This window comes from Schistocerca piceifrons, chromosome 2, assembly GCF_021461385.2.
Source record: "Schistocerca piceifrons isolate TAMUIC-IGC-003096 chromosome 2, iqSchPice1.1, whole genome shotgun sequence".
In the NCBI taxonomy this organism is placed as follows: Eukaryota; Metazoa; Arthropoda; class Insecta; order Orthoptera; family Acrididae; genus Schistocerca; species Schistocerca piceifrons.
In genome coordinates this window covers 724,790,003-724,934,181 of record NC_060139.1, presented here as the reverse complement: position 1 = coordinate 724,934,181, position 144,179 = coordinate 724,790,003, and the positions used below count along the sequence as shown (strand labels likewise).

The 144,179-nt window shown below is 42.1% G+C and overlaps 1 protein-coding gene across 1 annotated transcript; it reads right to left on the bottom strand.

Moving 5' to 3' along the window:
- Window positions 1-60,032: 60,032 nt before the first annotated feature.
- On the bottom strand, window positions 60,033-142,618 carry LOC124777544. Its single transcript, XM_047253000.1, has 6 exons — window positions 142,462-142,618; window positions 116,865-117,009; window positions 101,382-101,521; window positions 76,484-76,619; window positions 64,473-64,725; window positions 60,033-60,985 (listed from the first exon to the last, which is right to left on the bottom strand). Exons 1-5 carry the CDS (start codon window positions 142,607-142,609, stop codon window positions 64,476-64,478), a joined length of 819 nt encoding a protein of 272 aa, XP_047108956.1. The 5' UTR covers window positions 142,610-142,618; the 3' UTR covers window positions 60,033-60,985; window positions 64,473-64,475.
- Window positions 142,619-144,179: the final 1,561 nt, after the last annotated feature.

The following is a 144,179-nucleotide window of genomic DNA, read 5'->3' as shown; positions in this document are numbered from 1 at the left end:
ACCATCATTGGCACCAAGGCAGAAGCGACTCTCATCGCTGAAGACGACACGTCTCCATTCGTCCCTCCATTCACGCCTGTCGCGACACCACTGGAGGTGGGCTGCACGATGTTGGGGCGTGAGCGGAAGACGGCCTAACGGTGTGCGGGACCGTAGCCCAGCTTCATGGAGACGGTTGCGAATGGTCCTCGCCAATGCCCCAGGAGCAACAGTGTCCCTAATTTGCTGGGAAGTGGCGGTGCGGTCCCCTACGGCACTGTGTAGGATCCTACGGTCTTGGCGTGCATCCGTGCGTCGCTGCGGTCCGGTCCCAGGTCGACGGGCACGTGCACCTTCCGCCGACCACTGGCGACAACATCGATGTACTGTGGAGACCTCACGCCCCACGTGTTGAGCAATTCGGCGGTACGTCCACCCGGCCTCCCGCATGCCCACTATACGCCCTCGCTCAAAGTCCGTCAACTGCACATACGGTTCACGTCCAGGCTGTCGCGGCATGCTACCAGTGTTAAAGACTGCGATGGAGCTCCGTATGCCACGGCAAACTGGCTGACACTGACGGCGGCGGTGCACAAATGCTGCGCAGCTAGCGCCATTCGACGGCCAACACCGCGGTTCCTGGTGTGTCCGCTGTGCCGTGCGTGTGATCATTGCTTGTACAGCCGTCTCGCAGTGTCCGGAGCAAGTATGGTGGGTCTGACACACCGGTGTCAATGTGTTCTTTTTTCCATTTCCAGGAGTGTAATTTCCAGAACGGTGAAACATTTTCCGGTGATCGCTTCAGGAAACACAGAGAAGACTCCAATTTCTTTGCTCGAGTATTGTTCTCTGACGCGTCGTCCTTCATGAACCACTGTGCGATTAGTCGACACGATATGCATTGCTGAAATATGAAAAACTCAGACTGATTTTTCCAAGCTGAACTTCAGTGTCCATGGAATGTGTACGTCTACTGTAGCATAACTGATGACAGACTCACTGGTCCATTTACTATCGATGGGTCCTTAACCTGTGATCAATATCGAACATTGTTGGAGAACGATCTTCCAACTTCGCTTACAGACCTTCCCTGGGACTCGTCACAAAAAATGTGGTTTCAAGCACATCCTTTAGTAGCACGGGAAATAATGTGAGGGGCGTTCAGTAAGCCAGACTACCTTTTCTATGTCTAGGAAAATTTCGCTTGAATAAATGCGGAATTTGTGGTCAGACATCGTGAAATATTCCTGTTTCTGTCCCTATCATGTAGTTCCGAAATATGGCGACCCTATGCGTAGCTTTCAAAATAAAGTGTGTAACGAAGGTACATTCCAAGCAGAGAGCCGTCGTTGAGTTTCTTTTGGAGGAAAACCAGAGCATCGCAGATATTCATAGGCGTTTGTAGGATGTCTATGAAGACCTGTCAGTGAACAAAAGAACCTTGACTCGTTGGGCGAAGCATCATCACGACAAGGTCGCACAAACCTGTCTGATTTCCTGCGTACCGGCTGGCTGCATACATCTGTGATTCCTCCAATGTTGGAACCTGCGAACTCTCTCATTCGAGCTGACTGACGGATGACAAACATCTCGCTGCTCAAATGCACGTCTCTGTTGGGGTACTGCTGGCACACTCGACCACCAGTTGGGGTATTCAATGTTGTGTGCGCGCAGGGTTCCTCGCCGCCTAACTGAAGGCCATAAAGAGCAACAAAGGACGATCTGTGTGGAATTACTTCCGGGTTACGAGGCTGATCGTGACAATTCCTCGTCGAACATCGTCACAGGCGATGAAACATGGGTTCATCGCTTCGAACCGGAAACAAAACTACAAACCATGGAGTGGCGCCTCACCACCTGTCCTCCGAAGAGACAAATTCTCAGCTGGTAGTCATGGAGATGATCTTTTGGGCCTCTCAAGCGGTTATTCTGTTTGATGTCCCTCCTCTTGGTGCTGCCCTCAGGAAACTGAAGAAACGATTTCAGTGAATTCGCCGCCACAGAAGTACGGTAAACGAACTACTCCTTCTCCCCGTCAACGCAAGGCGTCACACAAGTCTGTGCGTCAGGGAAGAGCTCATAAAACTTCATTATACTGTTCTTGCTCGTCCATCCTACAGTCCGGACCTCGCACCTTCCGACGTCCATCTCTTTGGTCCAATGAAGCATGCACTCCGCGGTAAGCAGTTTGTGTATCATGGGTTGATGCAGCAAGACGTTGACACCGACCTCGACCAGTGGGCTGGTACCATGCGGGCTTACAGGGGCTCCCACTAAGGTGGGGTAATGGCGACGCATTAACTAGCCAAAAGAGTGAGGAATAATGTCGTGCACTCTATCCTGTGGAAGCCTCTTCATCTCCGAGTAACTGCAGCAACCTACATCCTTCTGAATCAGCTTACTGCATTCATCTCCTCTCTCTACGAGTTTGACCATCCACGCTTCACTCCAGAACTGGTGACCCCTAGATGTCAAAGAATCCCTTCTTCTAGTAGGTTGTGCCACAATTTTTTTTCTCCCCAATTCTGTTTAGTACCTTCTCACTAGTTAGGTGTTGCATTACTTACTGAATAACCCTTGTACATCGCGTGTACAATTGTCAGTGAATCGGAAAAGCCGGTATGGTGTCTTGAGCTGCCATATAGCCAGATTACACTTCACCCTGTTTTAGTCCGGGGGTTACTTGAAGGGCGAAACTTATATTGAAGTGCCAATAACGTGCGATAGCACGGTTCAGCCTGTCAACAGCGCATGTCAGGACTTATATCGGAAACACTTCTCAGTTGTGCGGATAAATAAGTGTGTTGTAGGGGGAGGGGGGGGAAGGGGGGGTGGCATTTTGGACCACTTATTGTGAAACAATTCTTACAAACAAGAACCCCATTAGTGTGAGCTAAGAGGACAAAACTCAAACGAGCACATCGTTGGTAACTGGTAAGAGGATACATCTCAACAAGCTTTATTTACAATTGCTGAAAATGTCTATTTTTCGTTTGATCATCCAATGCATTTTTCTCGAGATAATACCGTTTTTGAACTCAGTTTTGTTTTTTGTCGATCAGAATGCCAAATATCACCCAACGAAAAATGTGTTACATAAAAAAATTATCTATTTTTCCCGAAGAATCCGAATCTACAAAAAAAAAAAAAAAGTAAAGAAACGGATGTTCCTGTTTAAGATTCCAAAGTTGTGTCTTCTTGGGGTGAGGCACGGGAGGTCAACATTGGTATCGTCGGACGATGTTTTAAAAAATACTGAACACACAATTTCCAGTTTTTAATTCGAAGCATTGTTTTGAAATATTTCGTTGTCTCAACATAAATACTCACTCTGAAGGCCCCAACATCATTATCTCAATTTTTTTAGGTCGTAGGATACAGTTGATTACTGTATCATCTACCAAAACCAACCGTTCCGAGCTATAATCTACGATCAACAAGCAGTAGTGATGGACCAGAACGTTATCTGTGAGAGATCGTTTGGGCGTTACTATGTGTGCCTCTTTTTGTTTCCCCTATTTCGCCATCAAAAAGGCTGAATACATTTCTCTGGCCTTCTATCTGTCCCAAAACGAAAGCATGGTACCGAGAGCCGGCGGGTGTGGCCGAGCGGTTCTAGACGCTTCAGTCTGGAACCGCGCGACCGCTACGGTCGCGGGTTCGAATCCGACCTCGGGCGTGGATGTGTGTGATGTCCTTACGTTAGTTGGTTAGGTTTAAGTAGTTCTAAGTTCTAGGGGACTGATGACCTCAGATGCTAAGTCCCATAGTGCTCAGAGTCATTTGAACCATTTTGGTACCGATACTTCCGTTTAGTATTATACCTCGATCGGTTTCTCAGCTACAAGCTGACGTTCTAGTTCGTCGAAGCTGACGCTCTAGTTCGTCGATTCAAGCCCGCAGTTTATATAACTGTGATGTAGGATCTACAAATGCTGGTAACTTGTGAATGAAGTTGACTGAACTTCAGTAGCTAATCACATTTACATCATTCTATCTCCCACGTCATGTGTTTCCTTGCGTTACCTTTCCTAAAGTTTCTTTATACACGAGGTATGATCTCCCTCGGAGAGTGCTACGAAACAGTGGCTGAAACGTGATAACCCTTAGATTCATGGGTGGTAATATTCGCAAAAATGAATATGAGGGGTTTACGAAACCCCTTCCAAATAAGAATGATAAATGTTATTTATTGAAACAATACTTTAAGAATTTTGAGGGGTTGGTGACACAGAATGAATGACATTATATTTGTTATAGTACTATGACCTTTATTTTAGTATAAGAAATACAATACCATAAGCTACTTTTTAATTTTACTGGAAGTCCAAGAGGTGTTACATTCATCAAAAGAGGCATTCTGCACAAATAACTACACTGTGTTTTATGCTAATTTTTTTGATTCATTTACTGCATGTTTGACCCCTTTTCCTGTCTAATCAATGTGGGCACATGAAACATATCCGTTTTGATGATATTCCAGTTTCCGAAATCTTCGGCCATTGACGAGCAACTCAACAATGTGCCATGGTTTGTAAAAAGCGTGGGTGGTAGACTCTGTACTACATATGAGGACTTATTATTTATTCCCCTAGTTCCTTGAGGAAAGTAATTCTTTTATTGGATCATCCGGCCTAGCAATTGAGATGTTGCTTTGAAAATAAATACAGGGTAGTTATTGCTGATACATCCATAAGATAGACCATCAGTGACACAGCACCTCGTGTTCCTGCTGCTAAGAAGACGAATACACCCTTCGTTTGTTGTATATTTTTACGAGCTTCCAGCAGGAGCGACTCATTTATTTGCAGAAACGTGTGTAGTTGCTAGGTTATTTTAGTAATTTCTTGCATGTTCGAGTGCTTACTATGCACAAGCTTCTATTTTAATTACAATATAGTGTACCGTACCGTCTTTGCTATTGACCCTTATATCGACCCTCGGATCGTACAGGCTTTTGTTTTCTTTGGTTAGTGTAGCTCAGTTCTTTTAGACTGTTAGTGGGAGAGCACTTCAAATTGGTGCTGCTCAAAAGCCGAGTACACTGCACGTTTGTTGTATGTTTATACGACCTTCAAACGGGAGTGACTGCTGTAATGGATAGGGACTGTGATTGCTGTGTACAGATGTAACCTTAGTTGGCGACCCTTCACTCACAGCTCCAGGCTGCGTTGGCTTCCGCACACAGCTTGAGGCTGCTGCCAAGGGGCATCACTGTGGGGGTCGGACGCTGGGATGCGAGAGACGTCGAGCACATTCCACTTGTCCCCCATTCGGTCCACTGCTGTGGCCGTCCTGAGTACTGCCTGCACTCAGGTTGACCCCTCAACCGTGGCCAAGTAAGAGATCATTCCAAAGTCCGGCAGGCATCGAGAAACTTCGTAGGGCCTCCCCAGTTCGTTTGACGAACAGTTTTCGGGCATTACCTGTGGCTGACGATGTCTCTGAGCCAGATGCAGCTGTCCACTCTGTTCCAGAGGAAGCTTCTCTGCCCACAAGGTCTGAGCATCCACAGAGGGTGGGTTTGTTGGTAGTTGGAAGCTCCAACGTAAGGTGCATAATGGGGCCCTTTAGGAACATGGCTGCCAAGGAGGGGAAGGAAGCCAGCAAGTACAATGTGTACATACTGGAGGGGAGGGGGGGGGAGTCATTCCGGATGTGGAAAGGCTGCTTCCAGATGCCATGAAGAGTACATGGAGCACCCAACAGCAGGTGGTTGCTCCTGTCGGTAACAATGACGTATGTCGCTTTAGATCACAGGAGATTCTGTCTGGTTTTGAGCGGCTAGCGGAAATGGTAAATACTGCCAGTCTTGCTTCCGAGATTAAGGCGGAGCTCACCATCTGCAGCATCGTCGATAGAGCCGACTGTGGTCCTTTGGTGCAGAGCCGAGTGGAGGGTCTTAATCTGAGGTTCAGGCGGTTCTGTTACAATGTAGACTGCAGATTCCGTGACTTGCGCCATCGGGTGGTGGGTTTCTGGGTTCTGCTTAATAGGTCAGTAGTCCACTACTCACAATAAGGGGATACACGGGTAGTGGGGGCTGTGTGGAAGGAACTTGGCGGTTTTTTAGGTTAGAGGGTCTCAGGAAACCACAGTAAGGGCGACCGTCTCAAAGAGGGCAGGTAAAACACAGTAAGAACCAGAGCTCCAAGCCCTAATGGAAAGCACTGAAGCTCAAACAGTGGTAGGTAAAGAAAGCTAGCTGAAGCCGGAAAGAAGCTAAGCAGAAATTTTTTCTAACGATTTAACAGTGTTCAGAATGGATAGATTAAATACAATTGGTGGTAGAGTACTTATTGCTGCCAGAAGTAGTTTGCCTTGTAGTGAAATTGAAGTAGGTAGTTTCTGCGAAGTAGTGTGGGTAGAGGTTATAATTGACAACAGGAATAAACTATTAATTGGACCGCTTTACCGGCAACCCCTACTCAGAAGATATAGTTGCTGAACTATTCAAAGAAAACTTGAGTCTCATTTCAAATAGGTACCCCACTCATACAATAATAGTCGGTGGTGACTTTAATCAACCCTCGATATGCTGGGAAAATTATACGTTTAAAGCCAGCGGCAGGCATAAAACGTCATCCGAAATTGTACTGAATGTGTTCGCAGAAAATTATTTCGAACAATTACTCGCAGTTCCTGAGCCTACTCGAAGCGTAAATGGTTGCGAAAGCATACTTGACCTCTTAGCAACAAATAATCCTGGCAAATAGTGAGCATTCTGACGAATACAGGGATTAGCGACCACAAGGCAGTGGCTGCTAGGCTGAATACCGTAACTCTACAACCATCAAAAAGAAATCAAAAATATATCTACTTAAATATAAATATAAAAATGCTCTTAGCACCTTTTTAAGAGAGATAGTGTTGACAGCAATTGAGAGATGTGATGGTACTGATCCCCTATGGTACAGAAAAAAGGTCAGATCGCTGTTGCAGATGCAGCGAAAAAAGCATGCCAAATTTAAAAGAACGGAAAATCACCAAGATTGGCAAAGGTTTGGAGAAGTTCGAAATACAGCACGGACTTCAATGCGAGATTCTTTCAGTAAATTCTACAACGAAACTCTCTCTCGAAATCTGGCAGAAAACCCAAAGAGATTGTGGTCATACACAAAGCACACTAGTGGCAAGAGGCAATCGATACCTTCACTGCGCGATAACAACGGTGGAGTCACTGATGGCAGTGCCACTAAAGCAGAGTTATCAAACGCGATATTCTGAAACTCCTTCACCAAAGACGACGTAGTAAATATCCCTGAATTCCAATCGAGAACAACTGCCAAGATGAGAAACATAGAAATAGATATCCTCGGTGTCGCATAGCAGCTTAAATCACTTAATAAAAGCAAGGCTTCCGGTCCAGACTGTATACCAGTCAGGCTCCTCTCAGAGTATGCTGATACAATAGCTCCATATTTAGCAATTATATACAACCGCTCGCTCACAGATTGATCGATACCTAAATACTGGAAAATTTCTCAAGTCACATCAATACCCAAAAATGGAAGTAGGAGTAATCCGTTGAATTACAGGCCCGTATCACTAACGTCGATTTGCAGTAGTGTTTTGGAACATATATGTATTCGAACATTATGATGTACCTCGAAGAAAACGATTTATTGACACGTAGCCAGCACGGATTCAGAAGATACCGTTCTTGCAAAACACAACTAGCTCTTTATACTCATGAAGTAACGAGTGCTATCGACAGGGGATGTCAAATTGATCCCATATATTTAGATTTCCAGAAGGCTTTCGGCTCCATTCCTCACAAGCGTCTGCTAATCAAACTGCGTGCCTATAGAATATCGCCTCAGTTGTGCGACTGGATTCGTGATTTCCTATCAGAAAGGTCACAGTTCGTAGTAATAAACGGAAAGTCATCGAGTAAAACAGAAATAATATCCAGTATTCCCTAAGGAAGTGTTATAGGCCCTCTGTCGTTCCTGGTCTATATTAACGACATAGGAAACAATCTCAGTAGCCGTCTTAGAATGTTTGCAGATGATGGTATCATTTACTGTCTTGTACAGTCATCAGATGACCAAAACGAATTGAAAAATGATTTAGATAAGATCTCTGTATGGTGCGAAAAGTGGCAATTGAACCTGAATAAAGAAAAGTGTGAAGTTAAATACATGAGTACTAAAAATAAATTTCGATTACGCTATAAGTCACACAAATCTGAAGTCTGTAAATTCAACTAAATACTCTGGGATTACAATTAAAAATGTCCTGAACTGGAACGATCACACAGGTAATGTTGTGGGTAGAGCCAACCAAAGATTGCGATTCATTGGCAGAACATTTATAAGGTGTAACAGGTCTACTAAAGAGACTGCTTACACCATTCTTGTCCGCCCTATTCTGGAGTATTGCTGTGTGGTGTGAGATCCGCATCAGATGGGACTGACGGATGACATCGAAAAAGTACAAACAACGGCAGCTCGTTTTGTATAATCGCGAAGTAGGGGAGATAGTGCCACAGACTTGATACGTGCATTGGAGTCGCAATAATTAAAACAAAGGCGTTCTTTGTTGCGACGTGATCTTCTCACGAAATTTAAATCACCAGTTCTCTCCTCCGATTGCGGAAACATTCTGTTGGCACCCACCTACGTAGGGAGAAATGATGATCACCATAAAATAATAGAAATCAGGGCTTGCACAGAAAAATTTAAGTGCTCGTTTTTTCCAGCGTGCCGTTCGAGAGTGAAACGGTAGAGAGACAGCTTGAAGGTGGTTCACTGAACCCTATCCCAGGAACTTTATTGTGAATAGCAGAGTAATCACGTGGATGTAGATGTAGAAGACGAATGGCTATCTAACTGTCTCTTGCATTTATATATAACTGCCTTCTGTGAAGAGAATCAAACACTGATTTAGTGTTGTTATGGAATAAAAATATCTCTGGTTTCTTTTTATGTCCATCAACTGTGACACTGTGGTGTAAAGAACTTTCATTCTTTTTGGGCACTTAGCTGACAATTGTCAAATTGTCTTTGATACCAAACGATGAAGATAAAACTTCCCTGGACTTGGAAGCTTTCATTTTTTCTACAATATCCTTTTCGTTTTGTCTCAAAGTCCCTTCTGCTGTTGTCTTTTTCCGCTATAGTTCTTCAAATAAAGGAAGACTGATGAAAAAATTGAAATATTTTTTGAGGTACTTCTCAATGCCTTTGTCAGAGGCTTTACTGGTGTAGAAGCAACAATAATCAGTTTTGACTGGCCGGGGGCTTTTCCAGTATAGACTAAACTATATCTGACGTTTGAAATCAAAGAATTACATAGCCAAAATATTTTGGTTCCGTATTTATTGGGATACATCCTTTGCCGGCAATTTTCTATGAAAACTTCCCAAATGTAGCGAATTGGTGCCACAATCTCACTCTTGGTCCTGGCGTCTCTGGGCCGTTTGTCGCCGAATCGCTAGGCCCTTCGTACATCTTCAAATCTGTTAACTGAGAGAGAGACCAGTTCAGGAGGATTGGCTCTCTCATTGTCGAATCCCAATTTCTACTTACAGCAGCAATAATCAGGAGCCCAAAAATGCATTCATTTCCTCAGATCCAACATTCTTCCAGTTTTCTTGCTTTTACTACCACTGCTCCTGCCCTCTAAATTAATACAATGCATAATCTCATCTAGTATTCTTTGTGAGACAAAGGAGTCCTACGTGTCCTAACGAATGTAATTTGCTGTACCTCTTACTGCATAAGGTGAAATTTTCATGATCTTGTGTATTCAAATCTGCTGGATAGTCTTTTACTACACTGAGTTCCACCACGACTGGTAAAGAAATCAGCATTACTGTAATTTCTCTCATCTGATTCTACACTGCTTTCTTCACTTGGCACGTTACAAAAAACAGATTCATTCTCCCGGGGACCATCACCACCACAGTCATCTTCTTCATCAAGGAGAGCTTCATCTTCAAGCCATTCAGAAATTGTTGATGCAAAATTTCCATCATTTGTTCTGGCTTTTCATCACTTGTTCAGACTTCAAATGATGTTCTTTTACTCGTAACGGATAATATGGGATCCATGCTGTAAGCACAGAATAAAAGAAACTTGTCTAAGTATGCTATTTATTAAACTGACCTGATGCATATATATGAAACACCTTTCAAAAGTATACTCGGCTGTAGCGTTCACAGTACTTCTGACTCTTCAGTAATAACCGTAACACTGGCGAGATGCAAATTGTTGTCAGTAACCTTGCCAACATAACCTGCCATTGAAACAAAAGATAAGTAAACCGTTTGAAAGATGGATTGTTTATTGAGGGGTGTGAAAGTATCCTGTCATGTACTAGACGTGCAGGACTACAAAACTGATAAAAGGAAAATAATTAATTTGATTTGCGCCAAATATCATTTTGTCTGAAGGAAGTAAATTGTATTTTCGAGAATTATGCAGAACATAAGACAAAGTAATCAGTATAAAAACATTTTATTGATAAAATAAAATGTTGACGGATCAGAAAGACCCTTAGTATGCATCCAAGGGGTTAATCTCAAATTATTAGAGCGGTGATATCAATTTATTGCAGCAAATTCCGGAATGGGGTTATTGATGGAAACACGATTGGGGCAAAAGATTTAGTTCTGGTTGGTTGGTGGCATATGTTGTCTTCGCTTTGGCATATTGCGTCAAAATTAGATTACAAATTCTCTTCTGTGGAAAGTGAAGTTCACTATACAGTATAGATGCCACATTCCCAAAAGCAACTGCCATCGTTACCTAGCTGCTGGAGACGCTTTAACGTACTGATTTGTTTACCTGTGCTATTAGTATGTTTGCCTTTAAAAGTCCTGTTTGTTGTACTGGTATTTATGGCATGCTCTTTATATGAGACGTGGCCATTATTTAAGACATGACATCTGTGATATTGTGACCTAACGGGTTTCAACCCTAATCCGGGAAGATGCTCTGTGACTGAAAGCGGTCGATATTTGGGTTTTAAATTAAAAAAGCGGCTGATGGTCAAACATGCATTTTATACATTACTTGATTGCCGTTGGTAGTCACCTTCCGAAAATGTACAAATTATTAGCCAGAATTTTGGTAGTTTTGCAGACGGTGCTATGAAACCCAAAATGCTGCAGGAACTGAACCGTGTATAGCATTCGGCAATCCCTCCTGGCAATCGATTAGTAGTTCTCCATAAGAAACTGAACTTACTTGGAGTTCTTGTCAAGACGAGATAAAAATAACTACGCGGGTGAATCAAAATCAGAAAATGCAGTTTAAGATGCTGTTCACACTTGACGATACATGAAAATATAATGAAACTAACGCTTGTAGTAAGCATAACAGTTGAAAATCAACAAAAATATGACCAGTACAACAGTCGCTACGGCAGCCTTCAGTTTCACAGTCATCTTAAAAAACGTACTTCTAAATAACCTTGGGAATAATGTCTTGTACGAAGTCTGAAAAATAATAAACAGTAAATGTTACATACACTACCTCCAACTTAAATCTAATACTACAAAGACAGTGATAATTTACCTTCAAGACACTCGCTTCATCGGAAAACATGTCTCATGTAGTGAACTTTGCGATACTTCGTCAAGTAAAATAGGTGTATCCGTTTATTATCCGTCTACACTGTATCACTCCTCTAACCACACAATTTATCAGCTGCAATGACATGTCACTAGAATTCGTATGTGAACAAGACACTGCGATGCAGGTGCGACAGTAGCAAGACGGCTGATAAGCACTGTTTCACTTATAATTTATAAAAAGATGTACAGGTTCCATTTACTACGCCGGTATTCTGTATCGCACCACCACGTAAATGCAAGACACGAGTCGTCGTTCGTGCAGTCTTCCTGCCGTTACGTGAGATAGAGCCTGCACACGCTACGTGGACAATTGTCTTTAAGGATGCTTATCGCCTTTCTGCGTCGGTAGCTCAACCCGGAGCCGTCTCAGACCAAGCGCAGCATCCTAACGATATGGATCGAAAGGGATCCGCTGTTACCTGGTCATTCTCCTGCGCGTTTCAGGTTACTGCGCCATTCCAGAGATGTTTATCTCTAAGAGGACAGGTTCTAGCGGTACCCCACCTCTCTTGAGAATCTGCGTTTCCACCGTCGGTCTGCGAGAATCCCAGCCGTCTGATGCTGACTGCGAAAGCTCTTCTTCGCACTTCTCGCAGAAAATTTTTGTAGCTGTGACGGTTGACTGTGAAGATACATTTACGGTCCTTACTTTGGGGCTGCTGAACGATTACTAGTGCAGCTGAGAACAGAGAATTTCTTAGACCGATGGTGGCCTTTTGGTTTGCTTTACTGGTGTCCTAACTTTCATGACCATAACTCGCTCCCGATTCAGAGAACATAAGTAAGCCTGATACAGAGAATTACAAATCTTCATCAGACAATGCAATAATGTAGGTGGAGGATCAGTAAAATCTCAAAAATGAGGACAACTCCAAGGGAAAAAGAAAAGAGACTCATATTAGGCCGATTGTAGGCCTTAGTTTGAAGTACCATGATGTAATTCGTGCGACGCAACGATGCAGTGCAAATTCCAAGGATGCGATTAATAATTTGGCTGTCAACTAAGTGTGATAAGTATAAACTTTGTGCTGGAACAGGATTCGAACTAATGTCTCGTATTGTCACGGACAGTGCACTGCCATACGTTAAGTCATCCGAGAACACCTCACAGACGTACTACAGCCGTAACTGTTCACAAGAGCCTCCACTTTAAAATTCAAAAGTGTCTGTCTGAGCTGCTGGAGTCGCACCTGCTGGAGTGGTCTGGCGTCTCCATAGCTTTCGAGTTGTCAAGGGGAACCGCGGGAAGGAGAGGTAATCAGAGAAAGTAACTTACACCTCTCTCACACATTGCTGCCAACTTAAGAGATTGCATTTCGGTTTGTTCTCTCTTCGAACGAACATCTAGTTCTCCTTCTCCTCCTCCTCCTTCTTCTTCCTCTTCCTTGCTTTTTCCAGTTTCTGGAAGGGCTCGGCATTGCTATATGAGTTTCGGCGATGTTAGTAACAGTTGGTGGAGGGAGACCCTTTCTGTGTGAGAACGTTTTCTAAATGTTTTCGTCACGTGTAACTGAAGCGAGACGTGGGTACCAGCCTGACTGAGCGAGGTAGCGCAGTGGTTAGCACAATGGACTCCCGTTCGGGAGGACAACGGTTCAAACCCGCGTCCAGACCCGCGTCCGGCCACCCTGATTTAGGTTTTCCTTGATTTCCCTAAATCGCTTCAGGCAAATGCCGAGATGGTTCCTTTGAAAGTTCACGGCCGACCTTGCCCATCCGTCCCTAACCTGATAAGACCCATGGCCTCACTATTTCAATGGCTTATTTCAATAGTGGTACAAGTCCATTCTTGTTCATTCTTAGATACAGAGTCCTAAAGTTAAATGAGCGCTGAAAAATCGGCAGTTGATATACCAGGAATATACAAACATATGGCTTCTTGCTACAAATCAACCTTTCTTTCTGTTTGTTTGGATCATTAATTTCAGAAGCATTATAGGCAGAAAAGTGGAGGTAATGGACTTGTACCACTACTGAAATAAGCCCTTCATTTGGTCCCCTTGCCCAAATAAAAAAATCAGCCTGATATTTACCTAATTGTATGAAGGCAACCGCCTAAAAACCATATCCAGGCTGGCCGGCTCAACAGTCCTTGTCGTTAATCGGCGTGGCAGAATCGATCCGGAACAGGCTCGCTCCCCGAATCTCAGAAGCGGTGCGTTAACGCACTCTGTTTCCCGCGCGTGTTCACTTCAAACAGCTACTCCTTTAAAGAGTAGTTTACGGAGATAGAAAACGTTTATATATTTCGTGTAAACGTAAACCGTTTTCATACGCTCGACAAAAAGATAGACATTATTTTTTATAGACCAGAGCTGTGCGCAACCTATCCATGCTTACTTGTTAGCTAGGCAGGGAAGCAGCTGCTTGTTGTTACTAGCAGCATAACCAGGCTGATTAACTCCCATTACAGCCAAACTATGCCCAATCCTAGCAAGCTAAAGACATTTTGCTTCCCTGCTCGTCTTCCCGCTGTGCTAAACTACGTAGCAGTTTATTCTGTAGGTCTTCTGTATACTGGTATGAGTAGGGTTCAGAAGTTGACGAAATGTCTTTTTTTTACCCTAATATCACAAGTTGAGTCCCAATGAAATATATATGCATTTTGAGACATTGTAGGCCATAAAATTATAGATTTTATTAGTCCTTTTTTTTCCTTTCCGGTGTATTTTGGGCTTATTTATTTATTTCGATTTGAACGGTTTTCCCTGCAGTTTCACCCTCTTGCGACTAGTACGGGCTATTCTCAATTAGATCCACCATCAGGTCACATATAATAAATGTTTACTGTAGCAAGCAGAACTATCTCTCAAAATCGATATCCTTTGCATCTAAGAACCTGAAGATGTCTGTTATACTGTAACACCAAATAAAGTAAAGTTTTGTAAGTCTGTTTTCTGTAATCTTACTGTGTTCCACCCAAATATGACCCCAGCCATACCTATTTTAATTACATATTCCAAGATGTGTACCGTATGTTCGCTGAATTAATCTAAGTAGCCAAAATAGTTCATTCTAAATACCGCAAATGCATTTTATCAAATACGAAGTTGGTTTTCATATTATGTTAATGTAAGAAGTACATATCTGAAAGAAGAAGCTTTTCTTTCATGTTAAGTTCCTTCTGACTAAGTTGCATACCACCAGAATATGGTTTCTTAATACCTACTGAGCCAAATTTTTTGCCTGTTCCAATTGATGTTTGCCCCAAATTTAGAAAGTCTACATACCGCTAAATGAAGTCATGTTCTTAACAAACATTTCCAAACATTTGTGAGCCCTTAAGCCTTTTCCTCTATCAATTATTTGTGGAGTGAGAAAATTAATGATCAAACTCAGAAACACATTACATACTTGTGTTTTCCAAATGAGGGTTTAGTAACTTTGTACACTATAAGTATTGTGGGACATATATGAACTTATTTATCTCATAAAAAAAGACAACGTTTCCCCTATTTCCTGACTGGTATATATTCCTAAATTCTTAATTTCTCCTCAGTCTCCTTTGGTTTCTTCATTTTGCTGCTGTCATCGTTAAGATACTGGGTGACAATAACTGAACTATTTGAAATAAAATCGTCATAAATTCTGAGCGGTTTGTGTTAGGACGCTCAAACAGCATCGTTGGCCGCGAGGTATGATCAGAAGTAGTATGAGCAGTATGGTTTGGTTTAGGGACGAGGATGATGTTCGTCAATAAGCCAAATTTTCTCATTTGAAGGACTGAGAATCCGCATTTCGTGATCGAGAAGTCTCTTCCCCCTCAGTGGGTGAGTGTGTGGTGTGCAGTGTCCAGTCACGGAATAATCGGTGCGATATACCTTGATGGTACGTTGGCTACCAAACGGCAAGTGAAAGTTTTGGAGGATAATTTCATTCCCATTATCCAAAGTGACCCTGATTTCGACAAAATGCGGTTCGTGCAAGACGGAGCTCGACCCCTTCAAAGCAGGAGAGCATTTGATGTCCCGGAGGAGCACACTGGGGACCTTAGTCTGGCTCTGGCGTACCCAGAAGCCACTGCCATGGGCATCGATTGGCCACCATATTTTCCGGATCTCAGCCCATGTGAATCCTTATTATGGGGCTATGTTAAAGACAAGGTGTACAGCAATAGCCCCAAAACTGTTGCTGAGCTGAAAACATCCATTCAGAAGGTCATCGACAGCATCTATGTTCCGACACTTTAGCGGGTCATGCAGAAGTTTGCTACTCGTCTGCGCATCATCGCCAATGATGGCAGGCATACCGAACATGTCATAACCTAAATCCAAATATTTGTAGTGACGTGTACAAGTTGAATAGAGTGCGTGTACGCCGTAGTTTGTAACTGATTTATGTTTCTTTCATATAGTTCAATAATTGTCATCCTGTAAATGAGCTGCAGTGAAACTACACACGCAGATACGAGTATATACCTGGCTAGTCACGTTGGATTGATAACGCAACTTGTTGTCAAGTGCGGCAGGCTGAACGGGTCCCGTGAAGCTCCTCGCTAGCCTCGTGGAAACTCAAGTTTGGCTTCCGTAACCTCTGTGCTTCGGTGCACATGTACTGATGGGTTTCCGTTACGGCAGATTGAGTAGCTTGAATGGTTGGGGCTGCGGAGACACGTGTCGTCAGATGGGAAGGAGAATTTGTACATCTCTGGTATAAATGGCCCTGAGCACTATGGGACCTAACTTCTGAGGTCATCAGTTCCCTAGAACTTAGAACTACTTAAACTTAACCAACCTAAGGACATCACACACATCCATGCCCGAGGCTGGATTCGAACCTGCGACCGTAGCGGTCTCGCGATCGCAGACTTTAGCGCCTAGAATCACTCGACCACTTCGGCCGGCCATCTCTGGTATAGACGGCGCTTCTCAGCGTAGACGACCAACAATCTGTAATCTTTCCAAAGGTATAAAACCAATAAAAGTGAAATTACCAAATTCATTCCTATTGAAAAAGTCTGTGGATAATTTTCCCAGTCGTAACTTCCGTGACAGAAATATTGATAAAAACCTCATCCGTAGCATTTTCAACAAAATCATTGTGGTTCCAGCACTCCATTTCTAATTACTGTAGGTTACTGCCGAAGCTTTTCCAGTCCACGGCCGGAACAGCACGCAGTGTTGTAACGGAAGCTACAATATATGTTGAGTCATGGAACGGAAAAAAGTCATTTTAGACCACAGTGGGTGTTACTAATTACATCATCACTCAGCAGATGCAGCTTCCCTGAAAAAATATATATGCTTGTTGTTTTGTGTATCAACAGTGAAGTCTACATACCTGATTGTACAATCCTGTTCTATTCAGAATGTGAAATTGCTTTAGGTTGCACAGTATTCAATAATAATGCTGACAGTGTTACACGACCAAGAAAATTCAGCTTTCAATGATTTGGCATAATGAATCCTAGTGATATTACCTTGTACAGCTAGCACTTGCCTTACAGAAAAGCTTCTTTGATTCAAGATCGAGACATGACAGATATTGTTTTATGGAAAATTTTTGTAACAGTTTTTCCTTGCTCTGTGGTCTATCAGTTGCAAGTATAATGATTTTGTTTAACGTCTGGGCATCAACGCTGTCTCCACCATCTTTCTCTCTTACTGCTATAAACGGACTCTAGTAAGAACTGGTGCTTCTCTCAATGACAGCGAATTCTAACATCGGATCTATTTCTTGCTGCACTCTCTCCCTTTTAGACAATCGCACTGCCTGCCGTAGTACAAAAGACGTTTCCCTGATATTATGTCCAAAAGACATTAATAAACATGAACAAATACAAACTTATATGGAAGATGTTCTCCATAATTTCATAGAGTCTTTCTTTCCTCCAATGTTATATCAGATATTTTATCCACAACACTTCGAAAAGCATCGTCTAAGTGACTGTTAATATCTGGATTTCGAATGCTATAGTATTCGATGCATGTGCCTAATCCTGTGTTGATAGGTAACATGCCAGTCTGAAGCGGTTGATATTGAAACAGCACATCTTCATTCCTGTCGTCAAGATTCACTTGTATTCTATTTCGTTTCTTCGAATATAATTTATGGTTTTGTTTATACAGTCAGGACTATTTCAGTTCTCATTTCTGAACAATTCAGAAATTCGTGTTTAAACATCAACCTTTTATGTCAAAACAATGGAATATTTCTCTCTTTATGGTTATACTACTTTTTCCTGCGGAACAATTTACCTTTATTTGAGAAGCCAATGTGACTGCAACCTGTGTTTTTTCCCTTTATAACATCACAAAACCATTCAGCTATCGGTTTAATTTTACTCCTGTATGTATTAAAAGTGTAATATGTGGTCTGTGCGTTTCAACGGGAACAAATATCTGGTTACAGGGTTCTGTATCTGATCCGTGGCTTTCCTACAGAAAATCTTGTGCAACTGATACGTTATTTCATAAAAAATCTTCAAATTCTGTTTCTCATCGTGGTTTATTTCGAAGATTAACCATCGTCTTTTGTTCTATATCTTTCAAACTTTTTGGTAGATTTTGCCTTTGCTAAAATGCATCCAACCCACCATTGTATGATGTTTATCTACACTAAGGGTCAACGATTCTTTTTCCAGTACAAGATCTGTAAATTCTAGCACAGATTCCTGTTATTTTGGAAAGATTGTTATTATCTTTCGACTGACATTGAGAAATGCATTTCGTTTATAAAAGTTACTTTCGCTTTGAGCTTCTGTAATCCCAATGCGATCGCTACGGTCGCAGGTTCGAATCCTGCCTCGGGTATGGATGTGTGTGATGTCCTTAGGTTAGTTAGGTTTGAGTAGTTCTAAGTTCTAGGGGACTGATGACATTACCAGTTAAGTCCCATAGTGCTCAGAGTCATTTGAACCATTTTTTTTCTGTAATCCGCTTCATGGCAATCCCCATTTATACTGCGTCTGGCTTTTTCTCATATATGTTATACTCTACGTATCATTCTAGAAGATGTATACGGTCAGTGCACACTATTTCAACTTTCTCTTTTATGTCACTTTTTCCATTTAATTAGCATCGACTTGTTTGACTACGTTTGGCTACTACACTCACTCTTTCTGGAAACGACCATGTATTTTGTATGATACTTTCTTGTTTAAACCCGATAATCTGATTAGGATTGAGAAGCATTTTCTTTTGTCAGCTTTCCCCATTATTGCAACTCCCATCCTTTCTCTGGAATTTCGTAAATCTGTCGTATTTATGACTGAACTGATCCAAAAAAGCGTTAACATCAGCCACTTCTTCGTGCCCAAAAACGGATGAATTTTCTACTATCAGTTCTTTCACATCTTCTGGAGAATTATTTCCCACTGTAGCTTGCATTTTTGATGTTGCTTCAACAACGTTTGAATATCCGTGTGTGGCCTGTACTAATTCATGTTTATGTACGTGAAGCTGTTTGTTTCTGTTTGAATCTGTTTCTACTAATTTAACTGCGGATACGCTACACTCTGTAGTAATGCATACTCTCCCTGTTCGGCGATTTACCCATTTAGTTTACCATAGCGGTACCTATGTTGTGCCTACCAACGCCCTTCTGGTCCATAAAAACTGTTGTCTCTTCCGATTTGTGCATATATTTGAGGTCATCGATTCCAATTAGTACAGCTGTTCTGCCTTCTTCATACCATGTCTGTCTGGTTGTAACACACCCGGCGGTACAATTGGTGGAGGACCCTTAAACTGTTCTCGCTTTGACGGGGTGCCCTGTCCATACCTGATACTTCAATGGCTGTCGTATTATTTATGCTCCACACTGCTGCTGGCTTGCGTGAAATTGTGTGTATAAATATGCAAGCGGGTTCGGGGGAGAGCCACTCAACAGTAAAGACCACACTGTCCTATTTCTGGTATTAACAATTATATTCTGAGACGATAAGAAAATCGCAGGTTGCACTGTTTACACACTAAGTCGTAAGTGTTGATGCCAATTAACATTCTTGATGATTTGATGAGAGGTCATAATTATCATTCCCTTGTTACTGTACAGTGCCGGCCGTAGTGGCCGAGCGGTTAAAGGCGCTACAGTCTGGAACTGCACGACCGCTACGGTCGCAGGTTCGAATCCTGCCTCGGGCATGGATGTGTGTGATGTCCTTAGGTTAGTTAGGTTTAAGTAGTTCTGAGTTCTATGGGACTTATGACCACAGCAGTTGAGTCCCATAGTGCTCAGAGCCATTTGTTACTGTACAGTATTCTTGACGGTGTTAATGTCTGTCACTATTGTGCTTCACGCCGTCATACGGATTTCACAGTCTTACTCTGGCCGAACCTTAAATGTTAGATACACAGACAATGTTGGTGATTATCTGTGCACAGTTATCACTTGGACGAGCGTACGCGTAACCGATAAGACGCGGGTGATTGTTGATGATGCGGAAGCCGAATGCTGGACGAAAGTCGCTCGTCACGTACACAGAGATATCTGGTTCCAGTCCTTCTTGCACTTGTAGTAATATAAAACCGCTCATAAAAATTAACTTACAGTTGACAGTTCGAATTCGTACGAGCGTGCGCGTAACCGTCGTGACGCGGGTAACGTTGACGATGAGGAAACGCAATGACCGTCCGCATGTTCTCACGCTCGCTACAAGACACTGGTACTTGATTGCTCTCCTTTGTGATAAACTATTTTACTTATTCACATTAGTTTCGTTCTGGAAGGCCGAACACGACGCGGATGATTCATGTTCTATGGTACGACATGCAACAGGCGGATACTCAAGTACGTTATCGGCGGTACTGTTCATATTTAATACCTTCTTTACGCACATTTCACTGAACTTGCTTCCATATCTCATTGCTTCACAATAATACTACTTGCAGCCACATTTGGGCTTCCATAATAATGTCTTTCCCATGCAGAGCTACGCACAACACAACATAGCAGTTCCTTGTCCCATGCTCGACTCTCCAAATCCAGCCGCCCGCAAAGATATTCCGCATCCAAGCCGGCGATATGACAATACGCTCACATTCCCGCATGAAAAAGTTTTCGAATTGTCTAAGAGACTATCGAAACCTAGATAAATCCCTCCTACAGGGGATTGAAGAGTTGGCATGGGAGGGGGGAGGGAGGTGGCAGGGGTGAGACATACTGGCCCATCCCACAGGTACAGACCCATTGCTACATTGTGGACCAGACTTGAGCTACGCACAAACGTAGAAACAAAAAGGACATTAAGTAAACAGCTGTCAGATGAAAAAACATAACAAAGGAACCCCATCTACAATGCAACCTGTACAGCAAAACACAGTTACAACATAGTGGATAAACAGAGTTAATATAATAAGACGCAAGAACATTAAGTACCTGAAATGGAAAGGTTCACAAATGCAAATGCAAGATGTTAAATATGATATATAGGTCCCTGAAAGAAAGAGAGAAACACACAAGTGCACTGCTACTCCAGGTAGACAATATCACTGATGACACTATTAGGCATAAAAAAGCTAGGGGACCTCCATCAGCACTAGGCCAGCAAAAAAAAAAAAAAAAAAAACTGTTACACTATTCACAACAGTGCATCACAAGGGAGTGTTCCTTGCACAGAGGGAGGGTTGGGCAGTGGTTGTAGCGTCGATGCTGCCCCGACAGGCAGATATGGAGTATAGTCGCCGGTTCGCCACTCTCACCTCGCTGTAATCCGTCCACTGGTGTACATAAAACAGGTTAATGACTCTCTCAGTGTTGTCCTAACAATGCCTATTCGACCTGCTCATAGTCTGTTACTATTACAGTGGACATTACAATGTTCTATCTGACTTAATAAACACATAGGCTAATAAAAAAGAATAATATATGAAACTCCTCTAAGCTGAATTCAGTTACCAAGTAGATAACGCAAAAGCAATAATGGGTACACAGTCATTAAGCATGAGTAATAAGAAATTATTAAATGAAAAATCCTTTGGGTAGCACAACCTACAGACACCAGTAATCACTCAAACCATATCACTGCATGGGAAGGAAGAAACATTATATATATAGTCTAGATTGAACAGATAGAAAGTGGAAAAAAATTACAACATTGCATATGGTGGCAACACATCCTAGTAAAATCTCAATCGATTAGAGTGTCCATCAGTTGTTGGATGTTCCTCCCTATGCTGCCTATCCGGGCTATGGTTCGAGTTCCGCACCAGGTCATCCGATGCGTCGTGCCCAAAGCTGTGACATCCACAGTCGCCACATGTCCTCTGTGACCACCATGGTCACGGAAACCACCGCCATGTCTCCTGCCATTATTATTATTCCAATGTCGTCCACTGTGTCTATTTTTATTGTTTGAATAGGTATCTGCATCGAGCTCGTTGTTCCCTGATACTCTTCTATAACTTTTCCACCTCCTGTCCCTTGTGACTCATACAACGTGTCTAATTGTCCTAAGGCTGACTTCATTGCCTGTTATCTCTAGGGATTGTTAGCAGTTTATCCTGAACTCCAATTGGTAATTTACTTATGATCACGGACACTGTTGCTTCTGTCATTGATTCATTTAAATACAGTATCCTCTCATAATAATCTTGAAAAAATTGAAGTTCTTCTTTGTATAGACTTACGTACTTCATTTTGCTTCCGTGGTGACCAATAATGTTGTAAAAATTCCTTTTCAAAATCAGCGAAGGTTTTACACTTATGTCTAGTTCTCATGCCCTAGGTACCAGCTTCACCTTCCAATCTTCCTGCAACAAACCGTATCTTTCTCTACTCAACACGTAATTCAGGTAACACGACCTTAAGTTGATGTAGGATATCTCTAGGATGCCATCTTCCATTTGGTTCGAAGTTCTTAAAATTCCCTATACCAAGAAAGACATGATTTCGTATACCAATTAAGCTACCTCTCACAATGCTCCCTTTACGTAATAGTTCTTCACCTGCTGACCGACATGTTCTTTAGTCCTGCCTGCCTCACTGTGAACCTGTTCTAGCCACCGTGCATAAGCATCATGGTTTAGCGCCACAGCTGTTATCCTGTGTTTACAGTGTTTCATTTCCCCATCCATTTGTTCGAAATGCTCGTTATAAACATCAACCTCCATTTCTTTGCCATTTGATTCTAGCTTTTCAAAACGTTTAGTATTTCCTGCAACGTTCTCCTCAAGCCAAATGGTAAGATCATCTATCCTTTGACGACTTGACTCAGCCAGCTTCCCTAGAGCCTTACTAGTCTCGTCGATTTTTTTACTGAATCGTTCGGTTATGTGCTTAATATCTCCCTTTAATTTTTTGTTATGATGCAATAATATTTTGAACATGTCAGCTATGTACAGGTTCAAATGGTTCAAATGGCTCTGAGCACTATGGGACTTAATTTCTGAGGTCATCAGTCCCCTAGAACTTAGATCCACTTAAACCTAACTAACCTAAGGACATCACACACATCCATCCCCGAGGCAGGATTCGAATTTGCGACCGTAGCGGTCGCTCGGTTCCAGACTGTAGCGCCTAGATACGCTCGGCCACCCTGGCCGGCTATGGACAGGCCAAACCTAAGTTTACTCTCATCTCGTTTGGGCGTCTCCATAATTGAATAAATTTCCTCCTATTATTAGGTGTTACTATGAAAGGATGCGTCATTCTCAATTGATAATTATTGCTACAAAAGTACGCTAACTGAAGATAGAAGGCAATCTGGAGACAGACACATTAAATGTGGCGTCTCTGTCTTCCTTCGTGATGTACTTAATTGTACTTTTGCTAGACCGACAGGGCTGAACATTCAGACTCCCGGTCGCAACGCACGCTAAATAATCACGTATAATAACAGAATCATGGACCTTGCCGTTGGTGGGGAGGCTTGCGAGCCTCAGCGATACAGGTGGCCGTACCGTAGGTGCAACCACAACGGAGGGGTATCTGTTGAGAGGCCAGACAAACGTGTGGTTCCTGAAGAGGGGCAGCAGCCTTTTCAGTAGTTGCAGGGGCAGCAGTCTGGATGATTGACTGATCTGGCCTTGTAACAATAACCAAAACGGTCTTGCTGTGCTGGTACTGCGAACGGCTGAAAGCAAGGGGAATCTACAGCCGTAATTTTTCCCGAGGGCATGCAGCTTTACTGTATGGTTAAATGATGATGGCATCCTCTTGGGTAATATATTCCGGAGGTAAAATAGTCCCCCATTCCGAACTCCGGGCGGTGACTACTCAAGAGGAGGTTGTTATCAGGAGAAAGAAAACTGACGTTCTACGGATCGGAGAATGGAATGTCAGATCCCTTAATCGGGCAGGTAGGTTTGAAAATTTAAAAAGGGAAACGGGTAGGTTAAAGTTAGATATAGTGTGAAATAGTGAAGTTCGGTAGCAGGAGGAACAAGACTTTTGGTCAGGTGAACACAGGGTTATAAATTCAAAATCAGGTAGGGATAATGCATTAGTAGGATTAATAATGAATAAAAAAAATTGGAGTGCGGGTAAGCTACTACAAACAGCATAGTGAACGCATTATTGTGGCCAAGATAGACACGAAGCCCACGCCTACTACAGTAGTACAAGTTTATATGCCAACTAGCTCTGCTGCAGATGACGAAGAAACTGAAGAAATGTATGATGAGATAAAAGAAATTATTCAGGTAGTGAAGGGAGACCAAAATTTAATAGTCATGGGTGACTGGAATTCAAGTGTAGGAAAAGGGAGAGAAGGAAACATAGTAGGTGAATATGGATTGGGGGTAAGAAATGAAAAAGGGAGTCGTATGGTAGAATTTTGCACAGAACATAACTTAACGATAGCTAACACTTGGTTCAAGAACCATAAAAGAAGGTTGTATACATGGAAGAATCCTGAAGATACTAGAAGGTATCAGATAGATTATATATTGGTAAGACAGAGATATAGGAACCAGGTTTTAAATTGTAACACATTTCCAGGGGCAGATGTGGACTCTGACCACAATTTATTGGTTATGAACTGTAGTTTAAAACTGAAGAAACTGCAAAAAGGTGGGAATTTAAGGACATGGGACTTGGATAAAATGACTAAACCAGAGGTTGTACAGAGTTTCAGAGAGAGCATAAGGGAACAATTAACAGGAATGGTGGAAAGAAATACAGTAGAAGAAGAATGGGTAGCTCTGAGGGCTGAAGTAGTGAAGGCAGCAGAGGATCAAGTAGGTAAAAAGACGAGGGGTAGTAGAAATCCTTGGGTAACAGGAGAAATATTGAATTTAACTGATGAAAGGAGAAAATATAAAAATGCAGTAAATGAAGCAGGAAAAAAGGAATACAAACGTCTCACAAATGAGATCGACAGAAAGTGCAAAATGGCTAAGCAGGAATGGCTAGAGGACTAATCTAAGTATGTAGAGGCTTATCTCACATGGGGTAAGATAGATACTGCATACAGGAAAATTAAAGAGACCTTTGGAGAAAAGAGAACCACTTGTATGAATACCAAAAGCTCAGATGGAAACCCAGTTCTAAGCAAAGAAGGGAAAGCAGAAAGGGGGAAGGAGTATATAGAGGGTCTATACAAGGGCGATGTACTTGAGGACAATATTATGGAAATGGAAGGGGGTGTAGATGAAGATGAAATGGGAGATAGGATACTGCATGAAGGGTTTGACAGAGCACTGAAAGACCTGAGTCGAAATAAGGCCCCGGAAGTAGACAACATTCCATTAGAACTACTGACAGCCGTGGGAGAGCCAGTCCAGACAAAACTCTACCATATGGTAAACAAAAAGAATGAGACAGGCGAAATTCCCCTAGACTTCAAGAAGAATATAGTAATTCCTATCCCAAAGAAAGCAGGTATAGACAGATGTGAAAATTGCCGAACTATCAGTTTAATAAGTCACAGCTGCAAAATACTAACGCGAATTCTTTACAGACGAATGGAAAAACTGGTAGAAGTCAACCTCAGGGAAGATCAGTTAGGATTCCGTAGAAATGTTGGAACACGTGAGGCAATACTGACCTTACGACTTACCTTAGAAGAAAGATTAAGGAAAGGCAAACCTACGTTTCTAGCATTTGTAGATTTAGAGGAAGCTTTTGACAATGTTGACTGGAATACTCTCTTTCAAATTCTAAAGGTGGCAGGGGTAAAATACAGGGAGCGAAAGGCTATTTACAATTTGTACAGAAACCAGATAGCAGTTATAAAAGCCGAGGGGCATGAAAGGGAAGCAGTAGTTGGGAAGGGACTGAGACAGGGTTGTAGCCTGTCCCAGATGTTATTCAATCTGTATATTGAGCAAGCAGTAAAGGAAACAAACGAAAAATTCGGGCTAGGTATTAAAATCCAGGGAGAAGAAATGAAAACTTTGTGGTTCGCCGATGACATTGTAATTCTGCAAAGGACTTGGAAGAGCAGTTGAACGGAATGGACAGTGTCTTGAAAGGAGGATATAAGATGAACATCAACAAAAGCAAAACGAGGATAATGGAATGTAGTCGAATTAAGTCGGGTGATGCTGAGGGAATTAGATTACAAAATAAGACACTTAAAGTAGTAAAGGTGTTTTGCTATTTGGGGCGCAAAGTAACTGATGATGGTCGAAGTAGAGAGGATATAAAATGTAGACTAGCAACAGCAAGGAAAGCGTTTCTGAAGAAGAGAAATTTGTTAACATCGCGTATAGATTTAAGTGTCAAGAAGTCGATTTTGAAAGTAAATGTGTGGAGTGTAGTCATGTATGGAAGTGAAACATGAGCGATAAATAGTTTGGACAAGAAGTGAATGGAAGCTTTCGAAATGTGGTGCTACAGAAGAATGCTGAAGATTAGATGAGTAGATCACATAACTAATGAGGAGGTATTAAATAGAATTAGGGAGAAGAAGAGTTTGTGGCACAACTTGACAAGAAGAAGGGACCGGTGGGTAGTACATGTTCTGAGGCATCAGGGGATCAGAAATTTAGCATTGGAGGGCAGCGAGGGGTTAAAAATTGCAGAGGGAGTCCAAGAGATGAATACACTAAGCAGATTCAGAAGGATGTTGGTTGCAGTAAGTACTAGGAGATGAAGAAGCTTGCACAGGATGGAGTAGCATGGAGAGCTGCATCAAACCAGTCTCAGGACTGAAGAGCACAACAACAACAATAACAGAACTGTATTCGGACTTCCCATCTCTGTTGATAAACTACTGTCCCCCATACCGGGGCCCTTTGACATTTCACTACAACTTGCTTCTGTTTTCGTCTCCAACTGATTACTTTCACCTAAAGAGTCTGCTTTCACCTCCCTGTCTACTGAAATTGGATAGCCCCGTTATTTGCTATACTTAATCACAAATAAGTCACCGAAGCAAGAAATAAACAAATTACAATAACACTCGTAGCCCAGAATGGATAGCAATAATCATAACCAAACTACAACACCGCATGCATTCAACGCTGCCGGCCTGTGTGGCCGAACGATTCTAGGCGCTTCAGTCTGGAACCGCGCGACCACTACGGTCGCACGTTCGAATCCTGCCTCGGGCATGGATGTGTGTGATGTCCTTAGGTTAGTTAGGTTTGTGTAGTTCAAAGTTCCAGGGGACTGATCACCTCAGATGTTAAGTCCCATAGTGCTCAGGGCCATTTCAACCATTTGAACCATTCAACGCTATAATTCGTGTTTAGAAGCACACATAACAGAAGAACAAGAGTGAAATATAAGCTAAGATAAATACAGTTCTGCAGTTGTATTAACTGTTGTTAAAAAAATAGATTACTAAGTATGCAGGGCCTGGCAGTGACATTTACTGTATGATTGGCAAAGTCAAGAGATGTCTCGTAATTTAGTGATACAAAAGAATTTTAATTGTCACGGTTTGCAATTATGTAATTATATAACGCAGTCTGCACTACCAGTTAATTACTCTCGTTGCTTCAGTTGCGTAAGGTAACGTTGTTATCTACGACTTAATTTGTGTTGCCTTCTGGCCCTGCAGTTGCGGCTGTTCCGTAGCGCCGGCTCAGTAGACGCCCTGCTGCCATCAGCACTGCATCCTCTCTGCAAAGCGTGGTAATGTTTGCAGGGTCGTTCCTAGGCGCTGCTCATGCCGCGTACAGTAATGGCTGCTAAATACTTATTCACATATGCACATAGGTACCTCTAGCGTCGTCATGAGCGTAACACTACACAGTATGTTTACTTCACAACAGTTCTTTGCACTGTCTCGAATCAGACGAGTGTATTCACTGTGTCACAAGTTCTTTGGTGTACTCATTCAACACCTCACATGACGTCACTCATCAATCCAAATTAACAGTCACTGTTTATACACAAGTAGCTCACTCTACCAATTAATTATGTGACACTTCTTATCCCAAATTTGCACGTCCTCTCACAGTCGCTTCGTAACATACCCGGGAGTACCATTGGTGAACGACCCTTAAACTGTTCTCGATTTGACCGTCCACCCTGCCTACGCCACGTACTTAATACTCCTGTGGCGCTTGTATTACTTCTGCTCCACTATGCCGCTGGATTGCCTGAAATTCTGTACACTACTTGCCATTAAAATTGAAACGTCCCCTTAGAAAAATTAATTAATTACTGTGCTGATAAATCTCTTACATTATTTGTTTTTCAAACAGCTGAGCAGAACTGAATGCACTCAGACATTTCGCTCTTTACCTATTCTGATCAACACTAAACTGACACACAATATTTTCAGCGCAACGCAATCTGACTTTCAAAACTCCCTACAAAAGAAAGGCCCTGACTAACATTAACCTATACCTTTCACAAACCACCTACCTCACCAAAAATCTTCGTTACTCGAACTACTGCAATACAGCGAGCGCCACTACTGCCAGCTAAATAAAAGATTCAAACTACTGAAGGCACTAACTACTGATAGGCATAGTTAGCAAATGAAAGATTTTGATAGAGAACAAACAATGTATTTACTTTAATAGTGTTCAAAAGTCATAATATATATAGTAGTTCATGACATCCAGTCTTACAAATTTCAAAACTCCGCCATTTCTCTCCCCACATCAACCACTGCTGGCGGTTCACCTCCAACTGCGCAACTCTACGCGCTGTTAACATCCGGGTGCCCAACACTACACTGGCAGACAACAATGCAAACTAGCCACTGACTGCACACTGCACAGCCAGTGATTTTCATACAGAGCGCTACGTGGCGTTACCAATATAAAAACCTAAACAGCCTACTTACAAAATTTCTACACCAAGAAGAAATGCAGATGATAAAGGGGTATTCATTGGACAATTATATTATACTAGAACTGACATGTGATTACATTTTCACGCAATTTGGGTGCATAGATCCTGAGAAATCAGTTTCCAGAACAACCACCTCTGGCCGTAATAACGGCCTTGATACGCCTGGGCATTGAGTCAAACAATGCTTGGATGGCGTGTACGGGTACAGCTGCCCATGCAGCTTCAACACGATACCACAGTTCATCAAGAGTAGTAACCGGCGTATTGTGACGAGCCAGTTGCTCGACCACCATTGACCAGACGTTTTCAATTGGTGAGTCTTTTGGAGAATGTACTGGCCAGGGCAGCAGTCGAACATTTTCTGTATCCAGAAAGGCCCGTACAGGACCTGCAACATGCGGTCGTGCGTTATCCTGCTGAAATGTTAGGTTTCGCAGGGATCGAAGGAAGGGTAGAGTCATGGGTCGTAACACATCTGAAATGTAACGTTCACTGTTCAAAGTGCTGTCAATGCGAACAAGAGGTGACCGAGACGTGTAAACAATGGCACCCCATACCATCACGCCGGATGATACACCAGTATGGCGATGACGAATACAGGCTTACAATGAACGTTCACCGCGATGTCGTCGAACACTGATGCGATCATCATGATGCTGGATTCATCCGAAAAAATGACATTTTGCCATTCGTGCACTCAGGTTCGTCGTTGAGTACACCATCGCAGGCGTTCCTCTCTGTGATGCAGCGTCAAGGGTAACCACAGCCATGGTCTCTGAGCTAATGGTCCATGCTGCTGCAAACGTCGTCGAACTGTTCGTCCAGATGGTTGTTGTCTTGCAAACGTCCCCATCTGTTGACTCAGGGATCGAGACGTGGCTGCACGATCCGTTACAGCCATACGGATAAGATGCCTGTCATCTCGACTGCTAGTGATACGAGGCCGTTGTGGTCCAGCACGGCGTTCCGTACTACCCTACTGAACCCACTGATTCCATATTCTGCTTACAGTCATTGGATCTCAACCAACCCGAGCAGCAATGTCGCGATACGATAATTCGCAATCGCAAAAGGCTACAATCCGACATTTATCAAAGTCGCAAACGTTATGGTACGCATTTGTCCTCCTTACACGAGGCATCACAACAACGTTTCACCAGGCAACGCCGGTCAACTGCTGTTTGTGTATGCGATATCGGTTGGAAAATTTCCTCATGTCAGCACGTTGTAGGTGTCGCCACTGGCGCCAACCTTTTGTGAATGCTCTGAAAAACTAATCGTTTGCATATCACAGCATCTTCTTCCTGTCAGTTAAATTTCGCGTCTGTAGCACGTCATCTTCGTGGTGTAGCAATATTAATGTCCAGTAGTGTATATAAATATACAAGCGGTTTTAGGGGAACCACTTAACACGAAACACAACACTGTGCTATTTCTGGTATGAACAATTCTACTCTGAGGCGATAATAAAATCGGAGGTTGCACTTTTTGCACACTAAGTCGTAAGTATTGATGCCAATTAACGTTATTGCTGATTTGATGAGAGGTCATAATTACACTATTTAACAAATTTAAATTTTTTTCTGTATCTGGTTTGTAAATGGGTGGATTAACCTAATTTTGGGGTGCTGAATACACAGGTAAAATCAGTTTTTCTCTGTCATCCCATTTACTAGATACACAACTGAATAAATAATGGTAATAACGAAAATTGACACAATTAATTAAAAAAAAATGCACATTCAGAACGTCTGAAATCAATGCTATTCTGTATGTATATATGGGCATGATGCCAATAAATGGTTCAGATTAGTTCAGAAGATATTTTCACCTTCAATCGTCGTTGGTTTTTGAAAAATGGTACGACAGAGCTCTTCTTTTGTTTGACATTTCATCATTCTCCATAACAAGACCCCAGCAGTAGTCACCCATCATCGAAGGGTCCCAATGGCCATGGTAGCGGTGTTCCATGGTAAGAATGTCTTGGTGAAAGGGTTCACCAGGCACATCGCTTATGGCTCCCAAATTTTCCGGGAAGAAATCATGGTGGGAATGTAAAAAGTGAATTTTAAGCGAAATTCTACAGCCTATGTTCTTATAGATGTCGAACATATCATTCACAATGGTAACATAGTTTTTGTCTTTTCTGTTACCCAAAAAGCCCTTCACAATTGCTTTAAAAGAAAACCAAGCAGCTAATTGGATATCTGTGAGTTTGGTATCAAAGGTTGGATCTTTCAGCAATTTTCTTGTTTGTGGTTCAACAAATATAACCTCTTTCAACTTTGCCTCACCTAATTTGGGAAACGTTTCTTTTAGGTGATTGAAGGCCTCACCTTCTTTATCCAGAGCTTTTACAAAGTTCCTGATAAGACCCAACTTGATATGAAGGAGAGGCAAAATATTTTATCGGGCTCAAGCAATGGGTTATTGTTCACATTTACGTTTCCACGAACATATGACTTCCTCCATTCCTTGACTGTATAGTGGTTCTTGGTGTCACGGCCGTCCCTAAGGCACAAAAAGCAGCAGTATTTCGTGAATCGAGCTTGCAAACCTGTGAGGAGTGCAACAACTTTTAAATCACAGCAAAGCTGTCATTCATGATCCTTATATTTGATTGCCCCTAGCACAGAAACGACAAAGCTTTCAGCAGTGACATACCCAGCCTCTGAAACACACAGTTTAAAAAATCATCTATTGAAAGAGCGTATATGTTTCACTACAGGGTACAGTCATAAGCACGACAGATAAAGTTCTTTTTCATTAAAATTCAACACTCTTCCATCCACAAATGCCTTTATTTTGAATCACATTTAATTAATAGACAACGGTATAATATAATCCTAGATTATTAAATTTCAGTCTGCCTGTTTCATTGCGATAGGGGATTACTGTGATTATACAAACGGGGGCGAACCTATGTTATAGCAATTCCACGAGTTCTGAAGGGGTGCTCTTACTCCAATCCGCTATATACAAGGTCCTTACCAGAATTAACTCATGAAACCGTTGGAGTCATATCTTGTGCACCTCCCAAGTATAAGCTGATATTAACAGAGCCACTTCATAACATTTATCATATAAACGGTAATATTTTGTTAATTTTTGGAACAAAGTATGAGCCATGACACAACTTTTGGCACTGATCTATAGGTACTGTTCCATGTAATAACATCCATCAGGAATTGCAAGCAGTTATTTTAACTATATACGCGTCTAACAGCAGCGACTTCTCCACAGTTAACTATGACTACTCAGTTCCTCATGCATATTAATCAGTAGAAACAGCCCGATAAATACTCATGGAAATCAAATGCATTTGTACATCGGAAGAACTGTTTGTCGTTTTTAGTACAAATTATCGGTGGAAAGTCAATAGAATCCGTGAAATATGGTCGTCCTTTCTGTAATATATAAATGCCACAGAATGGATGAATGCTTGAGGGACAAAGTAAAATGGTAATTAGTTAATTGGGTAGTTACATTTCTTGTGTTGTAGCTCTTGCCAATTTAGCTAACAGGTCGTAATCACGCGGAACCATATTAGGTGAAGCGGTGGATGTTCCCAGTATCTTCCGCCTCCACATACGTAGAACCTTCTTCACAGGTTTCACTGTGTGGTGTCATGCAGTATCTTGAAGGATGATGGGATGCAGAGCCAGAAGGTGCCGCCCCATTCTTCTCAGTGCGGGACGTTGGTGACGTCGCAAGAAATTGCAGGAGCAGGCTGCAGCCTGAGCCTGTCTCTGAGGTAATACGTGATGGATGAAGCCATAATAACCATCACTTTGGTGCCAGCTGGTTCACGACGAACTTTCTGTGGGCGAGGAGAACCAGGCCGTTTCCATTCATTGGATTATTGCTTCAGTCGTGATTCGTACAACCAAGCCCAATTTTCGTCCATAGTGACGTTCCTTCCGGGAATTTCTTCACCTACCCTTTGATAGTGATTGAGTAATTCTTCTGCAGGTGCCTAGCGATGCCACTATTTCACCTCGGATGTTGAATGCAGTCCCCAATGTGAGGGAAAACTTCACCCGTGCCGTAGGGCGGTCCTTGCGAAACTTCGACAGAGATGGAGAGCTGACAGTGAAGGATGTCTCTCATCTCTGTTCGAGAAGGTCATAGGATCGAGAAGCTGGACGATTATATTGAGGGCGTGTAATACGGTGAACGTCAGTCAATAAAGGCTGGTAGAACATTATGACCACCGACCTACAATCTATATAAACTCGTTCAGGCGATAGCAGCGTCACCTGGCGAGTAATGACGGCACGTAAGACACACACACACACACACACACACACACACACACACAGTGCATGTAGTATCAGTAGGCGCGCTCTCCGTGTGTAGAACGGGGAAGGCGTGCAATATATCTGAGTTTGACCGAGGGCAGAGTGTGATGACCCACAGGGTCGACACAAGCATCTCGGAGACTGCATGGCTTGTCGAGTGTTCGAGAAGTGCTGTGGTGAGTGCCTTCAACATGTGGCGAAACCAAGGTGAAGCCGCATCCAAGCGTCGTTGGGTTGGGTGGCCAGGCTTCATTACACACGTCGCACGTTGTAGGTTGGGCAGACAGGTGAAACAGGATAGGTGGCGAACTGTGACGGAACTTCGAACAGACTTTAATGCTAGGCCGAGTACAAGCGTGTCTGAACACTCAATGCACCGAACACTCTTAAAGACAGGTCTCTGCAGCCGACTACCCACGTAAGTGCCAATGTTAACACTACGACGTCGGAAACTACGACTGAAATCGCCATGTGACAATCGGCACTGGACATTGGCGCTGTGGCAGAGCATTGCATGGCCTGATGAATCGCGATACCTTCTTTATCAACCTGCTGGGAGGGCGCAAATCCGTCGTCTTACAGAGGGACAGCTCATTGACACCTTCCCTGCCGGACTGGGGTAAGCGGGCGGCGGCTCCATTATGCTTTGAGGAACATTCACAAGGATATCCATGGGTCCAGTAGTGCTCGTGCAAGGTACCGTAATTGACAAGGAGTATCATACATTGGTTGTAGACCACGTACAACCCTTCACGACGATCATGTTTCCCGACGGTAGGGTTTCAAACAAGATAGAGCGCCAAGATGTCAAAAGACCAGGAGTGTGATGGAATGGTTCGAGGAACAAAATGGCGAGTTCCAATTAGTGTGCTGGCCTCCCTAACTCACCAGGTCTGAACCCGATCGAACACATCTAAGACGTCACTGAACGTGGCGTCAGAGCTCATCACCCCCCCCCCCCCTTCCCGGAAATTAGGGAAATTAGTCTGGTGCCAACGTCCCCCAACGACATACCAAGACCTCATTACTTCCGTCATGCTACGGTGCGTCCGTGTGAAAGGTGGTTTTTCGTCGGTATGCAGTTTTCTCATTTACGATGGAGTGCTTACGATGATTATCTTAAACGAATCGGATGCAGGTCGCCCAATTTCATAAAGAGGTACTTCAAGGAGACTGCTGGTGAACACCACATGTTACTCTTACTGCTTGCTTTTGTGAGATCAATACTTCCATTCAGGTGATGAGTTACCCATTGACGAGAAAAATGCTTAGTTAAATATTTTTCCAATAATCACCGTCAACTCTGAGGGTTTGTACTACTTATGAAGAAAATTCGTGCGGTTCTTCAATATCTTCAAAGACTCGCAATGCTTTTTTATATAACATATAATGAGCGGCGGTACTAACTTGGATTTCTGGTTTTACCTCTGCCATGGGACGCTTGAACATTTTCAGCATTATTGCTTAAGGCAGTTCTTTGGTGATATTATGCTCTGCTCCATTACAAGTTACTGTTTCACTGTTTGTTGAATTGATATGTCAAAAATTCCCAAATATGCAGCTGCTTGTCAATTCAGTTGGCTCAACAGTAATATGATGCCCTGAAAGGCAAAATCTTACCTTTGAAAAGCTGAAAGGCATCATATCTTTTCCTGTAATTATCCTACAGCAAACTCTTTGTATTGATATTTCACAAGCAATTAACAGTCTGCCTTTAACATTTACATCCAAATAATCTTTCCAGACTTCTTAATTCTTCAGAATTTTTTATGCCTTTCTCACACATTGTAAGTAGGCTGTTTAGGTTTTCTTATTGGTAACGCCACGTAGTGCCCTGTATGAAAATCACTGGCTGTGCTGTGCAGTCTGTGGTTGGTTGCATTGTTGTTCGCCATTGTAGTGTGTAGTGTTGGGCAGTTCGATGTTTACAGCGCGTAGCGTTGTGCAGTTGGAGGTGAGCCGCCAGCAGTGGTGGATGTGGGGAAGTGAGGTGGCGGATTTTTGAGAATGGATAATCTGGAGGTGTGTCCATCAGAAACAGTAGATTTGTAAGAATGGATGTCATGAATTGCTGTATACATTATGACTATTAAGGTAAATACATTTTTTGTTCTCTATTAAAAACTTTCATTTCCTAACTATGCCTATCAGTAGTTAGTGCCTTCCGTAGTTTGAATCTTTTATTTCGCCGGAAGTAGTGGCGCTCGCTGTTTTGCAATAGTTCGAGTAACGAAGATTTTTGTGAGGTAAGTGATTTGTGAAACGTATAGGTTAATGTTAGTCAGGGCCATTCTTTTGTAGGGATTACTGAAAGTCAGATTGCGTTGCGCCAAAAATATTGTATGTCAATTTAAGCACAGTCTTGTACAATTTTTCTAAGGATACCTCACTGGAATTTTCTGAATTTTTCTTGTAGTTTGGTAATTAGTGTAGCTATTCTTTATTGCTAGCGCGTAATTATAGAGAGAATTTCCTTTGTAGTTGTAGTTTTCCATTGTTGTACAGTAAAACACTTGTGGCATGCATGTAGATTTGCACCAAGTATTTCGCAGCTGCGCTTGCAATTAACTAGATATTATTTTCAGTGCTATGTTAATGTGTTTTCTTATTTTGCTCTTCAAATTGTGCTTTTCTGTGTTGTCGTGTGAAATATTGTGACAATAATGGCGTGTGAAAAACGTAATACTAGACTCCAAAGTAAACTGATAAATGACAATGAAGACGAAAGCAGTGTGTTAGCGCCACCGTGTAATCAATTAACTAATGTTCAAACTAGTAATTTGGTAATTGTGCATAGGGAAATGGAGCGGGCGGCAAATAATGCTGTAGACAGTGAAACAAGTAGTGAACAGGGAAGCATTATCGATCGATCGGTCGGCAACAGCTCGCCTCAGGAATCCGAAATGACAGAACACAATATTGCAAATACTGTAGACTCAGGTTTTGGGTCCTCACCGTTTCCTCAAATAAGTCAAGACACATTTTCTGCTCGTCAAAATGTAAATGTTGCCGGTGCAAATGCAATGCCGAAAAGCATAGAGGAACAGATTCCAGACACTAATACATTATTATTGCAATTAATGCAGCAAATGAAACAAAATCAGAGACAAACACAGCAACAGTTAGACGCAATGGAACAAAATCTTCAAAAGTTAGACACAATGGAACAAAATCTTCAAAAGTTAGACACAATGGAACAACACCAGAGACAAACACAGCAACAGCCAGTGATTTTCATACAGAGCGCTACGTGGCCTTACCAATAAGAAAACCTAAACAGCCTACTTACAACATCTACTATTAATATTGGTATATGCCTTTAACTCAGTTGTTTCTATATGTCATGTCTTTCGCAACCTTTATTAAAAGATGTTGATCCAGTTGACTGGTGTTCTCAGTTTGGCACTTCTAACGCCGTTCTTTATTGTTGTCCAGAGATGAGAAATTCAAGCTAGAAGGCCTCTATTAGTGGAAAATAAGTTATCAAGAAAGTCGCTATCCCTCAGACTGCTGTTGAGGGTCAGTTCCTATTCAGTGGAGAATACCAGCAACAGAAGTGTAGCCGGCCGCGGTGGTCTAGCGGTTCTAGTCGCTCAGTCCGGAACCGCGCGACTGCTACAGTCGCAGGTTCTAATCCTGCCTCGGGCATGGATGTGTGTGATGTCCTTAGGTTAGTTAGGTTTAAGTAGTTCTAAGTTCTAGGGGACTGATCACCACATATGTTAAGTCCCATAGTGCTCAGAGTCATTTGACCCAACAGAAGTGTATTGTTTAGTTCCATGCAGACATGCAATACCGATATATCTAATGTTAAACTGCATTTCTGTTGATATTTGATCCCCAGAAGCATTAGTCTACCAACAGGAGAATTCTAGAGTCACGGTCAGAAAATTCTCCTTGTCTGCCTCTGTACACAGTTCCACCTCTTGAGCAGATCCAAGGTTATCCATCCTCTGCAATAAATACATTCATCACGAAGGAAAACGACTGGTCACAACTGAATTCGAAAGCCAATGAATCAAACCGAAAGAGAAACTGAGGCAGCACTAACGGCTTTTAAATATGCACAAACTCGTAAGAACTACCACGTCTAGATTTCGGGTGGATGGTGACCGAGTTTGCATTTGTAACTTTCCCACGATTTCGACAATTATAAATCGCAATTACCTGTGTAACAGCGAGACGTTCCTTGCGCTTGTTTCTTCTGACTAACCATCGCAAGGCGAATTTATAAAACTTCATTTCAGACAGAAAGAAGAGACTCTATATCAACTAAAGTATTTTGTTTTCTAGTGGAAATGTACTTAATTTTTTACGATACCTGAAGCCTGCGTTACGTGAAAGAAAACTACGCTTGACCTGTTCTGAAAATGTTTGTCTAACATGAAAGCATAACATTTTACTGGGCACAACGGCAAGAAGCAAAGAACAGCAGAACACTCTTAGTAAGAAATGATTTACTGAATTATTCAGACCTATTCGTGAGCTGCATTAATATTAGATATTCTTTGGCAAAGAGACTGTCTCACAAAATATTCATTCGATGAAAATATCGCGCTCATTAGTAACAAATAAGTAAAATAGTTATCTTGTTACAACAAACTGTCCATTAAGTACAGTATTCATCCAGAATAAAATCATTGATCTTCTAAACGTCTGTGTAACGAATAGTTTCAAAATTTATCATTTTTTATTAAGTTATACGAAACGCCGGCATAGTGTAGATATGACTTGAAGAGTGATATTTTTGTAACTAAAGCGTTTTATCTTCGTCCATTGGAACAGCGTTCACAGCACTCTCTTGTTCGGTTTGTAGAGGAGAAGGGCTATTTTTAGGAAATATGGTGCGAAATTGTGACTTAGTGTGTTTCAGTGCGTGATGCGCCAGCCTCACGGCAGATGGCAGACGAAGGTTGGCCGGCGCGTTATGTAGGTGACACAGTTTTGCAACGAGCTTTGGTATGTGTGTACGTGCGCGGCAGCCATCAACAGCCAGAACGCAGCATTAGCAGAATTACGCAGGCGCGGGCCACGTGTGGCGCGGTTGCGTTAACCAACTCATCGAGAACCTTCTAATAAACACGGCACCGCGTAACCGGCGGATTCAGCAGTGGTCTCCACTATTTAAGGGCATCAGAGGTGGGTGTCGGCTTCGGTTCGACCGACTGGGCGTTCGGTCGCTGTTATATGGTCGTCATAAGTGACGCTGTTCCCGAGGACCAACCGGTGGAGGGCGTTGCCCGCTGATGCACCGGCGACTCCCGGCGTCGTCACGAGCCACAGCGTCTGCAGGAGGCGAGCTAGGCCGGGCTTCGTGCTGCTAACCCCCTACCGCCCATGCAGCCGCTGACCGAGCATGGCGTCGCGTTCCCCAGGTTGCACATATCAGCACGTCCCCACCACGACACGAGTGGTGGGGCTGAGCTACTGAAAATGTATTGGAAGAACCAAGAAAAAAGAAAAGATTGCTAAAAACAGCCACCTTTTTCTACTGAGCCACGCCCTACAACCCCGGCCACGTCAACTGCTCTGGTCGTCCTATTACAAATTCATTTAGTTTCACTTCTATGGCACATCCCCACCCACCCAGCCACCCACCCACTAAAACACACACACACACACACACACACACACACACACACGCAGACAAACAAACAAACAAACACTTGCAGGCGTTTCACGTGGTAAGGAAAGTTTGTAATTGGAGCAGTAATGAAGAGAATATGCCTTTAGGAAAACTACTGGTTGCAAATAAGGAAATCCACAGGCATAAGTCAGTAAACGTTGCTTGTTACAGCAGTCCGATGGCTGTGTCCAGACAATCCGTCATCCATGTCAAGGGCTGCTCGAAGTTTATCACCTGAACACTCAAAACTAGTCCGCTATCATTTATGGCACTTTACTCAAAGCTGTCTGTCTTTATCGCACATTATTCTGTGATTCATGGCCAGTTTTGGCTTTCTCTCATCCTCCAATCACTGCTACAGGAAAACAAAACATTCCACTGAGAGTGTCGCGAGCCAGCGACGGCTGAATTGTCTTCTGAATGCACCAACGATCGTCGATACTTTCAATTATTTACTACTGTTTTATTTAACTTCTTTTCACACTGCACCTTGTTTTATTTACTTTATCATTCTAGTATGCTTTCTATCAGATTATTGTTTACCGCCCGTCCTCCTTTCAGTCTGATTTTAGGTATTGATTTTGTTGCAATTTATTGTATTACAGTTAATGCCTTAGTGATAGACACACACTTTACCGACATGAAACCATTTTAGTTAATCACCACGAATATCCGATTTTAAGCTATTGACTATTCAATCTGTGATGGTAGACACTTAAATTACCTCATCACTTGCGCCTCCTACAGGCTCTAGTGTTCCGTAAGTACAGGATGCCCTCAGGCCATCGCTAGCACTTATTTATGTAGCTAGTGTACAAAATATTTGATGTTGATGTATCAGCATAATTTTCATGGTATGTTATGGCTGTCATTCTTGCTATCGTTATGATGTACTCTAAGATATTGTTCTGTGGACCCGGCCTTCAGCTTATTGAACCAGTTATTGTTAAATTAGAGTTTCTTCCATTTTATTATACCCGATCAATAAGCCGAAACCTGCCATACTGTAAATTACATATTAATGTGCGACTAAGGTTCACAATTATGCAGGAAGACTCCTCGAATGATGTGTCGCACTACGGCCATAGGAGAGAAGGAGCAGCATTATGCCATATGAAATATTCACCTGGGCTTCCATGGGACCTGCTATACTCCAATCAAACGGGCTTCTACGAACAGGGCATACTGCAACTGGTACCATGATGGGAGAAATCTGTAGTGTAAATTGGTGACTATGCAGAAAAGTAGATAGAAGATGTACGTTCATTTCTGATTTTTTCTTTGGTGTTAATGAACCGCTTCAGCTGTACTTAATCCTTTATTATTGAATCACTACCGCTTTCGTGTCACTAAAAGTCACATGCTCAGGTGAACGTATAACTTATCTATTAAACATTTTGATAAACTATTGTGCGTTACCTTATGATCTTGCCTCGTACATTGGCTTCCCATGTGAGGTCGCTGTCATACGGCGGCAGGAGCGGCAGAAGCAATGGATAGCCGTCCGTGTAGTAACCGGCGCGGGAAAACTGAGACGCCTACGTCGTATACGTTGCTGAATCGTTGTTAGGGCACGGGGAAAGGTGTGCGTTTCCTTCACGACGACACTGTTGCCGTTCTCGCTTCCCGCCGTCGGGCAGAGATTGTATTTTGGAAGATCTGAATGGGCTGAAGGACAGCTGCAAGTATTTGTGATTAATTTCTGTATGCTACAGGCAGTTTTAGCGCGGTAAGAGTCGTTATTTCCTTTTGTTAATCTTTCATCGTATAATGATCAACAGAGAGATAGAAACAGCAACTTTGTTATAAAGGAGTTTACAGAGCACGCAAATCGCCTATGGCTGTACTGATATAGATACCGAAGCACATGATTAATTGCTAGGGATAGCGGGCAACTACCGGCCTGAAGCTTTTAATCTTCTTCCATAATCTCTGACAATCGGCAAGTACTCCGAGCGATTCTGTGATTTATGGAGATCTGGATACCAAATGAATTAATTTGTAATACAATTCTGTGTACAGAGAGGAAGCGATGGGGCTTGTTCTAACACCTTGATGGTAATTTCATTTTCTTTGTGCCTTTTGTCGGTGAATACCCCGGTGTCATTTATTATCAGCTTTGTGAGACGACTGGACTCCAGCTTCCTTCTCTTTCCCATCGCGAATCATTGTAAAAACGGCAATGCTGCTCTTGTAAAAAAGAACATCTCTCTACTAAGTACGAATTTCCACTTTCATTAATTTCATTATATATTTCCAACTGTGATATTATTAATACTTTAATAAAGGGATACATGAGATGAGATTTTTAACTCCATGCCGTCATGAATATCAGATATCTTGCTTTCAAACCATGGAAATAGGAATATCAACAATGTAGGAAAATACAGATTGCTACTTACCGTAAAGAACACACGAAAAGTTGCAGACAAGCACAATTAAAAGACACTTACATAAAGCTTTTGGCCACAGCCTACATCAGTAAAAGTGGCCACGCACCATTCACACCCGCAAGCAAGCACACCTCACGCACACACGACAGCCAACTCCTGCATTCCGGCCAAAGATCATGGGGCTGGCGGTCATATGTGTGTGTGTGTGTGTGTGTGTGTGTGTGTGTGTGTGTGTGTGTGATGTGTGTTTGTGTGTGTGAATGGTTTCTGCCTTTATTCTACTGATGAAGGCGGTGGGCAAAAGTTTTATGTAAGTGCCTTTTAATTGTACCTATGTGTAACTTGACGGGTCTTCTTTACTGTTATTAGCAATCTGTGTTTTCTCACGTTGTAGATGCCTTGGTTTCTTAAAGAAAAGAAAAATTCATACACAATACTGTTATACCGCTTCAGATTTTTGAGAACTTGTGATTTCGCATTTGCATTGCTTATCAGAACAATTACCAACATATAAATTTCCTTAAGCACCTACCCTCGCCTAATGTCTGTCAGTGCTGGTTCCACATTGTACTTCCCTTCTTCAGTACTTTCCTATCGCTATAAGACGTGTTCTTCCACGATTACTAAATCAGTAGGACTGTGAAAGAGAATTGAGGATGTATTAGATGACGATTAGTTTGGCTTTAGGAGAGATAAGGGCACCAGATTGGCAGATCTGATTTCGCAGTTGATAATGGAAGCAAGACTAAAGAAAAATCAAGACTCGTTCATAGGGTTTATGGACCTGGAAAGAACCTTCGACAATGTCAAATGCTACAGAATATTCGAAATTCTGAGGAAATAGGGGTAAGCTACAGGGAGAGACGGGTAATATGCAAGACACGTAAGAGCCGAGAAGGAATAATAAGAGAAGAAGACTAAGCACGAAGTACTTGGACAAAAAATGGTGTAAGACGGGGATGTAGTCTTTGGACCCAACTGTTCAGTGTATAAAGCAAACAAGCAATGACAGAAATGAAAGAAAGATTCAAGAGTGGAATTAAAATTCAGTGTGAAAGGATATAAATAATAAGATTCGCTGATAACGTTGCTAGTCTAAGTGAAAATTTAGTAAAGGATCTGGTAAAGGGAATGAACAGTCTGATAAGGTAAGAAATGAGGAGGTTCTGTCTTGAATCGGAGGGGAAATACATCTATTGTACTAGAGGGAGGGTAGAGCGATAAAACTTTAGAAGAAGACAGCAAATAACTGACAGCTGACTAAAAAAAAGTAAATATATTTTTTTTTTATTTTAAGAAAGCAAATATTCACATCTATCAAAAAATTCCGTCACCTGAAATTTAAGCAGTTCAATGGCAAGTAGGCCAATTCCTTTTACAATAACTGAACGTCAAGCACCTCGTTTCCAAAAGAACTCCGTTTACATGAAGATAAACTTTGAACTGGGCAGTAGGTTGGTTCCACTCGTACATGCCTCCTCTATGGTTGTTTGTCTGGCCTTCCATCAATACCACAGTGAATCACTTTAACATTCAGACATTATGACATGCTAACATTGTAGCATCATAAGTATTCGTAACAAAACATATCGCCAAGTATCATATACCGTGATGTGTCTTGTAAATAATAGCGTATACTTTATTAAGAAAATGTAGATGAGTTCTTTTAGAATACTATTTAAATACAACTCGGTCCTATATTCACGTTACTTTACTATCCGGACATTTTGCGGAACTAATCATTTCAAGGCAAGATTTTGTGTAACATTAAATGTTTCATTATCTTGTCGGGTAGCCATTCCGTTTTATCACTTCTTTCAAACACTGCAGCATACTGCAATGGTCTTTTTTAAATAGTCCGCATGTAGACTGGCCCATTCTTTTTTTAAGCGACGTTTCAGTGTTTCCTGGTATTTTTGTAATACGTCACTACAGTTCTCCCCACACATTCTCAATGGGATTGAGATCAGGAGACTGAGGTGGTGGTTGTAAGACTGTGGGTGAATTGTACAACATATACTCCTGCACAATGCGAGACGTATGTTTCGGCCCTTTGTCCTGGTAAAACTTTAACGTGTTTTATATCCCCATGGTTTCAGAACTTTTCCGAAAATTATTCTTTAATATGTTCAGATAGATGTATTTGTCCATAATACTGTAGATGAACACCAATTCGCCCAGACTAAATATCGATATACAGCCCCAGACAAGAACGCTGCCACCTCCATGCTTAACTGTCCGTTTAATATTTCTGACCGTAAATCTTTGTTCTTCTTCCACCACACCATGTTTCGTCAGTCCGACCAAAAAACGTTGAATTGGCTTTCATCGACAAAAATGACGTCGGTCCACCATATTTCATCCTTAGTAATAAAGTCCCTGGCAAAGTAAAATCTCTCCTTTCGATTCTGTTCACTCATTTATGATTCCTTCCTAGCTACCTGTAACGCCGGAAATGCATATCCTTCTATTTCCATCTATTGTACTATAGATTTTTCCTTATTTTGTTACCTGAAGATATGACATTTCTGTGTCTTTATATATTGTAATTGTTTTACTATTTGTATATATATATTTATGCATTTATGTCGATGTTTTGTAAATGTTTTTTAAATATTATTTGTATTTTTACGCTGGGTCTGGCCTAGGAAAAACCATGCTATCGAACGTTTACATCGATAGGTCGTGTGGAGAACCAAAGTGTTTAAGATCTTTTGGAGTGTTAACTCTGCCGCGTGGAGCGCGGGCAGACCAGAGTGAGTCAGGTTGGAGTAGTGCAGTGGAGCAGGTGTGTTGTGTGACGCTCCCGCGCGTTCGGGGTTGGGCAGCATGTAATTGCGCTCGACTTGCTATGATAGTTTCTGACACGGTGTCGCGGACGGGAAGCATTAGCTGCGCACATCAAGAGCCCGTTTCGCCTGGTGACCGTGTCGAGAAGAAGGCGCGCCAACATGCAGCTTCTGCAACAGCGACGGCCGACAATGAGTGACTGTCTCCACCTCCTCGACCGACGGCTTCAAACCTTCAATCAACCAACAAGGAAGACTGGAAGTAGTTCAAGTTTTAGTACTGTATGGCAGTCCTCAGCTTTTAATATTGTAAAATTTTTCTCGCTAAATTACAGCAACTTAGCATGAACCTTTGTTGCTCATTGTCCCAATTGCATTACCAAGCAGGGTCCCTTCCTTTTCGGAAATGAACCCGAGTGTCGTTGAAATTCAGACGCCAGCATGAAAGTAATATCATTCCATTTCACTGCTTCAATTTCAAAGTTCAGTTAAATTATTCATAGCTGGCTACAATATTTAGATTACACAAGCACAAATTAAGAGTGCGAGTTTTGTTAGCATATTTTAGCTTACCTGTGACTGCAGCTCAGCTTGCTACGTACTAAATGTTACTATTGTTAATTGTCTAGTCATTTAATTCAAGTTCAAAGTTAAATCTCTTATTTCTAAATTGCGTAGATTCAAGTAGCTTTTGAAATGATTGTTGAGGTAGCCCAAGACTAAACGAATTTTACTGAATTTCGATGTGCTTCAGAAACAAAGCTCACTATTTATTTCAGTCACTAAATTAACTTTCAATCTTCCGGTTTTATTAATTCTTTTGCTAAATTAAGTCAGAGTGTAGCGAAATTTATTACTTCTGACAAACTTTCAGTTTTCACACTACACGTGTCAACCTTCAGTTGCCACGCTTCTAGTGCCAATTATATGTGTAATAACCTATCTTTTTCAGTTACTATAGTAATTGTCCATAGGACTGGCGACCGTAATTTCCGCCAAATCTCAAATATCTAATTACCTCTAGTTAATTGTTAACGTAACGGCCGCACATTTACTTTCTTTATTAACTTTACCCCTTTTCAAAATTAATTTCCACCAGTTTCATTTGCATTTTTCCTTTCATTTAGATGTAACCCTTTCCTCCCTCTTTACCGGCAGATTAACTTCGGTGACGATTGCTTTTCCCAAATTCCCATTAGGTACACGCGGTTTAATTTTTCACTGTCATTAAGGTCGATAAGTGAGGGGGAGGTTACATAATCTTCCACTGTAGCCACTTTCATTCAATGCTTTGCGAATCGTTTGAGGGTGTACCTTCTTGCCAGTCTCGTTTAGCAGCTCATGTGCTAATCTGGGTGCACTGACTGTAGGATCCTTCTTTATTTTCCGTATTAGCTGACTCTTGTCACGTCCCTCCAGTTTCGGCGGCTGGCCCTTTTACGGCATAGAGCCGATATGGTCCTCATTTTTGAATCGTCTGACGATATCTGCCTCAGTACTCTTACTTATGTTGAGCGTGGAGGCAATTTGTCTATACAATTTACCTTTCGCGTTATGAAAAATCACAAGCTGTCGTATCTCAAATCCAGTACTAGCTTTGCGTGACGTTGTACCGTCCGGACAGTCGACCGCGCCTGTAAACACACGCTTGCCTTCCGACTCGAAGTATTTACCACGGTGTGAACGGCGAAAGCAAGTGCAGCACTGCCATCTGTCCAGACATTAAAGTAGCGTGACCATCGAAGAGTGCTTTATTTCAGTCGTATTATTTAACCAGTGGTATACATTGTGTAAAATGTGGTGTCACCGCCAGACACCACACTTGCTAGGTGGTAGATTAAATCGGCCGCGGTCCATTTAGTACATGTCGGACCCGCGTGTCGCCACTGTGTGATCGCAGTCCTAGCGCCACCACAAGGCAGGTCTCGTGATACGAACAAGCACTCGCCCCAGTTGTACGGACGACATTGCTAGCGACAATACAGACGAAGCCTTCCTCTCATTTGCCGAGAGACAGTTAGAATAGCCTTCTGCTAAGTCCATGGCTACGACCTAGCAAGGCGCCAATTGTAACAGTGCATGTATCTTACGAGTCGCATTTGTATAGTCAAGCAAGATGTATCACAAGGATCATTAAAGTTAAGTATAAAGCAGCTACGTACTTTTCTTGCTACCATTCAATAGTTATCCTGTTCCAGACTTGACGCCCGTCGGCGTGTGTGTACGCGTGCCTTTCTTTCGGCAACTACCGTGTGACGTAACAGTCTTGTTACGTCACTACAGATACATCATTCATACTGTTATTTACTAGACAGCTACTTTCATATAGTACATGGCTATATAATATTTTTCTTTTATTTAGAATACAGTTATGATGCAGCAAAGTTAAATTCTCTTAGCGTCCGAATATTAAGGTTATTCACTGTACTTCTGCACACAGTAACGATAGCTCCTGCAACACAACGGTTAAGCACTTACAATAACCAAATAACGTGAATAAAATAATCTTGGGCCTTTTCAACATTACAACTTTGCGTAGTTAGCTAATTTCAAGATAAGGCTTTTAATTTACCCAAAACGTTACTTAACTAGCGAAGGAGCTAGACAAGCCAACATTCAAACAAACTGACAAATTTAAATATTAAAACAAACATATTCACTTGGTGGAGTTTAGAGCAATGAATTTATATTACTAAAAAATTTACTTAACAATGAAGAAGCTAGGGAGACTCAAGTGAGCCGGCCGAAGTGGCCGTGCGGTTAAAGGCGCTGCAGTCTGGAACCGCAAGACCGCTAAGGTCGCAGGTTCGAATCCTGCCTCGCGCATGGATGTTTGTGATGTCCTTAGGTTAGTTAGGTTTAACTAGTTCTAAGTTATAGGGGACTAATGACCTCAGCAGTTGAGTGCCATAGTGCTCAGAGCCATTTGAACCATTTTTGAGACTCAAGTGACAAGCTTAAATACGAAAAGACAGCACCTGCACCACACTTCCTCGGTGCACTGCACTCTTTAAATTTAAGGAGCTGTTTCCGTCGTGTAACTGTGCGAGCATTGGAACTAAATTTACGTCTGTTAACCATTATGGAGAACTTCACACAAGTTCGCGTTAGCACAGATTTTTAGAGCAAGGTGAGTGCTTACTAAATGTAAAACTTTCATTGCGTCCTTCGTCGCTAGTGCTGGAATGCCATTCTTCTATATATTAGCCACACTATAAGACCAATCTAAAACTGAACGCGTTGCACACACTAGAACTAATAATTTGTTTCACAAGCTGTTTTCGGAAAGGCTCCAACTGAGCCAAGCTATTTCATATGCCACTTTTCAGACACCACGACGCTAAATAATCCACTCAGCTTAGCACGACCCAACCGGCACGTAGAACGACACATCCACACAGAACACCACATACAGTGGCTCTGCGTAAGGCTAGCTGCACAATGGCTCCACCTCTTACCTACGCGACGAAGCACTCACTCTGCGGTCACATTCTTTCTCTCTTTCTCTGTTACTTTCTGTGCCAGTCTTCTTCCTCTGTCTCTCTGTTTGCTCTCCAGCGCCATCGTGTGCGCCCTTTTAAGGCTAGTGTACGCCCTTTTAAAGCTATCTGCACCAGAGCTTCTCTAACATCCGAATAGCGATGTATCATGAGACATCGAACTCCAACCGCTGCTGGAGGAACGTCGATCGCACCACAGCTCAGATATATAGAAGCATTTAATTGTTTTCCCATCCACGCAAACATACAGACACACACACACACACACACACACACACACACACACACACACACACACACACACGTCACGTTTATAAGGGAAAATTTTTGGACAGTGCAAGTATGAGTAGTTCATATTCCTTTCATTTTTGAATTTTTTTACAATTTGCATGTCCGCCGTGTGTATAAAGTTTTATAGAGCCTATGCTTCTATAATGCGACATTTAAGTTCTTGCGCTGTAGCCCATCTGTAGTGAGACTGTGGAAGAATTTCATTTGCAGTTGCAGTCACAGAATATATATGACAGTTTTTATAGTTACGTCATATTCTGACACCATACTGTCTCACAGCTTATGACCAATCTATGGACGACGTCTCCTGCAAGATGTACATGGAAATGCTTATCATCTTACAGAAGTTTTCACCAATACACCAGCCACCTCCTATGACAGCCTATTCCTTTCAAACCAACCGAACTGCAACTATGGTAATATTGATAAAACATTGATCTGTTTGTTACAGTACATTTGCGTACATATCTAGAAACGTACAAAACCCGTTGTGACTTATAAACATATATGGGTCAAACATCCGTGCACTCTTTCTATTGCATCTCTCTCTCAGTCAAATGCAATATCTGTAACAATTGTCAATTCATTTGATGATTATGTTACTAAATGTTTTCGGTATGTTACTACATGGTCATGTTCACATCTGAAGAAAATGGCATCTCCTGTGCAGCAAGCTACGTAAATTTAAGTATTAACTGTGTTTTTCTTACTTGTCACATCTTTTTCGGTGTTTTGTTGCTTTTCGAGTACTAGTAATAGTGTTTCATAGATTTTGTGTTTGTTCTGAATACATTCCGGAGACCGTTAGTGCTTATTTTCATTGTTTCCAACAAGAACTGTCTAGTAACCACAGTTTAGTCAGCTATCAGCCGCCTTCAGTGAATTAGTGGTCTAGTTAGCAGTGTAGTTAGCAGTCTAGTCTGGTATGACATGGGCATACAAAAACTGCCACAGCGTCTACAAAAATGCATCTACAGAAATGGTGATTATGTCGAAAAATAGCTAAATGTTCAAGCTGTAAACTGATGTAAACCATTGTAGAAATAAACAGGTTTATGTAGTTGTAAGAAAATAGGAGACCTTAGTTTTGGGATTACCCTTGTATTTGAAGGGTTTCTGAAACGTTACTTGAAGGAAGTTGTGCAGTATAATGAAGATAAAAGGTACATCACTGGATTTAATTTATAGATATGTTGAAGGCCACACACTGGAACACAGGAATATGCTTACGAAAAGAATACTGAATTTCTCTAAAGCCATAAGATAATGTTATCGCACAGTAAGGGCATTTTAAATTGTATCCTGAAAATGCCACTGGAGCTTCGAATACTAAACTGAAAAAATAAATCATAATATTGTTGCAGAAAAATAGATTTCCACATTTACATTTGCTGATAAAATTCCTAATACGCAGACGTTAACTAGCGAAAAAGGACGGAAGTTATAATGAAACGATTTAGCATCCCGCTATTTGCAAACGAACAATATCTGATACAGGAGACGCACAAAAGCGAATTCAATGTTGTGGTGGAAATGATTGTGTTTTTCAGGACATTAGCTGGTGTCACACGCAGAGATACAATAATAAACGTGAGCATATGGAACGGGATGAACCTCTGGGGCTTAGAAGAGCGTAGATTGTAAACGGAAACATTTTCCCCTCGTGCTGAGTATGCACGATGAAATGTCTCGTTGTTAAAGCTTGTCTCTGGCCAGTTGGCTGCGAGATTTGACAACAAATGCTTCATTCAGATACTTTATTCATCCATATACTTCTCGGTGATAGCTAGAGAATTACTGTTAGATATAGACGTGTTGTAATATCTTTGACTGTGGAGTCTAATAACGAGATAAATTACAATACTGTACGGGCTAGTCCTGTGTTGAATGTCCACCACATTGCACTATACATGTCTACTTTAACTTTTATTGCATGTGAGGCTAGCTACCTATGATTAGTCTATTCCGTTTGTATATGATGTGTTCGTGGACTCTGGCTTAGTTATGGCCAGATTAACGGATTGTACTGTCTTGTATTTTAACTGCGTTAGACCAAAATGTACTCCAAGTACAAACCCATGGAAATGTATTCTCAGCTGAAATCAGTAATGAAAAACCAAAGGATAGTTTATTTAATCAAATGGTGTACAAGGATAGTTTATTTAATCAAATGGTGTACAGTGTGGTAAAATGGTAAGATACCATTATCACAATTTTTAATAGCTTTTTACCATGTTGCAGTTGAAATAATATGATGATATAGAAAGAACATTTATGTTCTGTCTCCTAAAACATTGCATTAATTTAACAAATTTCACTTCTTGGCGACGATCTAAACTTCTACTTCCTTAGCAAACGCAGACATGGCCTACAAGGGACACAGCTTCAGGTTACTTATGAAGTTATTAATTTTGAATGATTTTGCCCGTAAAAGAGGCGAATATAATCACGGCCGTGGATAGCTAAGGATGTTCGCGTTTGACGAGCGAAGCCGGTCAAAATATATCAATTAATATGTAACCTGTGGCTCTGTCCTGACTATTGATTCATTCTACTTCGTTTGGAAGCATGTGTTCTGTCAGCATCTATTAGCACAGTAGCGTTTGAAAGTACATCCAACACTAAGGTGTGGCAGTGGGCTGAGATAGAATTCCTGATAATTGAAACTGAAATCCTAATTTGCATTATGTAAATGCTGAAGAATGTAAATGGCTATGCTACTGTATATATTAACATACTTAGTCATTCAGTTTGTCGTTGAACATGAGTTTGAGGAGCAGCTGATGTGACTACTTGAAAATTCAAAACCGTCGATGGCGTCATTCCATTCTGACGGCCGACAATAGCTAAAAATGATGAAATTGTCACTTTTCATAACTTGTCTTGTTTTTACCACCGTCTTTTATTTTTAATACCACCTTGCTGACTTGTTATACCTCTTGAATGAGGAAAAAGTAGCCGATCGTATGATATCAATCAGTATGATCGAAGTAAAAGAAATTTAAAACTTCGTTAATTCGTAACGAAACTGACTGAGAGTGTATTTTGGGATGTGAATGGTGTGCGCATGCTTGTTTGGCGATTTAAATAGTAAACAAGCTTTTCAATGAAATGCATCTGCACCCTTAATAAATTTGACCCTTTCACGGTTAAAAATTATTTAGTACAGGTTTGAAAAATAAAAGGTCAATACCTGTCTCGGTTTGTGCTAGATAATACACTTTCGAAACTAAAAAATGAATTCGAAGCTGACTGATTTTGAAAATGGGTGAAGTGGGACACCTGTGCATCATGAACCTAGACCCATGTTTTAGTGTGAACCTAGCATTTTCAGAGTTAAATATTTAATTTTAGAATGATTTTCTCAGGATGGCATTTGTGAAAATAAGTACAATAAATCATTAGGGAAACGGATTTATTCTTTTAACAAAGAAAGAAACTGATATATTGGACGCAGTTTTTCAACATAACATTTGAAGATGACTTTGACGTACCACACATCAGTGTTTTCTACATTCTGTGAAGTTTCCTGGGGCACGTATGTCCCACTACACAAAAATTACGTACAAACCAGCAGAATAGCTGAGGTGTGTAGTAATGTTTCAATACAATGTCTATGATGTATAAGAAAAGACAGTTAGTTCAGACTTCCTTCAAGTGGCGAAGACGGTGACTTGGTCTGATTACTGTGAAACAGACGCAATATAAACACACGCCACCTATTTGATTGCTCACAACCTTCTATATATCCACGTCACGGTCTGTAATATTTTTCTCCAAGTTCTAACAGCATTTCGCTACATGCCAGCACTAGACAGAAAATAAATATAGACGTTTCAATGCTCACAACTTCCCATTATTTTAGTGGTACATACAGGGTGACGATTATTGAACTGTATGAGTAAATTAGTAACAAACTTCGGCGTGCACACGCTTTATTCAACGTGTAAATGTCACTAAAGGTATACGGATTTAGGTTGTGACATGTTCGATCTGCCTGCCATCATTGACGATGATGTGGAGCAAACGAATAGCGAAATTCTGCATGATCCGCTGGAGTTTCGGAAAATCGATGCTAACAATGAGCTCATGGACGACTGTTTTCCAACCAGCAATAATTTTGGGGCTATTTATTTAATACACCCCACAGAAAGAAGGCGCATGCTTTCAGATCCAGAGAATGTAGCGGCCAATAGAGGCCCAGTCCAGTGGCCTCTGGGTACCCCAGAGCCAGAATGCGGTCCCCAGAATGCTCCCCCAGGACATCACTCTCTGCTTCAAAGGGGTTGAACTCCGTCTTGCCTGAACCACATTTTGTCGAAATCAGGGTCACTTTGAATAATGGCTTTGAAATCATCTTCCAATACCTTCACGTACCGTTAAATAGTCACCGTGCCATCAAGGAATATCCACCGATTATTCTGTGACTGGACACTGCGCATCAAACAGTCACCCGTTGATGCTCAGATGACTTCTCGATTGCGAAACACGGGTTCTCAGTACCCCAAATAAGCCAATTTTGCTTATTGACGAAACCATCCAAATAAAAGCAGGCTTCGTAAAAAAACCAAATCATACCTCGGCCAACCTTGCAGTTTGAACGTCCTAATGCAAATCGTCCAGAAGTTATGACGATTCTGTTTCATGTAGTTCAATATTTGTCACCCTGCATGTATGGCATCAGCCACCAAAGGGTTAGACGACATCTTCACCGGCTTTTTCCACTAAAAACAGCCGGCCGACGTGGCAGGCGGTTCTAGGCGCTTCAGTCCCGAACCGCGCAGCCGCTATGGTCGCAGGTTCTAATCCTGCCTCGGGCATGGTTGTGTGTGATGTCCTTAGGTTAGTTAGATTTAAGCAGTTCTAGGTTCTAGGGGACTGATGACCTCAGATTTTAAGTCCCATAGTGCTGAGAGCCATTTTTCCACTAAAAAAAACAGTGCCTTGGGGTGATAACGCTAGTCGAACCACGACACGCACCATTAGAGAAAGGTCATAGCGATCCTCGATTTGTCACAGAGACTACAAATTGAAGGCCGTCGTTTGCTCTAGAAGGGGGTCATTGAGTTTCGGTATTCGGGAATGTATGTCATTGTTCAAAGGTGGGTAAGTATTTGTAGTACTGACTGATATGGAGATAACGTTGAATGCGTGCTAACGACGGCAATGGTTTGATCCTGAGTAAACTTTTCTTGGTGCTCACGTGAATTAAATGAGATATGAGCTGGAGGTATTGCTTCTGAGCAGCGTTCGTGCGTGGTCAATATAAGTGAAAGACCAACGATTATGGCTTCAGGTACACAAAAATTTGGTAGCACGGGCCTGCGCTTGCCGCGGCAGTGCTTTGTGTAACGTCATGACAGCAGAGCCATTGTGTGGGGCTGGCGAGTATTCAGTGTCCGCCCGGGAGCCGCAGGTCGCTTATGTGCGAGAGGCGACGCCAATTGTAGGCCCTGCGTGGCTGCCGCACGCAGTTACTCCTTTGTTCCCGTGACGTTGTGTTAGCAAGAGCGAGTGCGCTGCGCGGCCATTGGCTTTGAAGCCGCTCGGGTTTCAGTTACGAGTATTCGTATCCATCCCTCAGCAGCGGCACAGTCAGCTCTGCACATACATGGAAACATAAAGACAGAGTTAGGCTGTGTGAATATGGCTGCCCAGTAAACGGCCAAAGCATAGTTTCCTACCTAATTACATAGCGTATCTGCTGCATTTCCCACTGCAGCAGAATACAGCACATCTATTTTAGAGGGAAAACCTTTGCTCCTCTTAACAAAAAAAACCTGGATATGAGTTTCATCTCTTTAAATAATCATACAGAATTAGTTTCAGTACAAATTTTTCTTTCAGAATAGCCGAGGGAACCTACCTGCGGGTTATTCTTTCATTCACTTTCCAATAGGTAAAATAACAACAAAGCGTGGAATATGCTGAAAATAAGTTGTTGTGATGTTGCCGAATACCTGAAAAGTTTGGTGATCACGTACAGTATTAACAAGAACAATTCTGACCTAAACCTAAATAAACCAGCTTGAAAGATGGTTTCCAAATTCAGGAAAAGGAAATTTTATCGCTTTCCATAGTTGAAATGTCACAAGTGTTCTACATATTGTGACATTTCTACTTGCACTTCAGAATGGCTATAAAGTCGAAATCATAGTTGTGTGAAATATTAGGTTGGTACATAAGTTCGTAGCGTTTTTCGGAAAGTTTAATAACAACACGTACATGTAACGGAGACTTTATTCATCAGTAATGTATTCTCTTTTACGATTTACAACAGTTTGCCAACGTTGGGTAGCTTTTCGATTCCGCGTCTGCAGCTGTCACGTGGTTTTGAGGCGAAGAACTGGTCGACCCATGTCCGAAACGCATTTTCATCCGGAAAGGAAGTTCCTTGGAGGTTGTTCGATAGGGAGTGGAAGACGTGAAAATATGAGGGCACAATTCATAGCACACCACAGCGCCGCTGTTCCACCAGATGCGTAAATTATCTTTCATGGATGCGCGCAGGTCTTTCTACGGGGAGTTGTCGGTTTGTTTTGGCTCAACCGTTCCTTCCTTTGTCTTATGTTAGCATCAAGACACCATTTCTCGTCACCAGTAACGATACAGTGTAGGAATGGTTGGTGTTTTACGCGAACCAACGGATGACGAGCAAGCAGAGATGCACATATGGTTAGCAGCTAATTTTTGTGATTTTGGCTTAGAGCATGCGTTATCATCACCCAATTTTTTGACCTTCCTCATTGAATTCAAATGTCGTACGATGGTGGAATGATCACAGTTCGTGGCATTTGCACCCCTGGAGTACAATGACCTGGATCATTGTTGATTAATGCATTTAAACGATCTTCCTCAAACCCCAAAGGTCTTCCTGAACGTGGAAATCACTAATGTCAAAATAACCCTCCCAATACAAGAAAACCGGTTCCCCGCTGTGCTCTGTCCAATGGCATTATCTCCATATCGCCGTAAATGTGTCTGGCTGCCTCTGGTCCTGCCACTCCTCTATTGAACACAAGCAGGAGAACATGTCGTAAATGTTCTAATTCCACCACATGACACTCCTTCGTCTACAGTCCATAGCTCCACTCTTTACCTCCAAATGATTAAATGACATTATGGTAACTCAAGTAGCAACAGTGAACCACAAATAAAAAATGACAATCGATAAATAAAACCGTAGGAAGCGGAATACCATCAAATTTACGCACCAACTTAATAAATGAATAGTAATTTACAGCCAAATGGCACAAATTTCTTTGAAAACGTTCACATGATTGTGGTTCTCCACAAACGAAAAATCTTCAACACGCTGTTTTAATTCTTTACTTTCAACGCATGTACATAAATTCTGTGGTAGGAGATAAAACTGTCATTTCCAAGCTGGTGTGTAAGCTAACAGTTTAGGCACTGCGATTTTTGTTGCGTGTGTGTTCTAGTGCGAAAGATTTCTTGAAGAGTCCTCAAGTGCAGTCAATGGATTTACTGAATCTATTCGGATACTTCAATCGTATCTCTGCTTCAGCAAAAGTGTAGCACGTCGGTTTATCCGACGCGTTCTGTTCATTAGAGCTCTTTGGCTAAGTATCAAAAGTGTCAGGACGAAAATTTACACGATAATTATGAATATTTTCGTAACAGTTTTGATAAGGGTTACTACAATGGATGGATATCCAGCTACAGACTGCTTTCAGATCTTAGTTGATACGTAATGACACAGAAATGAAACAAAACCTACAGACTGGTTTAAATATTTCTAAAAATAAATTTCGAGATATTTTTGTACATATGAGATTCGTGTACAAATAAGATCTTACAGTCATAAGAATCATTTAATTCGAAAACTCGTCACGAATCGGCTTACTATTTTTGTGAACTATACAATTTCAGTATGTGTGAAGAAACTTCTAAGGACTCTCAGAGAAAATAGAAAACTTTTTCCATGTTGTATAAGAAAGGTGCTAACCAATTTTCATCGACACTGTACCAATTTTCATTTACACGGACAAGCCTGGCGAACTCCCGTTTTGTCAACCCCTTTTCCGATGTCTGGGACTGATTTAACAATAACAAAATGATCATCTGTGTTCTTACAAGATCTTGGTTGAAGATACTGTACCGTCCAACACATAAAATAATGCTATTGTTTCTCTGTGTAGTGTATTCATACATCCTAAGTGATAGAGTTTTCATACGAATGTACGCTGAGTTTAAAACCACCACAACTCTACTGGAAGAGAATGCGTAACATGTTTACCAGCATGCAACAGTGACTCATTTGAGAATGAACTTTTCGTAATGGACCGCATGAAAGCAATTTCCACGCTACTTAAATATTCAGTTAACTGAGATTACAGGCTGCAGGTGAATCACGATGAAAAGCACCAGATGTGAAAACTGCGCCATGAGACGTCAAGAAAACTGCAAAGACTGACTCAAAGCTAAAAGCGTATTAAACGGCTACAGTTATGTCACCCACCGTCTCCAGTGCAGAAAGAAATAACTTCAGACAAAAAGACTTGAATGGTTGAATAATCTGCTAATGAAACACAAAGATTGACTGAATGTAAAACAGAATATTATTGACATTAAAGCATAGTCTGAGCAACAACACTGACTAGCAAGAGATACAGTTGACTGTAAGGCAGATGTATGAGATTTTTTTCAACACTACTCTTAATTAATGTTATGATAGTGACGAATAAAATGTAGACAAACACATATGCAGGAGTAAATCTATTTTTTATTTGAAGATTCTAAAGTAAGAGGGAGTTTGCAAAGAAAATTATAAGTTTTTGAACCGAGGTATTGTACAGTTTATTCCTTCATCCATTCATAATGTACTACATTTTATGCATTGCGTAACATCTCAGAATAAAATACATATCACAATACTTTGTGTGTGTGTTTGTTCCTCAAACGACTACAAATCTCGTAATGCTCAAGAGCATTTTGTTAAGTTAATTACACGAAAATAAAAAGAACTTATCTCCAGTATTGTTGTCGCATGGAGAAAATCATCTTCTATCTTCTCTAAATAAGGCAGCTGCAAATCTTAAGGAATGAAAATTTTTTGCAGGTTGTCGTCCTTTTTACTTACTTGGATATGACGAGAAGTAGAACACGACGATTCAGTCATTTACATAAGAGGCAACGCAAATTGTACTCAATGACCCGATTTTAAAAAAATGAAACTGAATCTGAGAACGTTTCGCGAACGTATTTTACCACGTGGTTCGGCTTCAGCATTAAAAGAGGTGAAGGTTCGTCGTGAAGGCAGCGTTGCGCACCCGTTCTGTTTGACGATTCGCTTTGAACTGGGCCTCTTTCTTGTAGCACAGCAAACGAAACCCTCGGAGATGCTCTAATTTGGTGCGCGTGTAACGCTTATTACACTCAAATGAAGACTACCGGGGAAAAGAAGTTAAGTTCACTTCTTAATCAAAATCAGTTTTTTCTCTTCATTCGTGTAGTGTAAGGTCAGACTATTCCAATACAGAAATACTTTAGGCACGAAAGAGATAAGTCACAGAAGTTGAGTGTTTTAATATACATGTATTTAAGGAGAGAGATGTATTATTTTCCACTTCTATACGTACGTTAAACCATACGATCAGCTTCATTGCACATCGTATTTTATTTGAAGCAAAGAACACAGACGCGTCTAAACCACTCGCTTAGTAACGAGTTCATTCAACTTTGTAAAAACAGCGATTCTGAGTACCATTGATTCAAGTAGCTCTTAGTAGGTTTCTATATGCCTAAGCACAGGTCATGCAATTTCGTAAATTATGGACCGCTGGTTTGTGGGTAAGGAAGAGGCGCCCGCTGTTAGCGGAACACAGATGTTTCATCGGGTTCAGATTAGGTGAATTTGGTGTTCAAGCGATCGACGGGTGGTTGCTATTATACCCCTCAAACCACTGGAACAGAACTGTGGCATGGGCAGTTATCTTACATCTAGATAAATAATTGTTTATTTAATTACTTAATTAACTTGTTTGCGATGTACTGAAACTTTTACTAACTAGAAGATAGAATGGAAATCTGAAATCAAGATGTAAAGCTGTAAAGCCGTAAAACGCATGTTTGTCAACTTAAATCGTATAATTCTAATACTTACTAATCTTAGGCATATTGCGTTCATGCACTGAATATGTTGATGGTGTGATTTATACACCTAGTATATGGCCAAAAGAGTCCACAGGAGAGTTACAAGATATTAACAAATCTATACCACACATGCTATGTCAGTTAACGACTTATGCAGGCTACAACCGGTTGTACGTGGTGGCAGCCAGTCAAGGAATATTTTGGCGAATTTGTTTAAAAAATTAATTTCGAAGGCTCAGTCAAAATTTTACAAGTTTACTCTTAGAGCAACTTACGCTGTGCCTACGTGACACAAGTTGCCCGTCTTTCAAAACCGAGGCGGTTCCGTCCAGTTAAAGCTGCTGACAAGAGACACCCTAAGACCTCTGTTGAAACTGCTAGCGAATTCAAGCCATCGTTTCTAGCCAAGAGCAAGCGTGGGATACAGGTCACGTGTGTGGACGCTGGAGTGTTCTGCGGTGCTGTACACAGTTGCCTCATTCCCTTGTAATCCAGACTCCGAGCAGAGCAGACTTCTTTTTTGGAAGGCACAGCCTCTGGCTCTGTTTTTCACGACCGGCCACGAACGTAGTTAACATGAACCGCTTCCCCTTCCGTTGCCGATTTCAGTTAATTGTTCGACCTCCTAGACTGGCCTAAACCTGTTAACTTCCGACCATAGGCGCGCCCCTTGCACACCATACATTGAAATATATCCTCTTTATTGTACCTAATTTCTTGTTTTGTCATTTGGCTCTGAGCACTATGGGGCTTAACTGCTGAAGTCATCAGTCCTCTAGAACTTAGAACTAATTAAACCTAACTAACCTAAGGACATCACACACATCCATGCCCGAGGCAGGATTCGAACCTGCGACCGTAGCAGCAGCGCGGCTCCGGACTGGAGCGCCTAGAACCGCACGACCACCGCGGCCGGCTCAATAATGCTCATTCGTCCTAGAACAACCTGTAGAGAGCGAAGAAACTGAATAAACGGCTTTAGCCAAGCGGGATTTTCGTGTCTTGTCAGTTATTTTTCTAGAACAAGGTAGGCCTACTTACCAGTTATTGGTGTTCAAGGCAACTGCACTTGACTCGTCGATCAGGCGATCTTGACTGTCAGTATTCATAACGAAACAGCGCCAACGAATCGAAGCACTGAAGATGAAACTCGTTTGTAAGAAAAACATAGGTAGTAATAACTCTTACTTTTTCTATGAGCATGTGATAACCGTCTTTTAGTTGCAGCGTATTAAAGACAAATGGTATATAGGGCTATTCTTATTAACGTTTGGAAACCCTCGAAGCGACGTACATGACCTTCAGACAAGTAATTTAATATAAAAGTCATGGGCCGCAAACGGAAAATACGCCGAAGTGGATGCCAAATGTTGAACATTTGAGTCATCAGATGACGTACCTCGCCACACGTGCTGGGGTTGGGCTTGTCGATCCTACCTTCACCGGTAGCGGGCAGTGCTGCACATTGTTCGCTAAACTACTCTTTTTTAGAGCACTTTTCGTAAATGTTATCTGACGTAAACGTAGAAATTGCAAAATTATTGTCCTCCCTGTAACAGGGCAAAAGCTGTTTACATTTTGTGTTTCTTTCCTTTTGTCCCTTCTATTTTTGTTAACGGACTTTATTTAGTAAAGAGAACATAGATCATTTACTCGTAGCGACACAGTTCGGAAGCAGATACGCATGTAATTGTGACGCAATAAGCTAGGTTGTTGTTATATTGTACTTTGTGATAGACCAGTGGAGACCGCGAAATCGATAAATAAAATAGAAAATCAGACCTCAATGTAATCACATATTTGTCTGAAACAATAAAAAAAAATTACTGACTGCCAGACGCAAGACTCGAAGCCTGAGCCCCACGCGCTGAAGCCGTACGTGTAGGTTCGGAGCCACACCTACATGAGTACGTGACTTGGGTAGGGATGATGAGGTATGACAGACCGATAGGTTCTACCGTTGCGCGTGTGGCGAGGTACGTCCTCTGAGGACGTCACATGCTCAACATTTCTCATTAAATTCTGGGTATTTCCAAGCTTTTCGGCCCCACGTGTGTTACATTAAATTACTTATTTCAGTGCCATCTACGTCACTTCGGGAATTTTTATACGTTAATAATAATCACGCTGTACGTCAACTATATCATGCAATGGTTCGTTTGTTAGACACATACCTACACAGCTAAAAGTCATCCGTAGATTTTCCTTCATGTCGATAGCAGTTCATGTTGGTTACATTTAAATGTTGTTTATAAAGGGCTTCATATAGCAGTCTATGATAGTAGCCACATATCTACAAGCCTAAGAATAAAGCACGTTCAATAAAACTATTTATTATAAGATACCATCAGCGCAAAACAGTACACATGCCACACAATTCAAATTGTTTTGTACAATGCAGCTTCCTTATAAAATAAGTGAAAGAATCGTTCTGAAAAGAATTTTCATAAAATGCACTGGAAGAATTTACGATAAAATTTAAGTAAAGAGAGTGTATTATCTCACTTGTAATTGTACAATAAAAAGGTGGCACGTGTGCAGACAATCATAAAGGGGACAGAGATGGTCTACATTCACAGTCCATAATTACAAAACAAACACGGGGAAGACGATATGAATTTCTGGGAAACAATAAATAAAACGTTTCAGTTGGTTATGAAGTGACAGCATTGCCTCTTCTGCAAACTGTTTCTAACACGTACATGCGACAGTAATGTTACGAAAATTTAATAACACTTATTAATGGGGCTGTATTTTCGGCGCAGTCTCGTATGATTACAAAGGAGTAAACAGAGAAGCTTGTCGGAAACTATGTCCCTACTGTTTCTACTTCACATAGCAATGATGATTACCCAGTGATTATTTTGTTTAACAGATTTAGGAATTGGTACATGTGACGTGTTACAGTTTTCTAAGTTTATAAATAGTAAATTACAATGATAGATGTCAAACATTTCGCTTTACAGAAGATAGAATTAAAATTGGGACACGGCACTTTGAAAGTCAGCGCCGACATCGGTCAGCCGGTGTCTTGTGCGTTCGGCAGCCATCGTTCATCTCCAAACCAATGTGTGACCAACACGTCATGCTGGCACAACAGCGAAAAGACGACTCTTCTTGACGAAACGGACCTCTTTCGAGCGGGTGCCATTTTCCCTCAGACTTCTCACAATTCGTCCAACGCATATTCTCAGAAACGGTTTGCGTATGTCCACAGGAGGATGTTGGTAACATGTCGAAAGTATAAATGCTGACTGTGTCTCTAAAAACCTGCAAAGAACACAGAGAAACGTTGTAAGAATATATTTGTGTATTATTCTTGTACAGACACTAACGGAAGAACAGTGCGCTACTTACAAATGAAACCAATATAAGGAAAAATAGCAACACAGCAATCAGCCGCAGTCCCATAGGTTTGTTATTATTCTTGCAGATCCAGCTTTCAACTGTGGGAACGGGCCTGTGACTGGTAGCTGTGTACCTATATTTCCTTATAACAATATATAGTCGCTGTGCACAACGGTGCCTTGCGGAAGCAAAGTTGGTGAACCGAATAAGTGACGAAAACTGTGGGGTTCGTGAGAATACATGCCAACTACGTAAGCAGAAAAGGAGGAGACAATACATATGTAGGAATAGAATAACCATTATAATCTGCGAAAGTGTGTGAATGGTAAGATCCTAAAACATTTTTAGCGAGGGAACAGCAAGATTATGTTTTACTTTACGTCGATGACGAGCTCATTAGGGATTTAATATAAACTCGGATTGGGAAAGAGTAGGGAAGGAGACCGGCAGGAACCATTCGGGCATTCATCTTGATTCATTTAAGGTCATCACGGAAAGCTGAAATGTGGATGCCACACAGGGATTTGAAACTCGGTCTGGCTTTTAAACAAACCAAATCGCATATATCGTCTTGAAGTCCGTAATCAAAACCACTTTACGAACGTGTATATAAGGCTGTAGGAAAACACGATTTACGTTTTAAGTCGAGGGCTAACGCTAAAAATGGGCAGGACAAGAGTATCTTTGGATGAGCGATTTCTGTAGGAAAGAATACTGAGTCAAATAAGAGGTACTACTACTTTTATGTATATCTTAAGCAGCAACGTCAACTTTGTAGGTGAATGACAATATTATACAGTAAATATTACGTAGCTTCGGCAACTATTACAGTGACCTCCATGTCGGTTAACAACGTTGTGTACTGTGAGTGCATAATTTTCATGAGATCCACTTACAACGAAAGAAATGAAATTTGTGTCCTGTCTATGTTTGTTATTTTTTTTCCTTTTTTTCTTGTTTCAGCCATCAGTCTTGTGACTGATTTGATGCGGACGATTTCCTCTCCTGTGCCACCCTCCTCATCTCATAGTAGCACTAGCAACCTACGTCCTCAATTATTTCCTAGATGTATCCCAGTCAGTAACTTCCTCTACTGCTTTTACCGTCTACAACTTCTATAGTACCATGGAAGTTATTCCATGATTCCTCAACACATATCATCCTGTCCCTTCTTCTTTTCAGCGTTTTTCATATATTGCTTTCTTCAGCGATTTTGTGGAGACTCTCATTCATTACTTTACCTGTAAGCGTAATTTTCAACATTCTTCTGTAGCACCACGTCTTAAACGCTTCGATTCTCTTTTTTCCGGTTTTCCTGTAATCAATTACTCTCCGTCCTACAATTCCATCCTCCAAACAGGCATTCTCAGAAATTCATTCCTCAGATGAATGACTATGTTTGATACTACTAGACTTCTTTTGACCAGGAGTGCCCTCTTTGCCTGTGCTATTCTATCTCTTCGTTTCTTCGTCCTTCATGGGTTATTTTGGTTTCACCATACCAGAACTGTCTAACTTTGTCTACTTCATGGCCAAATCCTTTCACCGTGAATATCCTTCCATCCCGAAATTTAATCCCGCTCTTAAGCCGTTATTTTAATTCCATCTTTGCTTCTTCGATGTACAGACTGAAGAGAAAGGAATGAAAAGATAGAGAGCATTTATGTCTTGTTCTCTGATTCGTTAGTTTCTGACTGGTTTGGTGCGGCTCTTCAAGAATTCCTTTGTGCCAACCTCTTCATCTCAGAATATCACTTGCAACCTACGTCCTCAATTATTTGCTGGATACATTCGAGCGTGTCTTCCTCTAGAGTTTTTACTCTCTACAGCTCCCACTATCACCACGAAAGTTATTCTATGCTGTTCGTTCTTGAATTTGCAGTCTTAGTTTTCCCTCCAGGTTCTTGTATTAGTATTAGTCTTTCCCTATAGAGTAGTCCTATTATTTTCAGTATTTCTAACACATCCTATGAACATGTCTTGATTTTTCTTCAGTTTTACTTGAGTTGTCTAGCGCAACGTGAGGACTGACTCATTTTCTCGATTAAGTTTTCCTAAAGTCAAAATAATCGTCATCTAGCAGTTTCTTGACTTTCTTCTCCATTATTTTCGTGTGAGCTGCTTGGGTGCATGAGTTGTTAAGCTGGTTAGGCGGTAATTCTCGCACTCTCTTACTCTTGATATCTTCTGAATTGAATGGATGATATTTTTCCCAAAGTCTGATGTTATGTCTCCAGTATCATAGAGTCTACATATGGAGCTGAACAGTTGTTTCGTTGTTATTTCACCCAATGGTTTTAGAGATTCGGATGGAACGTTACGTAAGGCCTTATTTAGTCTCAAGTATTGCAATTCCCTTTTACACCCGCCAGGACACCCAAGAGGGCTAACTCGCTGCTTCCTGGACTCGGGTAGGCTCGCCGGCCCAGGATCGAATCCGCCCGGTGGATTGCCGACGACGGCCGGTGTGCCAGCCAGCCTGGATGTGGTTTTTAGGCGGTTTTCCACATCCTACTTGGTAAATACCGAGCTGGTCCCCACGTCCCGCCTCAGATACACGACTCGCAGACATTTGAACCACATTCACACTATTTCACGATTTACACTAGATGCAGACTGCTGGGGTACACTTATTCCGTCCAGGGGGGTATGGGGTGGCGGCAGGAAGGGCATCCGGCCACCCCTTAAAATTAACCATGTAAATTCCGTACTTAACCCTGCCGACCCTGTGTAATGCGGGATAAAGGCAGTAGTAAAAGGAAGATTGTAATTCCCTTTTATGTTCTGACTGTATTGCTCGATTCCTCCCACCACACCCAGCCTCTCCCACGACTCCTGTTAAGAGCCTATCCCGTCACACCTGTTAAGAGCCTATCCCACCACACCTGTGAAGAGCCTATCCCACCACACCTGTTAAGAGCCTCTCCCACCACGCCTGTTAAGAGCCTCTTCCACCACACCTGTTAAAAGCCTATCCCACCACACCTGTTAAGAGCCTCTCCCACCACACCTGTTAAGAGCCTATCCCACCACACCTGTGAAGAGGCTATCCGACCACACCTGTGAAGAGCCTATCCCACCACACCTGTTAAGAGCCTATCCCACCACTCCTGTTAAGAGCCTATCCCACCACACCTGTTAAGAGCCTCTCCCACCACATCTGTTAAGAGCCTCTCCCACCACATCTGTTAAGAGCCTCTCCCACCACACCTGTTAAGAGCCTCTCCCACCACACCTGTTAAGAGCCTATCCCACCTCACCTGTTAAGAGCCTATCCCACCACACCTGCGAAGAGCCTATCCCACCACACCTGCGAAGAGCCTATCCCACCACACCTGTTAAGAGCCTCTCCCACCACACCTGTTAGAGCCTCTCCCACCACACCTGTTAAGAGCCTATCCCATCACACCTGTTAGAGCCTGCGGGCGCTGGTGACGGCCCAGGTGGCGGCCGCTGCGAAGACGACGGCGAGGCGGACGCCGCCGGCGGACCCAGGGGCGGCGGCGTGGCTGCAGACGGCGACGCCCAGCTGGCGGCAGAGCGGCGAGTACACCTGCAGGCTGGACAGTGTCTCGCCTATGCGCTGCAGGAACATCGCTTCGGAGCGCCGGCAGCGCGCCCGGCTCGCGACGTACACACACACCAGGAAGCCGTGCTTGGCGCTGGACGACCCCAAAACGAAAAAACTCGCTTTAGTCAATCCTCTGAGTAGTGCTAGCGCCGCTTTCCGCACTTGAATAATTGTCATACTACCTGTCTCTAAACACTCACCCGTGTTCCTTCGTGAGTCAAACGTGAAATAAAAAAAAAAAAAAAAAAAAAAAAAAAAAAACCCAACGGTGGGAAGAAAGTATGTCATCCTGACAGTGCCAAATTGTGTTTTATGTAAGAAATTAACACGTAAATCTCACCTAAAAAAGCTAAGAGTAAATAATAACAAAGTTACCTGTACGGTGTAGCTCAGAAGTAGATGATGTGTCAATTGAACAAGTGGTGTACTTTAACTATAGCCGGCCGCTGTGACCGAGCAGTTGTAGGCGCTTCAGTCCGGAACCACGCGGCTGCTACGGTCGCAGGTTCGAATCCTGCCTCGGGCATGGATGTGTGTGATGTCCTGTGGTTAGTTAGGTTTACGTAGTTCTAAGTCTCGGGGACTGATGGCCTAAGATGTTTAGAGCCATTTGAACCATTTAACTATCCTGGGACTGTTAATATCAGCTGTAAAGACTTAACCATAGAAGAGGACAAGCAAAGTGCCAAATGCAGTAAGAGTAGCTGTACGCCTGCAATATACTGAATGGGGAAAACAATGTATGGCAATTGAAGGGAAAATAAATATGTGTGATACAATGACATATGCAGCAGAAACTAGAGCTTAAACAACAAAGATAGTTAGTTACTTGATTTGGGGGAGGGGACCTCACATCAGAACGAAATTTTCACTCTGCAGCGGAGTGTGCGCTGATATGAAACTTCTTGGCAGATTAAAATTGTGTGGCGGACAGAGAGTCGAACTCGGAAAATTTTTCTTTCGCGGGCAACTGCTCTACCATCTGAGATACCCAAACATGACTCACGCTCCGTCCTCACAGCTTCACTTCTGCCAGTACCTCGTCCCCTACCTTCCAGACTTTACAGAAGTCGTGTTTGGGTAGCTGGAAGACCACTCGAGAGATCGGCGAGCAGTTGGTCCAGTACATCCACGAAATGAGGCAGACAAGCGGCCGAAACCCTACGCAGCATAGAAAGAGAAGACGAAGAAGAACAGCAAAAAGTTGACGCACCTAGTCTGCGTTTAGGTAGCAAAGGTCCCGAGTTCGAGTCTCGGGCCGGTACACAGTTTTAATCTGCCACGAAGTTTCATATCAGCGCATACTCCGCTGCAGAGTGAAAATCTCATTATGGAAACATCCCCCAGGCTGCAGCTAAGCCATGTCTCCGCAATATTCTTTCTTTCAGGAGTGCTAGTTCTGCAAGATTCGCTGGAGAGCTTCTGTAAAGTTTGGAATGTAGGAGACGAGGTACTGGCAGAAGTAAAGCTGTGAGGACGGGGCGTGAGTCGTGTTTGGGTAACTCAAATGGTAGAGCACTTCCCCGCGAAAGGCAAAGCTCCCGACTTCGAGTCTCGGTCTGCACACAGTTTTAATCTGCCAGGAAGTTTCAGCGAGGTCACCGATCCCATCGGATTAGGGAAAGATGCGGAAGAACGTCGGCCGGGCCCTTTCAAACAACCATTCCGGCATGTGCCTGAAGCAAACACGGAAAACCTAAATCAGGATTTCCACCGTCGTTCTCCCGGATTCGAGTCCAGTGTGCTAACCATTACGACCCCTCATTCGGTCGTAAAACATAAGACAAACGTTAACGGTAGTGGAAATGAAGAAAATAAGAAAGATCCAGGTAGTAACCAAGTGTGGGGAAGAAAAATCTGTTGATAAGCGAACAGTGTGGAATATAAAATACAAATAAAGCGATGATGACAAGGAAAGGGAATTGGGAGGAACGCGTGAAAAGGTTGGACATTTGAAAACCAGCTAAACTTTGTAAACACGCACGGGCGCGTGGGAAACGACTACCTGGAAGACCACTCGAGATATCGGCGAGCAGTTGGTCCAGTACAACCACGAAATGAGGCAGACAAGCGGCTGAAACCCTACGCAGCATAGAAGGAGAAGATGAAGAAGAACAGCAAAAAGTTAACACACCTAGTCCGCGTTTAGGTAGCAATAATTGTTGTTGTTTATAGAACAACGTTTCGGTCTCTGTTGCAGGCGGCCATTATAAGGGTGATTTGTTAACTCATACAGGATACAGCACCCTGTAGATGCAGCTTGTAAAGTGACCGAAATAGTTTTGTAAGCAAAAAAACTAGGCGGTTACATACACTGAAACTTTATGGAAGGGAAAAAGGTCACAGAAGCTTACGCTTCCAAATATACAGTTAAATGTTGCCATAATCTCTTCGGTGGGCTTAAATATTTGGCGAGAATTATACAGGGTCTATCAAACTAATAAACATATACAATGAACATTGGTTTTTGATGAACGGGAAATTGAAAAAGTTTTTTTTTCATACCTTTTCATAGGTGTTGAATGTGCCCACCTTGAGATGCAAGGCATATGTCAGTGCGGGATTCAGATTGTTCCCACACTGCAGCGAGCATGTCTTGAGTTACAGCTCCCATAGCGGCTGTAATGCAATTTCTCAGTTCATTCATTGTTGTTGGTAACGGAGGCACATAAACAGAGTCTTTTATAAACTCCCACAACAAATAGTCACGTATAGTGAGGTCCAGTAACCTTGTAAGGCTGAGTCATTTGGTCTACTACGACCGATCCATCATGCAGTAATCATTTGATTTAAAATTCCAGCACTTCCAGATGCCAGTGTGGCGGTACCCCGTCCTGTTGGTAGATGAAGTTGTTCGAATAGGTCTCCAACTGTTGAAAAATGTTCTAAAGTACATTGATATACACTCCTGGAAATGGAAAAAAGAACACATTGACACCGGTGTGTCAGACCCACCATACTTGCTCCGGACACTGCGAGAGGGCTGTACAAGCAATGATCACACGCACGGCACAGCGGACACACCAGGAACCGCGGTGTTGGCCGTCGAACGGCGCTAGCTGCGCAGCATTTGTGCACCGCCGCCGTCAGTGTCAGCCAGTTTGCCGTGGCATACGGAGCTCCATCGCAGTCTTTAACACTGGTAGCATGCCGCGACAGCGTGGACGTGAACCGTATGTGCAGTTGACGGACTTTGAGCGAGGGCGTATAGTGGGCATGCGGGAGGCCGGGTGGACGTACCGCCGAATTGCTCAACACGTGGGGCGTGAGGTCTCCACAGTACATCGATGTTGTCGCCAGTGGTCGGCGGAAGGTGCACGTGCCCGTCGACCTGGGACCGGACCGCAGCGACGCACGGATGCACGCCAAGACCGTAGGATCCTACGCAGTGCCGTAGGGGACCGCACCGCCACTTTCCAGCAAATTAGGGACACTGTTGCTCCTGGGGTATCGGCGAGGACCATTCGCAACCGTCTCCATGAAGCTGGGCTACGGTCCCGCACACCGTTAGGCCGTCTTCCGCTCACGCCCCAACATCGTGCAGCCCGCCTCCAGTGGTGTCGCGACAGGCGTGAATGGAGGGACGAATGGAGACGTGTCGTCTTCAGCGATGAGAGTCGCTTCTGCCTTGGTGCCAATGATGGTCGTATGCGTGTTTGGCGCCGTGCAGGTGAGCGCCACAATCAGGACTGCATACGACCGAGGCACACAGGGCCAACACCCGGCATCATGGTGTGGGGAGCGATCCCCTACACTGGCCGTACACCACTGGTGATCGTCGAGGGGACACTGAATAGTGCACGGTACATCCAAACCGTCATCGAACCCATCGTTCTACCATTCCTAGACCGGCAAGGGAACTTGCTGTTCCAACAGGACAATGCACGTCCGCATGTATCCCGTGCCACCCAACGTGCTCTAGAAGGTGTAAGTCAACTACCCTGGCCAGCAAGATCTTCGGATCTGTCCCCCATTGAGCATGTTTGGGACTGGATGAAGCGTCGTCTCACGCGGTCTGCACGTCCAGCACGAACGCTGGTCCAACTGAGGCACCAGGTGGAAATGGCATGGCAAGCCGTTCCACAGGACTACATCCAGCATCTCTACGATCGTCTCCATGGGAGAATAGCAGCCTGCATTGCTGCGAAAGGTGGATATACACTGTACTAGTGCCGACATTGTGCATGCTCTGTTGCCTGTGTCTATGTGCCTGTGGTTCTGTCAGTGTGATCATGTGATGTATCTGACCCCAGGAATGTGTCAATAAAGTTTCCCCTTCCTGGGACAATGAATTCACGGTGTTCTTATTTCAATTTCCAGGAGTGTATATATATGTGCTTCCTGTAACAGATTTTCCCGTGAAGCTGCACAAATCACATTAAATTTTGGAGAGCCCCTCACATACAGTACAACTTCATGTGGTTGTTCCGTACCCCATATTCCCACATTATGACGTTCCAACTTTCCATTTAAATGGAATTTTGCCTCGTCACTAAACATTAAGCCACGAACGAAATTACGGAATTCGACACGTTGTTGTTTGTCACCTTCACGAAGAGCTTGCAGTAGCTGAGTTTCGTATGGTTTCATGTGTAAACGTCGACGCCGCATAGCCCAGATGGACATCGAGGGCATGCTGAGCTATCGAGCTGCACCGCGAACGGATTTCTGCGGACTGCTTGTTAAACTACAGCGGATGCGTTGGATGTCTGTGACAGATACTCGGAGACAGCCAGCGATTTGCCTTTACACAAACAACCCGTTTCTCGGAATTGTTCATGCCATTGTGTAATGCTCTGTGTTATAAGAGGATCCACACTATACCTAGTCCGAAAGTCACGCTGAACAGCTATTACTAACCCGCACTGCGCAAAACGTAGATCACAAAACGCTTTCTGTTGTTCGGATACCAGTTTACTAGAACTGAAGTGGGCGCACACTGCCTTTACCTAACGGGAACCATGTAAGACTCTTTCCAACAGTACGTTGTTCACGCATTTAGCTCAAATAACATAATAGTTATGATTTTTTTTAAATCGTATGATTCTTTCTGATACACCCTTACATCTTCGTGTGATTACGTAAATGACCAGTCAGCGCAAGTGACTGCCGTTCGAAGTACCCGGTTTCAATCGCGGTACTGTCAGCGATTTCCTTTGGCCCATTCAGACTCGTAAGACAAATTCAAGAGCTCTGTGAATGGAAGCAGCGGCTCCGAAGTTTTCAAAGCCGTTAACGGCTGGTAGAGTGGCATTTTGGCCCGATGCCCGTCCATACCGCACCCAAATGACGCCACTGGCTGAGGATAGTACGGCGGTCGATCGGTCCCGGTTGGCCAGTCGGAGGCCAGAACGGCGGAGTTTTTTTGTTTACACATCCTTAGGTGACTGAATATAGGGAGGGCAGAGGATGAGAAATAAGGCGCGAGTAAATGGTTGTGTCAGCAATTCGTACTTGAAATCTCTCAGTTCTTCCATAGCTCAAGCACCTCTGTGGACAATTGCATTGCTGTGAGTATTATTATTATTATTATTCCTATCATTATTATGACTATTTTGCTAAGCAGACCCTTTCTCGCATGTTCTCTTTGCGGACGGCTTGCCTATTATTAGGCAACTACGAAAAATAAGTAAGAGGTATCCCTTTTCATCACAGAATGCCTTCCTGGTAGTTATTATCAACTCCTTCTTTTTCATTGCTGGAACACCTCGTTGGTGAGAAATTAGTTTTCACAACTGAATCTGATCGGCATTCAAACCAGTTTGAACAAAGGGTGTCGTGCTCTTTCCGGTCGTAAGCTTTGCGGCCCGTCGCGTCAAAGTGGAGTTCCCGACCACAAATATTTTAGCCGAGGGCTTTCTGAACGTCAAAGGAAGCTTCGATGGTGGGAGAGGCTCTGGCGACCATTTTCTAATAAGTACATCCCTTCAAGTTTTATTCAGGCTTAGGACTGCACATAGTACATAACTTTTTTTAAAATTTTATTTTTTGAGTGTGATTACATCTCAGCGCTGGGTTCGTCTTTGAAGACGATAATGTAGGAGCATACTGCACTCATTTGGAATCACTCGAATGAAATGATCTGCTATGTCAGCTGACATGATAAGCATGGATGTCACCGGCTGAAACTTGCAATGCTTGTCGCTCATTGCAGGGATACTCCTCACTCACTGTATGACCTTAGGAAGGCTACCGTCAAAGACGGCTTGAGTAGCAATGTCCGGACCACAGGATGAAGTGACAAGGCGGATTTTGGTTTCACAGATGCCTGAAGATGAGTTATTTAGGAGAGACGGCCATTATTTTGGTTATTATTTTGCTTTTATTACATAGTAAAGTCATATTGTTTTGTTTAATATGGCTTATCCTTTCATCCCTCACTCCCGCAGTGTCTACGCCAATACACTTTAGGAGTTATTTGGACGGTGCAAAACGTTTTATCAACATATTATAAAAGGATTCTTAATGTTTCTTCTGTTAAAGTAGGATCATATTTCTATTTTACGAAATTTTAACTTGTAATCATTGATTTTTGATTACACTTTCCCGTCTTATTTTAAGAATTTTAATCCCTCACTCAATTTTTTGTAAGAAAGATTTTAAACATCCTTTTTGAAAACACATGCTAATGGAATCTTTTTTAATTTCAAATGTAGCGTATATTTTTGATTTACTGAGGAGTTTAGCTTCCTATCACAACCTTTTACACCCATTCGTGGGCCGGCGGGGGTGGCCGAGCGGTTCTAGACGCTCCAGTCCGGAACCGCGCGACTGCTACGGTCGCAGGTTCGTATCCTGCCTCAGGCATGGATGTGTGTGATGTCCTTAGGTTAGTTACGTTTAAGTAGTTCTAAGTTCTAGGGGACTGATGACCTCCAATATTAAGTCCCATAGTGCTCAGACCCATTTGAACCCATTCGTGGTCCTGTACAACTAGTTAGAATCATTCCGTAGTTCAGTCGTTATACTAGGATTTTCCATCCATTGGTTGACCATAATATAGTCTGTGAATTTTTTGACATTTTCTCCAGTCAGCATTTCGTCCATTATTATCATCCACGCTTTATTGAAACTGTTTGTTGGAATACGCGTCACTGCAGTACGTATGCAGCAAATCAGTAGGATATCTTCTCTATCCCTGCAGTCGGCCGGTGTGGCCGAGCGGTTCTAGGCGCTTCAGTCCGGAAGCGCGCGACTGCTACGGTCGCAGGTTCGAATCCTGCCTCGGGCATGGATATGTGTGATGTCCTTAGGTTAGTTAGGTTTAAGTAGTTCTAAGCTATAGTGGACTGATGACTTCCGATGTTAAGTCCCATAGTGCTCAGAGCCATTTGAACCATTTTATCCATCCCTGCTTTTCTCCGTTAACCCTATTATCCTGACAATATAGCTTGAAGTCAAAATGTCAGCCAGAAAGGGATGTTTAGGGAAATACAGTTTTCATAGATTTAACTGCAGACTTTGCAGAGTCAAGCACTACAATTTTCAGTGCCCAGGTAGGTATTTTAGTTCTTAATTGAGAAAAATTGTTTCTTCTGTATTTTTACTATTGTCTAGAAACAAAGCAAATAAATCAGAAAATATCTTCGTCTGTTTCCAAAGTCAACGCGTATGGTGTACAGCCGTTTGAACAGTCAAACGTCTCGTCTGTTAGAGTAGTTCCATTTGAACACAAGATTTTTCTCCGTTTCGTCACAGTACCAAGATTTATTAGGAACAGACTTGTCACCAATTGTCAGAAAACTGTTACATTTTATTCACTTCATTTCGCTTAGCTGAATCTCCGAACATATTCCAAGGTTCTGTGTCTTCCCAGTAGTGCCCCTTTTTGCCTTACACAGTGTTGTCTTGTTCTCATTATTTGGCATATTTGCCCTGAAATCTAAAACTGCATTTTTCAAATCGTGAAATTCCTCATTAATAATGTGGGAAACCGGCATTCTCTTCTCTTCATGGTGTCTTTTTCTGCAGTCACGCATGCGTTTCTTAATCTGAACATCTGCTTTGTCAGATGGGCAAAACTGTTGCTGTTCAGCCATGTTTCTGCCATTTTTAACTTTTAAACGGCCTTGACACTTACTCTGTTCGGAATTCACGCACAACCAGTTCGTATACTGATCACATTTTCCGTGCAACCGATAGCGATGGGCATTCTTGACAAGGCTTTGACTTCCCTTTTCTTATTATAATCATTTCAATTACTCACATTGTATAGAAATCAAGTAGCTTAGGGCTACGAAACCATAGGGAAACGGAGGCTGTAGGCGAGGGCACCGCCTGACAGACTGTGACAACACATCCGCCGATGAACGGCCGGTGAAAATCAGAAGTGGGGGAGTCGCTGGTCCAAAAACACACGATGCAAAACTGCTTGGTTGGAAGTCTCACGGTTCCTGTGACGTCCATAAGATGATCGGAAGCACCGCGGTCGGAAAGCCCACGTAACCAGACTTTGTTTTATCTTGATTAATTCTGTTTTTCTTCTGATACGATTTGAAGGTCTTTCATATTCTCCTTATAGCCAGTCATCCAGTATTACAATCTGTACTCCCTTGATAACTTTATATGTGGTCGCCCTGTATATGGAATAGACGAATACCAAAGTTTAATTCAGTTGTCAGATTCTGAACAACTGAAAATTTAATTCCTGTTTGTGATAAACACAAAACAAATTATTACGGCGCTGAAGTCCAGTTTACTCCAGAAAACCATATGAATTAAACCACAGAGCGATAAAACTGAAATCAGCAGTCCTTACCGAAGCCATCTCTGCTCAAAATTACAATTTTCTCGTATAAAGCATAATCCACATCCAGAATAAATCCATTACCATGGAGCCTAACGTACATACACTAAAAAGTCAGAAAGTTCGTCACAGCTACGGTTCTGAGTCGTCGTACTATATATCCTGTTTCATAAATGTGTCTCCAGCAAGAAATGCAGGAGAACGTCTGGAGTGTTTGAAGATTTTGTGTATACGAAATGCTTCGAACTTTCTCAGTAAAAATCTTGTTTTTCGTACTATATTCATCAAGGTCACCAAGCATACACACATAATTGGCAAATCTCTCATAGTTTCGTCACATCAATAACGGCAAGAAAACTAAAAAAACTCCGCCAGAACAGGCCATGAATGCCCAACGGTAACGTCCGGCGGCCGTGTCATCCTCGCCGCACAGGCGTCACTGGATCCGGATTTGGAGAGGCATGCGGTCAGCATACCGCTCTCCCGGCCGTATGTCAGTTTCCGAGACCGGAGCCCATACTCCTCAATCAAGTAGCTCCTTAGTTTGTCTCAGAAGGGCTGAGTGCACCTCGCTTTCCAACAGCGCTCGGCAGACTGGACGGTCACCCATCAAAGTGCTAGCAAAGACCGACGGCGCCTAACTTCTGTGATCTGACGGGAACCGGTGTTACCACTGCGGCAAGGCCGTCGGCCAATAATAGTAATGGTAACAGAGAAATAATAGTAGATGTAAACAGTAACATAAATGAAATAGAAACTTTACTAGTCTCATGCAGACACGACTTTATGCATATGGACTGAAGGGGAGAGTGAAAATTTGTACCAAGGTCGGCAAACAAAACCACGTCTTCTGTTTATTAGGCAGGTGCGTCAGCCACCAAGCCACCTTGGCATATCGGTTCACACAAATGCACTGATTAGCCTGGCACGCCTCTCTCCTCGATCCAAATTCTCACTGCCGCTCAGTCTACTTTAAATTCCCCCTTACGCACGAACGGAATAGCTGATATTCTTCATGTGGCACCTTGACATCTAACGTAAATTGGGGATCCACCTTGTAAGCCAGGTGCAGGTACTTATACAAATGAAATTTACATTGGACGCTGAAGGTACTATTCCAGGACACGGAGAGCCTCGGCAATTCTGTTCGTGTGTAAGGGGGAATTTAAAGTAGACTGAGTCGCAATGAGAATTTGGATCTAGGAGGGAGGCGTGCCAGGGTAATCCGTGCAGATGTGTGAACAGATATGCCAAGGTGGCTTAGTGACTGACGCAGGTGCTTGGTAAGCCATAAACTTGTGTTCGATTCGCGGCCTTCGTACACCACATTTTCCCTAGCAATTTCAGTCTATATATATATAAAATAGTAAAAGGAAAAAATGTAAACATTAAAGCCAAAGCGCAATATTTGTGTGAAATATTAGTACTAAGATTCAGGAAAATAATAAAGTAAAACGAGGTATATAAATATCACTGACAGTAGCACTGTAGTGGTTAAACATATTTGGGAAAATATTAAACATTTTGTTTTTGAAAATATGTCTACAAATACCAAAAAGAGAAAAAGAGGGAAAGTACGAAGTTAAACACTTCACAATGCATTACTACATCTCGATGAAAGTATTTCAACTGCACAGTCATTCTTTCAAATATCATACTCCACTAAAAATTATTGTATGGTGAGAGCCACGACGAGAGTAGTGGGGCGAGTCTGACGTGAAGGCACGGCGCGGGTGCAGCACCACACCTGTGGGTTCAGCGACCTCCCGCGGTTACAACCCTTCACCCTCCACCACGGCAGAGCTTCGCTTTGTCATCTTTTCAACGGCTTCAGGTGGAGGCAGCATGGTATCCTGTGTGAGCGTTCGTCACCCTTGATTTCTGCTTTCGTTGCTTACTGTTGTGGTCAGTATTATTTTCTTGTTTTTGTTATTGTTGTTTGTTACGTGACACTTAACACAGTGAAAAGTATGTTCAAAAATCACATGTTATTTGTAAAAACGTTCCACGTCATTCTCTTGTCAGAATATTAACGTTTGTCAGCTGAGAGAAACACTCTTATCGTCACGTATCAAATTTGAGGAAAAAGAAACAACAGAGGCTCGCTTATCTGCGAAAGAACTGCTGCAGCTCTGAATATGAATCAAAATACTGTTGTGAAGTTTTAAAGCAATTGTCTGAGAATGAAATGGACGCTATAAAATTATTGATGTTAGACAGTATCGGAAAAACTGCTGTTTGCAAAAGCGGATTATAAAGTAGATTTATTTGCGGCGGATGTGATACGTCCTGTTGCTTGCGTTTAGCCCTACGTCGCAGACAGGAACAGCCGACACTCTGCAAATTACCATCCTTAAGGAGGCAAGTACTTTCGAGGCGGACCGAATTTGTTATAATGCAGAAAAACCTGAGCTGTCGCTACGACTAAACAGACAGGTTAACTGCGAAGCTAGTGGTCTTTTTTCGTATTGAACTACAACGTACGACTGATAAGCTCTTTATGGGCGAGCGCTAAGATTCAGTTTCCTTAACGTGGGCACTACACCTAACAACAGTAACAAAAATATTTTCGCTTGCCAAAAAAGCTAACATCTTCGGGAAATGTAGTTTCGTGAAGTTGCTGCAAATAATGTTAAAATTTTGCTGTGGTAAGTATACAAAGATGAAAACATAGTGCAGGACTTCGAGAACACAATGATACCAATTCCATCTTTGTACATCGAATAATTTGCGAGTCTGATCGAGGTTAATGAAACGCAAGGCTATCCCCGTGTCCCGTGAGGGATGCGACAGCTTTGTTCAACGCCTCCGCTGCACTTTCAGTTGTGTCAGCCCTAAAGTGATTTTGAACCGAGTGCAGTACGATATGAGTGTTCTTTCCTACTTGCATTGCATTTTTTCCCGAAAATTACTTTCTTAACTACGAGAAAAAATATGAAACACCAGAAGAGAAATCCTGTGAAAAACTAAATGACTTTTTACAAATACTTTGTTCCAGTCTTAAAACAAACAGCTTTGAATTCCTCTTATCCAGAGTGCTGTCCCAACGTCAGCTGATCACGGAGAGCACAGCACGGTGAATGTGAGGAGGAGTGGTGCTCACCAGCAGAGTTCCAGCATGCGGGTGTGCCTGTCCTTGAGCGCGGCCGTGTCCTCATTCACGAGCGTCATGAAGCGGTCCGCACACTCCGTCCAGTCATCCGAGATGGCGCGGTAGCAGTCCGTGTACTGCAGGTACTCTGCAAAACACACGACAGGTGTTACTGTTGACACATTCCAACAGTCTGAAACGAAAGAGTTACAAATTCAGAACGGTTCATTCATCAAAGCGTATTTCTTGTCTCTCTCTTAAATGTAAACATATTACGCAAGTCGAATTGTTTATGAATTGTGTCATTTAAATTCTCGTCCATAACGTGTTATGACAACTGTGTTCAATCTTCCGACGTCGAATTTTTAGTTGTTAAAATCAGTGACAGGGTTATTATCACATGGCAACGCGGTGTTTCGGGAAACGATAGGTCAGCTTAGTTGGTAGTGATCGACTTCTTAATAACGTACTTGTAAAGTTGTGCATAGTTAAGTGGTAAGAGTGTCTGACCACTACTCGAACAACTGGAGCCCGATTCCCGGTGCTGCAATGGATTTTTCCGAGGCTGGCGGACTGGAACGGGGTGAGCTCATTCTCGTGATGCCAACTCAGCAACTACCTGACCGTGTAGTAGCGAGTCCAAGGTATAGGAAGCAGCCCAGTCGGGACTGAGTTGTGCTGACCCCATAATCCTCCAAACCGCATCTCAATGATGCCACTGGCAGAGGCTTACACGACGGCCGGTCAGGAGTCAGTGGTGCGACAGTGCAGGTAGAAGAAGCTTAGCTGTTTGATAACCATTAAGACCCAGGACCAATTACGCATCACTTTTTGAATGTCTTATACTGACGATACATGCCGGCGAAATATACAGCGTATACGAACATCCTTCTCAACACAAGGACTGAGTTTGCAAATAATATCCTTCCCTTTCGGCACTGGAGGGCGACGGAATCCAGCTGTTCAGTCTGCACCTACTCTTTGCCAAGATACCGTATGAGAATGAAAGCTGCGTTTCACATGAGGAAGTTTTACAGAATCTTGGGGAGAAGATACTTTTTCTGCAGTTTTGTATCATTTTTAGACATAATATTCGTTTTTTTTTCGACTGCTGCTAAAATTTCTTCCTTTCATATTTTAGATCAATCATTTATCTTTCTCCTCTTGCGGCCCGTGTAAACTTACAGTATATACGAACAAGCGTAATAACAAGATTTGACCGAAGTCGACAATAGACGCTGACCAGTACACACTTCCCAGAAAGCTGTGGCTCTGCGGCGCGTCTAATACTTGGAGCCAGATAGCGTCAGCAGGTTCCGAAGGCACCATCCATCACGTTGCTGACTTCGACTCATCAGCGATCGCCATCGATTACACATCAGCGCCACGGCCGATCGCCTGTGTATCCGCCCCAACTCCTCCGTTGAAACCGGTCTCAGGTTGAATAGCTGCTGGAACCCATTCTAAGATTCGCTCTGGAGTTCAAATTACCGGCCGGCCATCCACATTTCAGTCTTCCCTGAGTTACCTAAATATTTCCAAGTAAATGCCCGAATTGATACTTGCAGAGGGCACGTCTGATTTCCCTTCTCATCTATCACTAGCCCGAACTTGTGCTCCGTTTCCGATGACGTCATTATCGATGGTGTGTTAAACACTAATCTTCCTTTCTTCTAAATTTCAAAGTACATTTTTCTTAGATTGTTCATCTGGCTTCTTTAAACATGCGCCATTTTACTACCTTCTACCCCGTAACACGGGGGTGTACAGCAGGTGGTGGTGAGACCTTTCTGTGGTGACTCACCCATGGCGAAGTAGAATTTATTATTGCAATGGGATCCGACTGGTTCACAAACACAGAATCTTCTCGGATCCTTAGCTAAATGTTGGGCAGCTTACAATACGTTTACCATAACAGAAGTGACAAAACGTAAGGCCGAAAAACTTCTGTTTCTACTAATTTTGTTATTGAGAACTGCGTCGTTTGAGGAATGACGATCAGCATCTTAAGAAGAAAATGTGTGACAGTAAATATTCAGTTAAATATTTGTTTGGCTATGTCGTTTTCGACTTGACATTTCTTGTCACTGTCCCCATAAATAAAAGTGAGGAAAATCAGCATTACAGGAAGCCATTGAGATTACTACAAAAAACATATACTGACACCACAAACGACCCCACAGAATGAGTTTCGGCTGCGTCAAATACGATGTCACCATACAATACACGCACTAGACTGGTAGGCCATGCCTATGGCCACGAGTATCGACACGTGTGTGAGTTTTTTTATTATTATTATCAATCTTCTGACAGTAACGTATTCCTGCCCTGCGTTAAGCTCATCTCAGAGTAACATTTGCACCTGCGTCATCACTTATTTGTTGGATGTTTTACACAAGCTTTGTTTCCGTACAGTTTTCTCCCTCCATAGTTTCCTCTAGTACCATTGAACGTCAATGTTAAAAAATATATCGGCTCAACCACTTGTTTATAGTGTAAAAAACTTTTTGTAACTACGTTTTTAGCAATTGGCAGGATACCACTATTTTATGAGGTCCTTGGAACATGTATACGTTATCTGTTTCTATAGACACTTCTGTGACTTCCTTGTTTACTTGGGCGTGAGCTCACTCGCGTTTCAGTGTCGTGTTTGGCTACGTGGTGTGTGGTATCAACGAGGACGCACGGGCGGTTTACGACAATAGAGGAGAGAGCCATGTGGTTAGATGTTGAACACCATAGGCGACACCATTTTAGAGTTTTTATATTTTGACGACTATGTGGAGATGCACCTTGGAAAACACGGGTGCAACATGGGAAGTAGCTACGATGTTTTAATTTTATTATAAATTTTATTGTGCCTGGTGCATGTTCCATTTTAGCGAGTTTTAACAGGTTTTTTTACTTTTTATTATTCTGATGATGGAAGTTAGGTTTCTGAAACGCTCCAGTCTTAGTGTTTTACACTACAAACAAGTGGTTGAGCCGATATATTTTTTAACATTGACATTCACAACCACGACCTCTCATCCAGTATGAATAAAATCAAAACCATGGAACGTATTCCTCAATTTTTTAACATGTCTCCTGCCGCCCTGTGCCTTCTTCTTCAAGAAGATCCGTTCTTCACTGTTCTACGAAAAACCTACTCATTCCTTATTTCACCAGGCCATTTAATTTTCAATATCCTTATGTAAAACCACAGCTGAACCTCTTCGATTCTCTTCTTTTCCAGTTTTCCCGTAGTCCGTGCTTGACTGCCATAAAGTGCTGTGCATTGTTGGAAATTTCTTCCTCAGACAAAGGCCGATATTTGGTACTAGTAGATTTCTCTTACATAGGGACAACGCCCTCCCCCCTTTTACTTAAGATGATTTGGTTTTCGTATCCTCCTTACTCTGTCTGTCATGTGCTATCTTGTTTCCGAAGTAGAAAAATTGCTTAACTTCGTCACACATCCTGGTCCCAAATTTCATTGTGTGTATCACTAGTTTCATTGCAGCTACTCTTCATTAACTTCATCTTTGTTCTGTACTCATTGGCATGTTCATTCTAATCAAAACGACTCATAATTCTTCTTTATTTTCACTGACGACAGTCATCGGCGAGTCTTATCACTGATATCCCTTCAACCAGAATTTTTATTAATCCAATGTAGAAGTCCGCAGCTCGTGGTCGTGCGGTAGCGTTCTCGCTTCCCACGCTCGGGTTCCCGGGTTCGATTCCCGGCGGGGTCAGGGATTTTCTCTGCCTCGTGATGACTGGGTGTTGTGTGCTCTCCTTAGGTTAGTTAGGTTTAGGTAGTTTAGGTAGTTCTAGGCTACTGATGACCATAGATGTTAAGTCCCATAGTGCTCAGAGCCAGAGCCACTGTAGAACCTTGCTTGTATTTCCGTCATTATTTCCTAGTGATAGAGATTGAACAGTAGGGACGAAAGACTGCATGCTATATGTGGCGTTGAAAAGATTAGTTTTAGTGCACTGTTATAACATCAGCCATACGACTTACGGAATGTCCGCTGTGTACAGTAAGTAGTTTGGATGGTTTGTGACAGGGTAGCTTTGGTTGCAATGTTTCCAAAATAATTTACTGTAATTGTGAAGATAAACTTCGAGATATTATGTGTTATCCAATATTCTTTACAAAATACTGTAGCTATAAAATTCTAGATATTAACAGACTAAGGGTGATCAGATGTGTACCGAATAAATGTCTGCTGATTTCTTATTTATGCATACATTTATAGGCACATTTACAAGCAAATAAATACAGATTTCAAATGTTTATTACAGACAAACTACAATAGATAGAAACACATTGTGCTTGTCTCTGGATACAGGAAGATTTAAAGTTTTGGTAAAGCTAAGTTACTGTTTGTTTGTAACAACATAGCGACTAACCCACAAGAGAAATCATTTCGTGTGTTGGAACGTACGCCAAGTCAATCCATTGTTCAAGTACAAACTGCATTCCGCCCTTGATTCAGCAAGAAACCGTTTCTGCGCAAGCAGATTTATGAGTGGCGTGTAAAACTCTTGGAAGCAGATTGCATGTGCAAAGGGAAGAACACTGGTCGGGCACGCACGTCTCTTGAAGACGTCGAGCGCATCCGGAGCCCTCGGAAGTCCACAACAAAGGCGAACCAGGAACTTCAATCTCCTCAAACAACGGAGTGACGTGTTCTGAAACGAAACCAACACATACAGCCTTACAAGTGGCAATTACTGCTGCAATTACATCGTGGCAACCATGTCAGCGGATACACTACGTGATCAAAAGTATCCGGACACCTGGCAGAAAAAAGAATTACAAGTTCGTGGCGCCCTCCATAGGGAATGCTGAAATTCAATATGATGTTGGCCCACCCTTAGCCGTGATATTAGCTTTCACTCTCGCAGGCATACGTTCATTCAGGTGCTTAAAGGTTTCTTGGGGAATGGCAAACGATTCTTCACGGAGTGCTGCACTGAGGAGAGGTATGGAAGGCGGTCGTTGGGGCTGGCACGAAGTCGGCGTTCCAAAACATCCCAAAGGTGTTCTATAGGATTCGGGTCAGGATTTTGTGCAGGCCAGTCCATTACAGGATTGTTTTTCTCATGTAACCACCCTGCCATAGGCCGTGCATTATGAACAGGTGCTCGATCGTGTTGAAAGATGCAATCGCCATCCCCGAATTGCTCTTCAACAGTGGGAAGCAAGATGGTGCTTAAAACATCAGTGTAGGCCTGTGCTGTGACAGTACCACGCAAAACAATATGAGGTGCAAGCCCCCTCCATGAAAAACCCGACCACACCATAACACCACCGCCTCCTAATTTTACTGTTGGCACTAAACACGCTGACAGATGACGTTCACCGGGAATTCACGACACCCACACCCTGCCATCGGATCGCCACATTGTGTTCTGTGATTGGGCAATCCACTCAACGTTTCTCCACTTTTAATTTGTCCAGTGTTTACGATCCTTACACCAAGCGAGGCGTCATTTGGCGTCTACCGGCGTAATGTGTGGCTTATGAGCAGCCACTCGAGCATGAAATCTTAGTTTTATCAGCTCCTGCCTAACTGTCATACTACATGCAGTGGATCCTGATGCAGTTTGGAATTCCAGTGTGATGATCTGGATAGATGTCTGGCTACTACACATTATGACTCTCTTCAACTGTCGGCGGTGTCTGTCAGTCAACAGACGAGATGTGGCCTGTACGCTTTTGTGCTGTACGTGTCCCTTCACGTTCCCACTTCACTATCACATCGGAAACAGTGGACATAGGGGTGTTCAGGAAAGTGGAAATCTCGCGTAAAGACGTATGACGCAAGTGACACCCAATCACCTGACCATGTTCGAAGTCTGTGAGTTCCGCGGAGCGCTCGATTCTGCTCTCTGGGGATGTCTAATGACTACTGAGGTCGCTGATATGGAGTACCTGGCAGTAGGTGGCAGCACAATGCTGCTAATATGAAATTTCTTTTTGGATGGCGGGGGGGGGGGGGGGGGGGAGAGGCTGAGGGGAGGAATGTCCCGATACCTTTTATCACATAGAGTACTAATATTTCATTTGGCGTATGGGAGAAGAAACTTTTTCCAAGCAATTCATCTTTTCGGACAAATCGACATTTCATCAGTCGCCTAAAGTGAACCACCATAATGTAAGAATTTGGTGGTCCCAAAACCGTGTTGTCGTCGTCAAGCACGGAAAAGGCTCACCAAAAGAGGATGTGCTTTGTGCTCTTGCTGTTCAAACTTCACGGATATTTCGTTTTGCGGAGGAAACTGTTACAGGAATGTTATACCTGGATACGTTGCAAAACTGTTTGTTTTCTAAACTTCATGAAGATTACAAAGATTTTCGTTTTAAGCGTGACGGTGCCGTGCTTTACTTTCACTTTGAAGTGCGGTATTATCTTAACACCACCATCCTACAACTTTGGGCTGGAAACAGTGGACAACAAGATCCTGTGTATTGCTTTTGCTCTCCCAGGTCACAATACATATTTTGTCATTTTTTTTTTTTTTTGTGAGTGCAAAGAAAAACCCAGTCTTCGTCCCACTTACGGCAGCTGATCTTCGAAGCTCTCGATTCATTGAACACGGACCAGCTGACTCATGTCTGGAATGGAATGGACTACCGTTTTAATGTTTCTTGATCAACGCATGGTGGTCATTATATGTGTACGGTTTGGTGTCTCTGCGAGGTTTGAACCTTCGTCTATTCAGTGAAATGCGTAGGGTGTTTTCCCTTTTTCGTAGTTTTTGTGTAATATAGTACTGAAATCTGTTCTTTCTTTTTGCAACACCCTGTATGTGGGTGTGTAACACTGAACTTGAATAATCTCTTATGGTTCTCCAAGTTGATTATGTTTGAGGAGTGTACACTTTTAAAAATATAACATAAATACAATTGCGCCCTTTATTAGGTTACAATTGTTCGACCATGATGTTCTATTGTATGCTGGCTTGGCACATCATGGCGTTTTTCAAAAACTAATTGCAGAGACTAAGTTTAAATCGTATATAAGCTTAAGTGGTAATTACAAATTTATACACACAGTAGAGCATAACGGAGATACAGGGGCTCTGATTATGCGAATTTTGTGAGCAAGGAATCAACTTGAGTCCATTATCATCATCCTCAAGCCTTTGTAACTCAATTTTGGTCTTGTTACACTGTCAGTTATCCTACTGGAAAACGTCATCTCCGTCATGGAAGACATCGTGCATGAAGTGATGCAGATGGTTCAGAATAATGTTCATTTACTCCACGGCCGGCACGATGCCGTCGATTACTACCACAGGTCTCACGGAACCAGAGATCAATGTTTTCCGCATCATAAAAGTTTCTAAACACGTTTAGTAAATGTGCCATATTTTGTGTACACTGGCTCTATACATGCCTAGAGCAGCCGTTTGTTCCGATAACGACGTATGCGGAGTCCATTGTCGGATTCTCCAGACAAGGCAACAACCTTCCATTGACCCTAGCTTGCACCTCGATGAACCTGCGCCCACTACAATAGCAATTAACAGTGTCATTGTGGGAGCTTCAGATACCACGTGGGTTGTCTGCTGCGGAGCCCCACGTACAACAGTGTGCGCCGAACGGTGTGCTCGAAACACTTGTGCCTGTATTAGCACTGTGCTTTGCAGTAATACGTGCCACATATCGCCATCGACCCTGCTTAACAGAGTTCGACGAGCTTCCGAGCTCCACGTTCTGTAATGAGGTTTGCACCTTCTACAGATTCTCATGACGGTAGCACTCGAGCAACCGACTGGCTTGCCGTTTTCCGCATGCTTGTTCCCAGACTCCGGGTCATAAACCTGTCCTTTCATAAGTCGACCACTTCAGAAAATTTCCCAACTTGCGGCCCGTATCGTCGCTAGAATGATTCCTTTCTCGCTCAAGCTTCGCTTATACATTTTCCTCACTGCGCCGCGAGCCTGCAAAGCCACCAAATCTTAATATTTTGGTTATCACTATATTTTACCGTTGTCTTCCTGCAGTTAGTAGACAGTATCCTGATCGCGTTATTGTACTTTCGGATGGATTTGTCGATTCCGATTTTTCACGCAAAGCCGTTTGAAGCGAAAGAGATGGAGAGTTTATAGAAAAAGACCGCCACTTCATTCAGAGTTCCCTGTCATATTATTAGTCGCCATACGTTTTGTAGTCATTCCGAAATTGTTCTCAGAGTGTTATTGTTGATGACTGATTTTGTAAGGTATACAGTTCCTAAATTTGTTTCGGTAATTTGCTCTGCTGGATGCACAACGCGTAAATGCACACAAAATTCTGAAACAAAGATCAGAAATTGGTGCACATGTTTTAAAATGTTTTGTAACTGTGCTGCGTTTTGTTTACATCTATGTAGTTGTTTACTTGTGTAATGAAATTGGTTTTGTAAAAGTTGTCCTTGCCATGTACCTTAAGCCATAAACTTCCATATAATTTTGTGTAGATGAAAAGTCATGCAATCAAGTTTGTAACATTTCTAGGAACTTAGAAATATATTTCCATAAGTCACTGTTGTGATGGAAAACTTCAGTGTTGGGTGGATTACATTACAATTTTTTGTGACTCAGGGTTTGACAGTAGCAGTATTTTACTGTAATACTTTCTGTCCTAGTTATATTAGATCAGGTCGATTTCTCCTTAGGAAATACCAGGTGCCCCACGCACGCCGTTCTCAGTTGACATTAGCTGAGAGGAGACCCTTCTAAATGTAACAACAACGCTGGAAAACAATAACTTAACTGCTATAACTAATTTACCTTTGCGGTGGGTCTCCGCATAGATTAGTATCATATCTGTGTACTCTTTGATGGAGTACATTGCAGTTGATATCTGTTTGACAGTAAGACCTGACTAGAGCTACAAACAGACGGCCATGCGATCTTATCAGAGTGGAACCATAGAAAACGCACGCAGATGGCGGCACAGCTCGATGAAGGTTTGCTTACACGTGCAGCTCCCCTTTGAACAGAACTGAAGAGGCAACCCTTCTTACCCTAACATATGAGCGAAACATAAAAGTCGCCCGAAGTGGCCGAGCTGTTCTAGGCGCTACAGCCTGGAGCCGCACGACCGCTACGGTAGCAGTTTCGAAACCTGCCTTGGGCATGGATGTGTGTGATGTCCTTAGGTTAGTTAGGATTAAGTAGTTCTAAGTCTAGGGGACTGATGACCTCAGATGTTAAATCCTATAGTGCTCAGAGCCATTTGAACCATCTGAAGCATAAAACTAAAGAGGACGGCTTGCGTGGACCACCTGGTACATACAGACCAAAAGATAAATTCCTGTGAACATATAGTTACTACATTCAAATTATAGCTTCAAATACTAACGGGAGCTCTTGGGTTGAAGTTTAAATTACTCTATGAAATTCCATCAGAATTTCTAAAATCATTGTGGGAAGTGGCAACAAAACGACTATTCACGTTGGTGTGTAGAATATATGAGCCTGGCGACATACCATCTGACTTTCGGAAAGGCATCATCTACACAATTCCGAAGACGGAAAGAGCTGACAAGTGTGAGAATTATCGCACAATCAGCTTAACAGCTCATGCATCGAAGCTGCTTACAAGAATAATATACAGAAGAATGGAAAAGGAAATTGAGAATGCGCTTGGTGACGATCGGGTTGGCTTTAGGAAAAGTAAAGGGACGAGAGAGGGAATTCTGACGTTACGGCTAATAATGGAAGCAAGGCTAAAGAAAAATCAAGACACTTTCATAGGATTTGTCGACCTGGAAAAAGCGTTCGACAATATAAAATGGTGCAAGCTGTTCGAGATTCTGAAAAAAGTAGGGGTAAGCTATAGGGAGAGACGGGTCATATACAATATGTACAACAACCAAGAGGGAATAATAAGAGTGGACGATCAAGAACGAAGTGCTCGTATTAAGAAGGTTGTAAGACAAGGCTGTAGCCTTTCGCCCCTACTCTTCAATCTGTACATCGAGGCAGCAATGATGGAAATAAAGGAAAGGTTCAGGAGTGGAATTAAAATACAAGGTGAAAGGATATCAATGATACGATTCGCTGATGACATTGCTATCCTGAATGAAAGTGAAGAAGAATTAAATGATCTGCTGAACGGAATGAACAGTCTAATGAGTACACAGTATGGTTTGAGAGTAAATCGGAGAAAGACGAAGGTAATGAGAAGTAGTAGAAATGAGAACAGCGAGGAACTTAACATCAGGATTGATGGTCACGAAGTCAATGAAGTTAAGGAATTCTGCTACCTGGGCAGTAAAATAACCAATGACGGACGGAGCAAGGGGGACATCAAAAGCAGACTCGCTATGGCAAAAAAGGCATTTCTGGCCAAGAGAAGTCTACTAATGTAAAATACCGGCCTTAATTTGAGGAAGAAATTTCTGAGGATGTACGTCTGGAGTACAGCATTGTATGGTAGTGAAACATGGACTGTGGGAAAACCGGAACAGAAGAGAATCGAAGCATTTGAGATGTGGTGCTATGGACGATTGTTGAGAATTAGGTGGACTGATAAGGTAAGGAATGAGGAGGTTCTACGCAGAATCGGTGAGGAAAAGAATATGTGGAAAACACTGATAAGGAGAAGGGACAGGATGATAGGACATCTGCTAAGATATTGAAAGGTGGCTACACTGAGCCACTGCGCCAGAGATTGCGCCAAAGAGTACTATTAAGCCGCCTCCACAGTGCCTGTTAAGAACTCGTAGTAGTCAGTGCTTGTTAAGAGATCGTAGAGGACAGTGCCTGTTAAGAACTCGTAGTAGTCAGTGCTTGTTCAGAGCTCGTAGTAGACAGTGCGTGGAGAGAACTTGTGGTAGTCAGTGCTTGTTGAGAGCTCGTTGTGGTCAGTGCGTGCCGAGATGTGCTAGTGGGCACTGCTTGTCGTGAAGTCGGAGTGAGATGTGATAGTGGAGAGTGTTGTTCCATGTTTTATGCAGTTATTTGATGGGAGAGATAGCAGATGTTATTCTAATGGAAATACTGTAACGATCAGAGTGCTTTTCGTCAATATATATGAAGGTAAAATATTGCGTGTTTTTTCATTAATTCCATGTTTTAAATAATGCGTCATTACAAGTTCAGTCAACAAAGCATCTGGCGTGTGTTCTTGTATTAGAGTTTAATTCTGGTTTCCTTACGCAATTGTAGTATTTGTAATTTTCTTTTATCACGTCAGTATAATTGGTATTTAAAAATTCTTGACTTATTGGAAAAGAACCGTGCCAGATGTGTACGTTGAGTCACACTCCCACATACAGAACAGCTACACTTATGCTTGTTGGCTTCGTAGATTTTATAGTTGCTGGGGACTTAATTAATTAACTGTGTTTATGAAAATTTTCATTTCATTCTTTGTTGTTGTTCTTTGCAGTCAGATAGCGTAATAATACTAGTCAGGGCCAACCGTTTACGAGACACAGCGTAATCGGACATAACAGCTACTAAAAAATAAAAAAGTATTTTCAATTATATTTAATTAAGCCCCCATGGACGGGACTGCTTCTACTGAAATGATGTCACTTGTTGGTGTCTGCACCTGCTCAACATTGCTGGGTGCAACTGATGGACTGCTTCTACTGAAATGATGTCACTTGTTGGTGTCTGCACCTGCTCAACATTGCTGGGTGCAACTGATGAACTGTTTCTACTGAAATGAAGTCACTTGTTGCTGTCTGCACCTACTCAACATTGCTGGGTGCCTCTGATGGATTGCTTCTACTGAACTAATGTGACTTGTTGCTGGGTGTACCTGCTAAACTTTACTGGGTGCCACTGATGGACTGCTTCTACTGAAAAGATGTTACCTGTTGGTGTCCTTTTTTTTTGTTTAAACTAATCATTGAAAGTATTTTATGTGAACATTTGTATAAACTGATTTTTTTGTGTATTGTGTAAACTATTATGTAAAGCCACATGTATGGAAAGAATTTGTATTGCCTACTGTATTTTATATATTAGGTTATTGAAAGGTCAGTGCAAAGCCAAAGTTTTAACTAATTATGTGATATTTAGGTATTAATATTATCTTTTATTTTTGTCTGTATTTTTCTGGACGAATTTGGTGGTATTTTCACCACCAATGCTGGCAAAAATACCATCAAATTCTGGCCTGTGGAGGAGGGGCATATGAAAGGTGGCTACACTGAGCCACTGCGCCAGAGATTGCGCCAAAGAGTACTATTAAGCCGCCTCCACAGTGCCTGTTAAGAACTCGTAGTAGTCAGTGCTTGTTAAGAGATCGTAGAGGACAGTGCCTGTTAAGAACTCGTAGTAGTCAGTGCTTGTCCAGAGCTCGTAGTAGACAGTGCGTGGAGAGAACTTGTGGTAGTCAGTGCTTGTTGAGAGCTCGTTGTAGTCAGTGCGTGCCGAGATGTGCTAGTGGGCACTGCTTGTCGTGAAGTCGGAGTGAGATGTGATAGTGGAGAGTGTTGTTCCATGTTTTATGCAGTTATTTGATGGGAGAGATAGCAGATGTTATTCTAATGGAAATACTGTAACAATCAGAGTGATTTTCGTCAATATATATGAAGGTAAAATATTGCGTGTTTTTTCATTAATTCCATGTTTTAAATAATGCGTCATTACAAGTTCAGTCAACAAAGCATCTGGCGCGTGTTCTTGTATTAGAGTTTAATTCTGGTTTCCTTACGCAATTGTAGTATTTGTAATTTTCTTTTATCACGTCAGTATAATTGGTATTTAAAAATTCTTGTCTTATTGGAAAAGAACCGTGCCAGATGTGTACGTTGAGTCACACTCCCACATACAGAACAGCTACACTTATGCTTGTTGGCTTCGTAGATTTTATAGTTGCTGGGGACTTAATTAATTAACTGTGTTTATGAAAATTTTCATTTCATTCTTTGTTGTTGTTCTTTGCAGTCAGATAGCGTAATAATACTAGTCAGGGCCAACCGTTTACGAGACACAGCGTAATCGGACATAACAGCTACTAAAAAGCTAAAAATATTTTCAATAATATTTAATTAAGCCCCCATGCAATATGAGGGAATGACTTCCATAGTACTAGAGGGAGCTGTAGAGCGCAAAAACTGTAGAGGAAGACAGAGATTGGAATACGTCAAGCAAATAATTGAGGACGGAGGTTGCAAGTGCTACTCTGAGATGAAGAGGTTAGCACAGGAAAGGAATTCGTGGTGGGCCGCATCAAACCAGTAAGTAGACTGATGAAAAAAAAATAAATTAAATTCAATGTCGGTATGTCGGTATCCGTTTGAACATGGGTTGAAATTTCTCTACCAAACTCAATATAGGTGTCCATTTGTACAAGGGTAGCCATTCTGCATAATTTGGAGGTATGTAAATAATGAGAAAATGATATGCTGGTTTAGAGTAAGACGATGCAGCTAGTAGTATCTTCATTTCAAAAACTTACTGTGAACCACCAACTTTGTTTCATATTCAACAGACAAGGTTTGTTCGTCTGATTGTTGCTGATCTGTGAGGCGGAGCTTAAATATTGTATTTATGTAATACAAGTTTATTTCAAATTCAAATTAAAGTTACCTACATGATACAGTTTACGTAAAAGTAAACCTTTTCCATAATGTTTCCCTCAACTCTCTGCAAAAATCTCACACACATTTCGTTATTTTTCTATGTTTCATATGTCTTTTGTGTAAAAAAAGGATGTATCTAGCCACATGACTAGAATATTCCAGAATATGTCATCCCAAAATGAACTGATAGTTGAGACTATAGCATTTAATGTGTCACTGACACAACTGAAAGACGATGTATATAAAGTATTCGAGCTTTATAATCAGGGAAATTTTTTCAATTGCTGAATTTTCTGAATTTTAATAGTAGGATATTATCTCCTAATTACTTGACACTTTATCCAACACCACGTTCATTAGTTTTGGAAATAGAGGATGCCCAATTATCCTCTGTGCCGTTGCGGTGTTGGCTGTGTGCTCTTTGAATATATGATCTCGGTGTCATTTTATCCATCCAGTGCAACACTGTTCAGTAGAACTCAGTCCGTCGTTTCTTGCTACAGCATAGCCGCCGTAACTACCTTACTGCCGAGTCTCATCTCTGTGTTCTATTGGTTCCCTTCTTTCCTCGCTTGAAGCAATATTATTGGCTGTTACATTATTGACGTACGGCATAGACTCGCTTCCTCGAAGAGAAAAACAGAGTAGACTTTAATGTACTGTACACAGCTTGAATGTAATGTTTAACATCAGGGAAACCACACATATCTCGACGTAAGTCAGACCGTTTTCGATCTTCATCCTAACGTTCATCGTCTCTCCATTTAGTTGTCATTGTCCAAAAATAGTCACAAGCTAGGAGTTTTTGATGGGATGTACGAGAACTACTAGTAAGTTTCAAGCTGCAGCCACTTCTCGAAAGGCACTTGTAACATAGATATAGTCTTCACCAAGAACCAAGAATGATTCTTCAGGGCACTAGATGCACTATGTGATCAAAAGTATCCGGACACGTGGCTGAAAATGACTTACAAGTTCGTGGCGCCCTCCATCGGCAATGCTGTAATTCAATTTGGTGTTGGCCCACCCTTAGCCTTGATGACAGCTTTCACTCTCGCAGACACATGTTCAATCAGGTGCTGGAAGATTTCTTGGGGTATGGCAGCTCATTCTTCACGGTGGGTTGCACTGAGGAGAGGAATCGATGTCGGTCGGTGAGGCCTGGCACGACGTCGGCATTCCAAAAAATTCCAAAGGTGTTCTATAGGATTCACGCCAGGACTCTGTCCAGGCCAGTCCATTACAGGGATGTTATTGCCATGCAACCACTCCGTCACAGTCCGTGCATTATGAACAGGTGCTCGATTGTGTTGAAAGATGCAATCGCCCTCCCCGAATTGCTCTTCAACAGTGGGAAGCAAGATGGTGCTTAAAACATCAGTGTAAGCCTGTGGTATGATAGTGGCACTCAAAACAATAAGGGTTGCAAACTCCCTCCATGAAAAACACGACCACACCATAACACAACCGCCCCCAAATTTTACTGTTGGCACTACACATGCTGGCACATGACGTTCATTGGGCATTTGCCATACCCACACCCTACCATCGGATCGTCACGTTGTATAACGTGATTCGTCACTCCACACAACGTTTCTACACTGTTCAATCGTCCAATGTTTACGCAAGCGAGGCGTCGTTTGACATTTACCGGCGTGATGTGTGGCTTATGAGCAACCACTCGACCATGAAATGAAAGTTTTCTCACCTCCCGCCTAACTGTCATAATGCTTGCAGTGGATCCTGATGCAGTTTGGAATTCCTGTGTGATGGTCTGGATAGATGTCTGCCTAGATCACATGACGACCCTCTTCAACTGTCGGCAGTCTTTGTCAGTCAACAGACGAGGTTGGCCTATAAGCTTTTGTGCTGTACTTGTCCCTTCACGTTTCCACATCACTATCACTCCGGATACAGTGGACCCAGGGATGTTTAGGAGTGTAGATATCTCGCGTACAGACGTATGACACAAGTGACACCCAATCACCTGACCACATACGAAGTCCGTGAGTTCTGCGAAGCGACACATTCTGCTCTCTCACGACGTCTAATGACTGCGGATGTCACTGATATGGAGTACCTGCCAGTAGGTGTCAGCACAATGCTCCTAATATGAAAACATATGTTTTTGGGGGATGGCCGGATACTTTTGATCACAAGCGTATCATTCCCATTCGAACGTGAAGTTAAATTCAGACTACAAAAGTGTAAACAAATAAGAGATTTTTGTGAAACGAGTAGTTTAGGTCCCGCTTTTTATTGAACTGTAATTATCGGTGTCGGCCAAAATTGGTTACCAACAACGTCATCGTCCACTTCAAGCGCTCGCAGAGAATACTCTTAGATTATTTAAAAGTTAAAAGATTAGTACAGGATGAAGGATGTTATTAAAACCAGTAAAAGGGTTTTTGTACAAAATAAAAAAAAAACATGTTGGGGTATTTAAATGGAAATGGCGTAAAACAGTGGTGAACTAATTATTGTAGATAAAACCCTGGGTTGTCTTATGAGAAACCCTCTGAAATAAAAGACAGTATAATTTAGTTTTTACGTTCCATTAATGACCATTACGTCTAATTCTGAGACTAATAGTGATTGTTATTACCAACTCCAACGACTAGGAAGGAAGCCTAAATTCGTAACTCGCCGTTAGAAAGCACATATTTCTCATCCTACACGAGGAGTATGGGCACTGTTAGTGAAGCTTTATGTTATAGTAAAATAAAATGCCATCATTTTACTTTCACGTAAGGTATCCGCTGTGGGGTTGAACGATGACTTGGTAGGAACCAGAACTAATCTGTATTGTGGTGCACACTACTGTGACTTTTGACATTTGGACATTAACGACCATATGGAGAATATTTGTGAACTGTTGTGCTGTAACTGGGTCATTCTTTATTCTTCTATTTATTGCGACTTTACTTCCACACCCCCCTCACCCCGCCACAGAAAAGGTTCTCAACGACGCAGTTGGCCCCTGTTAAGCGAAAATAATTTCCATCGTTAAACGAAACTCTTTTTCTTCTCCTGACAAAAACAGCGGTTTAAGAATATGTAAAATTGTACATTACACAAATATTTAAATATTCTTGATACCATGCTAATTTTGAAATCTATTTGCCATCTTCTGAGAGTCTTTTCATAGAGGTGAGGACGATAAAAAGAAGCTCGCCTCTACACATCGCATGACGCCCCAGGGAATAAGTTTGTGAAGGGAGGTTCGTGTGGTTCTGTGACGCATAGGATACTAATAGAGTAGTGGACTGACGTGTGGTGTGAATGTAATTTGCTAGCGTTGGTTGTAGTTGAAATTTCTGCTTAGGTTCAAATAGTATGTGAACACAGAGGCCTTCACATGGGTAGGTGTAGAATGGGAAGCGTGGAAAGCGGTGAAGGGTAGTCGGATCTGATTGGAGAGATAAATGTCCTGCAGGGTATCTATATCTACATACACATCCTGGATATCACTGGCAGAGGGTACTTTCCATCGTAATAGTTATTAGGGCCTCTTCAGGCTCCAGTCACACGTGGAAGACAAGGAGAATGGTAGTTAAAATTTCTCTCAGCGCATTGTAGTTAGTCTGATCTTACCTGCGCGATGCCTAAATGATTATCCTTCAGTTCAGAGGGTGCCTGGCAGAAGGTTCATCAAACCACCTTCGAGGAGCTGCTCTAGCGTTCCATTCTCGAACAGCGTGCAGGAAAATCTTGAATTTTTCCGTGCGAGTTCTGATTTCTCTTATATTATTATGATCATCGTTTCTCGCTATGTAGATAAGAGCCAACAAAATATTTTCACACTCTGCGGACAACGATGATATTGAAGTTTCATGACAAGGTTCTGCCGTAACGAAAATGCACTTATTTTAATAATTACCACCACAATTCGTGTACCAATCTCATTTGGTCCGTTACGATCAGGGGACATCGGCGGGTATGCCCTTTTTATGTCATTAAACTTTACCGCCAGCCATACACTTCAAGATATATTGTTTTAGTCTGAAAGCAACCTGTTTTGGAAATTCATTATGCCATCTTCCGGCCCCATACGCTTTTTTCAAATCAACGAACATACAACTGAGTATCGTGAATTCCAATCATTGTGCAAATGCTTCATATGAAGACGTGAGTTACTGTCACGTCTTTGTATGAAACATCTGCACAATGATTGGAATTTACGACATCCAGGTTTGTGGCTCTATGCGATAAGTTCGTTGATTTGAAAAAAAAAAAAAAAACGTATTGGACCTGAAGATGGTAAAATGAATTGCCTAAACTGGTTGCTTTCAGAATAAAATAACATATCTTAAAGTATACTGCTGTCGAAAAAGTTTATTGACATTAAAAATTATGTCCATAGTACCCTCTCCCATATTTCGCGATAGTACAAAATAAGCTGCAGTCTTTTGACCGTTTTTGGTGTCCTCCGTCAGTCCTACCTGATGCGGATCACACACTGCACAGCAGAAGTTCAGAAAAGGCGGTACAACTCAGGCGATACTCCATTGGAATGCAATTTCATTAGAAGTCGCATGTTACGAACGGTATCAAAATCTAAAAATATGGAGACAATTTGAGAACTCCTGTCGACAGTACTCTCTACTTCGTGATAATAAGAGCTAGTTATGTTTTAGAAGAACGGGATATTCTCAATCCGTGCTGGCTATTTTTCAATAAATGATTTTCTTCGAGGCGATTCATAATGTAGGGAGTTGTACTATTTCTCTAGATTCAGTTCAATTCCTTCAGTACCTCCGTGACACGCTCCCATGACTCTTACAGACATGTGCTCATTCCTGCCATCCTTACCTCTGTACGTTCAGTACCCTCCGTTAGTCCTATTTTGTGGGGGTTCAAAAATGGCTCTGAGCACTCTGCGACTTAACTTCTCAGGTCATCAGTCGCCTAGAACTTAGAACTAATTGAACCTAACTAACCTAAGGACATCGCACACACCCTTGCCCGATTCAGGATTCGAACCTGCGACCGTAGCGGTCACGCGGTTCCAGACTGAAGCGCCTAGAACCGCACGGCCACACCGGCCGGCTTCGTGTGGGTCACAAGCGCTTAAAGACTATTTTAAGATAGATTGCAAAAATGTTTTAAAAGCAACCTCTTTTGTAGAGTAGCTACATCTTTGTAGTATTCTGCCAATGAAGCAAAAGTGTAAGCTACTTCACTCGTGACTGAGCTTAAGTGATCCATTTCAAACAACTGAAAATTTTTGCACCCAGGTATTCGTGTGACTAGAACGATTCCAGTTGTGCCTCGTTGATAATGTAACTGTAGGGTATTACTTCTTTTTCCTTTTTTGAAGTTCACATTTTTATTTTTCTGAACCTTTAATGCATGTTGCCATCGTTTGCACGAGTAAAAACCGGTTCAAGATCGTACTGCATACTTATGCAGATTTTTTGAGACAGTACTTCATTATAGATAGCTTGTGATGATAGAGTTAAATTCAAATTGCAATGTCTAAAAAATTGTTAGTTATTTCAACAGTATCGAGTAAAAATCGACCGAGTAAAATGATCGATATTATACAATAGATTAAAGTTAAGGAAACATCTATGTGAATAAGCACAAGTGTAATATCTGTGAAAAATGTTCGTTGGAAAGAGAGAGTATTCTGTGAAAAATTAATAATTTAATGAACAATAAATTATAGAAATGAACGTAAGTTATGAATGTACTCACTGTAACAGTGTGAGGGTATTAGAACAAGTAATTTATTTAAATAAAATGAAATCATAAAGGTAGGGAATCCACTATGGATTTTCGACCGCCAGTCTTTTGGATGACCTTCGTGGGAGCACAGAAATCGAGGATAAGAACGGAGAACAAGAGCAGTTGCAGTCGAGCCATGACAGGGTACGTATAGTAGAGTGTCATGTCTAGCGATTGGAGCCTTAAGCCATAACAATTCGGAGTGAAAGTACTTAATATTTGGTGTGGCAGTGGTTTACAGTTCCTGAGGTCATCTCCAGTTTATTTTGTGTCGAAAAGCAGAAATATCCAACTGGTTTTATATGATGGAGTATGGAGCCAATGATCAGAAAGTTAACATGGCTAGCACATGAGTGTGGCAGTTATAAGTGAATATCAACACTGGAGACTTGAGGAGTCCATCCAAATTTGAATACAGCAAGCACCAGCTTCAACACCGATACGATAAGAACGAACAAGGCAGTCTTTATCAGTGTATCACAATGTTACAGTCAAAGTTCTAGTATAGCTTTGTTAAAGGTATTTGTTAGAATCACTGTCCCAAAGTCACGTATCGTCCCAAAGTTCCCTGTCCATTTAGTAAAGTGTTAATTGTGTGTCACTATGTACAGTCAAACGATCGTAGTTGGTTCATTTTGGTGTTACGACAATCTGGCAGTGTCATGTAAAAGTAACTTTCAAGAATAATTGTTTACTTTCAATTTGAAAAGCAAAAAGTGTGATCACTTTGATATGCCATTGTAAAGTTAAATTTAATGAGATTTCTTACCTTTAAATTTGCTTTATCAGTACATTAACTTAACATAATGATTTAAATTGAGAGGTCAGTCATTAAGCCGCGTAGTAACATCTCAGTCTGCATCCTCTTGTTTCCAAGTAAAATTGTTGTTACAAAAGCCATTAATGTAAACGTACTTCTGACGTATTTAAAGAAATATAAACTGAAATGAAGTATTGAAAGCGCTTCTTCAGAACTGACGACCAAAACAGTCTTCATAGATATAGTTTTCTTTCAGTGAGTCTGTCGCAAGGTAACGATAGAAGGCTGTAAGCTGTTTGTTACAGGGGTTCGGATAAAACTAATTCCAGGTAGGCCATATTAAGTGTTGTGTTTGTAACAACTTGTGTGGCTTACCAATCCTGAAAATGGAACCCCATTATCCACACCTCGATTTGGAGAGAAGTTTAAAACATAAATAGGTGCCTTTCAAATAAGAGTATATTTAGGTAACACGTGTCAAAATTTGTGTTAGAGCTTGTTGTTAACGTTAGTAAAAACAGTGTAATGTTGTGCAGTTTCAATGATAATACTCTGCTGCGAGAACTAATAGCTATATATTTCTGAGAAGCTACATGCACTCAGTGCGGGAAGGGCGAAGGGTCTTCTTTTCCGCACGCCAGTCGCGGCAGGTAGCGGTACACACGCGGAGTGCCGAAAACTCGTCAGCTAAACGGATTCACGTACCGCAACGCGGCCAACGCTACAGAACGGTACAGAAATTATTCTGCACATTATTACTGCCATTTTAAGCAATATTAGCGGGTAATGCAGCTAAATATTGTCACTTTCGCAGTTAAGAAGCATTCCTTTCCTTGCTATGTAACGTTAAAATAGGTTTGATTATTCGCGATTCGAAAATTTAAAACACAAAGGCGAATGGGTCACACGTGGAACCTGCGAATTCGGTTTCAAGTAGCACCTTCTGCGAAAAATCTGAGGTTGTCAGCAAACAACATGAACGGCAAAGGTACAAACACATTTCCTTGGTTCACTACTGAACTGATTTCTCCATCGGTCGATCACTCTCCATCCAAGATAAAACGCTGCATCATCCCCTCCAAGAAATCTTCAGTCCAGCCACAAATTGTACTTGATACGCAATACGAACGTACTTTCGACTATAAACATAGGTGTATGGCTACTCTATATTGGTGAATCTGGGGATTCTGCATCATTCTGTGGCATCAACCTTTGTTGATTCATGTCTCGGTAAATGCCTCAGGAAATTACCAGCTCAGTGAACAAAAAGGAACCGTTCTATTTTTGTGCTGACACTACACAGGACACTTTATCTGCAAGTCAGTCACCGTGTTTCTGAGTTACACATGAAGTCTTTTATGTCTCCAATATCCGAATGTTCTACCTAATAATCTATATCGTTTACGTACAAAGCTGTCTCATCGCTTAAAATGAGACGTACAGCAAATGACTTTTCCTTCACAGATTCCAGTACTGCCGTAGAATAATTCAAATGTTTGACATGGTCTTTCTGTTTTAGTTTCAGCTTCAATTGGAGAACACGCCAAACAGTTGCTTACAGAATTTACAGCTTGCTACTGACTTCCTACGTGGATTTCGGTGGACAACGATCAACGAAACAGGAATTCTCTCGAACTTTCATGCTGATAAGTTTGTTGGTCGATACTATTTCACCTGGAAAAACATAACGTCTTTTCAATGGGCCAAAGCCATCGGCAGATTTTGTCGGTATTTCCAAGTGTTGGATTGTATCGTTGATGAGGTCGTCACTTCATAGTGATGACAGAACGACAATTATTAAATTCTACGAGTACAAAACCTTCTGTACTAGGTCAGTATGTTTCCTAATAAGACGGAACATTTCAGTTGTTCTTCACCACGCATGCTCCGGCTTCCCGTTCACTGAACTTGCGTAATGATCAAAATTTCAGCCTCTCTGTTACACGCTTTAACTATTATCGATATATTGCTGTCCTTTAAATAGCTGTAGCCGTTGATAAAGTCTCCTCGGGTTATCGGCCGAGTCAAGGTGTCGTTCCACAGAAGGACGTCTTGACTCTGTTGGTAACTTGAAGAGTTTTAATCATTGAGATTCGCCGAGAAAACCTACATTCGCATACAACTGCAGCCGTTTTTAACCACTCTATTCATTTTGGATTGTCCTGTATTACACGATGGCGTGCTGAAATGTAATGCATCCCATTTTTTATCCAGTTCTCAATATTACGTATTACTCGGTCGACTTCCCTGCTTCGCTGACCCAAGCTGAAACCTTCTGTTACTAGAGGGTTCTGAATTGTATCGTATCACATGGCGATGGAATGTAAGTATGTCGATGCATGAAAAACAGGTTGCTGTAATCGAGTTTGTAACCGAAGAATTCGTTCACATGTGGAGACTCTATCCTTCAACATGACAATGCCACACGAAACAATCCAGCACTTTTGGTTCACTGCCATCGACTATCTTCTGTATAATCACGCCCTGGTCGATTTTAATCTGTTTCCAAAACTTAAAGACCACCAAGCTGCGACATTGTCGCGGGAAAACAGTGACCCTAATAGGTAATAATTTTCCTTCAATTTACGTCTATGGTCACAAACTTTTGTTAACAGACTACCGGTTTCGGTCTTTAATGACCATCATCAGATCTGCAGCAAAAATGGGGAAAACATAAATACACTCGCAAACTGTCTACAGCATAAGAACAATAAATAGACCATAATGAAAAGTAGTTCTGGCAAAATTTACATTTGTGCGCTTTAAATATGAAGAGGCATACCTGTTTCATAAAAACAAAGTCCTAATGTACTGCAGCCATAGTGGCATCGTCAAATGTTAAATGCGGAATCAGCACCAGCATCGTCAAATACATATAAATAATATCATATGCACCAGTCATGTTGTCAGTAGCACTACTGTTTAAAACAAGCTGCCGTACAGTAGCCACAAAATGTTTGTGTTGTAAGTTCACCAGATGTCGCTAATGTCGGCATACACTAGTTTTCAATAATTAATTGAAACAGCGAAAATAAAGGGGGATACAATAGTTGAAGTCTGTAATAAGCTTATAACGTATAAAAGGCATTACAGTAATAAAAAGCAGTAAAAAGAAGAACACGACAAAAGTAACATTGTTAAAAAGAGGAAGAGTTAAGAAACAGTGGTTGACATGTGCTCTAGTGCCAGTATTCTACATAGTGCCATAAATAATAAACACCGTTGATAGTGCACCGGGTAATATTAAACAACCATAAAACAAATCTCTAAAGGAGCCACAAATGAAAGAAAACATAGTGCGGCACATAATCAGCGCCCTCTGTTAGCGCTAACGCCAGAATTCCGCACAGGCGGGAAGTGGTTGGAGGAACGTGACCGGCAGAGGGCTCCTCGTACCCTGCGGTACTCCGTTGCAAAAAAAGAATGATAAAATTCCTTAACAGTGGATGACCCACATTATCCGATTAATGCAGTCAGTGAAATGAATAGAGAAGGAACAAGAACATATTAGAGTCATGGGTAAAACGTATGAAAACGAAGTAAAATTGTGAGGCACTCAATACTACGTGAAACTATCAACACTCTATATACAAGAGAGGCGTGCAATGATTAGTGTAAAACATTGTCAAATGAAGCAAATTAGTCATTGGGCATAAAGTCCCTTTACCAGTTAAGCAGTTTAGTTGGTTCTCTATTTTTTTTTTCCTTTATAAATTTCAAGTTCCTGTAACAAATTAAGATCACGGCCTCTTTTTACTCTGTGAAGAATACGCATGCAATTTTCAATGCTCCCTCTGGAATGTCTAGTATCAGATAAATGCTGTCCCAAAGCCGTTTTGTTTCGTGGCTGTAAGTGTTCTTTAAGCCTTAATTTAAAAGAGTGGCCTCTTTGACTGATACAATATTTGTCTTTCGCCACTACGGCAGCAGTACATTACGACTTTGGTTTTATGAAACAGGTATGCCTCTTCATATTTAAAGCGCACAAATGTAAATTTTGTCAGTACTACTTTTCATTAGGGTCTATGTATTGTTCTTAAGCTGTAGACAGTTTGCCGGTGTATTTATGTTTTTCCCATTTTTGCTGCGGATCTGATGATGGTCATTAAATATCGAAACCGGTAATCTGTTAACAAAAGTTTGTGACCATAGACGTAAATTAAAGGAAACTAATTAAAGAACACCCTCGAGAACTTCATTTTTATAGTGATGAAGTGGTGCAAGACAGGGTGAAGTTGTTGCTCCGTCAACAAACATTCTATAGTGACGGTTCAAATGTATGTGTGAAATCTTATTGGACTTAACTGCTAAGGTCATCAGGCCCTAAGCTTACACACAACTTAACCTAAATTATCCTAAGGACAAACATACACACCCATGCCCGAGGGAGGACTCGAACCTCCGCCGGGCTCAGCCGCACAGTCCATGACTGCAGCGCCTTAGGCTGCTCGGCTAATCCAGCGCGGTTTTAGTGACGGTACCGACAAGCAAGTCTGTCATTGGGAGAAATGTGTTCGTCACCAGGGTGATAACGTTGAGAAATAAAAAGGTAGACATGAAGAATAAAGATGTAGAACGTTAATAAAGTTTGTTATATTTAAAAACCTTCAAGAGTTCTCTCACACAAAATTAGTTAGCATTACTTTTCAACTCGCCCTTGTAATTATTCTCATTATTTAAATAAATTGTGATGATAAAATATCGTTTTAGAATCATTCTTTGTGTGCAGACCTTTGTACTGGGAAAATAGTAAGAGTGGAGAGAAATCTCAAATTACGAAACAGTAAATCAAATGACACATATCGTAAGCTTCAACATCTGCTCCTTGATAAACGTATATTTCAAATATAGTGTGAAGGGAGGCAAGTGCGGCTGTTGGGGCACTCACCAGCGCGGAACTGTGCGTCGTCGCAGAGGAAGCGGAAGGTGTAGCGGGCGCCCTCCACCTGCTGCTCCACCAGCCGGCGGCTGCTCACCGACGCGCACTGCAGGTACTCGTCCACGCAGCCCATGCCGGTCTGGAACGCGCTGCGGCAACCACAACACAAGTGACGCGTAATGCGTGTGTGGCCTAGCCGTGGCCACTGACCACACACATGTCAAAAATGTGACGAGCTCTATTACAAATTACACAGGTACGAAAGGTGATGGAAAAAATTAACTTACTCGATCAGTTTTTTGATGAGCAGCTACTTTTTTGCATCCCTGCTACACAATGATATCCACGCCACTAGAGGAGCCAATGTCCAATTGCGCAGCCTATTGATGAAGTTGACACGATATTGCAGTTCCTGTGTTTGTAAGAAATACGATGCAGTAACGATACAGCCTTTATGAAAGACAAGTAATTTATCCGCAATTGCGATTACAGTCGACCTCCAACTGTAGAATGGAATGACGACATTGAAAATTTATGCCGGGCTGGGACTCGAACCAAGAGATTCCGCTTGTTGCGAACTCTTACTTTAGAATTTATTTTTTTTAAATTTTACTTTTTAACATTTCTCTTTCCTCGTCTTGACTCCTTACTTGTGCCCAGCGTAAGCGCTTTTGTCGGTGTCTATTCCTTTGTGAAAGAAAAACGAATAAGGCTGCAGATGCAGAATCATCCGTGAATAAACATCCGTACGGAAAAAAAATGTAGAAGATGAAGAGAAAGAGAAAGTTAAAGAAATTAGAACGACTTGCATAGCCATCCTCTACATCTTCGCGCCAGCAGAAGAACGTCCGTTTTATCATTGGAAGGAGGACGTCGGATCGTACTGTGTTGACTGGCGCCTTTCTTCGAGATTTCGTATCCTGGGTAGGCTAGCGAAAATACTCTGTAAACAGTTCGTGAAAGTGGCTTTATGGTGTCGATATCGGTGCAGGGTGTGGTGTTGTACTTGGAGACGCGCCCAGAAGATGGCCGTATCGACGATGCCGTCCCGGAAGAGGTAGTTGATCACCATGCCTCTGTAGATGTCATGGCGCGCCACATGGAAAATAGGTCGCGTCGGAATATATCAGCATGATACGAGAGACGTGATGTGGGGGCACTCGGAGGTAGAAAGCCACGATTTTCTGTATAGGGGTCCCGACAGTTGCTACTACCCCACACTCGAAACAGTGTACATACGTACCTTCGACATTGCACTTGAGCAAAGAGGTGATTTCACCAGCGCGATACGATGCTGTTTCTGTCTTGTAGTATATTTGCCGTTGACGAGAAGGCACCACGTCGCAGTGGGTTTGGTATGGTTGATGAATCGTTTTTCAAACTGTAGGCCATGGAACCTGGGGGTGAAGTGCTTCAACGGGGTTTCGGGGAGTGTCGCGACTGGTCATCTTCCTAGTCCGACTGGTCATCTTCCTAGTCCTAGGGAGCTCGATGCATATGTAACCGATCCCAAAAAGAAACGGGCGATATGTGGGATATGTGCCAATGACGTTGGCGGACGTCTCGCAACAGGTGCGAACTCGGTGGTCAACATTCCAGTGAAACTAATATCTTTTCATTCCCACAACCGGGGCATAGTATTGGTGTAAAGTGGCGTGGTTGCAGCTTCACGTTAACCAAATATAGGCCACCACACAGCTTCGGTAAAGTTCGGTCATCAGTTGGACTTCAAGGATGTATTTGGAATATATAAAATACTCGAAAGCCTCCTACAGGCTGTCCACAACCATTTCAGCTATCTGTGGACGTTCCACGCCAGACCCAAAGTCCCATACGTCGTCGCCCATGTGTCATTAACCTGCACTCGTACACAGGCCGTAATTCTCATACCTGCATGTATGCTCGAAGGAACGTTGCATCGTACTTGTTACAGTTACAGCCAGTAGAGGATCGTACTTGTCTGCCAAAACCAGGCTAATGACTTTCCATTAAATGTCTCCCCTGTATGGGAATTACAGTAGGTATACAAGTGACATATAGACGACAACTTATGAAACTTTGGGCCTGTCCATCAAGCGTGCAGGGATAGCCAAAATGAATATGACGACCGCTCGCGGCAGGCGAGATATCCGGATCCGAGTCCCAGCCAGACACAAATATTAAATGTAGTCATTCTGTTCTGCAGTTGGAAGTTGACTACATTCGCGACTGCGGATACATTCCATATGTTGATAAAGTGCCGCATCATGCCGTAATTCGTTCTATGTGTGTGCAACAAACCATTACCAGTAGCGGGATTGTACAGCAACAATACACCATAGCATCACAGTGATTAGGTGGGGCGTACGTTTCCATTGTGTCGCGTAACGACATCGTACATATAACATGACCACACTGATAATATTTAAAGTCTGGCTGTCTCCACAAACTGGTAACACCGTAATGAGATTTTCACTCTGCAGCGGAGTGTGCGCTGATATGAAACTTCCTGGCAGATTAAAACTGTGTGCCCGACCGAGACTCGAACTCGTCTCGAGTCTCGGTCGGGCACACAGTTTTAATATGCCAGGAAGTTTCATATCTGCGCACAGTCCGCTGCAGAGTGAAAATCTCATTCTGGAAACATCCCCCAGGCTGTGGCTAAGCCATGTCTCCGCAATATCCTTTCTTTCAGGAGTGCTAGTTCTGCAAAGTTCGCAGGAGAGCTTTTGTAAAGTTTGGAATGTAGGAGACGAGGTACTGGAAGAAGTAAAGCTGTGAGTACCGGGCGTGAGTCGTGCTTCGGTAGGTCAGTTGGTAGAGCACTTGCCCGCGAAAGGCAAAGGTCCCGAGTTCGAGTCTCGGTCGGGCACACAGTTCTAATCTGCCAGGAAGTTTGGTAACACCGTAGTCTGCAGCAATTGCTGGCGCAAGTCTTGTCTTCTGTTCGAGCTATTACGCCACGTCTACGCACATGGTCTACTAGTAAACCGTGCGTCTCCTGAATCCAATGACTCACTGAAGAAAATGTCTGTATATTTCATGCATTATGTGAAAAAACATCACAACGTATACCAGATTAAATTTTAAGTAGTTTCTCTCTCATGACTCGATCCAAGACAGCTCATACGGCCAAAATGATGCGGGAAATTAGAAAATTGAGGTTTTCTTAAATAAGCATACTCCTATAGCTCTGATAGAAGAACGCTGAATGAGAAAGTTGTAGGGCTTAAAAATATATATGGACTGATTTTTGTTTGCTTATTATGACTACCGATTACTTTATTTAGTTTCGAGGTCTATCAACAATACCATTTAAATTGGTTTCTCCTTAACTCGTTAACATTCATATTCTCATACTTCCTGTTTACTGTAAGTATGTAAGTATAAACTGTACTAAGTCAAAATAATACTTGTTTGAAAAATGAAAAATATTAATTATTATTTTACATACATCGACATTTTGAAATAAAAAAGGCGACCTCAATAATTGGCTAGATCTTCTCAACTGATGACTCTGCAGTAACGATTTTTGGCTTATTTTCTTCGGGAGGAGTTGTGCTACCACGCTTTTAAATAATTAATAATAAAGATAAAAAAATGATTTCGAAAAATTTGCGCTTTTGTTGGTCGTGTTTTTTTAAGTAGCAATATTTTTAGATTATGAAAATTCTTAAGAAGTTGCTGACATTTTTTCGCGAATTAAAAAGAATATAGTGAACGCAATTAACATTTTACTCCTATGCGCATCATGGAAGTTAATACTGAATACTTATATTCTCAGGAAAAAATGCTAGGGTGTATTTAATTAATTTTTAACATTAGCAACTGCGTAATAAAATGAAACATGCAAGAGCGCAGTGCGTCTGCTGCAGCGGGCGGCAGAGTGAAGGGAACTGGCGTGCGCTACACTGAAATGTAAAATATTAATAGTAAATATTTCCGATGCTGTTTTACTTCTAAGGTGAAAATTACTATAACATTTGTTATTATCTCGTCAAAGTAGCCCAGAGTAAATATAAAATGATTTTTGTATGAGGTCCAGAAACCGAGATATCGGACACTATGAAAGCGTGGGTGATTTATAACAATTTTTCAGGCAGGGTGCGCTGATTCGTCCCCTCCCCACCAACCACTCCCCCTCCTCCACACTCCGTCGCCCACTGTAGCTGACGCACTCTGCGCTTGCATGCTTAACTTTATTCCTTAATTACTAATAACTGAAAATCAGTGAAACATATCACAGTATCTTTTTATTGGATATTCAATATTAACTTCAGTATTAACTTCCATCAAGCACGTGGCAATAAAATGTTAATTGCATTCCCTATTTTTTTCGTGTCTGCTCCAGACGTTTGTGTACTTCTTTTTTGTATTTATTTAATTCTTGAAAAAATATCGGCAACTTCTTTCTTTAAAAGTTAATTTCATAAAGTAAAAATTGAGACAGTTAAAACAATATGACTAACAAAAGCGCAAGTTCCTCGAAGTCATTTTTCGATCCTTAAAATTAATAAAATCGTAAAAATTATTTAATAGTAGGATACGACAGCACTTTGCGAAGAAAATAAGTCTAAAACCCTTACTGAAATGCTGTGCAGTGAGAAGATCCAGCCAATAATGCAGAGACCCCTTTTTTTCAGGAAGGCCATATACCTCGGAAAATAATTACATTTTTTAATTTTTAAATCAAGAACTTCTTTGACTTACCGCGGGCTATACATGCAGTAAATAGCCAGTATGAAGCATTAATTATTTAACGTGTTACATAGAACCTAACTTCTAACATTTCTTTCGATTGTTCTCGAAAAAGCAGTCGACAGATCTTTTCAAATCCTACAGCTTTCTCGTTTAATATTTTTCGATTGGGACTATAGTTTTCTTTGGGGAGAACGAGTTTTTTTGCAAATTTACGGATTTTTTTGGCCATGTGGGTCATGGAGTTTCATAAAAAAATTAAATCTTAATTTGCTAAAAGCTCAAATTTTTTGTTTTTCCATAATAACTTTTGTAATCACTACTCCACAATGCCTAGACTATTTGTGTAAATTTTTATTGCGTTTCTCGTGTGAACGTTGATATCTTGAGTGTAATGGTGGCATAGCTACAATGTATTTCACTTTCTGACACATCGGTAATAACAGGTACGTCCAATAACATTTTTGAGAAAGATTTCTCGACGGTCTGTCTACCGTTGAATGCCACAAAGGCCAGAAGTCTCTGACGCCCATTTGCTGGCACCTGGTAGCTTCAGATATCGTTCTTCTTTCTGAATAGTATTAAATGATTGTGATTTTGAGCGATGCTCCACAGAAAATGACTTCGATTTGCATTCCACGTTCCTTAGCTAATGAGGCAGGCGACCCGTTTTAATGTGTTGAGTATTGTATTACTCTAATATGCAAGAAGAATCACCCAAAACTAATTATATGTTTTGTGACATAGTCAGAATACCTCACTACAATGTTTAACGTTATTAATAATGATTTACGCATTGTTTCTTTCCCTAGCAAATCATTTCTTTATGCAGTTTTTCGTCAGGAATTAGTATGTTTTCGTCAAACCACGGTTAGTAACTGTGCTGTAATGCTTTTTACTGTCATTTTTTGATTTTTTAGCGTAAATGTATGCGATAAGTTATGTCATTACCTTGTAGTGCATGGTATATAGCAACACAGGCAGTCTACACATTTTGAGGTCCACATATGTGTTCATGGAGATCTTGAAGCTGACCGAAAGTGATAGTTAAGGATTTCAGCTAGACTTAAACCAACATATTTGCCCATTTATGAAACTATACAAAGTGGAAAGAAGTTGCTAACGCTGATATAAGTAAACGTGCCTAACTGGTATTACATAGATTTGGGTCAGTGGAACTACTGTATATTCACTTCATAACTATTCCATTGACAAATGGGTTCTACCCGATGAACAAACCTCAAGTTCGCATCGTTGACGGTCGTGTGGAAGTACTTCAAGGCGTTTGTATAGTGACGCAGCAATGTGTTCGCTAAGCAGACGTCTATGACTACATTCACATAATTTACTCAGTCGAGCTTGTGATAAAATTTAACGTATTACAGTTTTCTTAGCATTTTGTTAAACAATTTCTTCTAGCAACCTACAGCTCCATTCAACAAAAGGCAAAATAAGAACTTAATATGCACTCGCCTGCCGTGACGTTATAACTGACATTCATACCACCCTTATATCTCAAGATATGTGCGAAACCACTGAGTTAGCAACATCTTGCCTACGGCCACGCTCTTTCAAGGCGATATTGGTCACTGAGCCTTATAAAGTAACGTTATAGATAAGAACAGTTGTTCATTAAGTGAGGTGCGACATTTCAGCAGTCCACGAATTAAATTTTATGTCTCAGTGTCTCAACTTTTTGAGTGTTATGTAGCATGAGGCATCGAAGTAGAAAGGAAATCCGAAGCCAATTTAGCAGAACAATTCAGGAACACACATGACAAAAAATGGTTCAAATGGCTCTGAGCTCTATGGGACTTACCAGCTGCGCTCATCAGTCCCCTAGAACTTAGAACTACTTAAACCTAACTAACCTAAGGACATCACACACATCCATGCCCGAGGCAGGATTCGAACCTGCGACCGTAGCAGTCGCGCGGTTCCGGACTGCGCGCCTGGAACCGCGAGACCACCGCGGCCGGCCACACATAACAGTAAAATCATAAAATCACTATCGTATGATTGCCAAATAACGACAACCATATTTACAATACCTTAACTGTGTTAGGGGCGGCTGTGTAACGGAAAGCTTGTCGTGGTCGTCTTGTATGGGCTGTGAAGAGAGAAGGCGTTAGTGCGTTTGACTTTTACGTAAAATCTTCTCCCCATAATTTCTAACGTTGCCCTTCTGGCTATTTAGTTTTAAGGCATTCCTACGACATTCCACATTTTTAAGTTTTCCAGTGTCGATGTGTCTGTTAACGCCAGTGTTACCGAAATTTCAGCAGGGTAGCAAAGTTCTTGATATTAGTTTTCACTGATACACCATACGGAATCTGAAACGTTGAAGTATATAATTTTCCATCAGGATTGAAATATTCCCAAAATTCAAATGAATACAACAGATACTTTGACAGTTTGAAGAGAAGCTCATTGGTATGGGACAGAAAGTAATTAGAAATCAACTTTGCCCCACATGTCACGAAACAGAAAGATATCCAACCCATTGCATCTCTAACTTTACCGTGTTTATGTGCAGTCTTGCGCCACACACTAATAGAATTTCACGACAACCATGAAAATGTAGATGTATGTCGATGGCGATGTAGGCAAGAGGAAGTACAGTTAACTAAATTTCAATGCCACATAGTCCTCATTTGAGGATACGGAAAAGAATAAAATGAAAATTATGTTCATAACACAGAAACTAAATTGTAGGTATGGACAATGTTCAATTCTATCCTCAACAAGTTCTTCGCATTGAGATACTAACTAGCATTTTCTTTGCCTTCGTGATGATGCCCTCTTGCTTGGTCCTTAAATGATGAAAATAGTTCAAATATGTCTCACGGATGGTTTTTTGAGTCTTTCCCAAGACTTTTTTGAGTTTCGTCGCTTGGCAGTCGTGAAACAGACCTGCTACATTGTGGCTAGAAGGCTTACGAAATAAACTATAAATCGAGTGTCACAAGAGAAAGAAGTATTTCTTTGACAAGAATTTCCATGTTACTTTATTTATCTCTGTAAATGAAAGCGAGAAGAAACCCAAATTTATGAACATTCGAACAGCATCAAAACAAAATTACCGTAGTCTTCCATTTACAGATGTAACACTACAAACAGCAGCTGAACCAATGGTAAAGTACATTCGTGGTCACAAATGAGTAACTAACTGTAGCAGTGACATAGTCCGTAGTACATATTTCCTTGTTGAGTAATATACTGCGACACGAATTTATCTGTCATCGTGGTGTTGATTCAGAGCAAATAATTGCAGAGTTCTGCCTGCGTTACTGGCCTCCTGTTCTCTTTTCCTACTGGGATTTTCCTGCAGGCCTGACAAGAAGACGCCGAGGTAAATGTGTATATTTGTCGTGACGAAATATCCAGCGTTCCTTTCTTCCATATTCACTGGTCATTTGCTTAGGTATGATGTAGAGTAGGGAAGCTCTTGCGAGTGAATTAACAACAACAATAATGGTAACAATAACAAATTAATAATGACTGAACTTTTTGGATCACAGAAGAAGTTGACGATTAAAAATAAAAATATGCTGATTGTTCATTTGGCACAATGCAAAGGCTTTCTTAACATTTTGTTACCGAATTCCGTTCTCACTGCAGAGAGAGAAGAAAAAAAAAATGAAACCAGCAGCTCCCCTTGCCTTAGATCACGAGGCAAGCATGGCTCCGCAGAGGAATCGTGACACAGCTTCGTTCAGTACTCTGTCATCGCTCTGGTCGCACTTATTTTTTTGAAAACCTTTCGCAACATGAAATCAGAATCAGTCGAAATGTAATCATTTTCTTAATGTCGAAAATTTAAATTTCGACCGCAAGATGTTTCCCTCAGAAGACGTCCAGTTTACTAAAAGACGACGTGCGTATACATACTGCAACAGCTGAAATTGAAGATTTCCTCCGGGAACTACCATAGCTTATACTGTTGCCATTTTGTGCACGTAGTCTTGTCAGCGTGGCCATGTTGTACGTCCCACGTCGAGCTCGGTGCAGACATACACTATGCGGCGACCGGTTACAGGTCGGGCTATAAGTCAAAGGCTGAACATTGGCAATGGAAAAACACAACGATTTCACACACCTTGTCTTAGAACGCCAATCCTACACATCGAAGTCGGCACGAGTGACTGTTGTAAACGCTTAGAAACTGATTAAAAGCTTATGGCAGCCTCAGACCCAACCGTACTACCTGTTCACTGGAGAAACGACGTGCAAAATATGTATGAAAATAAATGTGGATCAAGCTGAAATATCCATCCTAATTTGTCTCAAAACCAAAGGTGTTCTTTGTACTGCAGAGGAGTGCTGAATTATACCTGCTGTATGCTCCATGAATTGGTACTAACAAACCCGTCGCTTTCTTGAAATTTATAACCCTGGTACGCTATCCCACTTATACCATGAATTTAAACGTCTCACAAATGCAGATCATGTCAGCCACCCTAAAACCAACAGTAATATTTCCCAACTGCATCATTAGAGAACTACCCTGCAGTACCATTCCTTCCTTTTCCTTGAAGAATCATTGCCCAGACTGTGCGGAATGGCCAAGAGAGCTGCTAAAGCAAAGCACTTGCATGAATGGCAACATCGATCACCAGATGCACGTTCGGCTTTGCAGTCAGGGACCACATGATAGCCACAGGAGTGCTCCTTCTGTCTTATAACACGGTACCCAGCCCATAAATTCAGGCCTAGGTCCATCGCGTCTATCACGCGGACAGGTTGGTTTCAGGTCCTAGAGTGCCTTTCTTTTAAGGCATACACGGCCGTCACTGACACGAAGGCAGAACTAGTTTTCATGAGAAAATACAACAGACACCACTTCCAATGAACTCTCACTTGACGTAACTGAGGTTTCAAATGGTAATGGTCTGGAGTCAGTGAAATGTACACTACACGGCGTCTGGCTCGGAGTTTTGTTGAAGTAACTGATTTGTAACAGTTTGTTGTGTCACTGTGGTGCCAAATGCTGCTCATATTGCTGATGAAGATGTAGTACGACGCGCCAGAGCCATAGGCAGAACACGATGGTCTTCCGTCTCGGTAGTGCCACGTGGTCTCCTTGCGAATGTACGTTCCCATGACCACCGCTGCCAGCAGGCATGTCCAGTGGATACAATCCTACCAAGTCTTTGAGCAATATCGCAGAAGAAACATCCAACTTCTTGTAGCAGCTGTAATACCTCCCTTGGCCACTCCTCACAGCCTGAGCGATGATTGTTCAAGGAAAAGAAAAGGATGGTGTTGCAGGGTAGTTCTATAATGATGCAGTTGGGAAGGATTACTGTAGGTTTTAGGGCGGCTGACATGATCTGTACTTGTGAAGCGATTTAATTCACGATATAAGTGTGATAGCGTAGTAGGGTTATAAATTTCAAGAAATCGATATGTTTGTTAGTACCAATTCATGGAACATTCAGAAGGGGTAAGCACTACTCTGCAGTACAAAGAACGCCTTTGATTTTGAAGCCAAATAAGTACGGGTATTTCAGCTTGATCCACATTTATTTTTATACATATTTTGCACGTCGTTTCTCCAGTGAACAGGTAGTACGGTTGAGTTGGGTCTGAAGCTGCCATAAGCTAGTAATCTGTTCCTAAACGTTTACAGCAGTCGGAGATCAGTTGTGGAAACAGATGGAAGTCAAAGATGCCGAACTCGATGCGTAGGATTGGCATTCTAAGACAACGTATTTGAAATTGTTCTGTTTTTCCATTGCCAATTTTCAAACTCAGTGAGGTCTTTGTGACCATAAAGCCATTTTTTACTAACATCAACTCACCACGTCCAATCGCAAAGGCAACTAACGCTCACGACCGTTACAGCGTGTATTTAAAGCAAATCGTTTCTATCGTACAGTTCCTTGTCCCTCTTGGTGTTGCGATTTTTCCGTCAGTGTGTACAGTCACGACACGCTGCGACACAATTCTGAGTGTTGGTCACTATGATCTTGTTCAAACAAAAGATCGTATGCAACCCGCAGGCCCTGTCTCCCTCCGTGCGAGACGTAGAAACTCGGTACCACAACCCGGGACTGATAAAAAATTGTACCCCTCTGGAACGAATTACAGAGAGGAAAGGCATGACTTCTACAACGTTTATACAAACGCGGCTATTGAAACCCTTGCATAGACTGATAACTCTGGTTGGGGAAGACGGTCAAACATGTTTATTCGGAGCAGCAGCTACACGCAATAGCAGCGGAAATGTCTTTCGAAGTTTGTTGACGACTGAAAACAATACTGTTCTTTCCATGTACTTCGTAGTGACTAGCCGTCTTGATAGATTCTACACACAAATATCGTGAAGTGTGGCTATGTGGCCAGTCAAGCATTCAGATCACACCGCTCTTCATTAATCTGTAAAATACTTACCTCATGATGTGTATAGGAATTAAGGGATCTGACATATCAACTGAACCCCTCCAGCACGCACGGAAGCTGAGGTAGAGTAAGCCTGTTGATCGGCTTCTGAAGCGCGACCGGAATTTCATATTTTTCTGGATCAGACCAAGTAAGGTGAAATTTTGAAACGGCTTAAAAATCTATGCAGTCAAACGAGCTAGATGAAGTGAGATGAAAGAGTTTTACTTTCTGGCGCAGCAGCAACGCTATTCTGGATCGATATGTTGCATCCAAAATATCGCGGCAGACTAACGGACCGAAGCAAAGATTACGAATATAGTACGCTAAACGTCCGCCGGCCTCAAAGTTAGTGTCTGAGACTTTGCTGGCCACATCCATTTTCCACATGATCCAAGTATCGTGACGGACGGGTAACACGGGCACCAAATACAGCAAGTAGGTTAATGTAGAAGCTTCGCATCAGGATTACGAAACCGCTTTGCATTCTAAAATGAAAGAAGTCATAAAAGTCGCAAAGATCGAGCCATAGCTTGAAGCACTTCATACATTCACAAGGATACCGACAGAACCATGATCGCGATATCCCAACAAAGGAACTGAACTCTATTTTAAAAAGGGCACGACGGCGTAAATCTCAGAACGCGCACGCTTAATTTTGTCACCCTTGGTTTTAATTTCACCGAAAGCTGATTACCCTTCCCTATGTCACGAACCATCGTTTCGCTTCTGATTTCTTCACATTTTAATGCAGCCAATTCGCATTGGTTTATCTGCGTTTTTATTTATTTCATTTCTTTCTGATTTATGTAACTTGTTTTTTTGGCATTCACTGAATACCTTTCTGCTTCTTTCTTTCTTCAATCAGTTAAAGTATTTCTTCTGTTATCCAAGTTTTCTTCGCAGTTATCTTCTTTATGGCTATGTTTGTCTGTCCATCATCAGTGACTGCCCTTTTAAAGATGTCCACTCTTCTTCCGTATCACAACATCCACATCCTTAGAGAACTTCAAACGCTTTTCATCATTCGTCACTACTGCTTTTCATCATGCATCACTACTTCCGTATCCCGCTTTCTGCCACGTTGATTCATTTGGACCATTATGCTACACTTCAGCCTACTCTTCACCACCAGTAAATTGTGAACAGAGCCTATTTCCTGGGTCTTGGGTACCCTTACAATGCACCATTCGTTTCTGGAATTTTTGTCTGATCATGATGTAATCCAGCTGGCACCTACCAGCGTCTCCTGGCTTTTTCCAGATATACTTCCTTTGTTTCTGATTCTCGAACATAGTAACTGCTAGTACCACTGGAATATTATTTTAGAATTCAGTTACCGTTTCACACTCTAGCATTCCTACTAAAAGCCCATATTCTCCCGTAACCCTTTATTCTACTCCTTCCCCTAGCCCGGCATTCCAATCCTTCATGACTATTACATGTTCATCTCATTTTACGTACTGAATTACTCGTGCAATATCCTCGTATACTGCCCTTTCTCGTCATATTCCGCTTGCGACGTCGGCATGTTTACCTGAACTAATGTTACTGGTTCTGATTTAGTGTTGAACCTCATGAGAACACCCTGTCACTGAACTTTTCACAGCCACTCACACTCTGCACTACCTTCTTACTTACAACGAATCCTACTCCTGCATCCCATTTCCTGCTGCTGCTAATATTAGCCCATAGCTCTCTGATCAGAAATCCTGGTCTTCTTTCCATTTCTCTTCACTGACCCACACTATAAGTAGATTGAGCGCCACCCTTTTCAGGTTTTCTAGCTTCCCTATCACGTTCAAATTCCGACTCGTACAACGTTACCCTTTCATTGGATGTTCAGTGTTTTCCTCATGGTCACCTCCCTCTTGGCGGTCCCTTCCCGGGAATAAATACGGAGGCAATCTGGAATCGTTGGGCAACGGAGAGATCATCATGACACTTTTTTAATTATGGGCCAAATGTGTTGTGGATACACTATGTGTTTTTTTTTTAATGCAGTGGGTTCCGTTATCTTGTGCACCCTCATGTCTTTAATAATTGCAGATACTTCAGTCTTTTAACGGCAGTTTCCCACCCCGCGGGCAGAAGAGTGCCCTGAAATCTGCCAGCTTCTCCGCCTTCTTTGACAAGGCCGCTGTCAGAATGAGGGTGACCTCTTGTGCTGAAAGTATTTGCCCGGAGCTACTGACGATTTTTATTCGGAATTTAAGGCCGGCCGAAGTGGCCGTGCGGTTAAAGGCACTGCAGTCTGGAACCGCAAGACCGCTACGGTCGCAGGTTCGAATCCTGCCTCGGGCATGGATGTTTGTGATGTCCTTAGGTTAGTTAGGTTTAACTAGTTCTAAGTTCTAGGGGACTAATGACCTCAGCAGTTGAGTCCCATAGTGCTCAGAGCCATTTGAACCAATCGGAATTTAAGCACTGCCTGGATTTAGTCCTGCACCCAGGACGTTATTCTTAGACCATTGGTCTAGGGGAGGACAGAGGGCTTAAGAGATTAAAAAAGGAGCTCAGTCCATAGAGTACTTGACCTTGAGTTCCAAGCTAGTTCACAGTAAAAATCTGCCTTAAAGTATCGAATGTGCACACACTCCCCTGCGCAGTGAAAATTCATTCTGGAAACAATTCATTAAAATTTAAAAAGAATGGCCATTCAGATATCCTTTTCAACGCTAACCATGAGTATTTCAACACAGAGTCAGATACCAGAGATGTACACTGATGCAGTACGACAAAGTCGAGGTCATGTAATCTACACGAGACAATATTCACTCAGGTCCTATAGTCGTCATTATTATTATTGTTATTACCATTATTATTATTTAATCTCACAGGTTTTCTCGAGCTTTCGGGTGTTCAGCCGAGTTGTTGTTTCCATACTGTGCACAATATTTCGACGATCGACCCATCCGTCTGCTTCAGGTGCTGCGAGTTTTGCCCTTGTGTCTACTCGCTGCCTGGAGTCCAACCAGACTGTGACCTATTACTGGTATCATGCCACTATTTATAGCCAAGATCGATTCCCGACGTAATCGCACCCATTGATGATCTTTTGTTTTACATAACACGCATTGCTTCTCCGTGAAACACAGATTCCCTAAACGTTTCCCAACTCTCACGGAAATGATGGTCGGCAAGATTTAATAAATTGAGTGCCACACCCAAGTGTTATTTAAACTGGAACCTTCATCGTTCTTTTTTGACATTTTGATTCCAATAGGCTTCACAATCATGCTGTCACAGAAACTTGACATTTGGGCCATAATGCTGATCTCACCGTATTTCAGTTCATGGTTACATTGGAGTCTGTTGTTGGTTTAATTCCCTCGGGTGTGTCGCTAATGTTCCTTGGATCTCTCTTCGATTGTTCTTCATAGTCTGTCAAAATGCCACATTCGCATGGAATGCGATGCACAACCGGATTCCGGGGATTTAGATCCTCATTAACATTGGAAAGAATTCCTTTTACCTTAGTTGAAGGGACACTATCAGAACAGTCGAGGAGAGATGCAAGGAACATCAGCGACACACGTAGCTAAAAGAATCACGCTAATTAGTTGTCCCTTAGCACTGCCTCGATTATAATAACGAAACGAAATACGATAACACCAGTACAGTGGAGCAAAATCCAAGTTTGTAGCACAGAATAATTACGGAATCTATCGGGATAAAGATATCAGACAACCTAATGAATAGGTATGGAGTTTTGAGTTTAAATAAAGCTTCGGGTCCGGAACTCAGTTTTCTATAATGTCGTCGACCGTCATACCCACTAGAGATGAGAAACGCTGACTGGATTTGTTTTCACGAAGTATCAGTACGTTCTCTGCAAAACAGAAGAGCATCAAAGGGCATGGTGGACGTCGGCAATCTGACTCGGCTATTAACAGTTCATAATCTGGTTTGCGTCCAGGCACCGAGTACGAAACGTAGAATACCAGGAAAAAAACTGTGACACCTTTAGAGCATTGTACGTGCAGGCTTCCAGTCAGCCACTTAATCCTTTTACGCTGAATCTGCTGCTTGACAGCTGGTGCTGTCGTATTGTACCCAGCAGGCTCCTGAAACTCTGAATCTCGATTTATCGTAAGTGCTTATAATCGATTGAACAACATCAGAATTACTTACACCTTACTACGCACGAAAAAAAGTGCGAAATATGAAAAAGTATGACACTTCGAGTGTACAGTTCCTTGTTAATTGCACGCGACGTGCTGGGAAATACCCCATTTCGTCATCTGCTTTTTAGGCGACTTCCAGTGCTTATGAACAGTTGAAACCAAGTTTGCGAATATTAAGCGACGTTAACCACGAATAGCAAATGACTACGGTAGGTTTCGACATGACGGGCCAGACGTCACTGCTGCAGGTGAGCACAGCCTAGCGCCTGCGTGCTGTTCCGTGTTGCGGGCAGCGGCCACTCGCCTGCAGTAGATGTCCAGCTGGTGTGGCGACGTGGGCAGCCCGCTGCCGCTGTCCTGCAGCATGCCGGGCAGCTTCTTCAGGCACTGGTCCAGCCGGTCGGTGCGGTTCTCGCAGCTGCCTGCGCTCGACGCCACAAGCCACCCCCCTGTCAAAGATAAGCCCATATTAGGCACTATAATATCTGCTGTCATCAAGAGTGGCTAACAGTATCTTACGAAATAAAGAAACAAGTACAGACTATGCTCCACATCTCTTACGCAGATTCTTCCAATGTCTGTAGCAAGACAAGAAATCCGGAATTAGGCCCGAAGATGCAATCACTTGCAGCTTCAACTCTACTTTCCTTTTTCCTGCCTGAATCCAGTCATAAAGTATTTAAATAGGACTCATTTTCATTATGATAGGTGCTACATTTTGCTAGAACTGCAAAACGTTAGTTACGCCATACACGTATTTGGGAGAAATATTTCATTACTACACTATTGGGCTGCTTAGAAAAGGTGTTACTTATCTTAACAAAATCATGTCGACTGTCAACAGGTTTTGTTGTTGTTGTGGTCTTCAGTCCTGAGACTGGTTTGAGGCAGCTCTCCATGCTGCTCTATCCTGTGCAAGCTTCTACATTTCCCAGTACCTACTGCAACCTACATCCTTCTGAATCTGCTTAGTGCATTCATCTCTTGGTCTCCCTCTACGATTTTTACCCTCCACGCTGCCCTCCAATACTAAATTGGTGATCCCTTGATCCCTCAGAATATTCCCCACCAACCGATCCCTTCTCATAGTCAAGCTGTGCGACAAATTTCTCTTCAATTCTATTCAGTACCTCCTCATTAGTTATGTGATCTACCCATCTAATCTTCAGCATTCTTCTGTAGCACCACATTTCTAAAGCTTCTATTCTCTTCTTCTCTAAATTATATATCGTCCACGTTTCACTTCCATACGAGGCAACACTCCATACAAAAACATTCAGAAACGACTTCCTGACACTTAGTTCTATACTCTATATTAACAAATTTCTCTTCTTCAGAAACGATTTCCTTGCCATTGCCAGTCTACATTTTATATCCTCTCTACTTCGACCATCATCAGTTATTTTGCTCCCCAAATAGCAAAACTTATTTACTTCTTTAAGCGTCTCATTTCCTAATCTCATTCCCGCAGCATCACCCGACTTAATTCGACTACATTCCATTATCCTCGTTTTGCTGTTGTTGATGTTCATTTTATATCCTCCTTTCAAGACCCTATCCATTCCGTTCAACTGCTCTTCCAAGTCCTTTGCTGTCTCTGACAGAATTACAATGTCATCGGCGAACCTCAAAGTTTTTATTTCGTCTCCGTGGATTTTAATACCTACTCCGAATTTTTCTTTTGTTTCCTTTACTGCTTGCTCAATATACAGATTGAATAACATCGGGGAGAGGCTACAACCCTGTCTTACTCCCTTCCCAACAACTGCTTCCCTTTCATGTCCCTCGACTCTTATAACTGCCATCTGGTTTCTGTACAAATTGTAAATAGCCTTTCGCTCCCTGTATTTTACCCCTGCCACCTTTAGAATTTGAAAGAGAGTATTCCAGTCAACATTGTCAAAAGCTTTCTCTGAGTCTACAAATACTAGAAACGTAGGCTTGCCTTTCCTTAATCTATTTTCTAAGATAAGTCGTAGGGTCAGTATTTTCTCAGGTGTTCCAACATTTACATGGAATCCAAACTGATCTTCCCCGAGGTCGGCTTCTACCAGTTTCTCCATTCGTCTGCAAAGAATTCGTGTTAGTATTTTGCAGCCGTGAACTGTTAGTTCGGTAATTTTCACATCTGTCAACACCTGCTCTCTTTGGGTTGGAATTATTATATTCTTCTTGAAGTCTGAGGGTATTTCGCCTGTCTCATACATCTTGCTCACTAGATGGTGGAGTTTTGTTAGGCCTGGCGCTCGCAAGGCTGTCAGTAGTTCTAATGGAATGGTGGCTACTCCTGGGGCCTTGTTTCGACTTATGTCTTTCAGTGCTCTGTCAAACTCTTCACGCCGTATGATATCTCCCATTTCATCTTCATCTACATTCTCTTCCATTACTACAATATTGTCCTCAAGAACATCGCCCTTGTGTAGACCCTCTATATACTCCTTCCACCTTTCTGCTTTCACTTCTTTGCTTACAACTGGGTTTCCACCAAAGCTCTTGATATTCATGCAAGTGGTTCTCCTTTCTCCAAATGTCTCTTTAATTTTCCTGTAGGCAGTATCTATCTTACCCCTAGTGAGACAAGCCTCTACATCCTTACATTTGTCCTCTAGCCATCCCTCCTTAGCCATTTTACACTTCCTGTCGATCTCATTTTTGAGACGTTTGTATTCCTTTTCGCCTGCTTCATTTACTGCATTTTTATATTTTCTCCTTTCATCAATAAAATTCAATATCTCTTCTGTTACACAAGGATTTCTACTAGTCCTCATTTTTTGATCTACTTGATCCTCTGCTACTTTCACTATTTCATTCCCCAAAGCTGCCCATTCTGCTTCTACTGTATTTCTTTCCCCCATTCTTGACAATCGTTCCCTAATGCTCTCCCTGAAGCTCTCTACAACCTCTGGTTCTTTCAGTTTATCCAGGTCCCATCTCCTCAATTTCCCACCTTTCGCATTCTTTAATATCTATTAAATCGGACACTTGCGGTCATATATTTGATTCATTTGTCAATATCCAGCCAACGATTACAAAGGCATAGCGGAGCCACGGGCAAACAATACACAGTCCAGAGCCTCAGAGCCTGTATACGTGTTGCAGAGTGAAATTCTCATTCTGGAAACATCCCCCAGGCTGTGGGAAAGTCATGTCTCCGCAATATCCTTCCTTCCAGGAGTGTTAGTTCTGCAATTTCCGCAGGAGAGCTTCAGTGAAGTTTGTAAGGTAGGGGGCGAGGTACTGGCGGAAGCCAAGGAAACTGGTCGTGAGTTGTGCTTGGATAGCTCATATGGTACAGCACTTGCCCGCGATAGGCAAAGGTCCGGAGTCTTGCTCCGGCACACAGTTTTAATCAACCAGGAAGTTTCATATCATCACACGCTTCGCTGTAGAGTGAAAGTCTCATTTTTGAATTATGTACATAAGTTTTTAACAATGGATATATTTTTTTTATTTCCTGTAACTTAAATTACAATCAATTACATAATAATAATAATTCCGTCAAACCTACTAAAGTCATAATATTTTATCTATTTTCTTTTTTTCTACCATAAGTACATACTTTTATCTGACTTACGTTACGCTTATCATATCTTTTACACATTTCAAAGAATTTAAAACCGGTCCACGCCTATAGAGTGATTTATCATAAAACGTGAGTGGGAATAAATTTTGTTTTTATAGGAAACTAAACTTCATGTAAAATTTTTGAATTTATGTTACCCACACTATGAAGCACACTTGCGTCTTTAACATTATTAACTTTCGCAGTTACGAAAAATAACTTCAAATGAAAGCAGGAACCAGCACCAGAACAAAAGAATACTGATTACTTCAAATCCAACAACGCATCGTCGTGGTACCTTTTTCGATTAAATAACGGGCTCCTCCTACTGTAGGTAAAGTTCGATACTACTAACGTAACTGTTGTCTACTCCGTCCGGCATGTCCGACAGAACAGGCAACAAACTATATGACGCGGCCTGTACTTCACTTTATGAAACAGAGGAACAGAGAGGACAGGAAAAGGGGCATTGCGGCATTGCAGTGTCGAAAGCTGAGAGTTTTTACCAGAGCAGGACTCGAACCCCGAGGGTCTGCTCCTGTAGAACGGTTGCCTTAATCGTCTCGAACAACCGGACACGCCACCCGTGAGACCCAAGTTCTCAGCTTATCGCACGCCGCATTGTAGCGTCCGTCGCCCGTTACACCTCCTGCTCGCAAATTCTTTATTCCCTTAGGGGTTCGAACGATACTTGTGCATCCGCAGTGAAATATATTTCATGGATGCGTCACAGTGGATTATATTAATGTAACAAAGTCCGTCGACAGAATAGACAACACTCAGTTACATTAGTCGTGTCGAACCTTACCTACAGTCAGGGAACCCCAATATTTGATCGAAAAAGGTATCACGATGACGCAATGCTGAATACGTAGTAGGGAGATTTCCCACCAACTGTTTTCCCTTTCTTCTCCTTTCTTCTGTCCCAGAAAAATGTTCGTTAACTCATTGTCATGATGGAAGAATATGAGAGTGATTGTTTGTATGCAACTAATACAGTGCGTGAAAGTGGTTAAATTCATTCTTAAGTACTGTTACATCATATTCCAGTTTGAATTTTCTACTTCTTGGAGTCAGCAGTTTGCCATAAAGTTAGCATACTTTTATGATTACACAAGAAAGCTTGTGATTTCTGTACACATTTATGTACTTGGTCCAATAATTCAGAAATTTGATGAATGTTATTTCATTTACGGTTTTAGTTCGTGTGTAATTTGGTTAGTGTACGTATAGAAACATTTTGATGGTTCCATTTATAATTTCGATAGTAGTAGCTGATCAAGCTTAGAGCTTTCATTAGTGATACAAAAGTGAATTGATTACCAGTAAATAACATTTATACATGTATTAACGCTGTAATCAACAACGAACAGGGTACCGCATCATGTAGGGATGAGAATGGGAATCACGGCAATAGTCAACAATAGTCATAGCTACTCTATATATTACGGGAACCCGAACTCCTCCAACAAAATTTCTGAGGCTGTTCATGGGTATTTTATGTTTTGGTATTAGGCACCCGTTTCTCTAGTGGTTCATACCCAGTAATTGAATTTCGTTTGATTTATCATCCCCATTTACTTTTGCACAGAAAGAATCTGCACAACAGGGGAAACGTCGATTATGTGTACCGCGAGTCCTGTTTGGAATCAAACTATTTCAGTTCATTGACAGTACGTGCTAGTCACAGCTGTAAAGCCCACTTTACTCTTCACGCCCAAGCATGAACTTAATTCTTCGGTTTATTTTTCGGCAGTGTTGTACGTCAACAGTGATGCAAGCCGTATGTTAGGTGTACCAATGAGGAACTTGCCGATAAGTACCTCGTGCCTAGTGTATGGATTCACTGAATGTGATGGAAGAGCGGCACAACGAAGATGTAGACAATTGTACGTGTTCCGTCCAAGGATTGTCTCATTATTGTGTGTTTTGAGTTCTACGTTTTAATGATTTCTTATTACAAGTATTCTTACTACTAAAACGTACTTTCACAGAAAGAACTGTAGTACGGGTAACGAAAAGAATTAATCACAATTACAGTATAGCTGTGTTACGAGCCACTGGAGGCCATCTGATTTCTGTACCAAAGTACTAACAAAGTATTCCTTAAAAAGATTCAGTATCGGTCAGTGGTTCAATGGTTCAAATGGCTCTGAGCACTATGGGTCTTAACATCTATGGTCATCAGTCCCCTAGAACTTAGAACTACTTAAACCTAACTAACCTAAGGACAGCACACAACACCCAGCCATCACGAGGCAGAGAAAATTCCTGACCCCGCCGGGAATCGAACCTGGGAACCCGGGCGTAGGAAGCGAGAACGCTGCCGCACGACCACGAGATGCGGGCTCGGTCAGTGGAATTCCGGTTCACCCTGTGCATGATTCTAAAACTATCATTTGTACCTGATCCTGGTGGTGTTGAATACGTGTTCAGGGAGTTTTGACGCGATACGATGCGTCGTAAGTTACTTACTTCCTATTAAAAACATGAAAGAAACGTGTGGAAAAGTATCTGGCAGTCCATGTAAGCTTGAGATATTTTCCAACCGTATTTGTTCAAACACATTTCGGAAGTTTAAATCGCATCGTAGCACATATTTTCATTTAGCGTTGTCTTCGTCGGTGTGGGGTGAAAATGCAAAGCTCCTACATACATTTCCCCATATCTGGTGCTACTTTCCTACTGACCGTGCCTTTCCAGTTCGACAGGAGGTCTTTTCCTTCTGGAGGGTATAGGGTTACGACAATGTTAACAGATCTGTCACGTTGCGATCACCCATTCGCTGACAAAGTTACAGCCAAACAATAACAATCTGCTAGTTACTAATTCATCGAAATAACTTCCAAAACTTTATTATTTGTACTGCTCCGTTGAATAATCATAGGTATCTTGGACATATCACAGGCTGGTCACGTAGAGAGATTTATTATTTGCCGGCCGATGTGGCCGTGCGGTTCCGGCGCTGCAGTCTGGAACCGCGAGACCGCTACGGTCGCAGGTTCGAATCCTGCCTCTGGCATGGATGTGTGTGCTGTCCTTAGGTTAGTTAGGTTTAACTAGTTCTAAGTTCTAGGGGACTAATGACCTCTGAAGTTGAGTCCCTTAGTGCTCAGAGCCATTTGAACCATTTATTATTTATTTCCGTATGGCTAATACAGACATCATGAAATTAAATTACCTATACATATGTACATATCGACACACAAGAAACTTTGTCTTTACAAATGAATATCCAGTCCTTCAATCCAGCGCACTGCATCTGGAGTTGCTAGCAGGAAGTCCTCTTTGGCGCCGTGATAGGCTCGAATCCTGCATTCACTGACAATGTGGTGAACAGTCTGGTATGGAGCCCCGCAGTCACAAGCTGGATCAGGCAGCTCCTTCCACTTAAAAGAGAGCAATGTGCATCGGCCATGGCTGGTATGGATTCTGTTGAGAGTAGACCAGGTCTTGCGTGGTAAGTCGAATCCACTTGGAAGTTTAGCACCTGAGAAGATGTTATGCAGGTGCAAATCTGTCACTGCTTCCCACTTACTTTTCCATTATTCAAGAGGTTTGAAATTCTTAGTAACCATGTAAGCAGCATCGCACAAAGTTGGATGGCGTGATTTCAGTCTCTTGCGATTTAAAAGTGGCAGGTCGCTATGCACGGGTAGGTTAGAATTCCTGGAGATCTTGTGGAATTCTCTCATAAGGGCAGTACATCTGCGTAGATCAGGAGGCATTATACCGGTTAACAGTGGAAGCCAATACACTGGAGTAGATCTGATTGCGCCAGATATTATGTGCATTGTTGTATTCAACTGGGTATTAGCAAGCCTTGTACGATGACTGTTCATCCAAACAAGTGCACAATACTCAGCACTTGAGTGCACCAAGCCCAGAGCTGAAGATCGCAGGGTGGTTGCTGAAGATCCCCAGGTAGTTGCGCATAGCTTATGGAGGATGTTATTTCTAGTTCGCAGCTTTTGAGCTAAGTTAAGAAGGTGTTGTTTGAAGCATAGTGTACGATCCAGGATGACACCAAGATATTTTGGGTTCCAATTATGACGAAGAATTCTGCCTGTGAAACTTACTTCCAGTTTTACGTTCGCCAACTGGTTATTTAGATGGAAGCAACACACAGAGATTGAATAACTACAGGAAAAGAGAAGGATTTCAAGAAACTGTCGCCAGGCGAAAATAATGTTAATGGTGAGCTTTTTTAACTGTGCTCTTGAAGAAATGAAACACATTTCAGCAAATTCCGACCTTTGTTGTACACACTGTTTCATACTCGCACGGTGCTAAAATAGCTCAGATTATAACCTTCGTTTTTGGAAAACAAAAGAAAGCTGTGCAAGAATTATAAAGGGGAGTTAAGATAGCTTCACAAGAAGTAGAAACTATAACTGCAATTATAAATGGTAGACTGAGACACACTGACAAGTGCACAACTTTAATAAAGTAGTATAGTTGTTAAAGCTATGAAAGTATTGGAAATTCAAAAGCATCGTTCAGTACTGCTTAGACCAAAAGAGAGAGCTTGATCTCAGATTGAGAGAAGTCGAAACCTGACAAATTAAAGCTGAAAGCGGCGAAAATGAGCATAAGGAGAACTATGAAAGTAAAATTTTGTCAGTCAGTCTGAGTAACATCTCTAGGAAGTTTTGGTCTTATGGCAAATCAGTAAATGGTTCCAAATCGTCTGTCACTGTGTGACGATACTGGCATAACAGACAGAAGACTAAAATACTGGATTCTGTCTACCGAAAGTGTTTCACCGCAGAAAATCTTAATGTAGTCCTCGTTTCAATCATCGTACCAGCGACAAAATTGTAGATGCTGAGATGACAAGTTACTACAACCACTTGGTACCGGAAAGGCATCGCGACCACATGATATGCCTGTAAGATTCTACAAAGACGATGCGAAAGAACATTCTCTCTTTCTAGCAGCATTTTACCGTAGATCACTGGAAAAACTAAGGTTACCTAGCGTAGGTAATTCCCGTTTTCAAGAAGGGCCGAAGGACACACAGACACAATTGTAGATCTGTATCGTTGAAGGCAAGCTGTTGTAGATTTGTGGTACAAGTTTTATTCTCCAGGATTATGATGGTTTTGGAGCACGAAAATCGGCTCTATAAAAATCAACATGAATTCCGCAGAGATCTTGCGAAACGCAACTCGCTCTGTTCCTCCATGGGATCCATAAGCCTGTCGACAACGGCGCTCAAGCTGGTGCCGTGTTCCTTGACTTCAGGAAGGTATTTGACACCGTTCCGCACTGCCATTACGTGAAAAAATATAACCTTATCGAGTATCGGACCAGATTTGAGATGGATTCAAGACTTCCTTGCAAGTACAACTCATCCCGTCGCTCTTAATGGAACAAAATCAACAGATGTAAAGGCAAGTACCGGAGTACCCCAAGAAAGGGTGATAGGACCGTTATTGTTTACAACGTATATAAATGATCTAGTGGAAAGCGTCGGATGCTCTTTAAGACTGTTCACAGATGGAGGAAATGTAACTCATCCACAACAGAAGCGGTCTATAATGCACTTGTTGGACAGATGCTTGAGTATTGTTCCTCATTCTGGCATCCTTACCATTCAGGACTGATAAAAAGATGGAAAAGATCCAACGAAGAGCCGGAGCGTTTCGTTACGGGATCGTTTAGTAGACGCGAGACGCTACAACAGAGGCGTTGTACACCACGTAGAGGTTCATCTGGTACTACTGAAATTTCGAGAGAGCACTTCCCAGGACGTCATCGGTCTAGGATATTACTTCCTTCTACATACGTCTCGCGTAATGACTATGACGAGAAAATTCGAGAAATAAGAGCCAACACAGAGGCTTACCGACAATCATTGTTGCAACGCGTGACTCGCGAGTGGAACTAGGTAGGGGGGATGAGCTGGTGTTACCAGAATATCTTCCGCCACCCACCGTTCGTTGGCTTGCGGAGTATGATGTAGATGTTATAGATGCAGATGTACTGATTATCGTAATGCGTTTGTTTAAAGTATTGGTGGACGTACACGACTGCAGACTGGCAAAGAAATTTTCAGTATAGGTGATTGTCTTTTCGTTTATGTTATGATGTGATGGACTCTTGTGCGGGATTTCAATAATAGTTTGTCACTTCTACTATCTATGCAAATTTCTAACGAAACAGTTGGGTACTGACGCAGAACAAAAGTGAAAGACGAATCACAATTAATTTTGAATGCTGGTACAAACTACCGTTCTTGGGGAAGACGAAGTGCTCTAATCTCAGTTGTGTCCATTGTTTCGAAAGGAGGCTTTCTAACAGTAGTGACAATCATCCACTCTGCGATATTGCAGGCCACAAATGGCGCGTCCTCTGAGTGTCGTTACCGTTATGGCCGTCGTTAGTAGCTCTCCCAGATCCCCTCTGACAGATGGCAGCTCCGTGACTTCCGGCGTTTATCACGCTGCTCTTTTGTGCGGCCACGACCAAGGTCGCGGGGTGGAGCGGTCTTGGCGGCCGACGGCTCCTGGAAGGCTCTCAAGAGCGGGCTCAGCAGCCGCCCGTGATCGATAGCTCTGGCACCAGCCACCAGGCAGTAGGCGTCGCCGACAAGTAGCTATGCGGAGATCTCGTGGTGCGGAATCTCTGACACCAGAGCGGTCTTTATAAGTATCATCAACAGATGAACAGTTATCCTCGTAAATATTTTCACGAAAATTATATTTTCTGAAAGTTAGGAAATCAGATTGGCATTTATTTAACAATAAGAATTCTGTTTATGAAGAACATCGTTCATTTCGAGACAGAACTCTTCATAAAAGTTGAATTTAAGTGTGCCTCGATATCCACACTTTATAGTCTACCATAGGGAGCGGAAAGAATGAATACCCATGTCAGGTAACGCAGAATGTGAAATATCGATAAACAGTGTTGCACAGCATCGGCCTAAATGTCTCTGTATTGGTCTTTCAGTAAAATGGTAAATGGCTCTGAGCACTATGGGACTTAACATCTGAGGTCATCAGTCCCCGGTCTTTCAGTAAACTTAGTAATATATTGTTGTCCATTCCATAACATTTTCTATCGAGATCGTGGGATTACATCACTATTTGTCAATATAAAATTGCCTTCCCGTTATTTTTACTGCCATTGCCGTGAGATGAGATGTATTGGAGAAGACAACATGTTATATTTCTTGGTCTGCTTTCCAAGCCATACCACATACAACTTCAGATATACAGACCTACAATCAGCAACAGCTTAAGTCTCACTGTAAAGAGGAAATTTACAGAATTTAAAATAAAGGAAAGCTACTTGCTGAAAACAGAAACAGATCTTATCGGTCACAAGTTAATGTAGTCGTATGTGTGACATTTCTCTACGTCCGACTGCTTAACGGGTTGAAACTGAGTGTAGACATAGATAAAATAAACAAAAACCTTGTTTCAGAGACCATAATAGAAAGAAGATCAGCGTCAGTCGTATTATCATTTGTCTTTTTGATTACAGATCTAGATATCACCTGACAGTGTAGCTATCATCCGCGCGTTATAGGTAGTCATGTGTATTCTAAATGGTTATACAACTCATATTAAAATGTAATTTAGGCGCGTACGAACACTTCTCCAATCTATAACGGACTGATGACAACTGCGACCTTAGCTGAAATCTGGATCTGCAATAATAAAAACAGAGGATAGCAGACCGATGCTGACCTTCTGACAATCCTGGATTACATTACCGTCGTAGCACGCAGTTGTTTCCGTGGAATCAGACATGATGATTATTTCAGCGTGCTTCAAGCTTAGAAGCGTCTATGATGGTGCTGAGCTGAAGACCAAAGTACTTGCTGGTTTTGCATACTTCCAATCCCTGTTAGATTTGCCGAATTACATTTTAGCACAAAATGAATATAATTATTTATTCACTAAAAGTGAACAGTAATATTTATCTATTTTATTTATTTTTGCCTTTATTTCATCTGCTTAGGAGTTCAAGTCTTGTCTCACATCTAATCAGACGTCCTTAGAGAGTCAACTTCACAACATTATAGTGTATGAGCAGTACATAATGTCAATAATAATAACAACAGAATAGTTATTATTACAGGTGTAGTAATGACTATGTATAATTGAAGACTTGAGAGTCTTATTAGCATCATGTCATGCAATTTCCTCATTACGTTCGAGATGCATAATGGCAATGATGTCTCACAGAAATGTGGAGCAACAACACAGGACTCAAATGTGGAGAAGTAGTTGACCAATGAAATGAAGCACGAGAAACAACGTATTTCATTAAGTAGATAACTTTACTCCTTGTAGATATCTCTGGAAATTTCTTGGGAACTCACTCATTTTCCGGTGCACGAACTCCTTATCGATAGTTTTGGCTAATAATAAATACCAATTGCATCTCAATTTTGAGCACCCTACTGTAATATAAAACGGATAAATAACGTCCACATTGATCTGGCAATTATTATTTACCCTACAAATGGTTACGTGATTTTGGAGTCTTTAGATACGCACTGAGGAGACAAAAGTCATCGATACATCTTAATATCGGGTCCGGCCTCCGTTTGCCTGGCGAAGTGCCGCAAGTGACATGGACTCAACCAGACGTCCCCTGGCGAAATATCGAGCACGCTGCCCCTATACCCGTCCACAATTGCGAAAGTGTTGCTGGTGCAGGATTTTGTGCACGAACTGGCCTCTCGATTATGCCCCATAAACATTCGATGGGATTCACGTCAGGCGCTCTGGTGGTCAAACCATTCGCTGGAATTGTCCAGAATGTTCTTCAAACCAATCGCGAACTACTGTGGCTCGTTGACATGGCGCATTGGCTCTGAGCACTATGGGACTTAACTGCTGAGGTCATCAGTCCCCTAGAACTACTTAAACCTAACTAATCTAATCTAAGGACATCACACACATCCATGCCCGAGACAGGATTCGAACCTGCGACCGTAGCGGTCACGCGGTTCCAGACTGAAGCGCCTAGAACCGCACGGCCACACCGGCCGGCCATGGCCCATTGTCATCCTTATAAATATCATCTTTATTTTGCGAATATGAAGTCCGTGAATGGCTGCAGATAGTCTCCAAGCAGCCGAACATAATCATCTCCAGTCAAAGGTCGAACCAAGAGAATCCAGTCCAATTCATGTAAACATAGCCCACACCATTAAGGAGCCACAACCAGCTTCCACATTACTTTGTTGACAACTTGAGTCCATGGCTTCGTGGGGTCTGATCCACACTCGACCACTACCGTCAGCTATTACCAGCTGAAATCGGGACTCACCTGACCAGGCCACGACTTTGCTGTCGTCTAGGGTCCAACCGATATAGTCATCAGCCCATGAGACGAGTTGCAGTAGATATCGTGCTGTTAGCAAAGGCGCTTGCCTCGGTCGTCTCGTGCTATACTCCATTAAAGCCAAATTTCGCCGCACTTTCCTAACGGATACGTTAGTCGCATGTACCATACTGATTTCTGTGGTTATTTAATAACATTGTGCCTTGTGTGTTAGGAATGACAACTCTACAGAAACGCCGCGACTCTCGGTCGTTAAGTGAAGGCCGACGGTCACTACTTTGTCAGTGCTGAGAGGAAATGCCTGGAATTTGGTATTCTCGACACCCTCTTCACACTGTAGATCTCAGAATATTAGATTCCCTAACGATTTCCGAAAAAGAATGTCTCATGCGTCTAACTCCAACTACCATTCCGCGTTCAAAGTATGTTAATTCCCGTCGTGCGGCCATAATCATGTCGGAAACTTTTCCACATGCATAAACTGAGTACAAATGGTGGACCCGCCAATCCACTGCCCTTTTTATCTTGTGAACGGGATACTACCGCAATCTGTATATTATGTGTATATCGCTACCCCATAACTTTGGTCAGCTCTGTGTATAGATGGATATGTATTTACCTTTGATCGACGTGAAGCGTCAGTATAAATATAAAAGTAAGGAAAACAATGTTTTGTCTTTCTAGTTAGTGACAGGCACTCTCAAGCCATTTTTATTTCTCCTCGACAGTTGGAACTGGTTCAAATGGCTCTGAGCACTATGGGACTTAACATCTATGGTCATCAGTCCCCTAGAACTTAGAACTACTTAAACCTAACTAACCTAAGGACATCACACACATCCATGCCCGAGGCAGGAATCGAACCTGCGACCGTAGCAGTCGCGCGGCTCCGGACTGAGCGCCTATAACCACTAGACCGACAGTTGGAACTGTTTGCTGTCGTATCCATGCGCTTGACTATGCTGAGGAGGACTCTACAAACGTTTCGAAGTTCAAACGTTGTAATGCACTGTGCTGCATTATGTGCATCTATGCTGGCTGGTACTAACTGTCGTATAAAATACCTCATAATCAGGCTTTCCTAAGGAATTTTTTAGGTTTGTATAAATATAAACTTTCCGAGTGTATTTTCTGTACGTCACTAATCTTTAGATCCCATTCCTTCAATGCCGATTATTTTTAACACTATTTTTCATTGAAGTAGGTCTCTATTGGTATTTGCTTTTCCAATCTGAAATACTTCTTTCTTAATGAACAACGCTCTTTCCAGAAAATGTTGGTAACGTGCAGTGTTATATGCTACGAAACGATTATCATATTTCACTGCACGAAAATATAAGAAGTGTGATACACATTCAGCTGACAGCTGAAAATTAGTTATACAAGAGGATTAACGCGTACTATGTTTTGACCGTTGGTGAGGAGACAATTGAACACTTTAGCAGTGCGTCGGCGCTTGTGATTTCATTTGATGCATTGTCCTCGGAGCTGGTCACCGTCACCAGCGAGGACGCGCGTCGTCAGCGTGTGTCGGAATCCGTGTAAGTGGCTAGACCAGGCGTATTCAACTGTCACTCAGTTTTGTATCTCTGTCAGTAAGTAATGGTATTTATGAAGTAGGGAAGCAACCTTACCTTACAAAATTCATAAAACAGAGGCGTAGCAAGTTAAATTTGTAAATTTATGGTAAGTTCCTGTGGGACCAAACTGCTGAGGTCATCTGCCCCTAGGCTTTAACTAACTTAGGCTAAGGACAAAGACACACTCATGTCCGAGGAGCAAGTTAATACATATTATAATAATAATAATTACTTTCAAAATACATCATGTCAAAATTTCATGAAAATCTAATAAAATAATCTAACAGGTAACCGTCTACCGCCCAGTATGAAAGTTCGAACGGCCACTGATGACGTGCAGGGACCAGGCTGGCTACCACTGAGCTAGACCTTACAGTGTCATAATGTAAATCGCGTTATGCGGGGAGAGATAATGTTTACACTGATGCTTTGTTCTAGTGTGGTTCCAATGTAGTGAAAAATCGGATGAAAAATATTTTTATAGGTACGTTCTGTGCTCGCTAAACCACCATCTGGTCATCTAATTAAATGGTATACACACTGTGGTCTTCTAACTGAATTCCAACTCCCCTGCTGACGCGAGCAAGTATTTCAGTGCGACGCATATCCTGTAAAATACCAAACTGCGATGACAATAGAAAAGATTACTGCACGCTACAACCATAAACTTTTAGAAACATACATGATAATATAAAACAAGCATCACGTGTGTTCTACGCTGATACTAACATTAATGAACAAATATTTAGAAACATCCAGAAAATATAAAACAAGCATCACGTGTGTTCTGATTTTAACACTAATGAACATGATTCTTTAAAATTCTCTCCAGTTTGAAGTCTCGTCCAACAATAAATTTTCACCTGAATAGTCACATGTGTAAGCAGACTTAGACTCACTTTCCGGTGACATACTAACACAGTGTAAATAAACAAGAACGAAATATTTGCTGAAACACAAAAATAAGTTACATAAGAGACGATGAGGAAAATTTTCAGATGGATATGTCATTTTTTGCAGAGCGTAACTATTAATTCGGTTAACTACCCATGTAACACCCGTTTGTATCAGATATTGTTATGCACGTTCGTTGTTATGTTATTTATTATCAGTTGTTGGAATTCATGTTTACATGTTTTCGCAGTCGCAGTCGAGACAGAATACTGAAGCATTCCAAGATTTCCAGGACTGAATAAGGCCTCACAGCGAAAGACAGCACTTCTGGGTTGGGAAGGACGTGCTTTTGCTTTTGGCAGTATTAAAGGCAGGCCACGGAGTGGAAGAAAGAAGACACGAGAAGAAACATGTGCCGGAGTGTCTGCTTCGACTGAACAATCGCCTATGAAATGGACAAGTAAACGTACTTCGGGACTCGCAACATCGAGGACAACAACGCGAGACCACGTAGAAACGACCTTAAGGTCAGACATTTTCGACTAACGATCGTAAACGAATCATCAGATACGGAAAGGAATGCGTCTGTTTTAGCATGCTGTGCCTTGTTAACTCAATTTCCAAATGAAATGAACCGTGCCAAGGTGGTGTTTTCAAATAAAATTTCATTTATCGCAGCCCACGTACTTTGGGTCAAAGCGAATCCTCACTACACAGGAAAGTTAGAAGGGAACCCGCCTCGCGTAATGATAATGGGCAGCGATGACATCACAACATCTGCCAGGACAGCAATTTATTGAGTGACTATGAATGGACAAGTTATTGACACATCTTACAAACGTGGTCAACACTTCATCTTGAGGAAAAGGGGCTCACAGATTACATTTAGTTTCAGCAAGATGGAGAACCTCTCACTACGCTATTGCAGTTTGCTAGTTCCTAAATGAACATTTTCCAGGACGGTGGATAGGTCGTGGTGCATCAGCAACGCCAGCTCCTTTTGAAATGTCCATCAAAAAGTTCTGATATCAACATACCCGACAACTCTTTATGGCTAGTCATTAAGGTGCGTGTGTCTCCATGTCGCTATACTACAAACGAAGAACTCCAAAATGCTTTTGAGAATGCATTTCGCACTTGCTCAAATAGGTCAAGAAGGACATGGAGGCTTACTGAAATTTGTTTACACTGTGATGGGGAACATACCGACGTATTGGACGACAAATAAATACACTCCTGGAAATGGAAAAAAGAACACATTGACACCGGTGTGTCAGACCCACCATACTTGCTCCGGACACTGCGAGAGGGCTGTACAAGCAATGATCACACGCACGGCACAGCGGACACACCAGGAACCGCGGTGTTGGCCGTCGAATGGCGCTAGCTGCGCAGCATTTGTGCACCGCCGCCGTCAGTGTCAGCCAGTTTGCCGCGGCATACGGAGCTCCATCGCAGTCTTTAACACTGGTAGCATGCCGCGACAGCGTGGACGTGAACCGTATGTGCAGTTGACGGACTTTGAGCGAGGGCGTATAGTGGGCATGCGGGAGGCCGGGTGGACGTACCGCCGAATTGCTCAACACGTGGGGCGTGAGGTCTCCACAGTACATCGATGTTGTCGCCAGTGGTCGGCGGAAGGTGCACGTGCCCGTCGAACTGGGACCGGACCGCAGCGACGCACGGATGCACGCCAAGACCGTAGGATCCTACGCAGTGCCGTAGGGGACCGCACCGCCACTTCCCAGCAAATTAGGGACACTGTTGCTCCTGGGGTATCGGCGAGGACCATTTGCAACCGTCTCCATGAAGCTGGGCTACGGTCCCGCACACCGTTAGGCCGTCTTCCGCTCACGCCCCAACATCGTGCAGCCCGCCTCCAGTGGTGTCGCGACAGGCGTGAATGGAGGGACGAATGGAGACGTGTCGTCTTCAGCGATGAGAGTCGCTTCTGCCTTGGTGCCAATGATGGTCGTATGCGTGTTTGGCGCCGTGCAGGTGAGCGCCACAATCAGGACTGCATACGACCGAGGCACACAGGGCCAACACCCGGCATCATGGTGTGGGGAGCGATCTCCTACACTGGCCGTACACCACTGGTGATCGTCGAGGGGACACTGAATAGTGCACGGTACATCCAAACCGTCATCGAACCCATCGTTCTACCAGTCCTAGACCGGCAAGGGAACTTGCTGTTCCAACAGGACAATGCACGTCCGCATGTATCCCGTGCCACCCAACGTGCTCTAGAAGGTGTAAGTCAACTACCCTGGCCAGCAAGATCTTCGGATCTGTCCCCCATTGAGCATGTTTGGGACTGGATGAAGCGTCGTCTCACGCGGTCTGCACGTCCAGCACGAACGCTGGTCCAAGTGAGGCGCCAGGTGGAAATGGCATGGCAAGCCGTTCCACAGGACTACATCCAGCATCTCTACGATCGTCTCCATGGGAGAATAGCAGCCTGCATTGCTGCGAAAGGTGGATATACACTGTACTAGTGCCGAAATTGTGCATGCTCTGTTGCCTGTGTCTATGTGCCTGTGGTTCTGTCAGTGTGATCATGTGATGTATCTGACCCCAGGAATGTGTCAATAAAGTTTCCCCTTCCTGGGACAATGAATTCACGGTGTTCTTGTTTCAATTTCCAGGAGTGTATGTAAGTACTTGAACTAAAACAGTTCAGATCAATTAGCATTCGATACTAGAGGGTAGAGGGACTTCTCGCTCACCCAATATAGTAAGTGGATTAGTCTGTCATGATGTCAGGCGGTAAATTCCATTTATTCGGTACAATGGAATAAAGAATACACATTTACGAATTTTGTGACTAAACGCATTTCAATGTTACTGCCTCTCTCACGAAGTTACTGATAATATCGCAACGAATTTCAGGAATTAAATTCACATTTTTAGGAGAAGTAACCTATAAATTATCAAATACACTAAGATATATAACACATCTGCGCAATTGCGTGTTCGTGTAGGAGCGATGTACACCGTCATGGCTCTACACTGTGATCAGCAGTGCAGAATTTGTATATCAACATGCTCCTCAATTTAAAAATCATTTATCCGGTAGATAAGAATGTAACCCCTGAATTTATTTTTTTATTTACTCAGTAAAATAAAATGAAATAGCCCAACTCCCCTTCCCCGCTTGAACCATGGATGTTTCCGAGGAGGGGTGGGTTGCACGCCTCAGCGACTGTAGGTGCAACCACAACGGAGGAGTATCTGTGGAGAGGACACACATGTCCTCCTGAAGAGGGCAAGCAGCGTTCTCAGTAGCTGCAGGGACAGCAGTCTGGATGTTTGACAGATCTGGCCTTGTAACATCAGCCAACGTGGCTTGCTGTGCTGGTACTGCGAACGGCTGAAAGGAGCACATGCAGCTCTACTCTGTGGTTAGATGATGCTGACATTTTCTCGGGTAAAACATTCCGTAGGTAAGATAGTCGCCTGTTAGAATATGTGGATGGGGACTACAAATGAGGATGCCGTTAGCAGGAAAACATAAATAGGGCATTCTAGGGGTCGGGGCATGGAATGTTGAGCCCTTAATTTGGCAAATAGTTTAGAGAATTTGGAAATGGAAGCTAGTAGATTCAAGCAGGATATAATGGGAATTAGTGAAGTTCGGTTGCGGGATGAACAGAACAATCAGGCGAGTACATGGTAGTAAATACAAAATGCAATAGGGAAGTTTTACTAGTCGGTCAGTAAAGTACCTAATGATGGCCAAAGTCGAGAGAGTGTAAAACGTGAACTGGTAATAGGAAGGTGAAACGTGAACGAATAGCCGTCTTCAGACAGAAAAAGAGTAGAAGCCTTTGAAATGTATTGCTGCAGAAGAATGCTGAAATTTATATGGGTAGATCACTTATCTAACGAGGAAGTGCTGAATAGAAATGAAGAAATGCAGAACTTCATTACATGAAGGGGTCGGTCAGTAGGACAGAGTATCAGATATCAAGCAATTATCGGTTTAGTGTTGGAGAAAAGTATGGGGAGGTAAAATTGGAGAGCGAGACCAAGAGACGAATATAAGCAGGTTCAAATGGATCTAGGTGTTCGGAGATGAAGAGGTTTACACAGGATAGAGTAGCCTGAAGAGCTGAATCAAACCAGTCTTCCGACTGAAGAAGACAACGACATACAAAACAAAAACCTAAATGTTTATTTCGATATGTTATCTGACATACAGTATAAAGCGATTTTATTGTAATAGTCCATCTGTAAATAAGTATTAATGTTACAATTTCTCTTTGTCCACCGCCCTTAAGATAATAATTTATCTATAGAATAATGTGAAAGTGATTGTGTGTGTAAGGTTCATTCAACAACCAGTTAAAACCTTTATGATTGTTCAACGTCGTATGCTCTTGTATCGTGAGGCATTTGAAAGGTCATGTTACTAGTTAAAAAAGGTTGGAGAAAAATAGAGTTCGCTTGAATGTATTTATAAAAACTCTGAAAGTATGGGAAACACTACCACTCTCATTTGAAATTTGTGGCTGCAATACACCAGTTTATTAGTGATCGTTTTGTCTTCCTTGACCGGTGCGAAGGCAGTTGGTTAATTGATTCAACGATATATACGCCGATATCTTGAAAGAAAGGTGCAGTCTTTCAACACTGGAAATCGCAGAAATTTTGAAATCATACTGTAGTAAAAGCGAAGCAATTTTGAGAAAAAAACATTGTCAAAATTGGTGTAGTTTTAAAATTTCTTGTTGAACTTATGATACTCCGAAAGCATATTTAAAAAAAAAAGGACTGACTCATATAAACACTGAGCGTCACAAAAGATATATAGAAATACAAAAATGTATAAATCGTATTTTTCGGATATGAAAAAAAAATATTGATTTCCGTTTAATGTTATTGAACTCGTCTGTTTATCCCATGGAATTCACCATGTATAGCTATAAGAAATGCAGAATCAGTTTCGCATGTAGACAGCATTTCTAACACTAATAGTTAATAAGTATAATTCACATATTTCATTATCATACAATTACGTTTCAACGTCTGCATTGACAGTATCAGATAGATGCTCGAGAAGACGTGTCAATGGCCACTCATCAACATTTCTTTAATGTAGAATTATTGCACGGCATTTTTGGCTTAAATCTTCTCTACTGTTTTATTCTCTTTAATGAACCTGTTCTTGCATCACCCTTGGTCAATACGTGGTCTCTTAAATGTAACTATTTAGAGGATGTGACTGATTGTACTGGTACACTTACATCTACATCCGCATAGATACTCCCCAAGCCACCGTACGGTGTGTGGCGGAGGGTACCCTGTACCACTAACGCCGGCCGGGGTGGCCGAGCGGTTCTAGGCGCTACAGTCTGGAACCGTGTCACCGCTACGGTTGCAGGTTCGAATCCTGCCTCGGGCATGGATGTGTGTGATGTCCTTGGGTTAGTTAGGTTTAATTAGTTGTAGGTTCTAGGGGACTGATGACCTCAGAAGTTCAGTCCCATAGTGCTCAGAGCCATTTGAACCATTTTTTGTACCACTAACAGTCATTCCCTTCCCTGTTCCACTCGCAAATAAAACGAGGGAAAAACGACTGTCAATATGCCTCCATATGAGCCCTAATTTCTCGCATCTTATCTTCGTCGTCCTTACGCGCAATGTATGTTGGTGGCAATGGATCGTTTTGCAGTAAGCTTCAAATGCAGTTGTCGAAATTTTCCTAGTAGTATTTCTCGAAAGGAACGTCGCCTTACATGTAGGGATTCTCATTTGATTTCCCGAAGCATCTCCTTAACACCTACGTGTTGTTCGAACCTACTGATAACAAATCTAGCAGCGCGTCTAAGAATTGCTTCATTGTCTTCCTTCAATCTGACCGGGTGCGTCGCCAAAACACTAGAGCAGTACTCGAGAATAGGTCGCAGCAGCGTCCTATATGCGGGCTCCTTTACAGGTGCGTCGCTCTTTCCTAAAATTCTCCCAAAAAAACTGAAGTCGACCATCCGCCTCCCCTACCACAGTTCTCACATGATCGTTCCATTTCATATCCCTCTGCAGCGTTACGCCCAGATATTTAGACGACTTGACTGTGTCAAGCACGATACCCGTAACACTATATCAGAATACCCGTTATAATGTATCCGAACGTTACAGGCTTGTTCTTTCTACTCATCCGCAGTAACTTACATTTTTCCACATTTATAGCTAGCTGCCATTCAGCACATCAACTATAAATTTGTGTAAGTCGTCCTGTATCTTCCTACAGCCACTCAACTTCCACACCTAACCATACACCACGGCATCATTAGCGAACAACCGCAGATTGCTGCCCACCCTGTCCGCCAAATCATTTATGTATACAAAGAACAACAGCGGTCCCTTCATACTCCCCTGGGGCACTCCTCACGACAACATTGTTTCTGATGAACTCTCGCCGTCGAGGACGACATACTGCACTGTGTAACTCGAGAAGTCTTCGAGCCACTTCCATTAATGTGTATATACTGTAACACAGTGGCTTTTCCCCCCGATGAATTTAATTATTTAGTTTCTGAATACAGTGTATTGTTAGCATCTATGTTAAATTACTAATGCTTTGAAAACTTTTGACATCTCGGAGCATCTCAATATGATTTGGACAATTTTGTGTTTTGAGACATCCTTTGCAATACAGACCCTGTAAACAAGTGAGTTTAGTTTTTGAAAATCAAGTTATTTTCTTAGTGGTTTGCAGAATGCGGTAAAACGCACACAAAGGGAATGAAGGCTTATACTGAGAAATTGAACCTCGTGGGTGTTTGTACAAAAATAAACTCCTTCGACACGGTAAGGAATCACGTTATATAGCGGTCCATTAAGTTACATAGTACAGATACTTAAAACGTTACAGATTTTTAGATATATAGTCAGAACTTTTGACCGTTGGTATGAATTAAAGAGAAGAAAAATAACAGAAATGGCATATATCAACCAGCCCGTTGTATTATGGATTGCGATTTCGATTTTTATAATTTAGAATATTATTCACTCTGGGAAACAAATCACAGTAATCAATAGGAGGAGCAACAGAGACTAAAGGATGAATGTGTAAAGTGAATGATTTTATAAATTCTCATAAACAGACCTATTAATAACATTTACGGTAATAAAATGAAATACTCACCTTGGGACTATAATGTCTTTTAAGACATTCGCCAAAAAATTAGTTTTAATAAAAAGTTATTTTACAATAATTCTGAATATCAAAATAGGCACACAAGAACGAAATATAAAAGTTACTAGAAAACGTTTAAGATGTATTTGTTTTCGTAGTTGTATGTATTATCAAGACAACAAGAGATTAGAAGTTTTGGAAATTTGATGCTACTGAAGAATGCTGAAGATTAAATGAGTATAGCGAGCAACTAATCAGTAGGTGCTCTATCAGATTGGAGAAAAAGAAAATTTTGCCACAACTTGACTAAGGGAAGCGATCAATAGATGGACAGTTCGTGAAGCATCAATAAATTGTCAGTTTTGTGGTGGAGAGAAGTTTGTGGGTTAAAAATTATAGAGGAACATCAAGGGACGTGAACAGTAAATAGATTAAGATGGCTGTAGGTTACAGCAGTTATCCGAAGAGGCTAACACAGGACAGGTTCGAGTGGAGATCTGTATCAAACCAATCCTCAGACTGAAGATCAAAACAAAACTGATTGCAACGATGATTCCTTTACTTTCTACGAATCTAACAGAGACGGTTAATGAGCCGAAAAGAGAAAGTGAAGACACGTATATACAGCACTATTAAGTCACGCAGTCAGGAGTGCCATCAGTAATGGAAAAGAAACCTAATTCCGAGCAGCCCGTCATTAAGTAGCGTAGAGTTTTCGACATGTTATTTGCCATTATTGTACGAAGTCAGAAAGGAAACTTCCTTTACAGATGCGTAAACTAAGAGGTTCGGCACCTGTTGAGTAATTTTAAGGAATAAACGATGAAGAGATACGCCCATTTTTATATGTCCGCGAGCAATGCGGGAAGATATAAATATTTGCGCTTCGTACAAGCGAAGCGTTAATCACCTTTGATTACGCGAGTAGTGGGTCGCAGCTGGAACCCACGTGATACGAATTCCTGTGATACCAAAGACTGGAGCAGTCACGTTGTCTCATTTCTACGTAAAGAAACTAGATGACTTTGACTTAGTGGATACCTAAAGCGAAATGCACTTTGTTTACAAAAAGGAATGCTCAGTAGATACTTGTACGATGTATGCCGGATTACTGTTCTCGTTTGTGGACTTCGTATCTGTTCATATGAATACAGAATACCAGGAGCATACAAAATAGGGAATAGGAACGACTACAGGCATCTATGTCACACGTCGGTGTGGAACGGAACAGCTGAGAAATCTCAACTGACAGACATTCGAAGAAAGGCGCTTAATAACTCGCGGGGAGCAATTCCCCCTCTACGGCATAGTTCTAGATTAATGCGACCATGCGTACTGACGTGCAAAGATCGGTTTATCCACACTGATTCACTAAATAATGCAGGAAGAAACCTTAATGCATGGCTCAATGAGAAACATCTCTGCCACATTCTTTATTGTGATTTACAGAGTATAAACATCTAAGTATACAAATGACCATGATCACACTCTGAAAACATATTATTAGAGTCGGTAGTCAAAACTTGAGTAGAAGAAGGTATCGGTATATACGATATATAGAACATGTTCTGAGAGATCAAGAGATCACCAGCTTAGTATTGAAGAAAAGCGTGGAGAGTAAAATTCGTAAAGGGAGGCCAAGGGGTGCATACGTTAAACAGATTCAGATGAATGTAAGCTGCAGTAGTTATTCGGAGATGGAGACGCTTGAACAGGATACAGTAGCATGGGGAGCTGCATAAAACCATTCTTTTGACTGAAGCCAGAACAACGACAACAGCCACGGAAAGAAAGCAAATGAGCTAACAAACCTGACTTAGATTAACAAATGAAGGATTTACTCGACGTGTTATAAATTTCTTGCTAATGGAATAATAAGGAACTGCTAAATACTTTAGATTTTTCGCACACATTAAAATCCTGGTCAACGCAATAGTAAAGAAACGTCAGCGTTAGCGTAGCTCGCATGCCAATCCGCTTCAGAAAATCGATTTTTTGTTTTCCACCTTAAATCGATATTTAGAGTTTTCTGAACAAAATAGTGGTTAAAAGCACTGAATTGGACATCAGGAAGTTGTGTAAAAATCGAAGATCTCTCGGTGTGCGTCCTTACGTATGTTACCACAACTTTCACAAGTCAGTATTGTCATTAGACTGTTGTTTGATAACAGCTGATTTTCAAGTTGACAGCCCTCTTAGAGAATACGCTTTGCGAGGACCTTACGTTTTCCTTGTGTATATATGGCCTTCGAGGGTTATTAGCATTATAAACTTTTCTGTAGTTTGAGTTGTTGCTATTTGTCATCGTTGAAGGTTATTTTGCATGTAATTTGTTTTCACAAGGGACAGTTAGCAGGTGTCAAGTTCTTGAGTAAATAGGAATATATCCTGCGTGTAATATGAGTTCATCAGTTTTGGCAACTGATTCAAAGAGAGTGACCAAAGCTGAAGGGTGGGCCGTTGAAGCAGATAAAGACACCAGAATCACAAGGAGGAACAAGGAAAGGAAGAGAGAAGATGAGGAACATGTACACAAAGAAGATTAGGCAACTGTAAATTATTAGGAACAACAGAAGTGAGTCACAAATCAAATTTCACTCTGAGCTGAACTTAACGAGAATTAAGTTTTCTGGTATATTTAATTTTATGCACAAAAATTTATTGAAGCTAGAGGTCAGTTTTGCTTCAGCGAACTAATTGGAGGATAATAGTCTACAGGCACTAAAATAATATCAACAGGAATGAAATTACGTGCTGATTATTTATAAAAAAATTAATCTTGATTTCGTTATAGAATATAAACATTTCTAGAATTAAAAATTTGTGACTGAAATGACATCATGGTACTGTACCTTTCAGATATACATGTAGTTAATGTGTATTTAAACTTTCAAGTATCTAAGTAAGACAGTTAGTCAGAGCACAGATTTCCAGTATGGGCTGGCATATCAAAATGTAATTTACTGATCTTCACAAAAACACTAACTTACGTTATCAAAATATTCAGGAATAAACACTCCTATAGTCATACAATTTTCATCCTACCAAGAGTTCACGTTGTTTAGTTAGAGCGCTGTAAACTTCATGGATTCTTTTTTTGTATTTTCCCAGGCGTTCACAGGCAAGCTACCTTACGGTACAGAGTAACCAGCAATAACTGGCTATTTGTTGACATCGATTTTCACAGCCGTAAGAGACCAAGCCGTCTATTCAAGACGAATAGCATAAGCAAGTAGATAGCTACGAAACACGAAACAATTCCCCAGTCATTCAGACACAGTATTCAGTTGTTAAGAAAGCAAACGACTAAAATTAATGAACGTGTTGTAGAGCCATCGAATTTCGTCAGTTTGTGCTCATATTCTGTAGCAGAAGGCTTCTTGTCATTTTCAAATTTCGACAGATTCCGACTTACCAGCGATGAACATAGCGAACGATACCGCCGCGATGCGCGCCATGTCGGGAGAGGCGGCGTTAACTGCGCTGAGCCGGCTGAGATGAGCGCGTGGCGGCGCCTGGCGTCGCACTGGAGGCGCCGCCGCTGGAGACGACGCCGGCAGCATCGCCGCCGCTGGGACGCTGGGCCGGCAGCCGACCGCCGCGGCCAACACGCACGCGCGCCGCCGTGCCAGCGCATGCGCACAGAGGAGCCTCCCGCCAGATACCTACACACGTCATGTTGCTAATGTGCAACAGGCCTGCGATACCTCACAGTCTGCCGTAAAATCCAGCAAAGACATCATCCTGAATATGAGCCTCTTTGACTTTGCAGCCCTCAAAAATGCTTCAAATGGCTCTGAGTACTATGAGACTTAACATCTGAGGTCATCAGTCCCCTAGAACTTAGAACTACTTAAACCTAACTAACCTAAGGACATCACACACATCCATGTCCCAGGCAGGATTCGAACCTGCGACCGTAGCGGTCGCGCGGTTCTAGACTGTAGCGCCTAGAACCGCTCGGCCACTCCGGCAGGCTTGACGCCCTGAACCAAGCGTGATGAATATTCACGACGAGTATCCAGGAAAGCTCTCCGAAGAGCAAACAAGTATTGTTTCCAGAGATGATTTTGCCTTGTGGTTTGAAGCCCCGTGGAGGGTATCAACCAAAGGCTTCATCGACTCTATGACGGTCTGAGCTGCAGATTTTTGGACCTTCAGTATCAGGTGTGGAATTGTAGGACTTTCTTGAGAGGTCAGGGGTTCACTACACAAAGGAAGCAGCTACTCGGGTAGCAGAGTAATTATAGAGTGCTCATGGGTTCTTTTGCTAGCCTAGGCGGGAGTTTGAGGTACTCTGATGAACACTTACCAATCGATACGCAGATAGTGAAATCAGGACCCTATGACTGTCAAACGTTTATCAGTAAACTTTCGGAATACTTGTAAGAAAATTCTCGTATTTACTTGCTACCAGGAAAGTTCTCGCAGTCAGTATTTGCTTGACCCGGAGAGGAGGCTGAAAACCGAAATAGAAAGCTCTGTGATACTTAGAGGTCATAGGAGAGGGAGTGTTCATTGGAGCTGACAAAAATAATGTATCTAATGAGGTCGAAATCGAGTGTGACAGTGAAGTTCTCTGGTCACCTGTAACAGGTCAAGACGATACCGAATTAACTGATACATGTTTTTACCAGCCACCCGATTCCACTGTGACAGTGCTCCCTGCCGCCGTTGGATAAGCAGCTGCGGAAGCAAGTCGTATACTCATAGCTCACTCATTTCTTAAATAGTTTAATTCTTAATTTCTTTGCGTGTTTTTGGTACTTGCATTGTTTAATTCATAAATTTCTGGCGTATTATAGTATTTGAGAGTTGTAACATCGCGTTTTAGTACCTGAATAATGTAAATTCGCGTAGTCGTTTGTCTTCTGTTTTTGTTTTGAACGGCCAGTGTCGGTTGGTCACAGTCAGTGTACTCCCTGCCGCCGTTGGATAAGCAGCTGCAGCAGCAAGTCGTATACTCCTAGCTCACTCATTTCTTACATAGTTTAATTCTTAATTTCTTTGCGTGTTTTTGGTACTTGCATTGTTTAATTCATAAATTTCTGGCGTATTATAGTATTTGAGAGTTGTAACCTCGCGTTTTAGTACCTGAATAATGTAAATTCGCGTAGTCGTTTGTCTTCTGTT

Excerpts from the sequence above, each read along its gene's own strand:
- LOC124777544 (XM_047253000.1), bottom strand. The coding sequence starts at position 142,609 with ATGCTGCCGGCGTCGTCTCCAGCGGCGGCGCCTCCAGTGCGACGCCAG. Across the intron at positions 101,522-116,864 it reads CAGCTGGACATCTACTGCAG|CGCGTTCCAGACCGGCATGG; the intron begins GCGAGTGGCCGC and ends TGGTTGCCGCAG. Across the intron at positions 64,726-76,483 it reads CGCATGCTGGAACTCTGCTG|CGCCAAGCACGGCTTCCTGG; the intron begins GTGAGCACCACT and ends GGGGTCGTCCAG.